Source organism: Dama dama, chromosome 9 (assembly GCF_033118175.1).
Source record: "Dama dama isolate Ldn47 chromosome 9, ASM3311817v1, whole genome shotgun sequence".
NCBI classification, from domain to species: Eukaryota; Metazoa; Chordata; class Mammalia; order Artiodactyla; family Cervidae; genus Dama; species Dama dama.
This window is the reverse complement of record NC_083689.1, coordinates 76,028,024-76,172,202: the sequence shown is the minus strand read 5'-3', so window position 1 is coordinate 76,172,202 and position 144,179 is coordinate 76,028,024.

Sequence of the window (144,179 nt, the reverse complement as noted above, 5' to 3'; positions counted from 1 at the left end):
GGGAGTGGGGTTCTACGACTGCTATAGCTATGAATGACATAGGGATATGCCCCTGGGTATGCCCAAATTCATGTCCATTAAGTTGGTGATGCTATCTAATCATCTTATATTCTGCCACCCCCTTCTCCTTTTGCCTTCAATCTTTCCTGGCATCAGGGTCTTTTCCAAAGTGTCAGCTCCTCGCATCAGGTGGCCAAAGTATTGGAACTTCAGCATCATTCCTTCCAATGAATATTCAGGGTTGATTTCCTTTAGAATTGACTGGTTTGATCTCCCTACTATCCAAGGGACTCTCAAGAGTCTTCTCCAACAGCACAGTTGGAAAGTATCAGTTCTTTGGCACTCAGCCTTCCTTATGATTCATACGGGATTATGATATGTTTCAACATCCACGGTGGCCCCTCTGCCTTTCTCCAGTTTTCAATTCAGCCCCAGGCGTCTGTTTTTGAAAACTGTTAGGACCAGATTAATCACTAATAGTAGTTATTCTGGACTCTTTCATCTTCAAAGTACATACATATTCTGGCAAAAGTGAAGACATAAGGGCGAACAGGACTTGTCTCTTGGATGAGAAAGTTGCAGGTGAAGTTGTGTGTGTCTGTGTGTGTGTGTAGCACATGGTCTGGTCCCTGGTTTCTACTGTAAAGATAAACAGTAGGGTTACAAGCCAAGATTGATGCTATTTTGTTTGTTTTTAAATTTTGACTGGACTGGATTTGGGTCTTCATTGCTGTGTGTAGGCTTTTTCTAATTGTGCTGAGCAGGGGCTACTCTTAGTTGTGGTACATGGGCTTCTCATTGTGGTGGCTTCTCTTGTTGTGGAGCATAAGCTCTAGGTGCAAGGCCTTCAGGAGTTGCAGCGTGTGGGCTCAGCAGTTGTGGCTTCCAGACTCTAGAGCACAGGTTCAATAGTTATGGTGCACTGGGTCAGTTGCTCTATGGCATGTGGAATCCTCCAGGACCAAGGATCCAACCCATGTCTCCTGCATTGGCAGGCAGGTTCCTCTCCACTGTACAGACCACCAGGGAAGTCCCTGATGCTTTGTAAAACAAAAATTATACATGAGGAAGAAAAATGGGAGGCAGTGAAGCAAAACATTGATTGTTTTATTATAGTGTTTTTTTTTTTTCCCCTTCGTAACCTGTTTCTTTGGATATTTTTGAACATAAAAGTGAAAAAGATAGTGTAATAAACCTTGGGTTTCTATCACTCACCTTCAATGATTTTCAACATTTTGCCATTATTTTTCACCTTTCTCCCAACCATTAGGGGGAGTGTGGTGGAGCATTTTAAAGTAAACCCCACATATTCAGTTAAGGATATTTCCTTTTTTGTCTATCTGTTCTTCATATTTCTGTTAGTTTATTCTTACTAAAACCCATTGTTCTGTTTAAGTCCAGTATAATATATTTACTATGGACAGTTTGGGAAATAGAGGAAAGAATTAGGAAAACAAATCATCTGTAATCCAACTTTCAAGACATAACCACTGCTAACATATGACCATGCTGAATTTACAGTATTGTACCTATTTTTTTTCATATCTTAAATCTTCAAGGATATTTTATGGAGATATATATATATGATGGTGCTTCTTAAGGTATTAAAAATATTCCCCATATTCAATGTTTTCTTTAAGGAATAAGCATTACTTTTCTAATGAAAAGTAAAGGTAATATTCTTAACATTCTTTATCATTTTATTTATAAGTATTGTTGGTGAAAGGTTTCATTAGGTTGTCTTCAAATTATTTTTTAAACATATTTGTTTCAGTCTATCATTTAAAATTATTTATTCATCAATTCAAAAAATCAGCTTTTACAGAAGAAGTTTTACTTGCTAACTACATAGAGTGGACATGACTTCAGTATTTCACTAGTATAATTCACTGCCTTCTAAATGGACAACATAAGGACCTTAGAGAAATGCCAATGATGTGCATTTATGATCTGTGTACACAGTAAAATCTCAAGGAAATCAGCCCTTTACACACTTCATGTCAAAATACCCAAGTCAACCATGCATTAAAATTGAGTGGTTCAGGGAAATGCTCACCAAAGTCATCTTCATAACCTCTTACAGGGAGCGAGGATAATTCTATAAAATTGTTCCCTGCATTTTAACACCTCTTTAGTCTGCACTTTTGGCATGTGAAAATTAAATTAAGGGAAACAAATTAAATTGCCAAATTCTATCCTATGTTAATCTTTTTCTACATTCATCTAAAGCTAAAATGATTTAGATTTTGTTTTGAAGGTTGCTTAGGGTTGCTTTACTGTAGAAAATCACTGAGACAAGTTTGTTCACCCAGACAGCCATCTGTGGCTCCTACCAGCGTACTGGTTCCTTTTCCAAGCAGTATCTTGCAGATGTCGGTAAATGCCTTGCTTTTCCTAATGCTGATTTCATGGTTCTGGGTAAGGATAACAGAAGGCAAGGTGCATCGTAAATCTCAGTAAACAAATCAGGGTGTATGTTACTTTGCGTGCCAGCATGCTAAACTTCTTCAGTCATGTCCGACTCTTTGTGACCCCATGGACTGTAGCCCGCCAGGCTCCTCTGCCCATCGGTATTCTCCAGGCGGGAACACCAGAGAGGGTTGCCATGCCCCACTCCGGGGGACCTCCCTGACTGAGGGATCAAACCCGTGTCTCCTTTGGCTCCTGCACTGAGGGGGATTCATTACCACTGAGCCACCAGGGAAGCCTGTATGTTACTTTGGGGAAGTTCAAATACTTAACAGTAGACGTTTATTGCTCTTTGGAGCAGTGGCCCAGTCAGGATCACGGCGTGCCCCTGTCCGTGTGGTGCAGTGTACAACTCCAAGAGGGGGCCATTCACTGACCTATCTTGTCAAGGGCGTGTTTTAAAGCTGTGTGACACCCCAGAAAAGATTCTATCACAGTGATATAATGAAAAGAACATTGTTCTGTGAGCTAAAAGAATGCCATTCCTACCTCACTTTGCTAGTGTTGAACCATTATCTTGTTGAAAATTTTGAAGAATAAAAACATAATCTGCTCATCTGCCTGATCAATTTATATCCGTAATGGTTGTTATACTTTAATGCCTGTTTTTACATTTCATTGGATCATATTGGCAAGATAGACACCTAAAATGATAGACAGCAGCTGGCTTTTTAAAAATAATAACTTTGAAAATGGCGTTGCTGTGACCATTGTCACAAGACATGGACAACCTAAATGTCCATCGACAGAAGAATGGATAAAGAAGATGTGGTACAGATGTAAAATGGAATGTTACTTAACCATAAAATGCATGAAATAATGCCACCTGCCGCAACCTGGATGGACTTAGAGATTATCATACTAACCGAAATAAACCAGACAGAAAAATATAAATATGATATGATATCAATTATAGGTGGAATCTAAAAAAATGATGCAAGTGAAGTTATTTACAAAATAGAAAAAGACTCACAGTTATAAAAACCAAGTTTATGGATATCAAAGGGGTTTGAAGGGGGAGGGGATAAATTAGGAGTTTGAGATTAACATATAAAACACAACTATTGAGTTGGCCAAAAAGTTTGATCAGGTTTTCTTTAGCACCTTATAGAAAAACCCGAACAAACTTTTGGGCCAACCTAATGTATTAAAAAATAGGTAAAGAACAAGAACCTACTGTATATCACAGATATTATTAAATATCTTATAATAATCTATAATGAAAATAATCTAGAAAATATGTACATAGCAATCACTTTTCTATATATTTGAAATTAATGCAACATTGCAAATGAACTATATTTCAATTTAAAAAAAGTACATCAAAGGAATCACAACAGGAAAAAAAGTAGCTTTAAGATATACTTATTTATACTGTAAATTTCAATAGTTTTAGCATATTCACAGAGTTCTGCAACAATCAACATGACTTTAGAACATTTTTTTTTCATCACTTCCTAAAGAAACCTCATATCCATTAGCAGACAATCTCCGTTTCTTTCTTACTTCCTGTACTCCCAGATTCCAGCCTCAGGAAACCACTAATGAACATTTTGTCTGTATCAGTTCAGTTCAGTTCAGTCTCTCAGTCGTGTCTGACTCTTTGTGACCCCATGACTCACAGCATGCCAGGCCTCCCTGTCCATCACTAACACCCGGAGTTTACTCAAACTCATGTCCATCGAGTCGGTGATGCCATCCAACCATTTCATCCTCTGTCGTCCCCTTCTCCTCCTGCCCCCAATCCCTCCTAGCATCAGGGTCTTTTCCAATGAGTCAACTCTTCGCATGAGGTGGCCAAAGTATTGGAGTTTCAGCTTCAACATCAGTCCTTCCAATGAACACCCAGGACTGATCTCCTTTAGGATGGACTGGTTGGATCTCCTTGCAGTCCAAGGGACTCTCAAGAGTCTTCTCCAACACCCCAGTTCAAAAGCATCAATTATTCGGCTCTCAGCTTTTCTTCACAGTCCAACTCTCACATCCATACATGACCACTGGAAAAACCGTAGCCTTGACTAGACGGACCTTTGTTGGCAAAGTAATGTCTCTGCTTTTTAATATGCTGTCTAGGTTGGGCATAGCTTTTCTTCCAAGGAGCAAGTGTCTTTTAATTTCATGCTGCGATCACCATCTGCAGTGATTTTGGAGCCCAGAAAAATAAAGTCTGACACTGTTTCCACTGTTTCCCCATCTATTTCCCACGAAGTGATGGGACCAGATGCCATGATCTTAGTTTTCTGAATGTTGAGCTTTAAGCCAACTTTTTCACTCTCCTCTTTTATCAAGAGGCTTTTTAGTTCCTCTTCACTTTCTGCCATAAGGGTGGTGTCGTCTGCATATTTGAGGTTATTGATATTTCTTCCAGCAATCTTGATTCCAGCTTGTGCTTCTTCCAGCCCAGCATTTCTCATGATGCACTCTGCATATAAGTTAAATAAGCAGGTGGCAATATACAGCCTTGACGTACTCCTTTTCCTACTTGGAACCAGTCTGTTGTTCCATGTCCAGTTCTAACTGTTGCTTCTTGACCTGCATACAGATTTTTCAGAAGGCAGGTCAGGTGGTCTGGTATTCCCACCTCTTTTAGAATTTTTCAGTTTATGTGATCCACACAGTCAAAGGTGTTGGCATAGTCAGTAAAGCAGAAGTAGATGTTTTTCTGGAACTCTTTTGCTTTTTCGATGATCTAACAGATGTTGGTAATTTGATCTCTGGTGCCTCTGCCTTTTCTAAATCCAGCTTGAACATCTGGAAGTTCATGGTTCACATACTGTTGAAGCCTGGCTTGGAGAATTTTGAGCATTACTTTGCTAGCGTGTGAGATGAGTGCAATTGTGCGGTAGTTTGAGCATTCTTTGTCATGTTTTCCTTTGGGACTGGAATGAAAACTGACCTTTTCCAGTCCTGTGGCCACAGCTGAGAAGGGAATGACAAACCACTTCAGTATGATTGCTTTGAGAACCCCATAAACAGCATGAAAAGGCAAAAAGATAGGACACTGAAAGATGAACACCCTAGGTCCGTAGAAACTTGCTGGCTTTCTTCTAACAAATGGAAATATGGAAGTATTGATAGTGAGTAAGTGAAAATGACACTTGGACTTTCTTTATGCTTTGTCTCTTGGATCATACAATCTGGGAGAAGTTAACTGCTATGTCTTAATTAAGATCTACGAAGACTATTTTGGTGTAGCAAGACCAAAACTCAGTGCCAGCTATGCTACCTGCCAGTCATGTGTACTTTGGAAAATTATTCATCTCTTTGGGGCTAAATTTTTTAACTGTAAAGTTAATATTTACATCTCAGAGAATTTATATGAGGTATTTTTGGTAATATATATGTGTGCATATGTCTTACTACAGTTCCTATGACAAAGTTGACTCAATGTTTCTGATTTTCCTCTTGCCCATTCTTTTCACTTTTTCCTTAATGAAGAAATAGCAGCTTAAATAACAACTCATATTCTTCTCACTCTCCCACTTCACTTTCTCTCCTATTTCTGTCTCTTCTATTTTGCTATGAAAATAAAGCAACTTAAAACTAATATAAATGAGAATCAAGTACATGTAGAATCCACATTAGCTGAGATTTTTGCCATATGTTTTCTTCATTTTTCATGGTTCATTATTTCTGTGTATGTTACATTATACTTTATTATATAATGTGGGTTTTTTTTTGATAAATTGACTAGTTTATTTTGGAAGTAGGCAAGCTGTATAATTATAAAGTAAACAAAAAAGCTGGTTTTCTAGGTTGGGAAGGCAGTTATATTAACCAGAAAGAAATTATAAAAACTTTTAGCATTTAAGATCCTTTCTGCTGAGACATGTTTGCTCAAATATACTCCCTGGCAGTGAATGGAACTATGAGTAACTTACAAGGGCCTCTCAAGTCCCTAATAGTAATACATTTCTATGAAACCTTTTCTTTTTCCTACTATTAAGGGCTGTGCAAAACTTTCTATTGATTCTTTGATTGATGATCACATTGACTTATATCTGTTTAGAGGACAGTTCTATGGAGTACATAAAGACTGAACATAAATGGATGGGGAAAATATTATAGAAATAAAAATACATAGAAACAGAGGTGATGATATTTACATAGGAAAAAATTGAGTTCAAGGCAAAGACATTAGAAAGATCAAACAGCAATATTTGACATAGTTTAACTACAAGCACTGAAAAGTTATAAAGAGTAGAGTGATGGGGTAGGGATATTTTGTATCAGGTGATTAGAGAAGACCTCCCCAAAGATTTGATATTTGAGTAAATACCCTTAAGAAGCAACAAGCCATGCTGATAGCTCAGGCAGTAGCATTTCAGATAGAGGATACAGCAAATGAAAATCCTGGGGTAGGAGCAACAGGAGGCCTTATTGATTAGAGTCTGAGTCAGTATGAAGTCAGGGCAAACAAGAGGCCAGGTATCCCACCTTTTATTTCTCTAGGAGAAATAAAATGAGAAAAAAATGACAGACTCCTCTATAATCTCTGCTATAATTTCTTATCTATCAATGAAGTTATTACTATTGGTTTAAAACATGGATCAGTGCACTATGGTTTGATGAGACAACTATAACACAGCATGATACTGGCCTGTCAGCATGGAGTAATGAACAGAATTTCTAAACATATAGACCCATTTAATACAAATGTTCAACTACATGATTAGTAGGACATAAGCTACAGTACCTAACCATTATTCACAACAAATAAGGATTTTGCCTCAGGTAGGAGTATTGACAATATTTAAAAACTTTTTTTACAGTTGGATGTTCTCATGATAATGACAAATGCCAGTTATATAACTCAAAGGTAAAAAAAAATGCCACAAACATTTAAAATGATGTAAATGTGTCATACACCAGTAAATACAGCTACCTATCACATTAAAAGCAGGAGGCAACTTGTAAAAGGCCTCCCAGGATGTATATATGTAGGAAGAAAATTGAATTCTACACTTAAGAAAATAAATTGATCATCTGATTAGATGAGAAAATCATCTACTGCAAAATGTCATTCAAATCCCCAGTTTATATAACTAAATGTGTGGGCCTGAATTCAGAGAAGGTCACTAAGAGTTTTTATTGCTTACATTCATCAAATATAAGAATGTCAAATATAATTCTTTGTATAAAAGTAGATGCTCAGTTTTTGTAAATAAAAATAGGCTTAGGTGTCATGGATCCTTTATATTAGCAATTCTTAAACTTTGATGTGTATATATGCATAACAATCATAGACCTGCCGTTGATGATTGTGATAAAGAGAATCTTAAAAGGACTCTAAAAAACCTGGAAAGCTCTTTATCTAGAATAGAATTTTCCCCTATTATCTTCCCAATAACTTTTTCCAAATATAAAATGTCTCTTTTCTTAACTGTATGCTATTTTGAATTAAAGTGGGGTACTTCACAGATTTTAGCATGGAATACCATGCCATGCTCTGACACGAAACAAAGTTTATTGGTTTTTTAAATTTTTTTTTAATTTTAAGGTAGAGTAGTAAAGGAGTTATGAAACATCTTTTGAGGATTCAAAAAGATGGGCCATGACAATTATAGGACAGTGATTTTTAGAGTACAGTTCCTGAGTTTTACATGATATACTAAGATTTCAAAGCAAATTGTGAGACTCTAAGCACAATTTCTGTTTTAATTGAATGCTATGGAAAGGTTTCCATTTCATAAAGATGATCATTAAATTTAGAAAACACTATAAAATCTGATTTTAGAAATTACTTGCTAGTAACCTTCTAAGTCAGGGGTCCCCAACCTCTGGGCGGAGGCCAAGTACCTCCTGGAGATCAGCAGGAACATTAGATTAGAAATAAAATGTAAGTGCACAATAAATGTTATGCCCTTGAATCACTGCAACCATTACCTTCACTTCTGGTTCATGGAAAAATTTTCTTCCATGAAACCACCCCCTGGTACCAAACAGGTTGGGCATCACTGCCCTAAGTAATCTAGTTTCTCCCCTAAGACAGTATGAACAAATATTTTATTTAACTTACAATAGAAAATATGATATAAAAGTAATGTTAAATAGATGTAGCTACTACAGGACTTGCTACTTTTACCACTTTTTGTCCACTGTGTCATATTGTTAAAATACAAAAAGACCAAATCATACAAGGCTTAATATGTTATGGTAAGGCCTTGTGATTCTATTCTATGAAATGTATTAAAGACTGGGGTATTTTAAACAGATGGGTCATATAATCTTATTTCTACTGTAGCTGCTGCTGCTGCTAAGTCGCTTCAGTCATGTCCGACTCTGTGTGACCCCATAGACAGCAGCCCACCAGGCTCCCCTGTCCCTGGGATTCTCCAGGCAAGAACACTGGAGTGGGTTGCCATTTCCTTCTCTAATGCATGAAAGTGAAAAGTGAAAGTGAAGTCGCTCAGTCGTGTCCGACTCGTAGCAACCCGATGGACTGCAGACCACTAGGCTCCTTCGTCCATGGGATTCTCCAGGTGAAAGAACTGGAGTGGGGTGCCATTGTCTTCACTGTTTCTACTGTAGAAGAGAGACTAATTTGCAAGGAGACAAGCACTGAAGCAAGAAGAACAGGTGAGAAATGATGATAATTTGGGCCAGGATAATAGCAGTGATGGTTTGCAGAACTAATAAGATTTTAAGTATATTCTAAAAGATTGTTTTTTCTGATGAATTCAATATGAGGTAAGAGAATAAATTAAACATTAGATTATTCTTTAACACCATGTGCAAAAATAAGCTCAAAATGGATTAAAGACCTAAATGTGAGAATAGATACTATAAAAGTCCTAGAGGAAAACAGGCAGAATACTCTCTGACAAATGTAGCAATATCGTTTTTGATCTATATTCTAGAATAATGGGAAAAAATAAGCAAATGGCATCTATTTAAACTCAAAAGCTTTTGCACAGCAAAGAAAACAGTAAACAAAGTGAAAAGACAACCCACAGATTGGGAGAAAATATTTGCAAATGATGCGTTTGACAAGGGATTAGTCTCCAAAATTTACAAACAGCTCATGATGCATAACAGTTCCTGATGCATCAAAACAAACCACCCAATCAACAAATAGGCAGAAGACCTAAATAGATGTTTCTCAAAAGAAGACATACAGGTGGCCAAGAGAAGCACATGAAAAGATGTCCAACATCACAAGTATTAGCGAAGTGCAAATCAAAACTACCATGACATATCACCTCACCCTGGCCAGAATGACTATCACCAAAAAATCCACAAACAATAAATGCTGGAGATGGTATGGAGAGAAGGGAACTCTCCTATACTGTTGGTGGGAATATAAGCTGGTATAAGAGAACGGTATAGAGGCTCCTTAAAAAACTAAAAATAAATACTACCATATGAGCCTGCAATCCCACTCCTGGGCACATATCTGGAGAAAAACATGAGTCAAAAGGATACATGCACCCCAGTGTTCATTGCAGCTCTGTTTACAGTAGTCAGGACGTGGAAGCAGCTTTCCAGCGACGGAGGAATGAATAAAGAAGAGATGATACGTATATACAATGGAATATTACCCATCCATGAAAAAGAGTGAAATAATGCCATTTACAGCAACATGCATGGACCTAGAAATTGTCATACTGAGTGAAGTAAATAAGAGAAGGAGAAATATTGTATGACATCCCTTATATGTGGGATCTAAAAAGAAATGATACAAATGAACTTATTAATATTTGCAAAGCAGAAACAGACTTACAGACTTTGAGAACAAGCTTGTGGTTGCCAGGAGGGTAAAATGGGAGGAAGGAATAGTAGAGGAGTTTGGGGTATGTAAAATCCATACCAAACAAGGACCTACTGTATAGTACATGGAATTCTGCTCAATATTATGTGGCAGCCTGAATGAGAGGGCAGTTTGGGGTAAAAGGGTTTCATGTATATGTATGGCTGAGTCCCTTTGCCATTCACCTGAAATTATTACACCATTGTTAATTGACTATACCCCAATATAAAATAGAGTTTTTGTTTGTTTTTTTAAGAAATGAATCAGTTATGTCCAACCCACTTTCAAGGGGAAGGGAATATACTGCCACCTTTTGAAGGAAAGATTGTCAAAGAATTTGTAGACATATTTAAAGATGCTATGTTGGGGGAGTGGGGTGAGACGGAGGCTCTAGAGGAAGGGATATATGTATGCATATGGTTGATTCACCTCATTGTACAACATAAGCTAACACAACATTGTATAGCAATTATACTCTAATAAAATATAAATTAAATATTTTCAAAAAGAAAAAATTAAGAATGATTCTAGGACTTTGGTTTGAACAAATGAAGGAATGTATAGCCATTTACTGAGATAATATGGGAGATGACAGGAAACACTGGTTTGAGAGAACAGCTCAAGAATTCCATTTATGATCCTGGTTGAAATGTCTATTAGACAATCACATGAAGACATTGAGTAGCTGGTAGAATATAAGAATCTTGAGTTATGGATGAAGTCTAACCTGGGTATATTGAATTGACAATATATATTATAGTATGTTAAAACCTGGAATAGATTGCTTAGGGAATGTAGAAAGAAAATAGGTCTAGAGCCTTATCTTGGGCATTTCAGTAGTTACAAGAGGAACTAGAGAAGGGAAGATTAATGGAGTTGAAAAATGATAAGAGGTCAAGTGAAGAAAGTCCTTTAAGAAGGAAAGTGAAGTCACTCAGTCGTGTCTGACTCTTTGCCATCCCATGGATTGTAGCCTACCAGGCTTCTGCGTCCATGGGATTTTCCAGGCAAGAGTACTGGAGTGGTTTGCCATTTCCTTCTCCAGGGGATCTTCCCGACCCAGGGATTGAACCCGGGTCTCCCGCAATGTAGGCAGACACTTTTACTGTCTGAGCTGCCAGGGAAGAAGGGTCTAGCAAATGCTAACTATTACTGACAGATCAAGTAAGATAAGGATTGATCTTGACCTCTGGATTTGTAATTATGGGACTCTCATAATGTAATATCCAAAATATCCAGACTTTAATAGGAAATACCTTGTCATACCAAGAAGCAGGAAGATTGCCCAATGAAAGAAAAGTCTATGTATATACCAACATCAAGATGACAGGGATGTTAGAATTCTCTGAAATATTTTAAAGCAGCCATAATAAACATATTTCAGGTACAAATTATGAATGTACCTGAAACAAATGGGCAAATAGAAAGTATCTGTAAAATAAATAGAAAGTCTTAGTACATTTGAACACAGTAAGCAAAAATATGGGCAAATACTTCTCTTGAATTTTCTAAATTTTTAATTGGTTTAAGTGGAAATTATAAAACCCATCAGATTTGGTTCTAAATGTATGTAGAGAAAGTACTTATGAAAATTATAAATGGAGTTTAAAAATAATGAAAAGGAGGTAAAGAATATATATTATGTTCTTGTTGTTTAGTTTCTCAGTCATATCCAACTTTGTCACCCCATGGACTGTAACCCACCAGGCTCCTTTGTCCTTGAGATTTTTCAGGCAAAAATATTGGACTGGGTTGCAATTTCCTTCTCCAGGTGATCTTCCTGACTCAAGGATTGAACCTGCAGCTTTTGCCTGCCACATCTACTGCATTGTAGGCAGATTCTTTACTACTGAGCCACCAGGGAAGCCCAATATACATATTGGGCTTATAAAGCTTATATTGGGCTTATTATTATTATTTTAATAATAAAATATACTTTAGCTTACAAAATGATGCTATTAGTAGTCTGTGATAAACTATGTAAATATATAATATAACATCTGAAGCAAACACTAAAATTTCACAACATCATACACTGAAAAATAATATAGATAAATCAAAATTGAACTTTAAAGAAATATGTTCATGTATTCCACAAGAAGACAGAAAAAAGAAAATGAAAAATACTGAGATAAAACAAAAGTAAAATGGCATAGTCAAGCCCTAACATATCAAAATTAAATTAATATAAATGATTTAAATACATCAGTTAAAATACTAAGATAAGAATAGATTAAAAGAATACCACTGCCGTCACAGCAATAACAGATAACCCAATTATTTGTTGTTATTAAGAAACTCATCTTAAATGTAGGGATATAGTCCAGTTGATCCCCTGGATCATAGAAAAAGCAAGAGAATTCCAAAAAAATATCTCTGCTTCACTGACTATGCTAAAACCTTTGACTGTGTGGATCACAACAAACTGTCAAAAATTCTTAAAGAGATGGGAATAACAGACCACCTTACCTGCCTCCTGAGAAACCTGTATGCAGGTCAAGAAGCAACAGTTAGAACTGGACATAGAACAACAGACTGGTTCCAAATTGGGAAAGGAGTACATCAATTCTGTATATTGCCACCCTGCTTATTTAACTTATATGTAGAGTACATCATGCAAAATGCTGGGCTGGAAGAAGTACAAGCCAGAATAAAGATTTCTGGGAGAAATATCAGTCACCTCAGACAGGCAATGACACCACCCTTATGGCAGAAAGCAAAGAGGAACTAAAGAGCCTCTTGATGGAAATGAAAGAGGAGAGTGAAAAAGCTGGCTTAAAACTCAACATTCAGAAACCTAAGATCATGGCATCCAGTTCCCAACACTTCATGGCATATAGATGGGGAAACAATGGAAACAGTGAGAGACTTTAATTTTGAGGGCTCTAAAATCACCACAGATGGTGACTGCAACTATGAAATTAAAAGACACTTTCTCCTTGGAAGAGAAGCTATGACAAACCTAGACAATGTATTAAAAAGCAGAGACATTACTTTGCTAGCAAAGGTCCATCTGGTCAAAGCTATGGTTTTTCCATTAGTCATGCATGGATGTGAGAGTTGGACCATAAAGAAGGCTGAGTGTCAAAGAACTGATGCTTTTGAACTGTGGTGTAGGAGAAGTGCCATTGGAATGTAAACCAATGTGGACCAATGTGTCCTTATAAAAAATTCTGAAAATTTTTTTTTAGATTTTGTTTTTTTAATTGAATTATTTTAATTGTAGGATAATTATTTTACAATATCATGATGGTTTTTGCCATACATACAGATATACATATATCCCCCCATCCTGAACCCCTCCACCTCCCTCCCCACTCTCTCCTTTTGGGTTGTCCCAGAGCATGAGCTTTGGGTGCCCTGCTTCATACATCACACTCACACTAGTTATCTATTTTTCATATGGAAATGTACATGTTTCAATGCTATTCTCTCAAATCATCCCACCCTCACCTTCTCCCACTGAGCCCAAAAGTCTGTCCTTTACATCAGTGTCTCCTTTGCTGCCCTGCATGCAGGATCATCAGTACTGTCTTTCTAAATTCGATATGTGTGTATTAATATACAGTATCTGTCTTTCTCTTTCTGACTGACTTCACTCTGTATAGTAGGCTCCGACTTCATCCACCTCATTAGAACTGACTCAAATACATTCCTTTTTGTAAAAAGCTATTGAAATCATGTAAATTGTACTCAGACTAATCCTAATAAAAGAAACTCTGACTAGAAATCCTAATAAAATATATCAGGAAAACCTCCAGACACTTGAAAATTAAACAGCATACCTCTAGACAATCTATCAGTAAAAGAGAAACTATCAAGAGAAATATAAAAAAAAATACTTAACTGAATCAAAAGGAAACTACAGCATATAAAACTTGGTGAGACTATATGGCTAAAGCAGTGCTGACAGGAAAATTTATAGCTCAAAATATACATTTGAAATGAAGAAAAACTCAATAATTTATGCTTCTACATCAAAAATACAGGAAAAGAAGGGCAGATAAATAAGCAGAAGGAAGAAAATGATAAGGATAAGAGCAGAAAGCAGTTAAGTTGAAAATAGAAACAACAGAATACATCTACTAAAGAGAGATTTAGCTCAGGAAAAATCAGTAAAAGTGACAAAATTCTAGCAAGAATGACAGAGAAAATATTAAAAAAAAAGGGAGAAGGTACAAGTTAGCAATAGCAGGAATGAAACAGGGGATGTAACTTCAGACCTGCAAATCACACAGACTGTAAGCATATACTGTTAACAAAAACAAACAAACAAACAAAAAACTCTTCACATGGAAATTTGACAACTCAGATGAAATAGGTAAGTTTCTCAAGAAGTACTAACTAATATACATCATCCAGTATGAGGTAGTATTTTGAATAGCCTTATAACTAGGAAGGAAATTTAATTTGTAAGTAAAAACTTTCCCAAAAAGATATCCTCCAGGGAAAAAAGGTTTCAGTGGAGAATTCTCCCAAACATTGAAAGAAGAATTAGCACCAATTTTGTACAAGTGCTTTCTGAAAATAAATGAAGGAACAATTCTCAAGTCATTTATAAAGTAATTATCACCCTGATGCCAGTACCCAAAAAAGAGAGTGCAAAAAATACAAATAGACTGTAGACCAATATCCCTCATTAATAAGATGCAGAACCCTAAAACGTATTATCATACAGAGTTGAGCAAGGCATAAAAAGAATTATATACCGTTACCAAGTTGGATTCATTCCATGCATGCAAGATTGGTTCAATATTAAGAAATCAGTGCAGTGTACCATAATAACAACCATACAACAAATCACACAATTTAAATATTTGACAAAATTTGACAAAATTTCACACGTTCATCATAAAAATCTCTCAGAAAGAATAGAGGCGAACTTCCTCAACTTGGTAAGGAGCATCTAAAAATAATCCCACAAAATATATACAATATTTTATTTAATGGTGAAAAGCTAGATACTTTTCACCTAAAGGTTGATAACAAAGATGTCTATTCTTGACACTCCTACTCAACATATTGCTGGAATTTCTAGCCAGTCCAACAGGCAAAAAATGGATATATTAAAATGTATACACATTGGAAATGAAGATCTCAGAATTTCCCTATCTGCAAATGACATAGTTTTCTACATAAGCTATCCAAAGTATTCAGAAAAATTCCTAGAACTAATAAGTCAATTCATCAAGATCACAAGATGCACTTAAAAAAAATCAGTTGTATTTCAGTATGTTAGCAATGAACTTGGGACACTGAAGTTAAAAATAAAAAGCTGCTTATAATCATTAGCAAATTTAAATACTTAAATGTATGCCAACAGTACAAGACTTGTCTGCTGAAAACTATAAAATGTTAATAAAAAAATTCAAAGAAGAATTAAATACATATACAGATGTAACATGTTCATCATCAGTTAATAAAGATATCAGTTCTCCCTAAATGGATATATAAATTTAACATAATTTCTATCAAAATCCCAGCAACAGTTTTTGTACAGACAAAATTATTCTAAAATTTAATAGAAAGACAAAGGATGTAGAAAAGCTGAAACAATTTTGAATAAGATTAATAAAGTGGGAAGAACCAATCTACTTATTTTTGAATCTTATAATCCAAAATAAATGATACTGGTAGAGATAGACCAATTAAACAGAATAATACAGAGAAATGGGACTTCCCTGTTGGTGTGGTAGATAAGAATTCACCTGTCATTACAGGGGACACTGGTTTGATCCATGGTCTGGGAAGATTCTGGCTTCCCTGATAGGTCAGTTGGTAAAGAATCCACCTGCAATGCGGGAGACCTCGGTTTGATTCCTAGGTTGAGAAGATCCTCTGGAGAAGGGAACGGCTACCCACTCCAGTATTCTGGTCTGGAGACTTCCATGGACTGTATAGTCCATGGGGTCACAGAGTTGGATGGTGCTGAGTGACACTTTCATTTTCACTGGGAAGATCCCACATGCTGCAGAGCAACTAAGCCCATGTGCTATAATTATGGAGTCTGCATTCTAAGGTCATAAAAACCCCCCAAAAACAGAGAAATGGGCCACACAAATTTGACCAACTAATTGTCAGCAAGGGAGTAAATTAATTCAATGGGGAAAAAACCAGTGCCAGAGCAAATATGTAGCATAAACATACAAAAAAAATGAGTGTTATCTTAAGCCTCACACACTATAAAAACATTGAGTTAATAATGGTCATGAATTTAAATATAATACATAAGACCATAAAACTTTTAAAAGAAGAGTTATGATTAAGTGTTCAGGATGCAGAGCCAAGCAAAACATTCTATCACTTGACATAATACATAAAATAAAAGTGATTAATTGGATTTGATCAAAATTTAAAACTTTTTCTCTGTGAAGAAGGTAAAAAGACTAGCTACAGCCTGGGAGAAAATATTTGTAAACCATTCATCTGACAAAGGACTAGAATTTAGAGTATATAAAGATACCTCAAAGTCCAACAGTATTTTTGTTTGTTTTTTATATTCCACATACAAGTGAAATCATACAGTGTTTCTCTCTCCATCTGACATTTCATTTAGGGCTTCCCTGGTGACTCAGTAGTAAAGAATCTGTCTGCCAAGCAGGAGACTCAGGTTCAATCCCTGGGTTGGGAAGATCCTCTGCAGAAGGAAATGGCAACCCGCTCCAGTATTCTTGTCTGGGAAATCCCATGGACAGAGGAGCTTGACGGGCTATAGTCTGTGGGATTGCAAAACAGTTGGACATGACTTAGCCACTAAACAACTTAGAATAATACCCTTAAGGTCCATCCGTGTTGTCAAAAATGGCAAAATTCTATCTTTATTGACAGCTGAATAGTGTACATATGACATATAATATTATAAATCAGTGTCTCAATTAAAAAGCCCAAAGGTGAAAAAAATTCCAGTTTCAAAATAAGCAAAATATGTGAACAAGATACAATATAAATACAGATGGCAAATAAATTAATGAAAAGAAAATCAATATCATTTTCTTTAGGGAAATCAAACCCACAATGAGATCTCACTATACCTTAATCAGTGTGTCCCTCCCTCCCCCCAAAAAAGGTAATAATACCAATTGCTGGCAAGAAAGCTAAGAAACTGGATTACTTACACAGCACTTCTGAAAGTGTTAAATGGTACACCTATTCTGGAAAACAATTTAGCAGTTTCTTGAATAGCTAAACAAGCAACTACCATATGACTTATCAATTGCATTCCTGGGCATTTGTCATGGAAAAATGAAAGCACATTCACAGAAAAGCCAGACTGTAAATAAATATTTGTAGTAGCTTTATTCACAGATCTAAAGACTGGAAACAATCCAGATGTCCTTAGATGAATGAATGATTAATTTGAAATAATACTCAGCAATAAAAAAGGAACAAACATTAGATAAATGCAACAGTTCTCTCGATGAATCTTCAGAGAATTATGCTGTGTAAAACAAAAGATTACACACTCTGTGATTCTCTTTTATATAATGTTCTTGAAATCTTACAGACACATTGGACGGGTTAGCAGCTACAGGGACTGAAGAGACCTGGGGCTGTCACTAAAGTGGGTGTGGTTGTAAAAAGGTAACCATGAAGAATACTTGGTGATGGCTTGTTCTGTAACTTGATGGTATCTGTACAATGTCTTAAAATATCCTAACTAGGATGTTGTACTGTAGTATTACAAGATGTTACCATTGGGTGAAACTGAATATATGCAGGACCTTCTTACAGTAATTTAACACTGTATTTGGATTTAAAATGACCTCAACACAAGAGGTTTAATTATAAAACAAACAGAAAAAATAGTGTATCCTTTCACATTTGTCTAGAAACTGATGTTCAAGTATTATTGTGTAGCTCAAAAAATATAGTCATCCATCTTCCTAAGTGATAAGCAGAAATTGAAATAAATTGACCTAACAATCATGTTTAAAGCTCAGGTAGTTATTTATACATCATGCATAAAATTTAAATCTGCTCCACAGCTATAAGACTATGTATTACAACTCCAGCCATGGAGATGAAAGCTTGGGTAGCATCAGTTCAGTTCAGTTCAGTCGCTAAGTCGTGTCCGACTCTTTGCGACCCCATGAATCACAGCACGCCAGGCCTCCCTGTCCATCACAAACTCCCAGAGTTTACTCAAACTCATGTCCATTGAGTAGGTGATGCCATCCAGCCATCTCATCCTCCATCGTCCCCTTCTCCTCCTACCCCCAATCCCTCCCAGCATCAGGGTCTTTTTCAATGAGTCAACTCTTCGCATGAGGTGGCCAATGTATTGGAGTTTCAGCTTCAGCATCAGTCCTTCCAATGAACACCCAGGACTGATCTCCTTTAGGATGGACTGGCTGGATCTCCTTGCAGTCCAAGGGACTCTCAAGAGTCTTCTCCAACACCACAGTTCAAAAGCATCAATTCTTCAGTGCTCAGCTTTCTTCACAGTCCAACTCTCACATCCATACATGACCACTGGAAAAACCATAGCCTTAACTAGAAGGACCTTTGTCTCTGCTTTTTAATATGCTATCTAGGTTGGTCATAACTTTCCTTCCAAGGAGTAAGCGTCTTTTAATTTCATGGCTGCAATCACCATCTGCAGTGATTTTGGAGCCCAGAAAAATAAATTCTGACACTGTTTCCACTGTTTCCCATCCATTTCCCGTGCAGTGATGGGACCAGATGCCATGATCTTAGTTTTCTGAATGTTGAGCTTTAAGCCAACGTTTTTACTCTCCTCCTTCACTTTCATCAAGAGGCTTTTTAGTTCCTCTTCACTTTCTGCCATAAGGGTGGCATCATCTGCATATCTGAGGTCATTGATATTTCTCCCAGCAATCTTGATTCCAGCTTATGCTTCTTCCAGCCCAGTGTTTCTCATGATAAAGACAGCTAAAAGTGACACCACAAAACTGAAGCCATCAAATAGCCCTGAAGACATGCTATACACATGACTACTACTGACTTAATTAAGAATTCTACAGAAATATAGAACATTTGATATATATTTTTCCTTGAGTAAATGGGATCTACATTATCATAGTTTGGCTTCATATTTTTATTTTCTAGAGGATGATTTACCTTTTGTACTTTCAGTGAAGTTGAAGCCAGCAAAATAATTTATACTAAAGGCTTTGGTAATGATTCTTGAAATTGTGTGGACAGGGTCTCCCTGTCTTTATAATCCTGCTAATTCTTTATTAAGACTGGCAAAATGGTTTCTGTTTAAAGATTTTCTATGAACCCACTTTTGTAGTTAGTGCTCTCTTGAGTCATTGTTCACTAATATATTCTAATATATTGTATGGTCAGATTCTCAAAAGAGTTACCAGTGCTCAAACTTCATGTTCAGTGCCAGAGCTACCTATTCCGTGTCATATGGGACTTCAGTAATGGCTTGTTGGCTCCTGTTGACTCTGCATCACCAGAAATTATTTCTTAAAACAGCTCCCCAAACTAGGCTGCAGGTTCACTGATACCTTGCTTTCCTGCCCAACATTTTATGTTTTTTGATAGTGAAATCTTTGCTGCAATTAAATCTCAAAACCTTTTTGCAGCTAAGAGTCTTTCCTGGGTACTGATCATTTGGGGTTCCAACACTCAAACAACTTCTCTATTTGGCTACACTTTTCTGGCATTACCTGCTGTAGAGTTCACATGGTTAAGACAAGCCACACCCACCCTAGGCTTTGCTTCCTCTCTTGGGTCTTGCCTGCTTTGTTGCTAATGGCACCTTCGTCTTGACAGGCAGCATTATTCTTTGTTTAGGTGCTGAATCAGATGGTGCAAATCAGATGTTGCTTATTTTGAGATCAACTGAAATTTTAAAAGGTGAATTAAAGCGTAAAAGTTATAGTGTGTTATATTTATTTTGGAGTGAGTTAGGGCTCAATAATTATTTCCTGACAGGAATACTTTCTGTATTTTAATACTGACCCACAAACTCCATTATGTTTATGTCAAATTCTACAAATCAGGTATTGCAATGAAGACAGAGGCATGGCATAAAGGATAGATGGGGAAAATCTGGGATCCTGCCAACCAAAGCTATAACTTTTAATGAATTGCCTTTTTAACAAGCTTCCCTGCCAATTACTGTCACAAAAACATATTAACATAAAGTGATCTCTGCTTCTGGTTTATTTGTTGTTTTAAGGCCACACATTTTTTGTCTTCTTTGCTTTGGCTTAACTGTGACTTCTAACATGATTTATACATTATTATAATCAATAAAATCTTGAAACAGTGGGGGTTATAGTCTGAGTGTTTCTGCAATAATGATTTTCATTTTCAAAGTAAAAAAAATAAATACAGGTCCAAGGATACAAATACAAACAAGAAGTTTTTTTTTTTCTTAATTTCTATGGAGGCTTATGCGATCATATTATTTGAAATTGGCAGTTTCAAAAACAAATTTTGCAGTGTTTTGAGTACAAAAGTGCTTTAAGTTAGATTCTTTCCTTTTAATTGTATTCTGTTTGATCTAGATATGTCAGCTAAACACAAAAATCCCCATTGGATCTTGTTGTTACCATAGCAACCAGATTGCAGTTTCCAATATCTGTGTAATGAAGTGCTGACACATTTTCATCACAAGGTGCTAAGTGGAGGTTTGTTTCACTAATTAGCTGGTAAAAATAATCAATTCCTTCTTGATTAATGATGTCAGAAATTATGCAGTAGACAAACCTGAAAACTTTCTTAACTAGTACTTACATTTTAGATGGAAGGATAAAAATGATAGAAGTCGCTTTTCAATTCTTTGATTAACTAGTAACAAAGACCTAAATTTCTGGGAGCATCTTATTCCCTAATAGAAATGCTTTGTGCTTTGCTTCATTTTTAAAGTCATTAGCCTTGTTAAAATTTTATATGATTTAGGATCAAAAGAAGGCAGTTTGAGTTTGATGTTTGCTTGAGTAGTAGAGAACAGAAATGGATTGTAATCATTTCTTAATCTTATTGCCATTTGATATTTACTGGTCTTTCAGAAGCCTGTGCTTTCTTGTATCTAAATGAGTTTCCAGTTATTAAGTATGTTGTTAATGAAAAAGACATCTTGGTAATTGAATATATGGATTAATAGGATAATTACTATGCCCTTGGGATAAATTGAATAGCATTTTTGTCCCTTACGGACTTCCCTGGTGGCTCAGATGGTAAAGATTCTGCCTGCAATGCAGGAGACCCAGGTTCGATCCTGGGTCGGAAAGATCCCCTGGAGAAGGCAACACACTCCAGTATTCTTGCCTTGAAAATCCCATGGGCAAAGGAACTTGGCAGGCTACAGTCCATGGCATCTCAAAGGGTTTGACACGACTGAACAACTGATGTTTTCACTTTCACTTGACCTTTAGAGCTTTATAATTGACGTGAGTTTGTAAGGTATATAGATATGGTGATAGTTTTTTACAAAATCCTTTCAAATATATAAACCAAGGCTTCCTAATTCAGAGCAGGTGGAAAAAACTATATAACATTTTATAAACTTGGATATACTTAGTTCAGGGACTTAAAAGTGAGCAGAAATTTTGGGAGAGGGAGTTGCCTTAGATAATAGGTTCTCCCTTTTCCAGAACAGTTGGGAGAGTTGTTCTTTCTATGCAAATTTCTGGTCTTCCAGAATGTGAATTTCTTTTTCTTTATTCACAAAAATCTCTGCTGTCTTTCCCCCGCGTTGTGCTGGCCTTTCTGCAAACCCTGCTTTTATAAAAGCACAGAATCCATGATCTAGAGAGAAAATAAAAGGAAAACATAGGGATGAGTATTTTTTTAATACTCATGGGGAGGCACAGTAACTTTTTTTTAATCTGCATTTTTAAAATAATTTTTTAACTGAAGGATAATTGCTTTACAGAATTTTTCTGTTTTCTGTCAAACCTCAACATGAATCAACCATAGGTATACATATATCCCCTCCCTTTTGAAACTCCCTCCCATTCCCGCCCCCGCATCCCACCCCTCTAGGTTAATACAGAGCCCCTGTTTGAGTTTCCTGAGCCAGACAGCAAATTCCCATTGGCTATCTGTGTTACGTATGGTAATGTAACTTTCCATGTTACTCTTTGCATACATCTCACCCTCTTCTCCCCTCTCCCCATGTCCACAAGTCTGCTCTCTATGTCTCTTTCTCCACTGTTGCCCTGTAAAGAAATTCTTCAGTACCACTTTTCTAGATTCTGTATATATGTGTTAGAATATGGTATTTATTTTTCTCTTTCTGACTCACTTCAGTCTGTATAATAGGTTCTAGGTTCATCCACATCGTTAGAACTGACTCAAATGCATTACTTGTTATGGCTGAGTAATATTCCATTGTGTATATCAACCACCACTTCTTTATCCATTTATCTGTCGATGGACATCTAGGTTGCTTCCATGTTCTAGCTTTTGTAAATAGTGCTGCAGTGAACAATGGGATACATATGTCTCTTTCAGTTTTGGTTACCTCAGGGAGTATGCCTAGGAGTGGGATTGCTGGGGCATATGGTGATTTTATTCCTAGTTTTTTAAGAAACCTCCATACCATCTTCCATAGTGGCTGTAACAATTTACATTCCCACTAACAGTGCAAGAGTGTTCCCTTTTCTCTACACCCTCTTCAGCATTTATTGTTTGTAGACTTTCTGATGATGGCCATTCTGACTGGTGTGAATTGATATCTCATTGTAGTTTTGATTTCCATTTCTCTAATATGAGCAATGTTCAGCATCTTTTTATGTGTTTGTTAGCCATCTGTATGTCTTCTTTGGAGGGATGTCTGTTTAGGTCTTTTCCCCACTTTTTGAGTGGGTTGTTTTTCTGGTATTGAGTTGTATGAGCTGCGGTATATTTTGGAAACTAATCCTTTGTCAGTTTCATTTGCTATTATTTTCTCCCATTCTGAGGGTTGTCTTTTCACCTTGCTTATAGCTTCCTTTGCTGTACAAAAGCTTTTAAGTTTAATCAGGTCCCACTTGTTTACTTTTGATTTTATTTCTGTTACCCTAGGAGGTGGGTCATAGAGGACCTTACTTTGATTTATGTCATCCAGTGTTTTGCCTATGTTTTCCTCTAAGAGTATTATAGTTTCTGGTCTTACATGTAGGTCTTTAATCTATTTTGAGTTTATCTTTGTGTATGGTGTTAGGAAGTGTCCTAATTTTATTCTTTTACATGTAGTTGTCCAGTTTTCCCAGCACCATTTATTGAAGAGGCTGTCTTTGCCCCATTGTGTATTCTTGCCTCCTTCGTCAAAAATAATGTACCCATAGGTGGATGGGTTTATTTATGGGTTTTTTGTTGTGTTCCATTGGTCTATATTTCTGTTTTTGTGCCAGTAACATATTATCTTGATGACTGTAGCTTTGTAGTATAACCTGAAGTCAGGAAGGTTTATTCCTCCAGCTCCATTCATCTTTCTCAAGACTGCTTTGGCTATTCGGGGTCTTTTGTGTTTCCATATGAATTGTGAAATTTTTTGTTCTAGTTTTGTGAAAAATGTCATTAGTAATTTGATAGGGATTGCATTAAATCTGTAGATTGCATTTGGTAGTACTACTGGTCATTTTCACAATATTGATTCTTCCTACCCAAGAACATGGAATATCTTTCCATCTGTTTATGTCATCTTTGATTTCTTTCATTAGTATCTTATAATTTTCTGTGTACAGTTCTTTTCTCTCCTTAGGTAAGTTTATTCCAAGGTATTTAATTTTTTTTTGTTGCAATGGTGTATGGGATTGATTCCTTAATTGCTCTTTCTGATTTTGTTAGTATATAGAAATTCAAGTGATTTCTGTGTATTGATTTTGTATCTTGCAACTTTGCTATATTCACTGATTAGCTCTAGTAATTTTCTGATACTATCTTTAGGGTTTTCTATGTACAGTATCATGTCACCTGCAAACAGTGAGAGCTTTAATTCCTCTTTTCCGATCTGGATTCCTTTTATTTCTTTTTCTTCTCTGATTGCTGTAGCTAGGACTTTCAGAACTATGTGGAATAATAATGGTGAAAGTGGACACCCTTGGCTTCTTTCTGATCTTAGGGGGAATGCTTTCAGTTTTTCACCATTGAGAATAATGTTTGCTGTGGGCTTATCATATATGGCCTCTACTATGTTGAGATAGGTTCCTTCTATGCCCATATTTTGAAGTTTTAATCAGAAATAGGTGCTGGATTTTGTCAAAGGCTTTTTCTGCATCTGTTTAGATGATATATGGTTTTTATCTTTCAATCTGTTAATGTGTTATATCACATGATTGATTTGCATATATTGAAGAATCCTTGCATCCCTGGAATAAACCCAGCTTGATCATGATGTATGAGCTTTTTGATGTGTTGCTGAATTCTGTTTGCTAAAATTTGTTGAGGATTTTTGCATCTATGTTCATTAGTGATATTGACCTGTAGTTTTCTTTTTTTGTGTTGTATTTTTCTGGTTTTGGTATCAGGGTGATGGTGGCCTTGTAGAATGAACTTGAAAGTATTCCTTCCTCTGCATTTTTTTGAATGAGTTTTAGAAGGATAGGCATTAGCACTCACTCCTCTAAATGTTTGATAGAATTCTCCTCTAAAGCCATCTGGTCCTGGGCTTTTGTTTTTTGAGAGATTTTTTAAAATCACAGTTTCAATTTCAGTGCTTGTAATTGGGTTGTTTGTAATTTCTGTTTCTTCCTGGTTCAGTCTTGGAAGACTGAACTCTTCTAGGAATCTGTCCATTTCTTCCGGGTTATCTATTTTATTACCATATAGTTGTTAATAATAGTCTCTTATAATCCTTTGTATTTCTGCAATGTCTGTTGTAACCTCTCCTTTTTCATTTCTAATTTTGTTGATTTGACTCTTTCTCTTTTTTCTCAAGTCTGGCTAAGTGTTTGTCAATATTGTTTATCTTCTCAAAGAACCAGCTTTTAGTTTTATTAATCTTTACTATTGTTTCTTTCATTTCTTTTTCATTTATTTCTGCTTGGATCTTTATGATTTCTTTCCTTCTACTAATTTTGAGGTTTCTTTCTTCTTTTTCCAGTTGTTTTAGGTGTAAAGTTAGGTTGTCTATTCAATGTTTTTCTTTTTTCTTGAGGTAGGATTGTACTGCTTTTGCTACATCCCATAGGTTTTGAGTTGTCATGTTTTCATTGTCACTTGTTTCTAGAATTTTTTTGATTTCCATTTTGATTTCTTCAGTAACCTGTTGGTTATTTAGAAACGTGTTGTTTAATCTCCATGTGTTTGTGCTTCTTACAGTTTTTTTCTTGTAATTGATATCTAGTCTTATAGCATTGTGGTCAGAGAAGATGCTTGATACAATTTCAATTTTCTTAAATTTACTGAAGTTTGATTTGTGACCCAAGATGTGATCTATCCTGAAGGATGTTCCATGTGCACTGGAGAAGAAGGTGAATACTTCTGCATTTGGACGGAATGTTGTGAAGATAGCAGTGAGATCCATCTCATCTAGTGTATCATTTAAGATGTGTTTCCTTATTAATTTTCTGTTTTGATGATCTGTCCATTGGTGTGAGTGGGGTGTTAAAGTCTCCTACTATTATTGTGTTACTGTCAATTTCTCCTTTTAAGTTTGTTAATGTTTCTTATGTATTGAGGTGCTCCTATGTTGGATGCATAGATATTTACAATTGTTTTGTCTTCCTCTTGGATTGATTCCTTGATCATTATATAGTGTCCTTCCTTATCTCTTGTAATGTTCTTTATTTTAAGGTCTCTTTTGTCTGATATGAGGATTGCTACTCCAGCTTTCTTTTGTTTCCATTTGCACGGAATATATTTTTGCATCCTCTCACTTTCAGTCTATATGTTTCTTGAGATCTGAAGTGGGTTTCTTGTAGACAGCATATATATGGGTATTGCTTAAGAATCCATTCAGCCAATCTGTGTCTTTTCATTGGAGCATTTAATTCATTTACATTTAAAGTAATTACTGATATACATGTTCCTATTGTCATTTTCTTAATTGTTTGGTGTTTGATTTTGTAGATCTTTTTCTTCTCTTGTATTTCTTGACTATGTAAGTCCCTTTAACAGTTGTTGTAAAGCTGGTTTGGTGGTACCAAATTCTCTTAATTTTTGCATGATTGAAAAGCTTTTGATTTCTCCATCAATTTTCAATGAGATACTTGCCATGTACAGTAATCTTAGTTGTAGATTTTTCTCTTTCAGTACTTTAAATATATTCTGCCATTCCCTTCTGGCCTGTGGAGTTTCTGCTGAAAGATCAATTGTTAAGCATACAGGGTTTCCCTTGTAAGTTACTTGTTGCTTCTCCCTTGCTGCTTTTAATATTCTTTCTTTGTGTTTAGCCTTTGTTAGTTTGATTAGTATATGTCTTGGCGTGTTTCTCCTTGGGTTTATCCTGTATATCTCCTTGGGTTTACTCTGTGCCTCTTGGACTTGATTGACTATTTCCTTTTCCATGTTGGGGAAATTTTCAACTATAATCTCCTCAAAAATTTTCGTATATCCTTTCTTTTTCTCTTCTTCTTCTGGGACCCCTATAATTCAAATGTTGGTGCATTTGATATGCAGAGGTCTCTGAGACTATCCTCAGCTCTTTTCATTCATTTTACTTTATTCTGCTCTTCACAAGTTATTTCCATCATTTTATCTTCCAGCTCCCTGATTTGTTCTTCCTCACATATTCTACTATATACCGATATCAGTGTCTTTTTTGAGTCTTTGTTTCTGCTTTGGCTTGGGAAGGGAGAGGCTTGTTCTCAGGATATATGGGAAATACAACCCTGAGGTATTTAGTGTCCATGATCTAGAAAAGACATGAAAAGGGAATTATAGTGGTAAAATTTGGGGAATTACTGATTTACCCATTCCCTCATTCATTCAAACATTTATTCCTCAAAAATGTTTTGAGCCACTGCTCTATGCCAGGCACTTTGCCCAGCACTGAGAACTCAACGGTGACTAAGGCAAAGGAAAGGCCTTGCTGTTGATGATCTTAGAGTTAGCCTTGTTAGACAAATGGCTCGTAACTTTGTCTTAGAATCTTTCAGCTTTATCCATACTTCCCAAGGCTGAGGCTGCTGTGGGTTTATCTCTGAAGAGCAGAGGAAAAAAATTCACTGAGAACTATGTGTCAGTAGTCATTCCTTTTAGGCACAGTGTTAAGAAACTTTAAGATCCTTGGTTTGCCTTCCCACTAGGTGTTTTTTTTAACTAAGAGTTATCACTTGTATAGTTTCAAAAAGCATCCCTCAAATACAGGTGGGCAGGAATTAAATCTAAGTTTCTTCTTTAAAAAATTGTCATAAATAATCGTGTGTATGTGTGTGTCTGCTTATGCATTTCTGGACCTCACAGCTGCTTTGATGTGTTTAATACAAGAGACAAATGCTTACTGGGACAGCAGGGCTACGAAAAGCCACACAGAAAATTGCATAATTTGCCTTCAACTCTCCATTGTACCTTGTTTAAAACAGTGTTGTGAACCCATAGGGATCTGCATTAGAGATCAGCACATCCTCCAGGCTTGAAAAGCTCATCCTCTTTTCGCCTATGTTTTGTCTTCTCTTCTTTTATCAAAATTAGTGTGACAAGTACTTAGACATGAACATTTAAAGATACCTTTTATCATTTCAATTAATCTGCTTAAGCTGCAAGAGCAAGTTTCCCAATTTTCAAAAATTTAATTGCCTATTGTTACAGCTCTAACATGCAAAATACAAGGAGATGTTGGGCTTCCACTGCTTTACAGATCTGAGACGCCCTTAGGATAGATTCCTAGTCTTTCCCATGTCACCAGGCCATTGTATGTCCCCAGAGAACTCAGGATTTGTTAGAATGATTTCAGAAGTGACTATTTTATGTCATATTGCACTTTGAAATATGTGAGTTATTTTGAAATATCTTTTGATATTGAAATCTAACATAATTCCACAATAATAAGAGAACAGATTCTGTTCATATGGTATGATTTCAATACCATTAGAGCATGAAATGTTTGCACCTTGTTTCTTGTCCTTGAATATGCTCCAATGTCTCCTGGTTTACAGTCTATGGGAACTTGAATAGAATTTGTATCCTGGTGTTGTGTGACGATTGTTCAAATCTTAATTATGTTGAACTGGTTCATAGTGCTTTTGTGGTCTACTCTATCCCTCTACTTTTCTGTCTTTTAATTCTATTAATTTTTGAGAAGTTGACATTGAAACTCCCAACTAAAAAATCTTAATTTATCTACTTAAAAAATAATTGTAATATATAGTGGAACTATGGGTGACTTTGTTGTGTGTTTTCCAAGTCTCCTGTAAATGTGTTATCATATTTTCTTAATTTAAAAAAGAAAAAAAAATTAAGAGAAGAAATCAATAAATGGAGGACAAAAACCCCAACAAACCAACTATTTTAAAACCTACTAATAGCAACTGCCATGTTAAGTCCAGTTATTCTGCTCTCGTGGTGAAACGTCTGCAGGGGGTGGTTTCCAGGTTGATGGGTCAGTGCCGAGCATTGGTGTAGCAGCCCCATGATCATCTTGTCCCCTCCTTCTCAGTTGGAAGTTGCAGGCAGCAGAGCTCTGCCCGAAGAACTTACAGGTCAGAATTTCACACAGGAAGTAGGATGTGTGGTGGCTAAAGGATTTTCTTGTGTGCCGCTTTTCAAGAAGGAAACTCTTTCCCTGGAATACAAAATAGATCCACCTCACTTGTCATTGGGCTGAATTGAATTAATGTCTGTCCCAAGACCAATTGTAGGTAAGGGAAATATAATTTTAATGATTTGCTTGGGCCAATTATAATTTATTTCCTAGGGAGGACATCTGACTGTCAAGGAAGGAAGGGGAAATAGCTTTTGAGGACAATTAAGAATGTCTGCTATTTGGTTCTGATCTAAACAAATGTCTTTCTTTAGTTGTCATATTGTAAATTCTTTGCTAGTATGGCACACCTTTAGTAAATTATATTTAAACAGTTTCATATCTTTGCAAGGAGTTAATATCTGGGTTGTCTTGTTTGTTCTTCAAAATTACCCAGAGAGGAAAGAAGTGAGTATCTTTACCAGTGTTCTAGTGATGAGGAAACCAAAGTTCAATTGATTGAGACAACTTGCTCATAGCAGCATGGCTTTAAAACAAAAACAATAGCAAAAACCTTGTCAGAATTTTATTCTAAATCTTCTGTAATCCAATGCTCCTTTTTGAGCTATTTTGTTGATTTCTTCTTTGATTTTAACCAAAAGTCACCATGTTTATACAGTAACTATGCTTGTATGCCCACGGATAGCCTAAAAAGTGCTTGACTTTCTCTTCACCTTTTGCTACCAGAGTGTTATGAGACTATAAAGAAGGAAATTTATTGTTTCATAAGACCATAAACCCTTCATTAATTTTTTAGAATAATAAATTAAGCAGCAACCCTTCCAAAAACTATGTTCTGAGGAAGCAGACAAAGCATTCCTGGTCACTGACATTTGGAATTTGAGAAACATGAGAGAATGTTAAACACTCTGTCACGTTAAAGTGTCACACACAATTCCAGGGAGAGTAGCATAGTGTGAGTGCTCAGTTGTGTCTGGCTCTTTGTAACCGCATAGACTGTGGCCCACCAGGCCATGGGATTCTCCAGGCAAGAATCCTGTAGTGGGTTGCCATTTCCTTCTGCAGGGGATCTTCCCAACCCAGGAACTGAACTCATGTCTCTTAAGTCTCACGCATTGGCAGGCAGGTTCTTTACCACTAGAGCCTCCTGGGTAGAGGGTGTGTTGAAAGCACTTAATCAAAATGATCAAATCACTGGGAAAGGTGAACGTTAGAAAACTTTCCCAGAGAGATGCTATTTAATCCAATACATGGGAAGTTAAAAAGAGAGAGAAGATAGTGCTCAAAACAAATTAGTTGTTCAATGAGTAATGTGTTTTTAAAAATAGCTTTATTGAGAAATAATTCACAGTGCATGAAATTCATCCATGTATAGAGTTCAATAGTTTTTAATATATTCTCAGAGTTGTACATCCATCACAAAAACCAATTTTAGAACTTTTTATTATTATCCCAAAAAACCATACACCTGTTAGTAGACAACCCAACAGTCCTCATATTCTCCCTTCCCCAGCCCACAGCACCTATAAATCTACTTTTTGACTCTATGTTGTTGTTAATTTGCTAAATTTTGTCTGACTCTTTGTGACCCTGTGAACTACAGGGCATCAGCCTCCCCTGTCCTTTACTATCTCTTGGAGTTTGCTCAAACTCATGTCTGCTGAATCAGTGGTGCCATCCAACCATCTCATCCTCTGTTTCCCCCTTCTCCTCTTGTCCTCAATCTTTCTGAAGCATCAGGGTCTTTTCCAATGAGTTGGCTCTTCACATCAGGTGGCCAAAGTATTGATTTACTTATTTTGGATATTTTATATAAGTGAAACAATACATTATGTTCTCATATATAGCTGAGTTCTATTACTTAGCACAACATTTACAAGTTTATCCATATAGTAGCATATATCAGTATTTCATTCTTTTTTATTGCCAACTAGTACTCCATTGTATGGATACAACATATTTTATTTATCTATTCATTGATGGATATTTGCTTGTTTCTACTTTTTTGGCTATTGTGTCCAAGGATGCTATGAACATTTATGCACAAGTTTCTACGTGGTGTTGAGTTGTAAGAACCCCTTATCATAGATATGATTTGCAATATTGTTTTTCCTATTCCACAAATTGCATTTTCACTTTCTTATTTGTGTCCTTTGAAGCAAAAATGTTTTACTTTTGATACTGTCTATCTTTGTTTTTGTTGTTGCTGGTGCATAATTCAAGGTGATGAAGATCCGTGCCTGTTTTATTTAGTACATTTTATTTATTAATAACATAAGATTTTTACAGCTTTTTAAGATAGTTTTCATCTTTAGGTTTTTGATTCCATTTTGAGCTCATTTTTGTGTATGTTGTGATTTGAATGCCTTTTAAATTTTGAGATTCATGTTCAGGTCAGTGGGTGTTATTCAACATGTGTCTGAGGTCCAACAACAGCAGCATCACTTGGAAGCTTGTTAGAAATGCAAATACTCAGATTTCTGTTCCAAAACTACTGAGTCAGAATCTCTGGCACTGTGGCCTCAGAATTTGCATTTTCTCAGGTTCTTAGGCAATTCTTTTACACTCTAACTTTTCAAAAGTACTACCTTACAGACTTGCAAGCAACATTACTATCCACTCCTACCAACTACCTCCTCAACTCTACTGAGGGAAAATAGCACTTTAGTGGAAATCGGCAGTCCTTCTTCCATTTTAAATCGGGAGATAGCAATTTTCAGCACTCAGCATGTCAAACTTTTTCCACCAAGGAAAGCTCAGATATATGCATTAATATATGATATTTGGTTTTCTCTTTCTGACTTCACACTGTTTGACAGACTCTGGATCCTTCCACCTCACTACAAATAACCTAATTTGTAATTCCTCTATATGACTGAGTAACATTCCATTGTACATATGTACCATATCTTCTTTATCCATGTATCTGTCAGTGGACACTTAGGTTGCTTTCGTGTACTGGCTGTTATAAACAGTGCTGCAGTGAACATTGGGGTACAGTGTTTTTTTGAATTACAGTTTTTTCCAGGGTATATCTAGACAGATGGTACAGATGAGCCTGTTTGCAGGGCAGGAATAGAGATACAGATGATGTATACAGATAGAGATGTAGAGAATGGACATGTGGACCCAGAGCAGGAACAGGGAGAGTGAGATGAACTGGGAGAGCAGGATTGACCTATATACACTGTTGTGTGTAAAACAGATAGCTCGTGTGAAGCTGCTGTGTAACAGAGGGAGCTCAGCTTGGTGCTATGGGATGACCTCGAGGGCTGGGTAGGGAGGGTGGAGCGGAGGCTTAAGATGGAGGGCACATATGTATGTATATGGCTGACTCACTTCATTGTACAGCAGAAATGAACACAACATTGTAAAGCAAATATGCTCCAATAGAAAAAAAGAAGCACTCAGAGATCACCTTGTCTAACAATTACATTTTATGTAGGAGAGTGCTGACGTGAGAGTGCTAACCATTTTCATGTGGTTCAGATTTAACCTGAAGTAAACCTTTCTGTGAACTAACAAAAGCCTGTGGTCTCTAATTTTGTGGCCTCTGACTTATCACACACACACATATCAGGTTTCACAAATCCCCTTTCAGATATATTAGAACAAAAAGAAAAATAGTATTTCTTGGTGAAATGTCTATTTTGAGAAAAAAAAAATATTTTGTAAATTGTTTTTAATCTGAAAACTACTTACATATGGTAATGCAGAATACATACAGTTTTAAGCTTATCACAGCTTAGGACTGTGTTCTATAATGTGGATAGCTATTTATTTTAGCCTTTTCTGATATATTTCTATTCAGCAAGCATCAGAACAGTAACTCAAGCTCAAGAAAGACAATTTCAAGAGTGTGTAATTGTGGTTGCATACTTTTAATGGATAAAAACTTTCAAAATATTATAGAAAACTCAACTAATGCATGAATTACAGGATACATGGGATTCTTTAGATAAGTGATTAAAATATCCAATGCTCTGAAGACATGTATCATTTCATGATTCCTAAAATAAATCTGTGAGACTAGACAGTTTTGAATACTCTCTTTTTTCTCTATGTCCACCATATGCAAATTCCCACATGTATTTTTTACATGTATACTAAAAGCCACGTGAGCAACTGTACTCCTGTTTATCTAGGATATATATTTAATATTATCCTGGTCCAGTATATAATACTTCAAAAATACTGAACACCAGGTCACTGTTTACAAGTAGGTTTGTTCTTAGTGGTTGGAACTTTTGGACATAATGTTTAATATAATTTCAGTTTAAGCAAAAAGCTCCAAGTAGATTGGTTGTCTTTGGGGAAAATTTGAATCTTCTCTACTCTTTCAGAAAGAAATGCAAATCATTATTGCACAAATGGAAAACTGGTGTATCTGAGAAAGATTTTTCCTCCCACTGCCAAAGATAAATAGCACAGTACAGTTGTTCCTACCAAGCATAGATTTAATCTCAAAATTGTAGTTTGTATGATTTACATTTATGATATAAACATTTGTGATTCTCCATGGAAATAAGATATGTTTAAGAATTTGAACTATGTAGCCACATAGGGGCTTCCCTGGTGGCTTAGATGGTGAAGAATCTGCCTGCAGTGCAGGAGACCTGGGTTCAATCCCTGGGTCAGGAAGATCCCCTGGAGAAGGAAATGGCAACTCACTCCAGTGCCTGGAGAATCCCATGGACAGAGTAGCCTGGCAAGCTATAGTGCACGGGGTCTCAAAGAGTCAGACATGACTGAGCAACTAACACACACACACACACACACACACACACAGACCCACATAGACCTGTGTTCAAAAACTAGCTCTAAAAGCTGCTGGGTGTCACTGTGGGCAGGTAACAATTCTAAGTCTTGGTCACACCATTTCCAAAATTGAAATAATGTGTATACTTATTTTATTTTGAGGACAAACTGAAATGATGCAAATATAATGTCTAGCATTTAAGTTGTTATTGTTAGAGTCTTTGGTCCATATTTTGTGAAGGAAAGCAATCAAGAAGATTTGAAGAAATGGAAGAAGTAAAAAAAAAAAAAAAAAAAACCACCCTGGAAATTTTCTTTATTTAAACTAATTTTGTTACATAATTCTTTAGAGACACCATTTAAAATCATTAAAAAGCCAAAGAAAAATTAGATATGTTGCCATATTTTATGTTACTTTGTTTTTGTTTCCACATAAAATCTGTGTTTTGTAAGATCCAAGGTCAGTCAGTTCGTTATTATACAACATATTATTACAGGGCTCAATTTGTTTACTGGATGGAGAATATCAATAAATAAAATTCTCACCTCATATAAGAAAAATGTAAACACAGAAAGAGTGACATGAATATGTGTCAGTGTTTTTGCAGAAAGTCATGAATTTATGTACTCAAACCAATTAAACCTATGAATCCATATCATCACTTTGAGGTTAATAATAGGAGATGTAAAGGTGAGGACTTAAAAGACAACCAAGTTTTAAATGAAACCTTCAGAGAGCTTATCTCTGATGCTTTTATCTTGCTTTTATGATGAGAGGTGATATAGGGTTAATAATTAATTTCCCATTTGGGCCAAATTGAAGATTTCTCTAAGCTTCATTTATTTATGTAAATCTGGTCCCAAATATCCATAGAATTAGTCATTCCAAGGGCACAGTTGACTCCATAGCACTCACTTGATTTATATTTGCCAATGCCTAACCTGTCGAGAGTGGCATTAGCTTGGCGGGTAAGACATATTTTTGTCTCTTCTTTCCTCCTGGGTCTTGTGAGAGAAACATCTAGAAATCCCAGGAGAATTGGAGGAAGAGAAGCTCTTTCATGCGGTTTGGCCACAGACTGCTGTTTTTAGAGTGCCATTTCCCATGGGCAAAACACAAAAAGAAAATTGTACTTAAAAAATAGTGTTCCATGTGATGTGTGGAACAGTTTGGAAATCCACTTGGGTCCTGTGGGAAATTAAAGAGCAGGAAAAAATTGGGCCAAAGAGATTAAGACAATTTTTAGATTAGAAACACTTTCTGGGAAAGGATTCAAACCAATTCAAATAGGCAGCACAGAGGAGAACAAGGGAGGATTCAAGGACGACTGGGTAAAACTAAATTGGAGGGTTAGGTTAATTGGTATGGGCGGGAAGGCTTCCTATCAGGTTTAAGCAGTGAGCGTGTCTAAATAATGCTGAGAAAATTGAGTTAGAGAGTGTACACACAACACTTAGGAACCATGATGATTGCATTTCTGCTTAAACCAGAGATCTAGCTAACAGAAATCATTTCCCTATTTATTCACATGTGCAGGAGAGAAAGGACATCTAGAATTAAATCTGAAGGCAAGCTCATGAGCCTGAGTTTGGTCGCTTGCAACCCTAACACAACGATGCTAGCTAGTTGCAGATCTGTTTTAAAGCTACTTTCCTTTTCATTTATGTCAAATAAAATTTAAACAGTGACAGCACATAAGCTCAACTGTAGAAGGTAGAGATGTGAACATAATTAGTTTTCTAAAATTTTGTATGTAATGATGATGGCAAAGTTTATTTTATAAATGTTTAGTTTTCTAATATTTTAAGGGTAAGTAAAGTTGCTCAGTCATGTCCGACTCTTTGCGACCCCATGGACTGTAGCCTACCAGGCTCCTCAGTCCATGGAATTTTCCAGGCAAGAATACCGGAGTGGGTTGCCATTTCCTTCTCCAGGTATTTTAAGGATACATATTTGCTAAATGAGGCTTTAAACTACACATTTTTAAACCTTAAAAGTGGGACAATCTTACTTGGATAAGAGAATACTGAGAGATTTTCCTTCAGTAATTCTAAGGTTGTTAAAAAAAGGAGATGGAAAGGCAGGGGGTTTAAGATAATCAGCATTTGCAAACCTAGCATCAATCAATATTCTCTTCCATCCCTTTTACCCACACGTGCGGTTACTTTTCCTGAATGTCTGGCATGTATGAGTAGTCAGTTCCATCTAAATCTGATAGTGTATCAGGCCTCTTGAGTTTTAAATTTCCTTATTGCAAGCAACTAAAACCATCTCTAGCTATCCTGAGAAAAAAGAAATTTAATAAAAAGCTTTTTGGAATTCACAGAGGAAAATAAAGGCTGGAGAACCAAACTTGTCAAGTGTGCATGTGGGTGGGGAAGCGGCAGAGCTGTAGAAAGAAAGCTGATCTGATAGTAGGAAGCATATGCTATGTTTAAAGAGGCAGGTACTCATCTTCTTTACCTCACAATCAAATGAATAAGAGGAGATTTGCAAACTTGTGATTGGTGACATAGTCCATGTATTTGCATACAACTGCCAGCAAAGGGGGCAGAATAAGGATGAAAGATTATTTAGTTCTCCACTGACCTGCCTTCTAGAGGGGGATGTGATGGAAAATATCCCCCCCCCCCCAATCATATTTGTAGTGAAGGGTTCCCTTCAAGGAAGAAGGGCATGGAGCATTGGATGGACACACACACACACACACACACACGGAAATGTACATACACACCCTGAAACATATACACTTAGTGCTCAGAAAATACTTGTTTATTGCAATTGAGATTAATAAGACAGAACAGACTTTTGAACTCTGTGGGAGAAGGTGAGGGTGGGATGTTTCGAAAGAACAGCATGTATATTATCTATGGTGAAACAGATCACCAGCCCAGGTGGGATGCATGAGACAAGTGCTCGGGCCTGGTGCACTGGGAAGACCCAGAGGAATCGGGTGGAGAGGGAGGTGGGAGGGGGGATCGGGATGGGGAATGCGTGTAACTCCATGGCTGATTCATATCAATGTATGACAAAACCCACTGAAATGTTGTGAAGTAATTAGCCTCCAACTAATAAAAAATAAAAAAAAAAAAAAAAAAAAAGACTGAATAATGTAGTAAAACAATCATCTGGAATGACTTCCTAATAAAAATTTGTTAAAGCTAGACATTGCTGAGAGAGGAAGTCTTGGAATCTGCATTCTATGAGTTTTAAATTGGCACAAAATAATGTTTCTGGTAAAAAGTTTCTTTGATAAGACTGGTTGCTGCTGTTGTTCAGTCACTAAGTCATGTCCAAGTCTTTGTGGCCCCATGGACTGTAGCATGCCAGGCTCCCCTGTCCTTCACTATCTCCCAGAGTTTGCTCAGATTCATGTCCATTGAGTCGGTGATGCTATCTAACCATCTCATCCTCTGTTGTCCCCTTCTCCTCCTGCCTTCAATCTTTGCCAGCATCAGGATCTTTTCCAGTGAGTTAGCTCTTCATATCAGAGAACCAAAGTATTGGAGTTTCAGCTTCAACATCAGTCCTTCCAATGAATATTCAGGGTTGATTCCTTTAGGCTTGACTGGAAAGAATCATAATTCACCAAAATTTCATTCTTTAAAGAATTGGTTAGTATTAATATTACCTTTAAAACTGTATCTCATATTAAACCAAGTAAATGTAAAGAGAATCAAGTCAAATATACCCACTGTCCAGACTCAGAACCTGCCTTTGTTTAAAGCTAGTATAAAGAATACATAGATATATTCTGGATAACTTGACTGTTTCCTTTTCTAGCCAATATCTGAAATTAAATGGAACTGGTTTCATTGATTAATAAATGTTGATATGTGACTTTCATGTTCTTTCTCTTTTTCATTTGATTTTAATTGGCATTCACATGTAAGAGATGTCTGTCTTCTACTTTACCCATCATTCGAATTGTTGATGAAGTTGCCACCACTAGATATTTAGTTCTCTTTAGCTCCATATTATCTTCAGCAAAAGAAGAAAAAGTGGGAAACCGAAGAATTTTAAAAATGCATGTTGTGGTCAAATGAAGGATGTAAGCTAGGTATAACGTTTAATTTTGACTTTTTACTGTTTCTGCTACTCTTGTTTGAAATTACTTTCAAGACTTTTCTTAAGAATTTAGCTGAGTTTAATTTTAGTCTTCTAAATGAAAAACTTCATTTTTCATTAAAGGAAAAATATGCATGGTTTTCCATCTGAATTACTTTGACTATGAGTTTATTTAACTGGAATGCAATTAAAAATCATTACACTAATTTCTTATGTAAATATGTCAAAATTGAAAATTTTTATTTTGCTTACAACTCATTGAACACTTAGTCATGTAAATAGAAAAAAAAAAGACATGATAGCAAAACAAAAACAAAGTGAGAATTAAATTGGCATTTTCCAAAGGCATAGTTAAATTCTTTCAAGTGAAAATCCCTGAATGGGTGGCAAAACTCCATCAGGGGCAAGGCTGTATTCCTCTCTTTCAGAATCTGAGCCTGGGATTGCAGTAAATCAGTTCCCCCGTGAAGTTCTGTTAGCTCCTTCAGAGTCTCCATTAGCACATTTGATGTTCTGTACTGGTCAGTGATCTTGATTGAAAGCAACTGAAACAGACTTTAGCTGAGTAGACAGCTAAATGCACAGTATTCTTTTTTTTTTAAGATTATTTTCCATTATATATTATTATAAGAGACCGAGCATAGTTCCCCGTGCTCTACAGTAGGTCCTCTTTGTAGGTCCCATTTTATATATAGTAGGTGTATATTTTAATCCCAAACTTCTAATCTAACCCCCCCTCTCCCTTTTCCCTTTGGCAACCATGAATGTGTTTTCTGTGTCCTTTAGTCTATCTCTAATTTGTAGATACGTTTATTTGTGTCATTTTTTAGATTCCACATATAAGTGATATTCCATTGTATGTACATATTGCATTGTATGTACACATCTTTATTCATCTGTTGATGGACACTTGGGTTGCTTCCATGTCTTGGTTGTTGTAAACAGTACTGCTATGAACAGTAGGGTGTGTGTATCTTTAAAGTTAGAGTTTTTTCCAGATATCTGCCCAGGAGTAGAATTGCAGTATCATATGTGAACTCTATTTTTAGATTTTTTCCAAAGGAAACTTCAAAACATTTTCCACAGAGTGTGCATCAATTTACATTCCCACCAACAGTGTAGGAGGGTTCCTTTTTCTCCACACCCTCTTCAGCATTTATTATTTGGAGACTTTTTGATGATGGCCATTTTGTTTACCAATTCAATATCTTTACTGATTTTGATTTGTTCAGGTTTTCTACTTCTTCATGATTCTTTGTTGGTAGGTTATATGTTTTCAGGAATTTATTCATTTCTCTGACATAATCCAATTTTTTGGTGTATTGTTCATGGCTTCTTATGATTCTTTGCATTTCTATAACATCAGCAGTAATATTTTCTCTTTCATTTCTAATTTTATTTTTATTTCTAATTTCTTTAATTTACCTAAAAGTTTGTCAATTTTATTTATCTTTTCAAAAAATCAACACATCCTTAAAAAAAAACAAAAAAACTCTTCCCTCTTTTTTGGTGCTTTTCTGGGTATAGAAAAAATATATTTCAGCATATTAAAGGCCATATATGACAAAGTCACAGCTAACATCACACTCAATAATAAAAAACTAAAAGATTGTCAAGATTAGAAACACAACAAGGGTGTCCACTCTTGCCACTTCTATTTAATACAGTACTCAAAGTCATAGCCAGAGCAATTAGGCAAGAAAGTTAAATAAAAGACATTAAAATTGGAAAGGAAAAAAATAAAATTGTCTTTTTTGCAAATGACAGGTCTTATATGTAGAAAACACTAAATTTCACCAAGAACTTTAAATTAATAAACAAATTTTGTGGTTACAGAATGGAAAATCAACACACTAAAATTGATCCCTACTCTATGTACAAACAAGGACTTATCAGAAAAGGAAATTAAGAAAACAATCCTATTTAAAATAACATCAAAAAGAATAAAATACTTAGGAGTAAACATGAGCAAGAAGGTAAAAGATATGTGTACTGAAAACTACATAACATTAATGCAAGAAGTTAAAGACAAATAAATGGAAAGATCCCATGTTCATGAATCGGAAGACTTAATATTTTTAAAATGTCCATACTACCTAAAAAGGTTTATATAGTTACTTCTATCCCCATCAAAATCTGATAATTTTTTTTTGAAAAAATTATTTTAAATTTATGTAGAACCATAAAGACCCAGGAAAGCCTCTCTTTCTTCTTTAAATAAATGAAGATCACAGCTGGAGGCAATACAATGCCTGATTTCAAAATATATTACAAAGCCACAGTATGGTACTTATATAAAGACAGAGACACAGATCAATGGAACAAAACAGAGAGACTAGAAATAAACCCACTTATATATGGTCAACTGATCTTTGACAAGGGTGCCAGGAAGACACAATGAGAAAAATATTATTTCAATAAATGACTCAAAGAAGCTATATATCTTTATTCAAAATAATGAGACTGGATTTCTATTGTACACTGTATACAAAAATCAACTCTAATTAAAGACTTAAACATAAGATCTCTGCTATAAAACTCCTGGAAGAAAATACAGAGAAAAGTTTATTGACCCTACTTTAAAGCAAAAATAGACAAGTGGAAATATGTCAAACAAAAAGGTTCCCAGGAAGCAATTAACAGAGTCAAAGACAACCTATAAAATCTGAGAAAATTCTTGCAAACCACTTGTGAGATAAAGGGCTAACATCCAAAATATCTATGTAGTACCTACAATGCAATAGCCATAAAACAAAAAAACCAACAAGTAACACAAAAAGTGGGCAAAGGGCCTGGTAACACATTTATCCAAAGAAGACCTATAAAATGACTACTCGGTATGGTGAAAAGATGCCCCACATAGCTAATTATCCAAGAAATGCAAATCAAAACCACAGTGAGTACCACCACATACATGTTAGGATGGACATTATCAAAAGTGCAAAAAATAACGTTTTGGAGAGGATGTGGAGCAGTTGAGCCATTGTACACTATTGTGAGAATGTAAAAAACTGCAGCCCACTGTAGGAAACAGTATGGAGGCTCCTTAAGAAATTAAAAATAGAACTACTTACTACGTGATCCAGGAATTCCATTTTTGAGCGTATATCCAAAAGAACTGAAATCAGGATATCAAAGGGATATCTGTACGCCCATGTTCACTGCATTATTATTCACAATAGCTACGATATGAAAATAACCCAAATGTCCATTTACAGATAAATGGATAATGTGATATATACATACGGTGAAATATTATTAATTTAACCTGGTGAAACTTGGAGCAGAAAACCAGCTGAACCAGGGGTAGCCCAGACTTCTGACATTCAGAACTGTGATGTGATAAATTTGGGTTGTTTTAAGCCTCTAAGCATATAGTGATTTGTTTTGAAATAGTAAGCTAATACAAGGGAATAAGAAAAGATGGGAATAGAGAGTGATAGTGGACTTCTGGTACAAAAAAATGAGTCATATGGATAAAGACCACATCCCAGTACCAAGTATGTTACGTGTAGCGATTGAAATGGGAAAGAGTTGGGAGAGAAAAGGAGGACCATAAAAAACAATTTGAAGGCTACTGAAGACACAGTTGATCTTTGTTTGATTGGCTGTTCCTGCTCTTAAGTGGTTTTGCCCTAAACATATCTCTCCCGATAGAATAATACTACCACCATTTATAGATCAAAATATACTTATTTGATAACTGCAAGAAGGACCAATAAAAATGGAGGACAGGTTGGAATTTCTACTGATTGTTGTAGGGATAAAATACGTTGGCCTGACCAATAAAGCTCAAAAAATACTCAGGACTTTTTTTTTTTTAATTTTCCTCTCAACGAATATGCAGACATAGGTGTAAAAAGTAAGCCAATGTCATATATTCAATACTTACACAGAAAGAGATCCCTCATTTCCCAAACACTGAATTATTTTTTTAACAGTGCCAACATTTGTTTTTTGTTTATTCTTCTATGATTACAAACATGAGAAGATTTTGGTTTAAATATAGAAACAAAATACTTATAGATGTTCTTTCTTTTTTTTTTTTAAACTTAACCTGTGATAAGAAATCAAAGACTTCTGGGCTAATGAATGTTACATTTTCAAAAGTTTATTGTCTTATAATAATAAAAGGCTTATTGTTCATTTTAATATATGACTAAACTGAAAATTTTGGAGTGTTGAGGATAAGTTAGATTAAGGTGACTGGGGTTGACAACAGCTAAGCAAGTTAGAACCAGGGAGAGAGGGTCAAAATATACCAGGTTTGTTACCATATATATCTTGATCTAGAGGTAGTATTTGGTATAATAATGTATTTTCATTCATATTCGTGTCTTTTGACTCATCACCTGAGGCTACATGTCAAGGGCTGCAAAGCGCTGGAAAAACTAGTCCCTTATATTGATTAAACCAGGAACCAGAGATAAACTGGAAACTAGAAATAAAACAAACAAATGAACAACAAAAATAATCCTCTATACAAGCTTGGATTCTCTGTTGCAATAATTGAAAACACAAAGTAATTTTAAAAATATAGGAACTTTATTGTCTCTCACAATTTGAAAATCTAGATGTGGCCTTAGATTTGATCTGCATTACTGGTTCTAAGATGTCATCAAGATCTCAATTGTCAGTCACATCTTAAGTCTTCTTTGTCATGATAGAAAAATGAATGTAGCAGTCCTAGCTGTCAAACAAGCCATATCATACTATGCAAAAAGAGAAACATAATGACTTCTGTATCATTTTTTAAAAATGTAAGGAAAGAAATTTCAATCTCCAGAAAATACTCAGTGATAGTCACTCAGTCGTGACCGACTCTTTGAGATCCCATGGACTGTATAGCCTGCCAGGCTTTGTTCATGGAATTCTCTAGGCAAGAACACTGGAGGGGGTTGGCATTTCCTTCTCCAGGGTAGACAAGACTTGCTCCCTAAAACTTGTACATCTCTCTTTAGAGCAATTATTATACTTTATGGAATTGCTTGTTTTATTTTCTACCTCTTCTACTGAATTTTTCTCCATAGTTCTACTGTGAAAATTTTCTAATGTGCAGAAAAATTGAAACAATTGCAGATTGAGCATTTATATTAATTCTAAATTTCATAATTAATATTTTGGTATATTCACATTAGCATATCTGTCCATCTATTCATCCCTCAATCTATTCATTATTCCAGTTTACTCTTTTTAGCTGTATTTTAATATCCTTGAAGGAAAATGGACTTCTGTCTTATTCAATATTATATTCTCTACATGCTAGTATGGTATCCAAAATATAGAAGGAGCTCAATTAGGACTGAGGAAGGAAGAAGTATAGGAAAGAAGGAGGCAATAGAGAGAGAAAGAGAGAAAAATGAGAAGGCAAGGAGGTACAAAGCATATCTTGTGGAAAGATAGCTTCCTTTTGACTTAAACAGAGCAACTTGTACCACTATAGGACATGACTTAATTTGAGTTAACAAAGCAGTACTAAATGCCAAAGTTGGCATGAAGTTCAAACCATGTCTTTGGAAATGTGTGAAGAATTAGAGATGTTAATACTGTATCAGTAAACATATACATAATCAGAATTCTGTATATTTAAGCTGGCTGCATGGATTGTTGGCAAATGACTATTAAATGCAACTTGTATGCATGCTAAATCGCTTCAATCATGTCCAACTTTGTGCGACCCCATGGACTGTAGCCCACCAAACTCCTCTGTTCATGGTATTCTCCAGGCAAGAATACTGGAGTGGGTTGCCATGCCCTTCTCCAGGAGATCTTCCCCACCCAGGGATCAAACTCGGGCCTCTTAGATCTCCTCCAATGGCAGATGGATTCCCTACCACTGGCACCAGCTGGGAAGCCCCAAATGCAACTTAAAAATAGTCATACCTATTTTCTTTGAGCCAGGCTCGTAACATAGTTCATGAAGTAATTTTCTGGGGATTAAACTTGAAATGTTCATAATTGTGTGATTAATTACAATCATCCTTGGTTACATTTGCTAATTAATGCCAGTTTATGAGCATGGCGCCTTGTGCAGGCAGCCACACAGCAGGAGGTATGAGAATGATGGGGATTTGTGGATGGCAGTGAACTCAAGTGTTTTTCTTCATAGTTTTTCCTGAAAAGCTCAGACAGGCAGCCTGTGATGGTCAATGGGATGCCTTTTGGCATTTAGTTTCCCAGACTGTAGCTAAAGAGTCATTTGGGGATAAAGGGTGTGGCCAGTTCAAACTCTGCTAAAGCACATGTGTTTCAGTTCAGTTCAGTCGCTCAGTTGTGTCTGACTCTTTGCAACCCCATGAACCACAGCATGCCAGGCCTCCCTGTCCATCACCAACACCCAGAGTCCACCCAAATCCATGTCCACTGAGTTGGTGATGCCATCCAACCATTTCACCCTCTGTCGTATCAGCAGGACAACAGAAGAAGGTCATGTGTGGCAGGGCATAGAGGTGAATAGCCAATAACATTTACAGAAGACAACTTGATACCCTATAAGAATATGGTAGGGACCATTGGAAAACTACTAGTAATCAACTTCAGGGTTAGAATCTTGGAATCTCCTAGATTCTCAGAAATGGCATGGTTCCCAACACACAGGAGATAGACGTGCTTAGTTTTATCCCTTTTATTCTGTCTCAACTGTCTGGGAAAATAAGTAGGCATGTAAAATGCAAGTAAAATGCCTTGAAAAATGTCATAACATGTTTCTGTTGGGACGGTAAAAACTGATCTCTATTTATGATATAAAGTCAGCCTTCTGTTGTGAAATAGGTTTTAAATGAATCCAGACAAAGCTTCACTATTTATGTGGGTCATGTCTCATGTCTTCCAATTAATCACATATAAATACTCTGTAGTGTTATCAATAAAGCTGAGGAGCTTTATTACTACAGAGAATATTTTATCATCTTCATTTTATATATAGATGAGGAAATTGATAAGCAGAAAGGGAAAAGTCACTGGGGCTTAGAACCAGGTCTATTAATTCAACTTCACCTTTATGTATTGTCTTCTTATTTGACAGTTATCTCCTGGTATTGTAAGAAAGCTTTTAAGTTAATAATTCTTCACTTTTGCAATCCAAAAGAATTTATAGAATTTTTGGCATTAACTCTAGACTCAGTTCAGTTCAGTCACTCAGTCGTGTCCGACTCTTTGTGACCCCATGGACTGCAGCACCCCTAACTCTAGAATAAGTGAATATATTTAGCTGTGTTATATTGGGTTTATGTAGCAATTCTGAGGACTAAGCCTAAAAGTCCGTTTCATAAAACTTCCATACTTTACCTAATTGCCTTATATCATAGAGAAGAGAAATCCTATAGGAAGGCTAGTTTTAGTCTGAAATAAGTAACCCTCTCAATTTTGTGTGTTGCAGCATCTTGGTGAATATTTTTCTTTCTTTTGGGTCAAACTATACTAGCAAGACTCCTTGGGGCATAAGTTATAAAAACTCAGCTCACACAGATTACACAACATAAGGAATTTAGAAGCTTAGGAAATGAATATCTGCCTGGAAAGATCCAAGCTTCTGGCACAGTTGGATCCAGGTGTTTGAAAATGTCTCTAAGAATCTTTCTGTTCCTTTTTGTGGATCTGCTGTCCTAGAAGTTGACCTTAGTCTCTGGCAAGCTGTCCTATAAAGTAGGAGAAGGACCACCAGGATATTCAGGCTCACATTTTCTCAGCTTAGTAACCCTCTTTGAAAGATATTCTATTTCCCAATTCAAAAAACAACAACAGAAATTCTAGGCTTGAGTTGCTTGGCCTGTATCAGGTCATTTGGCCACATTTAAATCATGATAGGTAGCTCTGACTGGCCATATGCTAATCTCTCAGTCCTTGGACTAGTCTCAGACCCCTTTAATCACATTGTCTGAACATGAGTTAGGGGGACCCACCAGAAGAAAATAAAGGTAACAACTAGCAGATGGGAAAAATAGATACTGGGTATACTCAAACAATGAAATCATTCCTTTAAGTTTAAATAAAGTCATGTGTTTTTTGATGTATTTGTAGGAGAAAAAGAGAGAACAAAGTAATTTGAGAAAATATGCTTCCTTGAAATATATGTTAATAATACCACAGGATATTAATGAGCTATACATATTTTACATGTCAAAATAGAAAATATTTGTTAAGTAATAATACTGATCATAGTATTGCAAATCCCATTATTCTTTTAAAGATTGTAAATAAAGAGTGTTAACCAGTTGGTTAATTAGTGTCATGTCCTCACTTTTATTGGCAAATGAAAAATAAGTTTAAAAGGGAAGGTTAATTTACTATCTTTTATTTCTACTGGTCATTACATATTTTTACACTTAATTTTCAAAACATATATTTCTTGTCAAAATATACTCTGTAAAGTTCTGGTAACTTTGATTTGATTTTTTTTTCTTTTTTTTAACATTTCAATTTTCACTTTCACTATGCTGAGAAGAGAATTCAGAAAGACATGTCTGTAAGAGTTGACACCTTGATATTCTGTATCCACAGACTAGAACTGTTATGCAAACAAAAGAGCTCTGGGTGAAAATTAGTTTCCTACAATCTAGTCAGGGCGCTGGGCTACAGTGAGGCATGATAGAACAGGGGCCATCAAATTGGTGGTTAAGCATTTATGCCTTAGAATCAAATAGAAATGGGCTGAGTCAGCTTTGTTACTTACCAGCTGGGTGACCTTGAACAATTTACCTCACCCGTCCTTAGTTTCCTCTTCTTTGAAATTAAGATCAAATTATCTTCTTCCATAAATGGTCAGGATTGTATGAGATTAAGCAGTTGAAACATTCTTTGCAGTTCCTGGTACAAAATAAGCATTCAGGTTGACGTTCTTTATTTTCTTATTGGAACACACCAAAGAATGACTTCTCAGCCATAGTGATTCGGGGCATAACCTTCCCAGCTGGTTGTTTGAGACTCTTTTATTTGCTCTGTCAGTGGACTACCTTCTCATTAGTGAAGACGTTTGGAAATATACCACTCAGTCCTAATTTGAGTGAATTAGATTTTCATCAGCTTCAGCGTGCACATGACTGTAATTAACAAGTAAAATGAACACATGCCATTTAAAATTTATTAAAGTTTGGGAGAAAAATTCTGTTTGATCACAAGTAACATTCTCTGCATGTTTACTCACTTAGTGGAAGACATTTACATTTGGGGAGAAGTACTTACTTGCTAATGTCTCAGCAGATCACAAATGAAACTGTTCCTAACCTCCTGCTGCCATCATTATGAAATGTAGTCAACGTTAATTGAAATATCTGACTGCTTATTGTCACAACCTGTGAGCCAGGCGTGAAACTCCTTTGTATGTTTTATTATTTGTTTTCTCCTCTATGACTGCTGGAACATCAGGTTTTCATTAATTGCTTGTTTTGTTTTGATAATTTTTACAGTAAGTGGTTTCTCTAAAATGTGCTTAAGAGACACCCTTGAAGGAGTTAATATCCCAATCTCTGTGCCAAGTGAACACAAGGAAATCAGTTGTTTGCAAAAAAGTTTAAAAAGTAAACAACCTCAATTCCATCTTCAAAGGATTGACGTTGTAAGGTTATGTGCATGCTCAGTCACTCCGTCATGTCCAGCTCTTTGCAACCCCATGGACTGTAGCCTGCCAGGCTCCTCTACTCATGGGATTCTTCATGCCAGAACACTGGAGTGGGTTTCCATTTCCTACTCCATTGTGAGGCTGAGTGAAATCTTATTCTGCTTGAAAAAGGAAAGAAAAAAAGCTGTCCCTTCACTGGGCGTGGGGGAGAGAGGGGTTTGCTAATTGCTGCAGTGTTTGGGACACTATGATGCTGGTTAGTTTTGTCCCTTGCTGGAATGGTAGCTTAAAAAGCACTCAGGGCCTTTTTTGGTAAGTACTTTTTACTGAACTCAGGCTTTTTTATTGTCTTTGCTTTGTATTATTTTTTAACATATATGCCAAAGAAAGGAAACAAGGGAATACTGCACCTGTACAAAAGCAACCATGTAAACTCAAATATACAAATTGAAGGCTTTATCACTTAATAAAATAAAATAACATTATTTAACAAAATTAGTACTGAGCTATTATGCCATCTCTTTATTAGTTCGTTAAAAATCTCCCTCATACCTGCATATTTATGAGCCTTTAATGAGCTTGTGATGGACAGGAAGGCCTGGCGTGCTGCGATTCATGGGGTTGCAAAGAGTCGGACACGTCTGAGCGACTGAACTGAACTGAACTGAACTGAACTGAATGAGCTTGTCTCTGTTCTAGTACCTAGAAGCATGGAAAGAAATGAGTACCTCTGCCTCAAAGCTGCATACAGTCTTCTAAATTTAGAAAGACAGTAAGGACAGTTCTATATACAAGGCAGCAAAAGAGACATAGATGTAAAGAACAGACTTTTGCACTCTGGGAGAAGGCTCGGGTGGGATGATTTGAGAGAATAGCATTGAAACACGCATGTTGCCATGTGTAAAATAGATGACCAGTGCCAGTTCAATGCATGAAGCAGGGCACTCAAAGCCAGTGCTCTGGGACAACCCAGAGGGATGGAGTGGGGCGGGAGGTGAGAGGGGATTCAGGATGGGGGGACACCTACACATGCGTGGCTGATTCATGTTGATGTATGGCAAAACCACCACAATATTGTAAAGTAATTATCCTCCAATTTAAATAAATTAATTAACTTAAAAAGCTGCATGCAGTCTTCCAAAAGATTATGTAGATTTAATGATTTCTCTACAATATAAACATGGTATATTACTAGTATGTTACAAATTATTCCTTAAATCCAAAGGCTAGGTTACAATTTCATTGATTCATAGGATGTAAGTGCGAATTAAGCTTTAAAATAAAGCCCAAAAGATTCTGTAACAATATTTTTTATAGCGAAACCCATTTTGACAACATTTTAAGAAAATGTTCAAATACAAAGAAAATTTGAAATAATTTCATAATGAACAGTATATTCACAGCATGTTCTATTAAAATTTTAACTACATTTTATCACAAGTCTGTCAATGTGTACAGAAACATACATTTTAAAATTTAGTCTTACATGGGACCCCAATATTTCCTAAAATTAACTCAAGGATGCTTTTATCACACTAGAGTTTGATGTCCAGAAGTCCATTTGCTCTGGTTAGCTCTTCCCTGAGAGACCTCTATGTCAGTTCCTCTGCACACAGTTTGACAACCAGTGATCTAGCCAAACTCCGTTATTATGCAGATAAAAAAAACTGAGATGCAGAAACTTGAAGTCACTAATGTATTGATAACACTGTAATATATTGATAACAACTATAAGCTGTTAACTGGAACTAGAATTTATTTTTCTGTCTTTGCAGAGATGTAATTCATTAAAAAAAGTCTCATAACGTTGTTTAAACAGATGTCAAGATACTCTAATCAAGCTGTATATTTTGTATTTTTGAAGAATGACAATGTATGTGGTGCTGGTTAGAATGAGTGTGGAATAGCTTAGCCCATGTGGTTCAGGGGAAGTAACTCTTGCTGGGAAAACAATCAGGGTAATATTTAGGCTGTAGGGCATTGGTAATGCAGAAAGTCATCATGGTAAAATTAAATCTTACCATGGACCCAGGTAGTTATACAAATCCTCTCAAGTGACATCTCTTTTCCTGCTGTTAGATTCATTGATTTATTCCTGTGTTCATTCAGATACCTCCCCTGTGGTAGTCTTAGTCCCCCTGTCAATTACACAGCATTTAGATTTTTCTTTTAATATAGGATCTTAATATTTGTGGCTTCCCAGGTGGCTCAGTGGTAAAGAATCTGACTGTCAATGCAGGGAGCCAGAGGAGACGCAGGTTTGATCACTGGGTTAGGAAGATCTCCCGGTGGAGGAAATGACAATCGACTGTAGTACGTGTGCCTGGATAATCACGTAGAGGAACCTGGTGAGCAACAGTCCATAGGATTGCAAAGAGTCGAACACAACTGAGTGACATATATTAACATTCAAGCACGTGAATGTTAAAATATGTAGTTTCTTCTACGAGAGTGTTTTACTTCTAGTTTTCTCAGTGGTTAGCTTCTGCTTAGCCTATATGCATCAAGCTAAATAGCACTTCCCAGAAATGCCTGCCCTGGCCAACTGAAGGTAATCTCATAAAACACATCATTGTATGCATTTCCCTCAGGGTACTTATTACCATATGTAATTATCTGACTTTTGTTTTGGTTAGTTTATTTTCTATTTGCTTATTTTCTGCAGGAGGGTAGGATAAGAAAAAAAAGCCTGGCTTACAGTAAATGTTACTCAAAACTTCATTTAAGTATATTTAAACATTCATTCGGAGAAGGCAATGGCACCCCACTCCAGTACTCTTGCCTGGAAAATCCCATGGCCGGAGGAGCCTGGTAGGCTGCAGTCCATGGGGTCGCGAAGAGTCGGACATGGCTGAGCGACTTCACTTTCACTTTTCACTTTTATGCATTGGAGAAGGAAATGGCAACCCTCTCCAGTGTTCTTGCCTGGAGAATCCCAGGGATGGGGTCGCACAGAGTCGGACACGACTGAAGTGACTTATCAGTAAACATTCACTATGTGCCAGGCATGGTTTAGACTCCCCAAATACTATAGTGAAAACATGAAGTCCTTGCTCTTTAAACTTAAGACTTTCATGAGGAAAGACAAATAATACAAGTAGTATGTGTATAAATAAAAGAATAAGAAAAATATTAAATAAAAATATAAAACTGTAGGAAGAGAATAGAGAGCCATGAAAGGTGCTCTTTTAGTTATGGTGCTCAGATAAAACCTCCCTGGGGAGATGATATTGCAACAGAGATGAATTAAGTGAGGAAACATGTCACTGAGATATCTGGGAGAAGAGCCTTCTAGGCAGAAGGTGAAGCATCTGTAAATTCCCTGAAATAGTATTATTTGGGGACATGTGCAGATAATGGAAAATGTTTATTAAGCCTGGAGAAAGTGATTATAAAATAAAATCACAGGAGGTAGGGTATCTGGGGACCGGGTAAAACTTTTAAATTGTATTTCTAAAGAATGGTTTTTACTTCTCTTTAGCATGAGAAAGTGACGGTTGATTTGACATGTGTTGTATAAGAATCACACTGACTAATATGTGGAGATACAAATGACACAAAGAGTGTAGGAGTCAAATAGGGGAGCTAATTAGAAGGCTCATGAGGTGGCCCAGGTGAGAGGTATTGGCCCCAATGGATGGTTGGAGCAGTAGACTCTATAATGGGAGCTTGGGGTGGGATGGATTCTGAAGGGAGTAAGAGCAAGATTTGCTTTTGGATTGGGGTATAAGAGAAAGAGAGAGCTCAAAAGTAAATGCCAGATTTTATTCTGAGAATTGGAAGAATGTTATCATCATTTATTGAGGCAGAGAATATTGAGAAAAAAGTAGGGGAGAAGCATCAAGTGTTTGTTCTTGGACATGTTTAATTTGAGGCTCCTATTCACAAGGCTGAATTAAGGAGGCAGATGGGATATAGGAGTCTTAAGTTCAGAAGAAAGCCAAGGCCGAAGAAATTAAATTGTGAGTCATCAGCATAAAGATGGCATATAAACAGTGAGACAGACTAAGGTCACCTAGAAATTGAGTGTACACAGGTAAAATAAGATATCCAAGGACAGACCCTTGTGCACTCTGTTATTTAGAGTTTGGGAAGAAAATAAACACTCAGGAAAGAGGACACTGAACTAGGAAGCAGGACTGGGGTGGGAGGAAAGAAGAAACTGCAGTATGATATAGATCAAATGACAGTATTTCTACAAGAAAGAAGTGACCGTCTACATTAGATGCTAGCTAATAGGTAGAATAATATAAGAACTAAAAATTGGCCATTGTCCTTTTTCATGTAGAAGTCATTACTGACCTTGACAAGAATGGATTTGATGATTGGAGTAGGTTGAAAAGAGTGAAAAGATAGTAAATGTAGACAGCATTTCAAAGAGGTATGCTGTGAAAAGGAGAAGTTAAAGGGATGCTACTGGAAAAAGAATGCAAAATAAGAGCTTATTGTTAGATGCAGAATTATCATAACAATTTTTTGATGACAGAAATAATCCAGTGAAAGAGACATTAGTGATGAATGAGATAGAGCAGTCAGCTGTAGAGAAAAAGTCCTACAGTGAGCAAGAAGGATAGTTCAGATGAATGGAATAAGACCAGTTCACTATTACAGCAGGGGAAGAGTGGGACAAGTGATCTGAGCATTTCTGTAAGTGAGTGAATAGCATGGTACATTTGGAATTTAAATTGATTAGGGAGGGAAATGTGAATATAAGGGAGAAAAGTCAACAGATCAGAAGTCTCTATGTGGTTGATTTTAGGCTCTTTGAGGGAAATGAGATTTGAGAGGTGTTAAAATTTTTTCAGTTAGTTAAAAAAAAAAAAAAAGATTTTAGAGGCAAGGGAACTATTGGTAATGAAAACATATAGAGTAGAGCTGCTTTTTCAACTCTAACTTATTGTTAAAATCCCTCAGGAAATTGTCTTGTTTATTTACCATCCATTTATGTATTCTTTCCTTCTTGCCTGCCTGCCTTCCTTCCTTTATTTTAAAGAGAACGGTTACCTGGCCTCATTCCTGAAATTGGTCTGGGCTGTGGAACCAGAATACTGAAATTGAGAAAAAAAAAAAAAGTTTCCCAGATGCTGTTGATATGCAGAAGCATTGGTTTATGACCCTGGTTTGCACCCCTACCTGCTCATGGGAATCACTTAATTTCATTTGATATGAGAAAATTAAGCTTTGGTTTTATTGTTTCTTTGGATTGTGAAATCACAAATAAAAATGATAGGAATAGAAAATACAAGAAAGTATTTGAGCAGGGTGCCAAAATCTTGAAGGAATGAGATCAGTCTGCAGATGGCACCACAGGTTGGGAAATCTGGTGCAGTCTGACACTAAAATCTGGGGGATTCAATAGGGAGACGGAAGTAATGGTGATTTGAATGTGGAAATGTGAGGCAGGGTGATCAGTTACCCCACTAGGGGTGACTTTAGGTCTGGGATATGGTAGCTGAAACAGCCACAAATACAAAGACTTTAGGGGACCCAAGAGAAATCTAGATACCTGTTAGTGTGAAGGAAATGTTACAGAAATGTTTTAGGTTTCCTGGGATTTGACAACCAAACACTTTAGTGTTCAATGAATACTTGTTGAGTGAACAAGTACTTTTGCTTCATTTCAATATTATGTGTATACAATAGTGACCATATGATGCTAGATTAAAAATAATTATTTGGACATCTCTTTATTTTATTTAATTAGAATTTATATTGTGGAATATCAATTGAGTTAATTTTAGTTGCTCTGAGTTCATGCTATGTTATACTATTACTGATAGCTGGCTTACATTAACATGTAGGATCTTGTTTGAATGTAATATGGATTGGTTTTTGAATATGCAAATGAACAATGGCCAGGTCATATATTCGCACAGATTTCTGACCACCAAACTGCAGTATCTGACCTGGGGAGCCAAACCACAACTTCTTGTAGCAATCAGCCCAGAATGGTCGGGATTTAGTCAATAGCTGCAACTTCACTATATTTTGCCCTTGCTTCCAGCTCAGGACCAGCCAGAAAAGTCAAACAGGCTTCCCAAACTATTCACATAAGGTGCTTGGCTTCCAGTTAGCCTACCTTCAGCTTCATGCCAACAACTTCCAGTTTGAATATACCTGAAGCCCTCCTTTCTTTTCATTACAAAACTCTCTCATTTCCCTCCCAGCCTTTGTTTCTATGTTTAATACAAGTGATGATGATTAGACTTCCTTGCTATTACAAGCTCTGAATAGCCTCTGTTCTGGTTGGGTGGTCTTTGTTTATTTTCATATGTGAGTGACTAATAAGAATGTATATGTACCCAAAAAAAAAAAAAAAAAAAAAGAATGTATATGTGAATGATAATCATGGAGCCCAGTAAGCATTAACTTACAAATATAAGGTATTTTAATGAAATATTCCAATAAAGTCAGTTCTCTTAATTTTATTTTTTAGAATTATTGTTAACTGTAATTTTTGTAAAAGATATGAGGTGTTTAAATATGTAAATATCAGTGGCATCTTTAATATGAATTTTGTTGTGGAATGAGCTTATATGCTACATACAAAATAGTTAAAAATGTTTAATTTATTTTTACCCCATAGAAACTATGTTTTAGCTTATGAATGAGTTAATGTGCATGAATATTTTCAAATGTATTTTATATACATTTTTCAAGGGTATAATTTACCTAATATATGAAATATATATTTGAATTATATTTGAATCATGACTTGAATGAAATGTGTAATTTTGAATATGAACAGTGATGGATATTAGAGAATTTTGTTGTTCAGTTGCTGCTCAATCCTGTCTAATTCTTTGTGACCCCATGAACTGCAGCATGCCAGGCTTCCCTGTCCTTCACCATCTCCGGAGCTTGCTCAAACTCATGTCCATTGAGTCAGTGATGCCATCCAACCATCTCATCTTCTGTCGTCCTCTTCGCCTCCCGCCTTCAATCTTTCCCAGCACCAGGGTCTTTTCCAATGAGTCAGTTCTTCGCATCAGGTGGCCAAATTATTGGAGTTTCAGCTTCAGCATCAGTCCTTCCAATGAATATTCAGGATTGATTTCCTTTAGAATGGACTGGTTGGATCTCCTTGCAGTCCAAGGGACTCTCAAGAGTCTTCTCCAACACCACAGTTCAAAAGCATCAATTCTTGGGCACTCAGCCTTCTTTATGGTCCTACTCTCACATCCATACATGACTGCCAGAAAAACCATAGCTGTGACAAATATGTGTGTGTATAATTTTTTAAAGGTTTATTTTCAGTAAGACATTTTACCTTTTCAACCTTTAAAAAATATCCCTTTTAAGCTTTTTACAATCCTGAATATAGATCTGTTTTAAAAATCAATAAACTGTAAAATTCTGAGCTAGATATCTTTCCTTCTGGCAGAGTACTAAGATGTTACTTTTTTTTTTCCTCTGTATTTTTCCTAGAGATACACCAAAAAAAAAAAAAAAAAAAAAAAGATACTTGCTATGGAAGTCCATTTTTTGTGCTAACCAGAGGCCACTTACACAAATAAAAGTATTGAAGTTAGAGGAAGATTTTAACCATTAGGAAGTAATAATACAGAGGTCAAGCTACTTGCTTTCATATAAAAATGTTATTTGAAGCTGTAAATATTTACAACATAAATTCTATTAGTAGCCTCTTTATAAAAAATTTTATATATTACTTCTCAATTGCATTATGGCTTCAATGGTTCTTCTTATATGAACCATGGACCAGTGGCATCACCTGAGAACTTGAAAGAAAATTCTCAGGCACCATCCCAGATTGACTAAGTCAAAAATTTGGGGAATGTGGTTGAGAAATATGTGTTTTAATCAGTCTTCCAGGTGATTTTGATTCAAACTAAAGTTTGAGATAACCTGATCTACATAATGTTCCCAATTAATCTATGAAAATTTTCAACAGCAACAACAAAAAAGAATGTTAGATTTACACAGTAGACACTATTAGGCCTGCTAGATGTTTTTCTGCCATGGTGATAAGACTGTCAGAAGAGTTTCTGAATTGGTGGTGTGGGGCAGCAGCCTATAAAGGTTGCTGTTATTTCTTTCCTAAAGTTTTATGACCAGCTGGGCAATTCATTCAATTTATGAAGAAACTAAGATTGGGTAGTATTATAGTTTAGGAACCTTCAATAAATAGTCTTTGATGCTCTATTTCTTCATAAAAAATAGAAAATCTTAATTCTTTTAGTAGTTACTATAGTTATCTGCTGTACCACAGTTTCATACAGCAGGGATCCCAAACTTGAATAAATTCGTGGACCAGGTTGGTAGCTTGATTGAAGCTGATTGAATGGCATCTTCATTTCTATATAGAAATTTTTTTTTCTTCCAGTTATACTGAAATAGGTAGGCATTTCAGTTTATCATTAATTTCTCTATTTTTGACAGAGACATGGGAACAGTAATATATCCCATTCTTTCTGATTCAAGGAGAACAACAATGCGAGCACGATGATAGCAATGAACAGACTGTCAGTTTTAGAAAGCATGAAGTGAGATATTGTAGCCACTTAACTGCTGATTGTCTTGATTACCAGAAGGGGGCCTGATAGGTGGGGGAGAAGCTTTCCAGTAGTACCTACTAAACTTGGCCTTGTGTGAAGGTGAAGTTAACAGTGTTTTAGCTCCTGCTCTTCCTTTCAAAGAGAGATCAGAAATTAAATTTTCCAACTAAATTTGTTAAAAACAAATTTTTGTGTGTGGTAGGGACACTTAATACAAGTTCTACCCTGTAGAACTTTTACCATATTGCTAACTACACACATAATCTGTACAGCAGATCTCTAGATCTTGTTCATCTTATATAACTGAAACTTTATACCCAATGAATGACAACTCCCTACTTCCCTGCTTTCAGCCACAAACAACCACCATTTATCTCTTGGTTCTGTGAGTTTGGCTCATTTAAATACCTCATATTAGTGGAATCATTCACTGTTTTTTCTTTTGTGACTTGCTTATTTCACTTAAGGAGTTGGTGATGGACAGGGAAGCCTGGCATGCTGCAGTCCATGGGGTCGCAAAGAGTCGGACACGACTGAGTGACTGAACTGATACTGATATTTCACTTAACCTAATGTCCTTCAGGCTCATGCTGCAAATGGCAGGATTTTCTTTTTTAAGGCTGAAGAATACTCCTTTGTATGTATATAGCATATTGTCTTTATCCATTCATTTGTTGATGGGTATTTGGGTTGTTTTCACATTTCAGCTATTATGAATAAGCTGAAATAAGCATATGGGTGCATGATTTCAGTTCTTTTGGAAATAAACCCAGAAGAGGTTTCCGGATTGTATAGTAATTCTATTTTCTATTTAAATTGGTCCAACAGAAGCCATAGTCTTTGGCAATTGGTAAATTCTGTGTATTTATTTAGGTAGAAAGTGAACTCTCCCTGTCTTCTTGTTTGTCTTTGAGAAAAGAATGTGCATACAGGAAGTTGAGGGGTTTTTTTCCATGATGCATATCTTATATATTTTTGAATCAGAACCATCTAATATCCTTAATCAAACAAAAAAAAAAGGGGACAACTTATTCAAACATATTAATCTTTCCCTGTATTTTTAACCAGGAGATTTTAGAGGCTGTATCGTTCTAGGACAACTAGAAAACTGTTTTAGTCAACATCTAATTAAACTTTAAAAGCTTCATGGTGACACTCAAAAATATCTAGTTTACTTACTTAAGGTAGCTTAATAATGAAAAGCTTTTACAAGATTTTTTTTTTCTGTCTTTTGTCCTTACATTCTACCTCCCTTTCTCTTTCATGATAGACATTCCTTCTTACATGTTTGATGAGTTTATTTTGGTTTATTTTATTCTTGTTAAATAGGTACTGTTGGTTTATATGCATTATTTTTGATTCATATACAAGTAATTGGATTACATTTTTAAAAAGTTTGGGGCACTGTAAATTACTGTGTAATTTCCAACTATCTTTGTCTATAAAGTGACAAACTGCAGTTATTTAAACAAAAAAAGATTTCCACCTTATTGAGATGCAGTGAAGCTTAAACAATTAATCTTTATGAGATGTTTTGACATTTCTCAATAGATTTATGATCTTTAAAGAAAACTTTAATTTCTTCTTTAACTTTCCTATTCTTCAGAGGCATAATATTGGAATAAGCCCCAAATTTTTAGAAATTAGCTGTTTTTCAGTTTCTTTCTATTGATTTTAGGGTGAACATGCTTAGACTGCTAAATATATTAAATGCATGTATTCAGGATAAAAAATTCACAATTCACATTGGGGTTTTTTCCCTTTAAAGTCTCAGGTCTCTCAAATATTTGGAGCTATGCACTAAAATGACAGGTAACAAGTTTAAAAATAAAGCAGAATTTAAATTTAATGTTCACCTAATCTTTAATTCACTCATTCACTTCATAATTGAAAATACATAAATATAAAAATAGACATATTGTCAGGCCATGCTGCCTAATGGATAATTATTACTCTGGAGGTATAATGAAAGATTTCTCCTGTGTCTTTACATGAACATTTCCTTACAGTGACAGAATATTTTCTGTCCTTAGAAATTCATTTCTTGACTATCATTTTTGCTATCTAATTTTTTTCTCTCTCTGGCTGTAAAACGCTCTGGCAGCCTTGCTTTCCCAAAAAAAGGATATGATGTTCTAGAAGTAGAGAAGAGTACAGTAAAAAAAAAAAAAAAAAAAGAGGAAGAAGAAATTAAGTGTAATAATAAGTAAACAAGGCAACATTGAAACATAAAATTGTAGAATAAACTCACTTTTCAATATACATATAAATATACTGGTTAATTTATTCTCAAAGGTAATTTAATAGTATAAGTCTTTGTAACTTAGTTGGTTTACCTCAGGAATGTAAGGTTGGTTTAACATCTGTCTGCTGAATCATATCAATAAACTGAACAAAACTATCTTAGTGTTAGTAAAGATCATTAGAGAAAATTAAATACACATTCTTGAAAATACACATAAACATATTAAAATCTTACCAGGAGGATTTTTAAGGTTAATAGCTAAGTTAAGTGAAAATATTGAATGTAACAATGAAACACCAGAGATCTTTCTTCAAACATAAAAACTAAATAAAGATCCTTACTATTAATGACTGGAAAAGGTCAGTTTTCATTCCAGTCCCACAGAAAGGCAATACCAAAGAATGCTCATACTGCCACACAATTTCACTCATCTCACACGCTAGCAAAGTAATGCTGAAAATTCTCCAAGCCAGGCTTCAACAGTTTGTGAACCATGAACTTCTAGATGTTCAAACTAGATTTAGAAAAGGCAGAGGAACCAGAGATCCAATTGCCAACATCCATTGGATCATCGAAAAGCAAGAGAATTCCAGAAAAACATCCATTTTTGCTTTCTTGACTATGCCAAAGCCTTTGACTGGGTGGGTCACAGTAAACTGTGGGAAATTTTGAAAGAGAATACGAGATCACCTGACATGTATCCTGAGAAATCTGTATGCAGGTCAGGAAGCAACGGTTAGAACTGAACATGGAACAGATTAGTTCCAAATCAGGAAAGGAGTACATCAAAGCTGTACTTTGTCACCCTGCTTATTTAACTTATATGCAGAGTACATCATGCGAAATGCTGGGCTGGAAGAAGCACAAGCTGGAATCAAGATTGCCGGGAGAAATATCAATAACCTCAGATATGCAGATGACACCACATTTATGGCAGAAAATGAAGAACTAAAGAGCCTCTTACTGAAAGTAAAAGATGAGTGAAAAAGTTGGCTTAAAACTCAGCATTCAGAAAACTAAGATCATGGCATCCAGTCCTATCACTTCATGGCAAATAGATGGTGAAACAGTGGAAACTGACAGACTTTATTTTTTGGGGCTCCAAAATCACTGCAGATGGTGACTGCAGCTATCAAATTAAAAGATGCTTGCTCCTTGGAAGAAAAGTTATGACCAACCTAGATAGCATATTAAAAAGCAGAGACATTACTTTGCTGACAAAGGTCCATCTAGTCAAAGCTATGGTTTTTCCAGTAGTCATGTATGGATGTGAGAGTTGGACCATAAAGAAAGCTGAGCACTGAAGAATTGATGCCGTTGAATTTTGGTGTTGGAGAAGACTCTTGAGAGTTCTTTGGACTGCAAGGAGATCCAACCAGTCAACCCTAAAGGAAATCAATCCTGAATATTCATTGGAAGGACTGATGTTGAAGCTAAAACTCCAATACTTTGGCCACCTGATGCGAAGAACTGACTCATTGGAAAAGACCCTGATGCTGGGAAAGATTGAAGGCAGGAGGAGAAGGGGATGATAGAAGATGAGATGGTTGGATGGCATCACCGACTCAACGGACATGAATTTGAGTAAACTCTGGGAGTTGGTGATGGACAGGGAGGCCTGGCATGCTCCAGTCCATGGGGTCACAAAGAGAGATACGAGTGAGCAACTGAACTGAACTATTAATATATTATGGAATGTTGTTTTTAAAATTCTGGCCTATGTATTGAGACAATAAGATTAAATAATAATTTAACATACTGTGAAGGAGTTAAATATCATCTTTTGTGATGATAAAATTAGCTTTCATCTGACTCTCATCAGATGAATACATTCTTTCTCAAGTCTATTCCTGAGATGATGACAGGTGAAAGAATGAGGCAGTGAAGAAATGTAAATGCATGATTTTAACCACTGATTTGATCAAGCACACTGGCAAAGATAATTGGATACCACCACAGGTGTTCACTGTAATAATTATTTATTTACTTACTTATTTAGCCTTCTTTCTCTCATAGTCTCACTTTGAGGAACTAATTATTCCAGATTCTTCCCCACATTTTCCCCCAAAGTGATTCTGTCTAGATTACATTTGTCTCTGTAACTGTTTACTGCCATGACTAGATGAGGGTGTTGACTGGGATATTTCAAGGAAACTGTGAATGTATATATGCATCTCATTCTTGTTGGTGCTGTTCAGTAGCTATTCGTGTCTGACTCTTTCCAACCCCATGGACTGCAGCACGTCAGGCTTTCCTGTCCTTCATTATCTTCTGGACATTGTTCAAACTCATGTCCATTGATTCAGTGGTGCCATCCAACCATCTCATTATCTGCCGTCCCCTTTTCCTTCTGCCTTCTGTCTTACCCGGCATCAGGGTCTTTTCCAGTGAGTGAGTTCTTTGCATCAGGTAGCCAAAGTATTGGAGCTTCAGCTTCAGCATCAGTCGTTCCGATGAATATTTAGGGTTGATCTCCTTTAGGATTGACTAATTTGATCTCTTCACTCTCCAAGGGACTCTCTAGAGTCTTCTCCAACACCACAGTTTGAAAGCATCACTTCTTTGGCACTCAGCCTTCTTTATAGTCCAACTCTCACATCCATTTGTGACTACCGGAAAAACCATAGCTTTGACAATACAAACCTTTGTTGGCAAAGTAATGTCTCTGCTTTTTAATACACTGTCCAGATTTGTCATAGCTTTTCTTCCAAGGAGAAAGCGTCTTTTAATTTCATGGCTGTAGTCGCCATCTGTAGTGATTTTGGAGCCCGAGAAAATAAAGTCTGTCACTGTTTCCATTTTTCCTTATCTATTTGCCATGAAGTGATGGGACCAAGTGTCATGATCATTCAAAAAAGAATGTTGAGTTTTCAGCCAGTTTTTCACTCTCCTCTTTCACCTTCATCAAGAGGCTCTTTAGTTCATCATTCTTAAGTTTCCAATAATGCATTGCACTGCAATCTGAAGGATTTTTTTGTTTCTCCTCAAGATCTTGGTAGCGTGAATACAGTCACTAGATTTCATAGATTTTGCATTCTCTTTCTTCTGCCTGCCCCTAATCTTTCCATTTGTTTCTAAAACACATTTACATTTAGATAAATATTACTCAATCAACAACAAAGAGCCTCAGTGTACTGTGTTGTCTACTTCCTTCAAGCCCAGAGATGACCCTATTCTATCTTGCTATCATTTTCCTTTTAACATTATGGCTTTTACAGAATAAGTAAAACTATGACTTGACAAAAATACTTAATATAATTCTGAACAATGTAAAATGGCAACATGGTAGTCAGCATTGTAAATGTATTGTAAGATATTTTATGTGTCTAAAAATGTTGAAATAAACTGTCCCCCTTTCTCCAGGAGTGGATGGGAGGGGAACATAGGTGAAGATGAACAAACAGTAAAAACTTCTAGTTATAAGATGAATGAGTCCTGGGGACGTACTGTACAGTGTGGTGGTTGTAGTTAATAATATGGTGTTGTATGTTTGAAAGTTACTAAGAGAGTACATTTTTAAAGTTTTGACCATCACACTTCCTCCCAGATTTTGACTATGTGAAGTGATGTGTGTGTTAACTAGCTTACAATGGTAACCATTTTTACAATATATACATATTTCAAATCACTGTATTTGTATAGCTTAAACTTACACAATGTTATTTGCTAACATACCTCAATAAACATAGAGAGATGTTGCTGAAATTGGTTAACATGGTAAGCAATGGTAACAAGTAACTTAAAATTTAAGAATTTTTTCTGTAGAAATTCAAGATTGATAGTTTTATTTTAAATGAAGTGAAGAGTGAACGAGATAGAAGTGTAAGTTTTTTTTTAAATGAAGTGAAGAGTGAATGAGATAGAAGTGTAAATAGTTGATGTATCAAGTTCTCAGAGATAATTGTAAGAGATAGAAAGTAGGAAGAAGAATACTTTTATTTCTAAGCAAGAAATAAAAAGTAGATCTTAAAGGAAGATGCATAAAGAAGAAATGAGCAATAGGAAGAGTAGCTTCTCAATTCAGTTAAACTATTACATAAATACAGTAGTCAATTTAAGGTACACACACACACACACACACGTTTCTACATTCTGAGTTTAGTCACAGATTCAAGCAAGTGATATCATTGTGTTCTTTATAGAGGTGTTCAAGGTTCAAGTTGTTCTTCTGTACTCTAGAACCCATGAATACCCAAAGATGTACTGGGAAGGAGAGAGAGGAGAAAGGAAAACAAAGAAACAGAATGGTTGATAGTAAGAGAGTTCTCTCTTCATTAAGAGTAGTTCTTTCTTTTTACATACCTAGTTTCTGAGTAAAATAGTTATTTTGAAAAAATTTATTCAGTTCAGAAGGTGATTGGAAAGCCATTTTTCATTGTTCTTGGTTCATAGTTTCTAGAAAAATCATTAGGAACAGGTAGTTGATGCACAGGATAAGAAAAAAAATTAATATAATAGTATAGGTCTATGATAAAGGTTCAGATATATTATCACTGACAGTTCTTTCAGATACTTGCTGGTGTAAAATAATATTAATATGAAGTGGAGTCATAGAAGGAGATATGTAGAACCCAGTCAAAGACGATTATTATTGTTTTATTATCAGCAATTAGAGAGAGACCAAGAAAAGATTTTAAAAGATGATAGCTCTTTGACTCATTGTCATGGTATTAGCAAGCAGTGCACTTTTCACCCAGTAGGGAGAAATAGCTCAGTTCCTCTGGTCACAGTGACCTCCCTACAATGGATTCAATTAAGCCAGTGGTTAATAAAGAACAGAACTGTAATTAGCTGCACAGATCCTGCCTTTGGTAGCTGTGAAATGATGCAGTATCTCACTATTTAGCACTATTTTATGCTCAGATTAGGATCTCTGAATAAATGAATTTGGGCAGTCATACAGGACTAAAGCAGAAGTCTTAATCCAGCAGCTCATTAGGTAGGTCTGGCTTGAAAGTTTAGTGTGACAAAATATATCTTAAATATGTGAATTCATTACTGACATTTGTAAGTCCAGAAATTCACAGTTAGTCTAAGATTTCCTTCTTTCTGTGGGGAAAAAAATGGCAAAATACAAAAGTACCAGACCCTGTTCCTACATGGCAGGCATCAGCTATAGGTGATGAACCTACTGACTTTGAAGACAGTGACCTCTGACTTTATGAGTGGGCCTAGTTGTGTTTCTGTCCCAAGACAGAAATAAATTGAATATGAATATGACTGACATTTTTTCTATACCAGCAAATCTCCTCAAGAAGTTCCCTTGGGCAATTCTGTTCTGAGGCAGGAGCAATTCTTAGTACGAAAATAAGTTATGAACTGAAGTGTTACATATGCTTCACTGAGAGAATCAGGAAGTATATTGCTTGAAATGTCTCCTTAATTTTTTTTTTTTTCCCTTTTCGCTCAAAAACCACTATAGCTTCCCTGCAGAGAATAATCACTTAAATAGCAACATTGTGATTATGGCTTGACTGTTTTTAATAATTATATCTCAGACAGATGAACAAGAGTAAGAGAGTAGGAAAATAGTTTGAAATTTAGTAGTAATGTGATATTAATGTTCTGTGCTGGTGGCCTGAAACTTTGACAACATTTGTTATTCAGGGATACTTTAAAACCCTCATAGAAACTGGAAACAAAAAAATACAGTAGCAATAAAAAGTGCTGCTTATACTAGGCCTTTACTTAGAAGAATTTACAAAGATCGCTTTTGTTTAACACAGTGGTACTGGAGTTCCCTGCACTAGTTAGTTCTTCTGAAGAAAGGTGTTAAGTTGGGCATAAAGTTGTTAAGCCATTATTCTTAAATAACCCAGTGGAGCAGCTGTCAAAAAAAAAAAATCTAATTATCTGGCATAACTGAGACCAAATATTAGGGTATCTGCAGCTTAGGCTAAATCTATAGCCACAAATTATTTTGACAGATTCAACTAGATACATCAGCTTCATCAAAAGCACAATCAAATCACCTTTCAAGTTGTCTGCTAAAGAGCACCAAACTATTTTGAATGGAAATAGGGAAATAATATTGATAATGCTAATAGCTTGTGCTTACTGAAAAATGTACTAAGCACTTTGTGTATGTTTCTATTTCATAATAGCAACCACCCAATGGCAAAGGTTCTTATATTATTCCAATTTGAAAGAGGAGAAACCAAAGTTTCGAAAAGCTAAATGAATTATCTGAGGTCATGTGAACAGTCAGAAAGAGATAAATCTGTGATTCAAACTTACATGTATATGTGTGTATGTGTAATTTATTGTTCTGTCATGTATACATAGCCTGTGGTACTTACCTAATAGAGTTGAGTTAGTAAATGCCAGAATTTTTAAATCATTGCTAATAAAATACTTCTTCCAAGTGTGGTTTAGTCACCAACCATCATCAAGCAGAATGTGAAAAATGTGATGAACTTTGCATACTTGCTCAGCAAACTTTTTAAGTGACTTTGACTTCTCACCCTAGTAGTAGAAAATAGCTCACCTCATAGCACTGACTCATCCCCTGTTGATAATTTATTTTTATCCAAAACAAATGTTAATATCTTCTCTAATCAATGATGAGCGTCTTACTTTTGCTGACACTGAATTCTTCAATAGGCATTTTGCAAAGTGAAGCTCATTTGCATTCAACCAGACATCACTCTGCAAGGTGTAACTTGAATTTCTGATCACGAATATAATTTTCCATTTACTTTGCTGCAACATAGAACATATTACTGATATTACTTTAACTTTATTAATTTTAATACATGGCATAATTTAAAAAAATCCAAATTTCTAAGTCTTGTGAACTATTATTTTTCTAGGCATGCAGTTCTATTATTTACCAACTGCAGAGTTAAAATAATTTATTCTCAAGTCAGACTGACCTTTGTTTATATCTCCATCTTTTTAAATTTTCTTTTTAACTTATTTTTTAAATTTATTTTTAACTGGAGGATAACATTGTACAGGAGACAGGAATCAAGACCATCCCCAAGAAAAAGAAATGCTCAAAAGCAAAATGACTGTCTGAGGAGGCCTTACAAATAGCTGTGAAAAGAAGAGAAGCGAAAAGCAAAGGAGAAAAGGAGAGATATACCCATTTGAATGCAGTGTTCCAAAGAATAGCAAGGAGAGATAAGAAAGCCTTCCTCAGCTATCAATGCAAAGAAATGAAGGAAAACAATAGAATGGGAAAGACTAGAGATCTCTTCAAGAAAATTAGAGACACCAAGGGAATATTTTATGCAAAGATGGGCTCAATAAAGGACAGAAATGGTATAGACCTAACAGAAGCAGAAGATATTAAGAAGAGGTGACAAGAATACACAGAAGAACTGTACAAAAAAGATCTTCACAACCCAGATAATCACGAAGGTGTGATCACTCAGCTAGAGCCAGACCTCCTGGATTGTGAAGTCAAGTGGGCCTTAGGAAGCATCACTATGAACAAAGCTAATGGAGACGATGGAATTCCAGTTGAGCTATTTCAAATCCTGGAAGATGATGCTGTGAAAGTGCTGCACTCAATATGCCAGCAAATTTGGAAAACTCATCAGTGGCCACAGGACTGGAAAAGGTCAGTTTTCATTCCAATTCCAAAGAAAGGCAATGCCAAAGAATGCATGAGACAAGTGCTCAGGGCTGGTACACTGGGATGACCCAGAGGGATGGGATGGGAAGGGAGGTGGGAGGAGGGTTCAGAATGGGGAACACATGTAAATCCATGGCTGATTCATGTCAATGTATGGCAAAAAACCACTACAATATTGTAAAGTAATTAGCCTCCAACTAATCAAAATAAATGGGAAAAAAAAAAAAAAAGAATGCTCAAACTACCACACAATTTCACTGATCTCACACTCTAGTAAAGTGATGCTTAAAATTCTCCAAGCCAGGCTTCAGCAATATGTGAACCGTGAACTTCCAGATGTTCAAGCTGGTTTTAGGAAAGGCAGAGGAACCAGAGATCAAATGGCCAACATCCGCTAGATCATCGAAAAAGCAAGAGAGTTCCAGAAAAACATCTATTTCTGCTTTATTGGCTATGCCAAAGTCATTGACTATGTGGATCACAATAAATTGTTGAAAATTCTGAAAGAGATGGGAATACCAGACCACCTGACCTGCCTCTTGAGAAACCTATATGCAGGTCAGGAAGCAACAGTTAGAACTGAACATGGAACAACAGACTGGTTCCAAATAGGAAAAGGAGTACGTCAAGGCTTTATATTGTCACCCTACTTATTTGACTTCTATGCAGAGTACATCATGAGAAACGCTGGGCTGGAGGAAGCACAAGCTGGAATCAAGATTGCCGGGAGAAATATCAATAACCTCAGATATGCAGATGACACCACCCTTATGGCCGAAAGTGAAGAAGAACTAAAGAGCCTCTTGATGAAAGTGAAAGAGGAGAGTGAAAATGTTGGCATAAAGCTCAACATCCAGAAAACTAAGATTATGGCATCTGGTCCCATCACTTCATGGCAGATAGATGGGGAAACAGTGGAAAGAGTGGCTGACTTTATTTTTCTGGGCTCCAAAATCACTGCAGATGGTGACTGCAGCCATGAAATTAAAAGACGCTTACTCCTTGGAAGGAAAGTTATGACCAACCTAGACAGCGTATTAAAAAACAGAGACATTACTTTGCCAACAAAGGTCCATCTAGTCAAAGCTATGGTTTTTCCAGCGGTCATGTATGGATGTGAGAGTTGGACTATAAAGAAAGCTGAGCGCCAAAGATTTGATGCTTTTGAACTGTGGTGTTGGAGAAGACTCTTGAGAGTCCCTTGGACTGCAAGGAGATCCAACCAGTCCATCCTAAAGGAGATCAGTCCTGGGTGTTCATTGGAAGGTTGAAGCTGAAACTCCAATACTTTGGCCACCTGATGCGAAGAGCTGACTCATTGGAAAACACCCTGATGCTGGGAAAGATTGGGAGTAGGAGGAGAGGGGGAGACAGAGGATGAGATGGCTGGATGGCATCGCTGACTCAATGGACTTGGGTTTGAGTGGACTCCGGGAGTTGGTGATGGACAGGGATACCTGGCGTGTTGTGCTTCATGGGGTTGCAATGAGTCAGACGTGATGAGCGACTGAACTGAACTGAATTGCTTTACAATGTTTTTTTTTTTTTTTTTTTTTTAATGTAGCAAAATTATTAGTTTTTGCTACACAACGATGTGAATCAGCCATAAGTAAACAATATGTCTCCTACCTCTTGAGTCTGCCTCCCACCTCGCCCCCCAGTCCCATCCCCCTAGGTCATCACAGAGCACTGGGTGATTCCCCTGTGTTATATAGCCGCTTCCCACTAGGTGCTATATTTCTATTTTATTCTGTATTTTTATTCTGTATTACTCTATATTATTCTGTATATTCTGTATTTCTATTTTCAACATGTATATATGTCAATGCTACTCTCTCAATTCATCCAACCCTCTCCTTCCCCTGCTGTGTCCACCGGTCCATTCTCTACATCTGTATCTCTATTCCTGTCCTGAAAATAGGTTCATCAATGCCATTTTTCTAGATTTCATATATATGCATTAGTATACAGTATTTACTTTTTCTTTTTCTGACTTACTTCACCCTGTATAATAAGCTCCAGGTTCATGCACCTCACTTCAACTTACTCAGATATCTGTCTTGATACTTACAAAATGTATCACAATAGGCAAGCAACTTAAATACTCTGAATTTCAGTTTTCTTATTTGTAGAATAAGCACACTACCGGATTCATGGGATTCATGGCAGAGGGCCTTTGTGAGATAATACATGAAAAGTACTTTTCCTAATGACTGGCACATAGGAAATACTGAACACAGTCAAAGTTTATTTTATCTCTCTTTTTAAGTTATACTTTTAATTTTCCTCTTGTTTTCTTGATTTTTCCATCACTACTTTTAATTATTTTCATATTTTATGTTAGAGTGGGTTATTTTATGGGAATATACATGAATCTTTGAAATGATCAGTGAACTTTGGCAGAGGAATGAGGTAACAGACCTAGTGTAGCAGGGATAGTTCATGTAGGAAAAAGGGGACAATGGAGGTCAGTGCTCTGATCATTCCCAAGAATTATGCCATTTGCATTGACATCTTCATGGAATATTACTGATAAGTGATGATATGGTATATTTTCATGTATTTTTAAAAAAGAATGACTTAGGTATGATGTTACTGATGATTAAGTTCCAGAGCCCATAGTTCTTACTAGTGGTGAGTATTAAAAATAATGATTATTAGTCAGGATGGTATTAGTCTGGCTGATGGTCAGGAAGAAAGCGCAGAAACTCCCATATGAAGAAATATGAATGGGTTTCAGTTTGGGAAGACATCTGAGTGAACCTCAGAGAAGGTACTTGTCTTGGGTATAGAATTAAGTAAGGTTACTCTTAGGTGACTGAATGTAAAAGAAATTTGCTTTGAGGGACATGAGTCCTAAAAGCTAAATATTCTGGATAGAAAAAAGGTTCATCAAAATGAAAGTAGGCTAGACTCAATACTGGAGTATATAAATTTGGAGAATACATTTCAGAAACATCTACTGTGTCCTGCTTTTCCATCCATTATAACGTACATGACTTAGGACATAAATAGCAAGGTTGTTTGTAAAAGAAAGACAGACAGTGAAGCCGCTCAGTTGTGTCTGACTCTTTGTGACCCCATGGACTATAACCTACCAGGCTCCTCCATCCATGGGATTCTCCAGGCAAGAATACTGGAGTGGGTAGCCATTTCCTTCTCCAGGAGATCTGCCTGACTCAGGGATTGAACCCAGGTCTCCCACATTGTAGGCAGCTGCTTTTACCATCTGAGCCACCAGGGAAGTCCAGGGAAGTTTGTAAAAATTGATAATCTAGCTTACATAGGAAAACTTGAAAAGTGTTATTAATATCATTTTTGAAAATTATGAGGTCATAATAATTTATGAGTTTGAATGCCTGAGTTTAAACCTTATACCATCTCTTACAAGCTGTGTGACTTTGGCTGTATTTCTTTTTTTGTTTGCTTTTTGTTCTCTGTATCTGTTTCATCTATTAAAGGGATAATCTGATTACTTACCTCATAGGCTTTCAGAGAGGATTAAATGAGTTAATACATATAACATAGCTTAGAACAGAACCCAAGTTCACTGTATTGACTCAATATTAACTATTATATCACTGAATGAAATGGTACAAGTAATTCTTTACATTGCCACTTTTATTAATGTCATGATATGTGTACCATATATTAAAAATTCCCCAAATATGTTATTTATTCCTATAACTAGAGCTGGGAACATAGCAGACAAATGCACAGAGTGTGTTGTTTGGGTTAATAAAGACCCATTTGAACGGCTACAATTTGAATCATATCTAGTAAGGATATTTTTTATATAATGTGGTTCTTATATATAGTCCTATGAATGACAGAAGAATCCATTTTTTTGGAGATCTGTGAGATTCTTTAAAATGAATCTCTTCTGGTTTTCTGACAGGGTCTGAAGTACTAGAAAAAAAATTTAAATATACAACTGACAAATTTTGAGCCATTTCATCATGATGATCAACCAAATCAATGTATCATTCTGAGGACAATGACAGAGAGGCACTGTGAAGGCTGGTAGCAGAAACCAAAATAATAAAATGGTATCCTATGCTGAGAGAATCAAATAAATCCAAGTATCATTGAAACTTATTTGATTTCAAATTCACTTCAAAATTGCAGCATGCATTTTTTAAATAATCATACAAATAACCTATTTGCATACCGTGACCTTTCTGGTGGAAATTATATTTAAAATCTGCAATGAAAACATGTCCTTACTTGTCATTTTATAGCTTAATTTTCATATGAAGAATAGCATACTTTTAAAAAATTGATGCTTCCTGCCTGTTAGCCTACTGTTAGCAGATAATAGAATTATTATTATGATGATTTTCATTGGATATTTACTCTAGGCTAGTCACCATACTAAATCTTACCTGTTTTTATTCATTTAACTCCCCCAAAATGCTATCGATTATGTACATTTATTATCCCAATTATCCTTAGGAAACTATGTCTTAAATTAGTTATTTATTCATAGTTTTCCAGCTAATACATGACAGAGCAGTACTGAACTCAGGATTCCATTCTTAACCTGTGTAATACTGCTCATATGTGGTATGATGGATAGTATACATATTCCTTGAAATTTGGTGAGGAACGTGGTTTTTCAACATATGAACATATAAGATATCATCTAATAATTATCAACATAGGGGATACTCGACCCAGACAATATAAGAGAGTTTAAGTGGTTTATAGAATTGGTATTAGATAACATTGAGGGTGAGAAAATTATTCCCTGTTCAATCTTGCTCAGCCAGAATTAACTCCGGAAGAAAGCATGACTCTGGTGATCATCGCTTTCACTTTCTTGAACACAAGATTTATATTTTGTAGAGTTGTCCTCAGAATTTGTGGTCATCAGTATCAGGTAAACAACAGTGCCTAGATAGAATTACGTAGCCTTATTTTGTTTAGTGACAGATTTTATTTTCTTGGACTCCAAAATCATTGTAGACAGTGACTGCAGCCATGAATTTAAGATACGTGCTCTTTGAAAGGAAAGCTATGACAAACCTGTGCTGTGCTCTGCTTAGTCATTCAGTCGTGTCTGACCTAGACAGTGTATTAAAAAGCAGAGACATCACTTTGCTGACAAAGGTCTGTATAGTCAAACTATGGTTTTTCCAATAGTCATGTACAGATGTGACAGTTGGACCATAAATAAGGTTGAGCATCAAAGAATTGATGCTTTCAAACTGTAGTGCTGGAGAAGACTCTTGAGAATCACTTGATTGCAAGGAGATCAAACCTGTCAATCCTAGGGAACAACTCTAAATATTCACTGGAAGGACTGGTACTGAAGCTGAAACTCCAATACTTTGGCTATCTGATGAGAAGAGCTGACTCACTGGAAAACACCCTGATGCTCTGAAAGACTGAGAGCAGGAGGAGAAGGGGGCAATAGAGGATGAGATGGTTGGATGGCATCACCAACTCCAGTAACATAAGTCTGAGCAAACTCCAGAGGTAGTGAAAGACAGGGAAGCCAGACATGCTGCAGTCCATGGGAACGCAAAGAGTCAGACGCGACTTAGCAATGGAACAACAACAGCAACATTTTGTTTAATTTATTTTAGTGCATTTTCTATCAATACAAATTTTTATAAGGATGATACAAAGTGATTTTCACTCATTTAGGTATAGCAAAATCCAATAGAAGTACAAAAAATGGAAGACTTTGAAAACACTGTATTTCAGTAGTTTTTTGAAATCCTACAACTTTGAGTTTAAATTCTGCCACTCAGTCCAACAGCCCCTCCACACCTGCCACCTGTCCTCATCATTTTGTTCTCCTGTACAAGCCTGCTCAAGTAGTCAATTTGTTAGTATTTGCACCTAAAAAGTGGTTTCAGTTCAGTTCAGATCAGTCGCTCAGTTGTGTCCGACTCTTTGCAACCCCATGAACTGCAGCACACCAGGTCTCCCTGTCCATCACCAACTCCCAGAGTCCACCCAAACCCATGTCCATTGAGTCGGTGATGCCATCCAACCATCTTATCCTCTGTCATCCCCTTCTCCTGCCCTCAATCTTTCCCAGCATCAGGGTCTTTTCCAATGAGTCAGCTCTTCACATCAGGTGACCAAAGTATTGGAGTTTCACATTCAACATCAGTCCCTCCAATGAACACCCAGGCCTGGTTTCCTTTAGGATGGACTGGTTGGATCTCCTCACAATCCAAGGGACTCTCAAGAGTCTTCTCCAACACCACAGTTCAAAAGCATCGATTCTTCTGTGCTCAGCTTTCTTTATAGTCTAACTCTCATGTCCATATATGATGAATGGAAAAAGCATAGCCTTGACTAGACAGACCTTTGTTGACAGAGTAATGTCTCTGTTTTTTAATACGCTGTCTAGGTATTTAATATGCTGTCTAGGTATTGGTCATAACTTTCCTTCCAAGGAGTAAGTATGTTTTAATTTCATGGCTGTAATCACCATCTGCAGTGATTTTGGAGCCCAAAAAAATAAAGTCAGCCACTGTTTCCACTGTTTCCCCATCTATTTCCCATGAAGTGATGGGACCAGATGCCATGATCTTAGTTTTCTGAATGTTGAGTTTTAAGCCAACTTTTTTACCCTCCTCTTTCACTTTCATCAAGAGGCTCTTCAGGTCTTCTTCACTTTCTGCCATAAGGGTGGTGTCATCTGCATATCTGAGGTTATTGATATTTCTCCTGGCAACCTAGATTCCAGCTTGTGCTTCTTCCAGCCCAGCATTTCTCATGATGTACTCTGCTTATAAGTTAAATAAGCAGGGTGACAATATACAGCCTTGTACTCCTTTTCCTATTTGGAACCAGTCTGTTGTTCCATGTCCAGTTCTACCTGTTGCTTACTGACCTGAGACATGAAAAGCAAAGGAGAAAAGGAAAGATATACGTATTTGAATGCAGAGTTCCAAAGAATAGCAAGGGGAGATAAGAAAGTCTTCCTCAGCGATCAGTGCAAGAAATAGCGGAAAACAATAGAATGGGAAAGACTAGAGATCTCTTCAAGAAAATTAGAGATACCAAGGGAATATTTCATGCAAAGATGGGCTCAATAAAGGGCAGAAATAGTATGGACCTAACAGAAGCAGAAGGGAAGAAGACTGGCTCAGAGGTTAAAGCATCTGCCTGCAATCCAGGAAACCTGGGTTCGATCCCTGGATCAAGATCTCTTGGAGAAGAAAATGGCAACCCGCTCCAGTATTCTTGCCTGGAGAATTCCGTGGATGGAGGAGCCTGGTGGGCTACAGTCCACGGGGTCACAAAGAGTCGTACATGACTCTGTGGCTTAACTAACAGAAGCAGAAGATATTAAGAAGAGGTGGCAAGAGTACACAGAAGAACTGCACAAAAAAGATCTTCATGACCCAGATAATCACGATGGTATGATCACTCACCAAGAGCCAGACATCCTGGAATATGAAGTCAAGTGGACCTTAGGAAGCATCACTACGAACAAAGCTAATGGAGATGATGGAATTCCAGTTGAGCTATTTCAAATCCTGAGAGGTGATGCTGTGAAAGTGCTGCACTCAATATGCCAGCAAATTTGGAAAACTCAACAGTTGCCACAGGACTAGAAGAAGTCAGTTTCATTCCAATCCCTCAGAAAGGCAATGCCAAAGAATGCTCAAACTACCGCACAATTGCACTCATCTCATATGCTAGTAAAGTAATGCTCAAAATTCTCCAAGCCAGGCTTTAGCAATATGTGAACTGTAAACTTCCAGATGTTCAAGCTGGTTTTAGAAAAGGCAGAGGAAGCAGAGATCAAATTGCCAACATCCACTGGATCATCAAAAGAGCAAGAGAGTTCCATTAAAAAAAAACTTACTACTAGTCAGTCTCAAAAGATTATGCTAAAGGGCTAATGCTGTCTCTGAAGAAATATCAAGCTATCTAATTTCCTACTAATTTTGCACTAACCGTTTGGTTTTCAGTATTCACCTAACAGTTGTGAGTACAGAGTTCATACATGTGTGATCATTGTTCATTTTATTATCTAAATTTTATATATGTATATAACATATATATAATATATATAATTCCCTCCCTCTGTCCTTCTTTTATTCCTTTCTTCCTTCTTTTCATTGCCTTGAGGAAAAGGAAGAAGTGCTATCTCTCATCATGGCAGGCTCTTTTTAAGTCTCATTTCATGTTCCTTGCTCACTGCCTTCTCCTGACATTTTGTGAGTATCAAGCCTGAACTTTGAGATCATTCACTCTGATATGCCTGGCTTGATTTCCTTCAGAATAGCTCAGAGCCAGCAGAACTTCCCTTTCCTGTTTTGTTGTCTTTTTTCTTTTTTTTTTTTTTTAGTATGCAAAGCCTTACCTTCTTGCTCAAATTATGTTTTCTTTTCTTTCTACTTTGTAATGATGAAGCATCACCAGAAAATGGAGGAGACTGAATAATTGCTGCATAAGCTTTCTAGTGTGTGGGAAAATATTGAGGTCGTTATTGTAAAGTGCATTGTGAATTTTAAGAAGGGGTATGTGATATCTCATTCTTCCTTTAATTATCTCTAGCCAATAGTATCATGGGTAATGAAGATTGGAATTTTTACCACAGGCAAGATATTAATGTGAATTGATATTTTAATTTAAATACTGATTAATATAAAAGGTATTTTAAAGGGAAATTAAGCATTTGCTCAATGTAAAAAATTAATATCAGCAAACAATTTTAAGATGTGTATTTTAATAGATGTCAAGTTAAAGTTTGGTTTGGAGCTGCCAGAAACATTGCTCTCCATAAAGACAATTTAATTAAATTCAACAAAATGCATTATTTTTCCATAGAAAAGCACAGGCACAACAAATATCATTTTATTTTTATTTGTAAACAAATTCTTATCATTATATTTGAAATTTCCATTGAAATTTTTTTTTCTTGAAAGCCTCTCTGCAGAAGATCTGTTGAAGTTGTGATAAAAATAACTACTTAAATTACACAATAAAGTGTTGAAAACTTCTCAAAATTTGAATAAGATGTGTTTTATGATTCCAATCCAGTTCTCTGACCTGTAATTTGTTTTCCTCTAAGGTATAGCATTTATTCTTGTATAATTTCCAAAGCTATTATCTGATTGGCTCTGTAGAAAGTAGTGATTAGATTGTGATGCCTGATTTTTAGGATTTAAGATACGTGATATCAACTGGAGGAGATAAAAGAGATATGCTTTATTTTGAATTTAGTATTTTTCATCTCTTTGGGAGATTTTCACTGCTCTGCATTAACCAGTGATATGCAACCAAATGTAAAATAGAAGTCATAAGGTCTGCCAGAGTATTACAGGTTTATTTGTGCTAATTACAGCATAAATGCCACATTGGTTTTCAACAATTCATTTGCTGGACAGTTCCTCAAGCAGCCCAAGAAAGCTGCACAAGACAGGTTAGACAGCGCTGAGACTCTTTACTTAAACTATGACTGATGTTCCAGAACCTCTGTTCAGAGCCTAGGGAAATAATAATATTTATTTACAAGGCATCTCTTACCCTAAGGCTTTCAGTTCTCCTAAAAAGAAAAACTAAGCATTCTGTTGGAATTTATAGCACTTTTGTGCAAATGTGAATTTCATTGATTAACATGTTCCAGATTCCATTTTGTCTTTTTTTACCCATCAAAATAATTCTTTCTATAAAAAGATAGTGAGGAAAATTAGGACTCTTTCTGTTCCCATCTCTTATCCAAGTTCCCTTCATATGACTACATAATTACAAGTCTGATTTGGTAAACTAGAAATGCCCTTGAGAGAATTAAATTAATTTTCCCTAGTTTTTCATTGCAGGAGGGATTCCATTTCTTGCGTATTTAACTATTTATATGTAACCATGAATTTTTCTCTCTCTCATCCAATTCCTGAAACTTGTTTCACAAATATTTAAAGTGGCTTATTAGAGGGCATATAATAAAAAATGGATACACTTAAAACCAGGCCAAAAATTGAGAAAAAGATATGGAAAAAAAGTAGAGCCAAGTGTTAATATATTATGTAAAATAAATGCCCTTTAGCCTTATGCACGGCTTCACCAAAGAATATACATGTATGGCAAATAAACAAATAAAATGATATTCAACACTGTTAGCCATTAGTGAAATAAAAATTAAAACCACAATGCAATACCATTTCATACTCATTAAAGTGTCTAATAGCCAGTACCTGATATCTGTGAGGATGTGGAACAACTTGCACTTTTACATGCTGATGGGAATATAAAATGTCACCAAAAAAAGTTTGGCAGTTTCTTACTTTATGACCCAGCAATTCCTTTCTTGGAGTTTACTTTACATAAATGAGGTTATAATCACACAAAACCGTATATGAATGTTTGTAGCAACTCTATTTGTGATTGCCAAAAATTGGAAAAATGTAGATGTCCTTCAATGAGTGAATAGATAAAACTGTGGTATATCTATACAGTGGAATACTACTCAGAAATAAAGAGGAATGGACTATTGATGCATACAAAATCATGCGTGTATCTCAAAGGCATCATGCTGAGGATTTATATTTTTCACAAAATCTGAAATTTTGTAGACATTATCTCTTTGAATATATCTTCTCCACATCTGCCTATTCTCTTACCCATGGAATTCCTTTTAGATGTGGGACAGAGGTTCTCTGTGGGAGAAGAAGATGTGGGAAAGAAACCGGTCCTCAGAGGTCTGTAATGGTTCATTTCATTTAGAAGACTTTCTGGAAGAAAGCTAAACTGTAGTGATGGAGAATAGATTAGTGGCTGCTAGAGGCTGGGGTGGAAGAAGGATACAATTGCAAAATGAGGTAGCATGAGAAAGTTTTCCATATCATGAAACTGTTAAGTATCTTGATTATGGTGATGTTTACTTAAATATTCATTTTAAAATACATAGATATACATACCAAAAAGTCAATTGTATTACATGATAATTTAATAAATAAAATAATAAAAAGAACACACACATTTAGAAGAGCCAAGCCACAATTTTGCCTCTGAGTTCTCCTTTGAACAAAAAATATAATAATTCCTATAGATAAAGTCATGCTTAGCTGCTCAGGGCCACATTTATTCCTGACAGTATAATATAACACATATGTCTAATATAATAAAAATGTATATTTTAATAACCTGCAGTATAAATCAGCAACAAATCAAATTTTACTGACCCATATCTTTTTAAAAAAATCTTCTTTATGCCTCTATTTGCTCTTAAAGTATAGGTATTCTCCAGGTTGTATCTTCATCTTAATTTCTTCTTGTTTAACATCCTCTCCTGGAGAAATCTCTTTCAGTCCAGTTGCTTGATTTAAAATCTCCTTGATGAAGATGACTTCTAAATCTGTACCTGCAGTCCCAATGTCTTTTTAATCTCTATTTATAGCTGTTTGTGTAATATCTTCTTTTAAATATCCCACTAGTCCAAAAAAATCACTTTCCAAAAAATTTAATTAATTGCTCTTCTAAAGTCTAAGATTCCTCTGAAGTCATTAAATTCTTGGTTACTAAAACTAGAAATATTATATTTTTAACCTCCTCCTTGTGCTTACTGTCTCTCAATAAATTGGTCACTAAATTTAGTTGATTCTTTAAATTATGCATTTTTTCTCTCACCAAAACCCAAATTAAATCCTTAATGGTAGCTACTTTGGAGTGTTACAATACTTCTCTATGGTCTGTCTGACTCCCACGTGTTATTTCTGTAATTCACTTTTGTACTCTTGTTAGCATTTGTTGCTTCATAAAATCTTTTTAATTCTCCTCCTCTTGAATAGAAATCTTATTTTCATAGAAAATAAAATCCAAACTTCATTTGATATTCTTAACTGCCAATAATTTAAATCTCCTTAATTTCTCTAATATCCTCCAGCACTTCAAATACATCACCACTACTGTCTGCTTACCATGGGCTACCTGACTGTAGTCACGTTCTCGGTTTTGTTGTTTCTTGAAACCAGCCCATTTCTGATCAACTACTTCACCTTCTATGGGAAGTGCCCAGTATATGTACGTCTCCTGGGTCTGTTAGGTTTCTGGATTACTTCACATTTCTGCTCTTATGCCATATCTTTCTTGAAGACTTCCCCAGTTCTGCAACTTGGAATTCAACTTAGTCTCCTTTGAGTTTTTATAGGCTGATTAATTATTTTGCTTTGTTTTATTATGCATGCATATAATCACCACTGAGACTATAACCTTCTTAAGAGAAGCAATCATGTATTAATCACATTTTCTTGCCCTAAATCCTGTTTGGAATAAGGTGCAGCACATGTACATATACAAAGAAATAATCGTCACTTTCTTGTTAGATCTGGAACAATGCTCCTTACACATAAGATATACAATATTGTTTCCTCTATAAATAAATGTATGAATGAATAGCAGACAGGTTAAGTAGACTAGGGAGTTTTGGAAATGTTATCCCGTACATTACAATTATAGGAAGATTATCATTAGCAATAATGTGTTATTATAAATATCATTCTGCATGATCAGGTAATGTCAACATTGATTTGTTGTGCACCTGCACTTACCACTCAAGGGCAAATTACATTTTCATTCTATCATTCAACTGCTCAAAATTCAGTGTCTACCTTGGTATATTAATGATTGAATTTGAAGTTTTATTTACTTTTTCATTTATGGCATTTTTATTAACTGTGTTCTTTATCCAACAAAGGAGCACATATATCTGAATATATGAATATTGTACTTCTAAGTATTCCCTGTGATTATGCCTCTACCTCCCTTCCTTCCTCCCTTCTTTCCATCCATCTTCTTCTTTGTCCTTTTTTTTCTGTTTTCCTTGCCACCCTCCCCCTCCCTCCTATACCACATTTATCGTGCCCTCCTCCTTTCCTTTATATCATTCCTCTTTCTCTTTAACATTTCTTATTGCTTATTATCTACTACATCTTGATCTGAAAATGCCACAAACACTGTGAATAGTTACTGTACTGAAGGAGCTAACAGTCTAGAGTGAGCCAAGTCAATTTTTTGTTTTTTGTCTTGTTTGTTTTGTATATGGGTGTGTTTCACTATCCTGAGTTAGAATCATGTTTATTCTCACTGTGGTACAACCCACCATTCTCTGTACTCAGCCTTCACTTGACATATGCAGGAATGTCATTATGCCTTCTCTTCATTCTTGCTTTTTCCAGAATGAGCAAACTTTCCCTATCTTCATAGCAGATGTGAGCTCCACTAAATACATTTGCTGTTCTGTATTTCATTTCTTTAGCTTTTAACTTATTTTCATGACATTATGCTGTCATTGATGTTCTGTAGCTGTTGTTTCATGTGTCCTTGTCATATGTTTCTCAAGGTTATTGGGTAGTTTTCATGATAGTCCTCATTGCTCCTAGCTTGATGCAATATGCTTGAGCAATTGAATTCCTAAGATATTTGAAAGAACCAATCAAGAAGAAGATGAAATGCCCTTTACTTTGAGTAAAAACTCGTTTTCTTAGGAATATTCCTAATTTTTTTGTAAGTAAAATTGTATACAGTAAACTCTGGAAGTATAGCATCAAATGCCACTAGTGTTTATGAGTATATGATTTGGAAGTATTTTAGTCTCTTTGAACTTTTCTGTATTGCACAGTTATATTTAAATGTGTGTAGTATTTTTATTGAATAAATAAGTTAGTAAAGCTTAATAGAATGTCTTATTATGTACTGAAGTATACATGCCAAAATAAAAACTATTCCTAATGGATTTTGAATTTCCAAAGAAAAACTACATGTGTTTTCCCTTCCCAAGAATACTGGAGGTGATCAATATACTTTGGAGACAGATATATATAGGACTCCTTGGTAAAAGACATTTCACTCTATATTTCACCCTGTTCAAGGACATTATTGTTCACTTTTTAACAATAGAGGGCAGTAGAATAATGGTTCATAAATTTATTTTTGATAAAACTAACCAGATCCTTCATTATAACCTCTAGAAAAATGGTCAAAATAGTTCTGATATGTTTACCAAAGAAGAAAAGTTAATGTCATGGTTTTGCTTTTATTTGTCTAGAATAATGTTTTTTTTTTTTTTTTTTTTCGTGAGAGAAGATAAGGCAGTGTGGAAGTGTTCAGAATCTGGCACTCTTTCTTTGACCTTGAGTTAACTTTCCTGGGCTTTGAAGTTTCTGCCAGAGCTCTAATAAGCGATATTTATGTTGCCCACTGATCTTGTCACATAGGGTGTATCTGTTCACAAGTTTAGAGAAAAAGAAAAGGAATCAGTTTAATCTAGCTACTAAGTATTGTATGATAGTTGAGAAAAATAACACAATAAGTGGTTGAATTAAACCATTTGTATTCAAATGTGCTTTTTCACATGGGTTATGTAAAAATCAACTCCTGCAAACTAAGTGTCCTCAGGTGGAAAGTGACAAAGTGCAAACTCAGGGAAATTTTGATTAAAGAGGCATTCTACCAGTGCCATGCTGAGCTATGTGGAGACTAAATTAACAGAACAACAGCAAAAAAATCAGTATTATGGTCCTGTCCCTATTTAGCATTTTTATGGTTTGTTCATTGTGGATTTTTTTATATTAATTTTAGTTTAGAAACCTTCACTAAAATATTATTTATCTTGATTAGTGTTTTCTTTTTTTGGCATCTCCTTGAATTCGATCCCTAAGATGAGTATCTCATTCCTCACATCCTAATCATACCCCCAGATAGTTACTCAAATAAAAATACTGTTGTATCACAGCAACATAAGAAAAACTGGGATAAGATGGGATGATAGAAAGAGAAATGGAAATCTCAGAAAAACTATCATAAGTGAAGTGTCCTGCTCTGGAGAATTCTTAATCTGATACACAATGAAATTTATATCGATAAATTATGTTTTCAGCATATTTGGAATGCCACTCTTTATCCTTCAAGAACAAGTAGGCACTACTACCTTGACCATGTATTTCTTTATATCTGTATTATAGAGTGCACTTGCAAAAGTGCAACTGGTTTAATTGCTTATTCCAGAGAGAAAAACAAACTAAAGGGGAATATATCTAAAGTGCTCATGCTCAGATTTATGTCTAACTCTTTGCGATCCCATGGACTGTAGCCCGCCAGGCTCCTCCGTGCATGGAAATTTTCAAGCAAGAATACTAGACTGGGTTGCCATTTTCTTTTCCAGGGGATCTTCCTGACCCAGGGATTGAACCCACATCTCTTGTATCTCCTGCATTGGCAGGTAGATTCTTTTGCCACTGCGCCACCTGGGAAACCCAAAAACAATCCACAATTTATATCTTCCTTTAGTCTACTTTTCTCCTTTGCAGAACATGATTCACTGTCTCAGAATGTGTTTATCCTAAGAAAACTGACATAGTTCTCAAAATACTAGATCTTCTGGAGAAACTCTAACTGCCCTAACATCAAGCAACTTGGTACTTTACCAAGTACAACTTGGTACTTTTTCCATATGCTTTTTAAACAGAGCAACATAAGAAATGGAAAAAGGTAAGAGGGAAAGAAGCAAAAAGTGGGGAATTAGTTAAAACAGACTTGGCCAGGGATGGCAAAAGATTGAATTCTAGCCAGTCTTGGACTTAACAGAAGTCCCTTGGTTCAGTGCTTTTGAACTGTGGTGCTGGAGAAAACTCTTGAGAGTCCCTTGGACTACAAGGAGATCAAACCAGTCAGTCCTAAAAGAAATCAATCCTGAATATTCATTGGAAGGACTGATGCTGAAGCTGAAGCTCCAATACTTTGGCCACCTGATGTGAAGAGGTGACTCATTAGAAAAGACCCTGATGCTTGGAAAGATGGAAGGCAGAAGCAGAAGGGGACAACAGAGGATGAGATGTTTGGATGGTATCACTGACTTGATGGACATGAGTTTGAGCAAGCTCCGGGAGATGGTGAAGGACAGGGAAGCCATGACTGCGTGACTGAAAAACAACCACCTTGGTTCAAATTGCATGCTTTATAAAGATTATTTTTCAGTGACCTGAGAGAGAAGAATTTTCTCTGCTCAAATAATTTGTGCAACTTCTGTGTCCTCTTGGAGAAGCATGTTAAAGGCTCAGAAGAGTCCTGCAGATTCTCCCTGAAGGACTAACCAAGCATTTTCTGAGTGTGTTTGACTCTGAAAGAAGCTTCTTTTTAAAAATATAGCACTAAGACCCATGTTTCACAGTTAGCATTTTGAGAAGTGCAATTTGGGGATTGTTGACCTATATTCAGAATATAGAGATCTCAATATACCTTGGCACGGGTTAAGAAGTAGTAATAATTGCTAATAAAAGCAGTAACTAACATTTGTAGAATGTCAATTTTTTATCTGGGTCACTGCCTGTAAAGAACAGACAACTGGTTTACTCTTCCTTCCTGTCATGTTATTCTCTTCCTTTGTCAAAATATTGACAATTTATAAATTTACACATCACAAATTAATAACTATATGACTTATATATTGCACAAATGTGCAAAATCTTACATTTTGTGATGGATGCTTGGGCCATATGTGGGCGTTTTAAAGTTAATACAAATGCCTTCGTTGTGACCTAAATTTGTATTGTAGTGGACCACTTTCCCTCAGTTCTGAAAATTTATCTTTGTATCAGAGTTGTTGTTATGCATTCCTTATCTTCTCTATTAGATTGATAGTTCCATGAAAGCAAGATATTTCTGTTTCAAATGCACTGATCCAATATTGCTACTATATTCCCTGTGGTTCTTCTTAATACCTGATACAATGTAGGCCTGCAGAAAGTACTTATTAATTAAGCAAATTTCTGGAAACCTATTTCCTAAAATTTTAAACATGATGTCTTTTAGATGATGGTGTACTTATTCACTAGATTACTAGTTGCATTTATTCAAATAGAAAAACCCACAATGCAAAAAGATGATTCAGTAGATCTAAAAGTCAATTTTACATTTATTAAACAAGATTTGTGTAAGAAGTGACTATCCTTTATTGTTTTCCATACCTCAGGAAGAGACTGGTGTTAAAACCTAAAATATCTTTTTTTTTTTTTTTTTGTCATTTGAGAATCCCATATTACAAGGGACCATGAAAGAGACTGTCAGGCTATGTCCCAAGTGGGAAAACCATCCTTTTCCATGCCTCAGGGACACTTTATTTTTCTGAATGATCAAGGGATATGAAGTGATAAGGTGGTGGAATATTTCAATATGTTTGTCAAACATTCAGTTTGTATGGTTAAAATATGATAGTTGAGTCAATGGGACCTTCCAGTTGGTGGGACTTGGAAGTTTTAGCTGTAGATACCATAATGGGACCTATGAGAGGAATCAAAACAGATTCTTGCCAGTGAAGTGACATAATGATTTGAGACTCTGTATCTACAATTTTGGAGGCTATTGAGGTTTTCTTCTTTTTTTTTTTTTTCATTTATTTTTATTAGTTGGAGGCTAATTACTTTACAATATTGTAGTGGTTTTTGTCATACATTGACAAGAATCAGCCATGGATTTACATGTATTCCCCATTGCGATCCCTCCTCCCAAGTCCCTCTCCACCAGATTCCTCTGGGTCTTCCCAATGCACCAGGCCCGAGCACTTGTCTCATGCATCCATCCTGGGCTGCTGATCTGTTTCACCATAGATAATATACATGTTTTGATGCTGTTCTCTCGAAACATCCCACCCTCGCCTTCTCCCACAGAGTCCAAAATTCTGTTCTGTACATCTGTGTCTCTTTTTCTGTTTTGCATATAGGGTTATCGTTTCCATCTTTCTAAATTCCATATATATGCGTTAGTATACTGTATTGATCTTTATCTTTCTGGCTTACCTCACTCTGTATAATGGGCTCCAGTTTCATCCATCTCATGAGAACTGATTCAAATGAATTCTTTTTAATGGCTGAGTGATATTCCATGGTGTATATGTACCACACTTCCTTATCCATTGAGGTTTTCCTTCTTAAACTCATTATTAGCACCAAGTGCCTATCACCTTTGATGATATTTTCTCTTAATGTGAGAAAGCACAAGCCTTTTGTATAACTTTTTTTTTCTGATAAGTGACCTTTCTTACTCAAGTTAGCTTGGTTGTGTGAATACATGGGCCTGCCAGGTGGCTCAGTGGTAAAGAATCTGCCTGACAGTGCAGGAGACTTGGGTTCAGTCCCTCAGTCAGGAAGATCCCCTGCAGGGGGAAATGTCAATGTCAACCCACTGGAGGAGGAGGAAATGTCAACCCACTGCAGTATTTTTGCCTTGCAAATCCCATGGACAGAGGAGCCTGGTGGGCTACAGTCCATGGGGTCACAAAGAGACATGAGTGAGCGACTGAACACATATATACACATGAACACATATGTACATACAGACCCACACAGATACTATATATGTGTGAAGCAAACCAGTTCCCAACTCCACTCATGGGATGTTAACCTACTTTGAATGTTAATTTTTTGAAAATAATTCTTAGTCCTATTTTCAAGTGGCAATTCAGCTGGTTTAATTTATAATTTATTAAATTTTGCTAGAAAGGAGCAAGAGAGTCATTATAAACTGACTCATAACTATATTGACCCAATATCTAACAACATTGACCTCCTTGCAGTGTAAATTTAATTAAAATAGCACTGGACAGAACAAAATTAACTTCAGACAATAAACAAAACAAATGGCTTTAATAAATACAGTTACCTATTACTATTGTTTTACATCACTCAAAGACTTTCATTGATATCTTCTGGAAGATAATTGCCTATAAATTCAGGTGTAAAATATTTCCTTACAAACTTTCAATGTCTCCTTATCTTCAGGATAAGAGTTGTATTTCTTTAACAATTTTTATTTAAAGGCTAAACTTCTTGGCCTTTTGTATAAAAGATACTTTAATTAAATAAATTACATAAGAGATGAATAAAAATAGGCCAAAAATCTTTAGAAGATTTGAATTAAGTTTCTTAAATTTGAAAAAGGCAGAAAACTTTTTAAACTTTCTAACAAGGGAAAATAAAAATGAGTGTCATTAGCATAGAAAGTGTGTGTGGGTATAATCATTGGGTATGAAACACATATATTTAACATCTCAGCTCATTTATGTTCCCTAAGGGTAACACTAGAGCAATTTGACATAGCTACCACATTACATCAGCAAATGAATATAGCAAGATTTAAGAGAAAAGTAGTATAATAAAAGCTTCTGATGTTGACAGATTTAGATTTCTTCATCTTGATTATAGGATTTAGCCCATTGAAGGCTATTTTATATGCCGTAGTCCTTTTATTTCATAAGCATTTCTGGAAGAAAGTCCAAAACATGTATAAGATCACTGCCTGGATTGAGTATTTCAGTGCTCTTGCTATTGCATAGGCTTTGTTTATTTTAGTTTTATATAGATAATTACATATCAGAATGCAGAAAGGTAGGCAATTTGGCCATTTGGTTGTAACTATTTATAGAAGTGAAATAAACTGTACTTTTCAGGACAGAATGAAAAAATCTTAGAGGAAAAGTAGCCGGTTAAGTATCTTAAAACTGCTCTTTTCACAGTGATTTTGGACCAACTACAAATAGGAGAGATGAGTCATCATCTGAAGCTCAAGAGGTCATGGGAGAATTCCAGACACCCTTCCACAGTACACACTCAGAACACCCCAAGGTAAGGAAAACATTAAATTTGGAAACATACTGGTAATATTAAAATGTTTCATTAACTATGTAGATTAAAACAGAAGTTACAGTACTAATAATTACATAGCATTCCAAAATTAAAGGTTCCAATATGGTGAGCATTGGAGTAAGAAATCTCTGTAGGAGAGGTTGGACTTGTGATAGAAACACCCCAGTGTTAAGAGAAGTAACCCTGTCTTCCATAGAGAATTATGTCTGTTTTAAGCACTGAAAATCCAATGTTTATCATGGTGGCTGGCACAGAGTAAGCACTCAGAAAATGTTTGGCTTTTGACACTACTAAAGTCCCATCACTTCATGGCAAATAGATGGGGAAACAGTGGCTGACTTTATTTTTCTGGGCTCCAGCATCACTGCAGATGGTGATTGCAGCCATGAAATTAAAAGACGCTTACTCCTTGGAAAGAAAGCTATGACCAACCTAGACAGCATATTAAAAAGCAGAAACTACTTTGTCAACAAAGGTCTGTCTAGTCAAGGCTATGGTTTTTCCAGTGGTCATGTATGGATGGGAGAGGTGGACTATAAAGAAAGCTTGAGTGCAGAAGAATTGATGTTTTGAACTGTGGTGTTGGAGAAGACTCTTGAGAGTCCCTTGGACTGCAAGGAGATCCAACCAGTCCATCCTAAAGGAGAGCAGTCCTGGGTGTTCATTGGAAGGACTGATGTTGAAGCTGAAACTCCAATACTTTGGCCACCTGATGCAAAGAGCTGACTCATTTGAAAAGACCCTGATGCTGGGAAAGATTGAGGGCAGGAGGAGAAAGGGACAACAGAGGATGAGATGGTTGGATGGTATCACAGACTCAATGGACATGGGTTTGAGTGGACTCTGGGAGTTGGTGATGGACAGGGAGGCCTGGCGTGCTGCGGTTCATGGGGTCGCAAAGAGTCGGACACGACTGAGCGACTGAACCGAACTGAACTGAACCTGCCATAGTAAAATAGGATCAGGGCTAATGATCTCATGTATTCTCCTCCATGATATTTCAGTCATGTTCCATATTTGCCAGTGGTTATTTGCCAGTGACACAGTGGTTGACAAGGTATAAAAGGAAAAGGCTGGATCTGGAGTCTGGACCTAGATAAACTGGAGGAAGGAATAGTTAAAAGGCCTTCAGTTTCCAAGTGGTAAATTCTTTGTCCAAGAGACTGGGCTTCTGTTGTTTTCTTCGCTTCAGTTGAGAAACAGAGCCCTGAATGACCTTAAGTTCCTCGTTGAAAAGAAAAAGAACAACGATTATTACAAGAATGATACTAATGCACAGTGTGTAGAATGAGTTCCTAAATCAGGGTATGACATACAAACATCTTTCTGTATTTGAATAGCTTTTTAGGCTTTGCTTCTTATTCCAACTCCTAGGGAAGAGTACTTAGGGAAGATATGAATAATATTTTGAAAATCTTACCAAACTTACTGAACTTCTGGAGTTACTATTTTGCAAGCTTCTCAATTGCTTTTAGGCAGGAGGAGAAGGGGACGACAGAGGATGAGATGGTTGGATGGCAACACCAACTCCATGGACATGAGTTTAAGTAAGCTCTGGGAGTTGGTGATAGACGGGGAAGCCTGGCATACTGCAGTCCATGGGGTCACAAAGAATAGGACTTGACTGAGTAACTGAACTGAACAACTGCTTTTAATTACATTTTAGTGACTGTTTTAAAATATCTTATTAAATTTAAAAACCAGAATGTAACTAGTTCTCAGTATGTGTAATTCAGATGTTTACTATTGAAAATATGCTGTATAATATGTAATGTGCAATAATTATATTTCCTATGTTTATTCTATAACCATTTTATAGAAAAATTTTTATATAAATTAACTTATTTGTATGCAAATTTAAAAATAAAATTAATGTGGAAAGTAATGTGCGTGTCACCAAGAATGAGATGTTCTTAGCTGTTAACAGAAAGTAAAACCATGTGGAAAACAATTTTGTTTTCATTTAGAAATATATCACATATTACTCCTTTAGTAGGATATGTATTTTTCTTCCATGAGTTTCCAAGTCATGTTAGCTGTTTTACCTCATTGGTTTGTTTTGAGGTTTAGTAAATTGAGAACAATAAAATATAAAGCACAGAATTTGCTTTTTAATAAATTTTATCACTTTGACTATTGAATTCGTACTTCAACAGAAGATGGAAACACTTGGTATTCAGCTCTCCCTACAGTTTAACAAAGCTCAGACTCTGTCAGTATTTGTTTTTTTGATTCTAGTGTGGATTTCTTATGACCATTAAAAAGTCTACAGTATATGAAGTGGTTTGAGATATTGTATTGTGGATTTCTTTTTGTTTTAAATTTGAATGAACCTATGCAAAAATCTTGAAATACTTTCTAAATTGAGCTCGTATTTTTTTCTTTATGAGGACTCTGCTGAGCCTTCCTGTTGGCCCTACATCTGTATTGACTTCCTAGGGCTGCCGTAACAAATTACACAAACTGAATGGCCCCAAACAACAGAAATTTATTCTCTCACAGTTCAGGAGTATAGAAGTCTGAAATCAAGATGCCAGCAGGATTAGTTCCTTCCAAAGCCTTTAAAAATCTGTTATGTTCCACTGGCCTAGCTTCTGGTGGGGGAAAAAAAAAAAGTGAAAGTGTTAGCCACTCAGTTGTGTCCAACTCTTAGACCTTATGGACTGTAGCCCACCAGGCTCATGGAATTCTACAAGAAAGGATACTGGAGTGTGTTGTCATTCCCTTTTTCAGGGTATCTTCCTGACTCAGGGATCAAATCTGAGTCTCTTGCTTTGTAGGCAGACTCTTTACTACATGAGCTACCAGAGGAACTAGCTTCTGGTGGTTGCCAGTAATCCTTAGCATTGCTTGACTTGTAACTGCATTACTCTGATCCCTGCCACTCTAATGCCCTTCTTTCCTGGGTATTTCTCTTTGTGTTCTCTATTCTCTTTGTAAGTATACGGCTCATTGAAATGAGTATGTCTAACCCAATATGATCTCATCTTAACTATTAACAAGGCCACATTTTGAGATTCCTGGTGTTCATGAATTTGGGGGGGGGGGATAGTATTATACAACCTGTTACACAATGTATTGGATTCTTCTTCATAGTTCAACAAAACTCACACTCTTGTCATTTCTCTAGAGTGGATTACCTCTTACCACTGATATAAGCTGGAGTGTATGAAGTATATTGTCCTTTTTTTGCGGGCACACAGATTCTGCCTGGACCCCATCTTTGTACAAATCTACCTTATCAGCTATTAATTTTAAGAAAAAGCCATTTCTATTCTGTGTTTCTCTTTGAGAATATAACTTTTTCAGGAGAGGGAGCATGAGCTGACACTTTCGAAACCTTAGGCAAGCATTTAAAAGGCACTGTCCAGCCCATAAACTGCAACGTGTTGACATTATCCATTTATTCATTCATTTAATCATCAAATACTTACTGAGAGCCTTCTTTGTACAGACACAACCAATATAGCAGATGGGAGAAGATATGTTGGATCACATACCTTTTTGAATATTAATTCAGCAATTTTCTAAAGTGATACACTTGCACATAGAGGTTAGCACACAATTCCACAGAGTTCATAGAATCCAGAGATTCATGTATTCTTGGTTAAAATTCTCTAACTACTAATCATTAAAAAAGAAAAAATCTTTTTATTGTGTATTGCGATATAACCAATTAACAATGTTGTGGTAGTTTCAAGTGGACAGCAAAGCAACTCAGCCATACATATACATGCATCTATTCTCCCCCAAATTCCCCTCCCATCCAGGCTGCCACATGATATTGAGCAGAGTTCCCTGTGCTATAAAATAGGCCCTTGTTGGTAATCCATTTTAAATGTAGCACTTACCTTGCTTCTGTTTTCTCATTATTATGAGTAATATGTTTACTTATAATAATACCTGTCTTATGCATTTGGCAGTGGATAATAGAAATCTTGAGTAATACTGTCCTTGACCAATATAGTTTAGTCTTTCTCACTGAAAACTAATTGTAGATTTTGGAAGTTGCTGGGATTTCTTCAGTTCTTCAGTGACTTCTTCTAAGACCCAACCCCTTTCAACTAAATTCTCTCCCTTAGTTAGAAAGGGTATTGACTTCAGACTGTAGGACTTCATTCAAAGAAGGGAAGCAGTGATTGACTAGGAAAGTAAGGACCTTACATCTCTCACCTCACATTAGAGAGCAGAGATTTTTTTCCTATTAACATCCTAGCAGACTTCCTGTTCTGTTCATTCAGCCAGAAGAGAGTAACATGGAAACCCTTGAATGCAAGCAACGCTGGGAATTAGTATCTATCCATGACTAGATTAGATCAATAAGAAGTTATTTTTAGGAGTTGGGTACATTGCCTTGCAGAACATAATTAAAATTCTCTTAGCAAAGAAGACAGGTGGGATGTCTGTTGAGTAGATGAATAAGAGTATCTGTCACACATGTGTACATCTTTAAAGCTTAGAAATTACTTTCCAAAATATAGTCTCATCTAACTATCATACTTGAGGCTCAAGAATCATTTCCCATCTGCTGCTGATGAAACCAAGGCAGAGAAGAGTAAACTGTCTTGCCTAAAGTTGCACCAGTAAGTAGCTGAACAGAAATATAATCTAATCTTCCAAGCTATTGAATCTGAAATGTCATTGAGCATTCAAAGCAGGTAGCTATCCTTTTAAAAGAACAGAGTAAGAGAAAACTTAAAGATGAATTCAACTGAATTCGTTTGAATTTCCAGTTCACATTGCCTGTAAAAAGTTGATTCCCTCAATATAATAATAACGATAATGAAAAAGAGAGAGGTCCAATTAAAGATATACTAAGTGAGCTTAGTACTAGGTGGAATAAAGCATGAGAATCCCATGCCTTGTTCTATTTGAAAGGAAGATGTCTGGGAAGAGTCTGTCTTTAAACTGAGTTTGCTCTTCTGTCATCCTGAGAGTGTAGCAAACAAAATCATCTATTGCCTCCACTTTATGAGCTGATAGGAACAATGATTGTAATAGAAATGCACTAGTAACCTGTTTGAATTGTGGTGCTAAACAAGACTCTTGAGAGTCTCTTGGATTGCGAGGAGATCAAATCAGTCAATCCTAAAGGAAATCAACCCTGAATGGTCTTTGGAAGGACTGATACTGAACTTGAAGTGCCAGTACTTTGGCCACCTGATTGGAAGAGCCAACTCACTGGAAAAGACCCTGATGCTGGGAAAGATAGAAGACAAAAGGAGAAGAGGACAATAGAGGATGAAATGGTTAGAGAGCATCACTGACTCAATGGAGATAAGTTTGAGCAAACTCCAGAAGATAGTGAACGACAGGGAAGCCTGATGTGCTGCAATCCATGGGGCTGCAAAGAGTCGGACACAACTTAGCAACTGAACAACAAACCTGTTCTCTAGAACCAATCCTACCGTATGATATTGACTCCTCTGAGCAGTGCAGTGGTGACAGAAGGCTGGAAAGATTTGCATTTTTAAAATAGAATTGGGGCAAAAATTATTAATATTTATAAATATTTTCAAGAAATAAATGTATATACATCATAGTGGATGTGTTTTTCTTCTGATCAGCATTCATTGCTCTCTTTTTGTAACCTCAATTTTATTTCCTTTTGTGGAACCACCCTTCTCTCATGTTCACTAGACATGGTTTGGGGAATTCTCAGCCCATTCTCTTATTCCAGGAGTTGTCAAGTGAGCCATATCTGGCCATATTCTATCTCTCAACTATCAGTATTTAGTTCTGGGAGGCACACATGAAAATAAGACAAATCTAGAACTTTTGCTGAAATGACCAGGAAGGAGACACTATTTTATGCTAAGCTTGCTAAGTTGATGGGACGGATGAGGCTAAGGGACATCCTGGCAATTCCTAGAAGTGGAGGAGTAAGAAGAAATGAAAAGGGGGCTCTCTTCTTTGTCAAACATCTCTCATATCAAAGGCAGTATTTAATGTGATTTACATAGAGTGTCTCATATAATCTCACACAAATCCTCTAAAGCCAATGTTCGTTCCCTCATTTTCAGATGAGACTTAAAGAGGTTAAGTGACTTGTCTAAGATTACACAGTGTCAAAGCAAGATTTTGAATTCAGGTATGTGAGATATTGAAATGGGTTATATTTACAATTTCTTTCCAATCTGAGTGTTCTGGTAGCCTAAGATCATACATATAAGTTTATGGAGGCTCAGATGGTAAGAATCTCCTGCAATGCAGGAGACCTGGGTTTGATCCCTGGGTCAGGAAGATCCCCTCAAATAGGAAATGGCAACCCATTCCAGTATTCTTGCTCAGAGAATTCCATGGACAGAGGAGCCTGGTGGGCTACAGTCCATGGATCACAAAGAGTTGGGCATGCCTGAATGACTAATACTTTCATATGTTTATGCACATGTTAAGGTTATTATGATGTGCTGAGATAAAATTATTTATGATACAGTGGTTTTTTGCTAGAAAGCAACTGCATCAAGCCTGATAGGAAATCAAATCTCTGGTCAGAGGATGTTTTTTGGCCGTGGCCAAATTGGTGACCAAGAAACATCTCTTTCTGTGGTTTGCTGAGAAAAATAAACATTGCTAGTCTTTTTCCATGAGAGATTGTGCTCAGTTCAGTTTAGTTAGAGCTTCCCAAGTAGCTCAATTGGTAAAGAATCTGCCTACAATGCAGGAGAAGAGAGTTCAATCCCTGGGTTGGGAAGATCAACTGGAGAAGGAAATGGCAACCCACTCCAGTACTCTTGCCTGGAAAATCTCATGACAGGAAGCTGGAGGGCTAAAGTCTATGAAGTTGCAATGGTCAGACACAACTTAGTGACTAAAACCACTACACCAGTTCAGTTCAGTTGCTTAGTTGTGTCTGATTCTTTGCGACCCCATGGACTGCAGCACACCAGGCATCCATGGCCATCACCAACTCCTGGAGCTTGCTCAAACTCATGTTCATCAGCGATTGTTGATGCCATCCAGCCATCTCATCCTGTGTCATCCCCTTCTCCTCCTACCTTCAATCTTTCCCAACATCAGGGACTTTTCCAGTGAGTCATTTCTTCCCATCAGGTGGACAAAGTATTGGAGCTTCAGCTTCAACATCAGTCCTTCCAATGAATATTCAGGATTGATTTCCTTTAAGATTGACTTGTTTGATATCCTTGCACCCTAAGGGACTCTCAAGAGTCTTCTCCAACACCACAGTTCAAAGCAACAATTTTTCAGTGCTCAGCTTTCTTAATGATCCAACCCTCATATCCATACATGACTAATGGAGAAACCATAGTTTTGACTATATGACCTTTTCAGTAAAGTAACGTCTCTCCTTTTTAATATGCTGTCTAGTTTGGTCATAGCTTTCCTTCCAAGAAGCAAGTGTCTTTTAATATTATTGTTGTAGTCACCATCTGCTATGATTTTGGAGCCCCCAAAATAAAGTCTCTCATTATTTCCTTTCTTTCCACATCTATTTGCCATGAAGTGATCAGACTGGATGCCATGATTTTGTTTCTTGAATGTTGAGTTTTAAGCCAGATTTTTCATGCTCCTCTTTCACCTTCATCAAGAGGCTCTTTAGTTCCTCTTCACTTTCTGCCATAAGGGTGGTGTCATTCACATATCTGAGGTTATTGATAGTTCTCCAGCTTATCTTTATTCTGGCTTGTGCTTCATCCAGCCCATGATTTCACATGATGTACTCTGCATATAAGTTAAATAAGCAGGGTGAAAATATACAGCCTTGACATACTTTTTTCCCAATTTGGAACCGGTCCATTGTTCCATGTCCGATTCTAACTGTTGTTTCTTGAACTGCATACAGATTTTTCAGGAGACAGGTAAGGTGGTCTGGTATTCTGATTTCCTGAAGAATTTTCCAGTTTGTTGTGATCCAGATAACCATGATGGAGTGATCACTCACCTAGAGCCAGACATCCTGGAATGTGAAGTCAAGTGGGCCTTAGGAAGCATCACTATGAACAAAGCTAGTGGAGGTGATGGAATTCCAGTTGAGCTATTTCAAATCCTGAAAGATGATGCTGTGAAAGTGCTGCACTCAATATGCCAGCAAATTTGGAAAACTCAGCAGTGGCCACAGGACTGGAAAAGGTCCGTTTTCATTCCCATCCCAAAGAAAAACAATGTCAAAGAATGCTCATACTACAGCACAGTTGCACTCATCTCACATGCTAGTAATGTAATGCTCAAAATTCTCCAAGCCAGACTTCAAGAGTATGTGAACCATGAACTTCCAGATGTTCAATCTGGGTTTAGAAAAAGCAGAGGAACCAGAGATCAAATTGCCAATCTCTGCTGAATCATCAAAAAAGCAAGAGAATTCCAGAAAATAATCTACCTTTGCTTTCTTGACTGTGCCAAAGCTTTTGACTGTGTGGATCACAACAAACTGTGGTAAATTCTGAAAGAGATGGAAATGCCAGACTACCTGACCTGCCTCCTGAGAAATCTGTATGCAGGTCAAGAAGTAATAGTTAGAATCAGACATGGAAAACTGGACTGGTTCCAAATTAGTAAAGAGGTGTACATCAAGGCTGTATATTGTCACCCTGCTTATTTAACTTATATGCAGAGAACATCATGGGAAATGCCAGGCTGGATGAAGCACAAGCTGGAATCAAGATTGCTGGGAGAAATATCAATAACCTCAGACATGCAGATGACACCATCCTTATGGAATAAAGGGAATAAGAATAAAGAGCCTATCGATGAAAGTGAAAGAGGAGAGTGAAAAAGTTGGCTTAAAACTCAACTTTCAGAAAACTAAGATCATGACATCTGGTCTCATCACTTCATGGCAAATAGATAGAGAAACAAGGGAAACAGTGACAGACTTCATTTTCCTGGGCTCCAAAATCATTGCAGATGGTGATTGCAGCCATGAAATTAAAAGATGCTTACTCCTTGGAAGAAAAGCTATGACCAACCTAGACAGCATATTAAAAAGCAGAGACATTACTTTGCTGACAAAGGTCCATCTAGTCAAAGCTATTGTTTTTCCAGTAGTCATATATGGATGTGAGAATTGGACCATAAAGAAATCTGAGAGCTGAAGAATTGATGCTTTTGAATTTTGGTGTTGAAGAAGACCCCTGAAAGTCCTTTGGACTACAAGGAAATCCAACCAGTTAGCCCTAAAGGAAATCAGTCCTGAATATTCATTGGAAGGACTGATGTTGAAGCTGAGGCACCAATACTTTGGCCACCTGATGCGAAGAACTGACTCATTGGAAAACACCCTGATGTTGGGAAAGATTGAAGGCAGGAGGAGAAGCGGATGGCAGATGATGAGATGGTTGAATGGCATCACCGGGTTGATGACATGAGTTTGAGCAAGCTCCAGGACTTGGTGATGGACAGCGAAGCCTGGCATGCTACACAGTCCATGGGTTCACAAAGAGTCGGACTGAGTGACTGAGCTGAAAAACTGAACAGTCAAAGGCATTAGTGTAGTCAATGAAGCCGAAGTAAATATTTTTTATGGAATTCCCTTTCTTTTTTGATGATCCAGTGGATGTTGGCAGTTTGATATCTTGTTCCTCTGCCTTTTCTAAATCCAACTTGAACATCTGGAAGTTCTCGATTCATGTACTATTGAAGCCTAGCTTGGACAATTTTGAGCATTATTTTGCAAGCGTGTGAGATGAGTGCAATTATATGGTAGTTTTGAAAATCCCATGAACAGTATGAAAAGACAAAAATATATGACACTGAAAGATGAACTCCCCTGGTCAATAGGTGCCCAATATGCTACTGGAGCATAGTGGAGAAATAGCTCCAGAAAGAATGAATAGGCTGAGCCAAAGTGAAAACAGTGCCTTATTGTGGATGTGGCTAGTGATGGAAGTAAAGTCCAATGCTGTAAGGAACAACATTCAATAGGAACCTGGAATGTGGGTCCATGAATCAAGGTAAATTGGAAGTGGTCAAATAGAAAATGGCAAGAGTGAACACTGACAATTTAGAAATCAGTGAACTAAAATGGACCATAATGGACAAATTTAATTCAGACGACCATTATATCCACTGTTGTGGGCAAGAATCCCTTAGAAGAAATGTAGTAGCCCTCACAGTCAACAAAAGGGTCTGAAATGCAGTACTTGGGTATAGCCTCAAAAATGACAATGAACTCTGTTCATTTCCAAGGCAAATCATTCATATCACAGTAATCCAAGTCTATGCCCCAACCACTAATGCTGAAGAAGCTGAAGTTGAACGGTTTTTTGAAGACCTACAAGACCTTCTAGAACTAACACCAAAAAAAAAGATGTCCTTTTCATCAGAGGGGACTGGCATGCAAAAATAGGAAGTCAAGAGATACCCAGAGTAACAGGAAAGCTTGACCTTGGAGTCCAAAATGAAGCAGGGTGAAGGCTATAGAATTTTGCCAAGAGAATGCACTGTTCATAGCAAATACCCTCTTCCAACGACACAAGAGAAGACTCTACACATGGCCATCACCAGATGGTCAATGCTGAAATCAGATTGATTGTAGTCTTTGCAGCTGAAGATGGAGGAGCTCTATATAGTTAGCAAAAAAAAAAAAAAGACCAGGAGTTGACTGTGGCTCAGATCATGAACTCCTTATTGCCAAATTCAAACTTAAATTGAAGAAAATAGGGAAAACCACTAGACTATTCAGGTAGGACCTAAATCAAATCCTTTACAATTGTACAGTGGAAGTGACAAGTAGATTCGAAGGATTAGATCTGGTAGACAGTGTGCATGTAGAACTGTGGACAGAGATTCATAAGCTTGTGTAGCATATTTTATTACAACTGCATTTGTTTTCACTGGAACCACCATCCATACCTTTACTCAGGACAGGAACTGGGGTTCATCCTTAACCACCCTTTTTCCCTCATTGCCCATCACTATTAAAAAAGTTATGTTTACTTTACATCCAAAATACATCCTGGTTCTATATTTTCCCATCTCCTCTCTTACAATTCTAGTCATGTTGCCATTTTCTGTTAGTTGCACAAAGATGTCATCACGATCTTTTAAAAATAGAAAACAAAAGGTATCACTTCCATGTTTAAAGTGCTTCTAACGGCTCTGTAATGCAATTAGAATAAATTCCTAGCTTATTACCAAGCCAGTAAGAGTTTAATATCTCCCTTCTACCTATGTCTAAACTCATTCCCTATTGTGTTTTCTCCTGCACTTTAGCAACCCTAGCCTTTATAAAAATATATTATTTCTTAAGCACCCTGAGACTGTTTCTGCTTCAGGGATTTTACATACTGTTTTGTCTTCTTGAAGTCCTCTGCCTCTGTGTCGGCACAGCTGATACCAACTCAGTTGTCATCTGTCATCACCCATTATGGGGGACCTTTTGAGCACCCTACCTAAAGTAGTCCCTTGTGTTAGTTACTTTTTTCCCGTTGTTGTTGTTTACTTCTTAAGTTGTATCTGACTCTTTCCAGCCCCAAGGACTGGGGCCCGCCCGGCTCCTCTGTCCATGGGATTCAGGCAAGAATACTGGAGTGAGTTGCCATTTTCCTTCCCAGGGCATCTTCCCAACCCAGGAATTGAACCCAGGTCTCCTGCATTGCAGGCAGATTCTTCACCATCTGAGCCAGGAAGGAAGCCCTTTTCCCCATTAGCCTGTTTTAATTTCTTCACAGAATTTGTTTCATTAACTGGAATTATCTTATTTATGCATTTATTTACATTTTTATCTTGTTTCCCTTACCTTCCACTTACTCAAGCTCCATAGACTTAAAGGCCCATGAGGGGCAGGAGCTGTTTCTCTCCCACGCATACAACAGTGTCTGACATGCAGTATGTGCCCAGTAATAATAGTTAAATGAATGAACTAGAGTTGCAAAAAAAATAATGAACCCAGCATAAAAAGTTGACTTAAGTCCTTTTACTAGTATTTATTTCTCTGCCCTTGTGTATTTACTTTTATGCTTTGGATACAAGTGGGAAACCACTTAACTGAGGGAGACACAAAGCCCTGTGGGTGTGTTATTGGATGGGAAAAAGGCAATAGACTGTCATACTTATGTAGTTCTATCTCTCTGAACCCGCAGATTCAATATGAAAATCAAACAAGAAAGCTTTGTGTTTGAAAATGAATTCCCTGCAGTAGAGATTAGCATGTTTTTGACATTTGTACTCAAATTCACTTTCCCAGAAATGAACAACCACCAAGGGTGAAGGATAAAGGGTTGTGCAATTTCTGTCAATAGCAGACACTATACTTAATTTTATTTTTGACTCAAATACTCTGGTCAGTTTATAACAATGCATTATATAGAAAGTATACCCTCTCTGCAAAGAGTATGTAGAGGAGAGAAATAAATGTTTTATAATGCTTAACATGCTGGATTGTATCTTGCTATTTCCATAACCTTGAGCACAATATTTCTCTGTTTCTGGAATACAAATAAAACATTTCTTTCATCAGCAAAATGACATTATTGATTGTAAATGGGTATTACTCAAAGTATATATAAATGAATTCTTATAGGTAATTAAATTACTAGTCTGTTAGTTATAGTGTGATATTTACCCCAATTACTTGTTGAATTTTCCCCAGAAATGATATCATGAGGCAGTGAGACCCTTGGGGCTTGTCTGATGGCTCAGACAGTAAAGAATCTGCCTGCAGTGTGGGAGACCGGGGTTCGATCCCTGGCTTGGGAAGATCCTCTGGAGAAGGGAATGGCAACCCACTCTAGTGTTCTTGCCTGGAAAATTCCATGGACAGAATAGCCTGGCAGGCTACAGTCCATGGGGTCTGCAAAAAGTCAGACACAACTGAGTGACTAACACTTTCATTGATATCCATGGTATACCAGTGCTACCCAGTAGAAGTTTCAGTGATGATGGAAATATTCTGAATCTGTATTGTCCAAAATACACATGTGGTTATTGAGCACATGAAATGTGGCTAGTATGACTGAGGAACTGAATTTTAAGTTTAACTTATCTTTAATAATTTTTATTTAGATAGACACATGTGGCTAGTAGCTTTCATATTGGACAGCACAGGTAGGTAACATTACCCTTGCGAAGTGAAACTCGCTCAGTCATGTCTGACTCTTTGTGATCCCATGGACTGTATAGTCCATGGAATTCTCCAGGCTCAAATACTGGAGTGGGTAGCTTTTCCTTCTCCAGGGGATCTTCCCAGCCCAGGGATCGAACCCAGGTCTCCTGCATTACAGGCAAATTCTTTACCAGCTGAGCCACAAGGGAAGCCCAAGAATACTGGAATGGCTAGCCTATCCTTTTTCCACAGATCTTCCCGACCCAGGAATTGAACTGAGGTCTCCTGCATTGCAGGCAGATTCTTTACCAACTGAGCTATCATGGAAGCCCTAACAATACCCTTAATGGAACTAACTATAGTTTTTTTCAGTAGTCATGTATGGATGTGAGAGTTAGACTATAAAGAAAGCTGAGCGCCGAATAATTGATGCTTTTAAAATGTGGTGTTGGAGAAGACTCTTGAGAGTTTCTTGGACTGTGCAAGGAGATCCAACTAATCCATTCTAAAGGAAATCAGTCCTGAATATTCATTGGAAGGACTGATGCTGAAGTTGAAACTCCAAAACTTTGGTCACCTGATGTGAAGTACTGACTCATTTGAAAGACCATGATGATGGGAAAGATTGAGGGTGGGAGGAGAAGGGGACGACAGAGGATGAGATGGTTGGATGGCATCACCAGCTCAATGGACATGAGCTTGAGTAATCTCCAGAAGCTGGTGATAGACGGGGAGGCCTGGTGTGCTGCAGTCCATGGGGTCTCAGAGTTGGACACAACTGAGTGACTCTACTGACTCTCTGATACACAGAGATCTGGACAGTATGAATTAAACTATCCAGAGAGATTAGGTACCTAGCCAAAAAGGATGCAATTACCTTGTCTATAAAACATTTGCCTTTCCTCTGATCTTCAAGCATCTTCTGCCTGTGAGATAGTCAGGAACACTGACGCGGCAGTAGGAACAATTTGGGGACAGGAGGTCCTTTTAGATCAGTGGAGTCATAGACTGGGGTACAGTTACATGATATGCTAACTTTAGAATCTAACCTCTCACACCACATAATAAATCTCTTAAAATAAACTGAGATAAGGGCTTAATGTTAAAATTGGTTGAATTGATGTGCAAGGTCAAACACTTTGCAATCCCCACTTACCCCAGCTTATTTCTACAGATTTCATTATTTAAAGCAGAGTGATATGTAGAATTTATTTTATTCTTTCCTTATTCTAGTTCAATGTTTTTCTAATTTTAGTGTGCAAACAATTTTCTGGATTACATTGGGTACACAGGATTGTGTGTACTGTATTTTCCAGTTAATTTTAAGGCAGTTTTTTCATAATCGATTTTGCCTTCTGTGCTGACTTAACTAACTCCTGTGTGACTCATTTACTCTTTCATTGCTTAGTCCTAACTCCTTTATTTAAAACTATTTTCTACCAATGTTGTAAAGCAGATCAATTCAGTATTGCTTCAGTCACATTTAAATCTTTAAAAAAAATCATACCTACAATTGTTTAAATTGTCTAAATATTTGTAAAGCTAATTGCTAAGAGCAAAGTTTGAAATAATCTAATAAATTTCAAGCATCCAAATTCTGAATAGTAATACCTATTTTCATCTTTTTTATCATGATTTCCAGGCCAGCCGAAGTTGTGCAGTTTTAGAATCTTTTGAGTCAACTTATGAAAAACATTGAGATTTCAAGTATAGAAAACTAAATATTCCCTTTTCTACTCTTGGAATTTTCTAGGTAGGTTCCTGAATATCTGCTTACCTAGAAATCAGATTAGATAGCTTCAGATTGTCCAACAGTTAATATCTTTATGTAAACTAGTAGATTCCTAAGCATCATAGCAGAGACTGCTTTGTAAGCAAAAATGTATCTAATAGTTTTACCAGTATTCAGATATTTTGTATTACAGTCATCACAGAATAATCATATGTGGAATAAATGTGAGCAATTAACATTTTAGAACTTATTTTATGAGTTACCAACTGTTTTACCAATCAAGTTGTGTCAAAATATTTAAATCAGTGATTTTGGACAAGCATTACATGTCCTGTAGAACTTTTCACAGGTTGGCAGACAAATTGTGATCAACACATAAAATATATTTGGTGTTTCTGAAACACACACACACATAGAGTTTATGTTATTCATGGGGAATATTTTATTTGTATTTTTAGAGATGGAAGTGTGTTGAGATCTATATTTAGGAGAAACACTTAGATAATTTATTAAATGAGAATAGCCCAAATCTTATCATATTTATGAAACCAACAGTAATATTACAGTCCTATGTACTTTACAATGTCTGCAGTATTTGACACTGAGCCCTGAATTCTCTAATAGTGCCCTATGCAAATGTGCTCACTGTTTAACCAAATGTGCTCACTGTTTAACCAAAGCAAATCCTTCTTACGTCTTGCTTCTATGACTAAGATTGTAATATGGGCAAGAAAATGGACATGGTTCCTCATGTTCCTACAGAATTCCAAGTGTAAGCATGGGAGACAAATAGGATATCTATGTTCTTCTTTAAAGGGTTCTGTTACTTAACTACCCTTATTACTCATTTTCAGATAAAATTAATTTTGCTCTGATTTCTTAGTTTAGATCTTATTTCCTGATTGGTCCACAATTCACTTCTGCACATATTGATTTGAGTACAGTCACCTTGTTAGATGCTTAAAAATGGTCCTTGCTCTGAAAATTTCCACATGTACTGAGTAATGTTATCCTTATGTTTGTACTTCTAGAGTCTTATTTATTTTCTTTCCAACTTTGAGTTATGTGACTGTCATAAATATTTATTGAGCAATTAGTAGAATCTCAATAAATACTTACTGAAGAAAAGAAAATGTAAATGTGCAGGACACTGTGTTAGGCCTATATTTTAAAAGATCAATGACTCTGGCTGAGTTTGAAGTGGAAACCAGGAGCTGCAAAGCAAATTAAGAAGAGAAAAACTAATTTCGTCTTTGCTATAATGTCAGAAAATATCATTTCCCCCTCCCTCCTGAAAAGAAAGGATATGAGCATGAGTCTGATTGAATGGAGCTTGAATATGCTTTCATGAGTCATACTTTTACTCAGAAGAGAGGCTGTATATCAGGTTATCAGGTTTAGCATCTAGAAATCAGACTGAACAAAATGATCACATCAACCTTTCCAATGTTCTTTTGGTAACAGGTAACTGTTGCACAGTGGACCCTACTTGTGCAGAATTGATGCTACTCAAGATAGGTGGGCTTCCCAGGTGGTGCTAGTGGTAAAGAACCTGCCTGCCAATGCAGGAGCCGTAAAGAGACAAGGGTTCAATCCCTGCATTGGGAAGATCCTCTGGATCTTCCCAATGGGATCTTCCCAAGAGGGCATGACAACCCACTCCAGTATTCTTGCCTAGAGAATTCCACAGACAGAGAAGCCTGGTGGGCTGTGGTCCATAGGGTTACAAAAAGTCAGACATGACTGAAGCGACTTAGCATTAGATAAATTTAACCTTTATTGCTGGAAGAAGTGCTCTGATAAGCTGTATCTAAGGGAAATCCTCTTCCAAGGGAAATAAGAACAGCCGTGCCCTCTGTGTTGGCTGAGGTAGAGGAGAATAAAGAGGACTTTATGAAATTTTTTATATCTTTTGTATTTTTTTAGACTAGGGGAGAAACCAGGTTCTCAGTGAAAAAGAATGCTATGGAACATAGACAAGTATATTTCAGATATACCTAACCTTTTCCTAGTTCTTAATAATCCTCTGGTATTTCATTTGTATGACTATCCCATACATCTTTACTGAACTATAGTAAGGAGTCAAACTTTGGGTGTACAGTCCTTCTCAAGGAGTTGCTATTGTGTATGAAAGAAAATCACATGTAGCAGTGTTACTGGTATCATAATTCAGATTTATGTAACTCAAAGGTAGAGCTAGGCAACCCCTATCAAATCTCTCATAGTTATTTGCATCCAATGACCTACATAAAGATAATAACTCAAACTGTATCGGTGACAAATACATACAGGTTTAACTATTGTACTGTGGACCAGGGAGAGGGGAGACAGTGTCATTTATATGGCAAAGACTAAAAGAATATGTGGTCTGATTTAACTAGATTTCACAACAGAACATTATCTTCAAAAGTAAGCAGATTTTTAGATGTGTTATGGTGACTAACACTGCTCTGATCAAGAAAAATGATAAACAGCTTTTCATCTTGTGGGGGAAATAGAATTCGTTAGTTAAAAGATCTTAATCTTTTGGGACATGTCAGTGCTCTGAGCACTTTACTGTGGGTAACCAGTGAAGGGAATCTTTGTTTAATTAAAGATTGTTGGATTATTATGGAATATAAGAATTGAAGCATAAATGAGGTACATCAGCAGCATCAAAATCCAAGAATTATTTTTAAGTAAATATAAGTGCATGGAAAGATAAAAAATTATTTTGGTTGGATTTTGCAAGGGATTCTGTATCTCATGAGTGGGAAAGGGGGTCTGGAGCCAGCAAAAATTGGGTAGTATTGGGTTAGCCAAAAAGTTCTTCTGGGTTTTTCTGTAACATCTTAACAGAAAAACCTGAACAAACTTTTTGGCCAACCCAATATGTTCAAGAGCTAATGGGATGTGGGAACATTAAGATAATTAAAAAAAAAAAAGTATTATAATTAATGGGTTGTGTCCTTATCTTCACATTCACACCTGTGGATTCCTTTATTGTGAATTAGGCTAATTTGGGCCACTTGGGTCTCATTGTCTTCATTAGTATTCCAATGACATTAGACATTCATTTTTGGCAAATATGCCATAAATAATCTGAACCATTCCTGCTTTCCTCACCCACACCAGGAGTCGCCAAACATCCAAACACAGACCAATGGGATAAGACTTTAGATACTATAAAAGAATTTTGGAAATAGTGAACAGGAGGACAACAGATACAAGTGACAGTGTTATATGAAGGAGAATCAAGAGAGAGGAAAGAGAACTGAAAAAGAAGTATTCTAAATGAATAATCCATTCAGCTAATAGAAAAATCACATCTAGAAAACACCTCTGATAACAAATTCAAGATAGATGGAGAAAACGCTGACAGAAATAACAAGTAAAAGTTAATATTCTAATTTCTTTTAATGGTAGGATAAATTTACTATTTAACATATTTCAGATGTCTTCCAAGAATATAATGCTTTGTGTTTAAGTAGCATTTTGAGAAATATTTGGAAAATATCTGAAAGTATTAAGAGAAAATGAAAGCAACTATAATATCATATGTGTACTAAGTCGCTTCAATTATATGTGACTCTTTGTGATTCTATGGACCATAGCCCACCAGGCTCCTCTGTCCATGGGATTCTCCAGGCAAGAGTACTGGAGTGGGTTGCCATTTCCTTCTGCAGGGGGTCTTCCCGACCCAGAGAAAAAACCCACGTCTCTTATGTCACTTGCATTGACGGGCAGGTTCTTTACCACTAGAGCCACCTGTTTCTGCTCCACAAATCCCTTGGTTCTTGAGGACGTATTGGGTTTCCCCTAATGGCCCTAAACTGACAACTGCTTGTGCTTACTCTATATTTTGTGAAAATGTGGGCTTTTTCATCTTTGCATATTAGCCACTTAATGCATCTTGGAAAATGTGTAAACCTTTCTTATTCAACAAAAAGTTGATGAGAAAGTTCACTGTTATTAATTCTTGATACATCTATGTCTATTATTCTTAGAAACTCAGGGGAAAATATTTAAATCCCCTTCACCAGAAACTTAAAATGACTACTTTGGATGTTGAGTGTGTTTCTGTGCTTTCTAGGGTAATGAATCTCAATCCTAGTAGCACTTTGGTGACTCCTGTGGACTTTGAGATATTAATAATACCAGGACCTGGGGCTCATCTCCAGAAAACCTTAACTTGTAGGTTTGTTTGTTTGTTGTACTCTGGATATGAGTACTCTTAAAAAGCCTCCACATTTAAAAAAATATATTCTATTATGGTTGAGAAACAGTGTTTTAGGAAAATAGAATTTTCATTTAGCTTTGAAATCCTTAAAACTTTCCCAAATGTTGATGAATTTTATTTCTCTGTACTTTACATTGTCAGAGGCAAGGTAGTGTGAAGTCCCTGTATGATGAATGCCTATCTTAAACCATGCTGTTTGTATGGAAGAATAAGCCTATGAACATGATCCACATGTAGTTCCCATGGTTCCATATCAGAATAGTCTTTAAGTATGTCTAGCTCAATCATTATTATCATGTGTTAGCTTGAAGACTTATTGAACATAGATTGGTTCCCGTGAAATATACCCTGATTTGACCATATTAAAGATTCATATTTTAAAAAGTGGTATTTCCATTTTCTAATCAATGAACTGAACATAAAGCTTATTGGCTAGTGGCTAAATAACTCATCTCTACCCAGCTATGATTCACTAGAACTCCTTCAAGACCAACTTTGCTGGAGAGGAACCAGCTTCATATTGACATAAACCAATAGGAGAAGCTGATGCTGGGACTAAATGCAAAATGTTAAGTAGAAAAGCAGATGGGTAATATAGGCGAGAACAGAAATTAAATGTCACAAAGAAAAACTTGCTAAGTTTAGAAACAGAAGCATTTACATTTAATATGACTTCTGCTTCTGATTCTTAAATACTTTCTGTAATCACTTGTCTCTTAATACCTGATTGCACTTGACTTTTTAGTGCACCTTGGCTGATTAGCAAACTGGCTTCATCAGGAGGAAAATGTGTGTGTTTTTTAGAGGAGAGGAGTTGTAACACCCTCCAAGAAAAAGAAAATATTGTTGCTATGTTAACTTTCCTGATGGAATGGATGAAAAATAATGTGAACCAAAATGGTCAGATTCTTCTTAGGATTCTGTTGCCTCACTGCTGCCTTTTCTGCTGAGACTCCAAAGGTTTCTCAGTGACCTTTTCAATGTATTCTATTGGGACACTAGCCATTTATGGAAAAACACCTTGAGAGAAGCTTTTTACTGTAGCAGCAGGAATTCTAATCCCATTCAAGGGGAGTGAAGCTGATGAAACTCTGCAGAGAAGGAGAGTACTAGTTCAGGAGAAGGAAAAGAACTTTCCCTGAAGAATCCCAAGCAATTTATGGATGTTTAATAAACCTTTTATTGTGTTTTAAATATGTTCTGCTATGTTATTACTTTTAAACACAAATATATACTTAAAATTTATTTAAAAAGTCACAGGGGATGCCCTGGATTAGAGCAAGTTTTGAAGCTTAATAGACTGTGAGTTCCTTTATTGCACTGAAAGTATTAAAATATTACCTCTTTAGTATGTAATCCAGACTTTGTTTTGCAAATGTTTAGAGGCTTTGCATAGCTAGATAATTTTAGATAAATCTCAGAGAGTATATTTACATAGGAGAAATGTCATTCCCATACACACCACACACGACACACACCCACACACACCATTGTGCAATAGGGAATTCTTCAATGTCCTCCAAAGTTCAAGAGAGTTTTTGTCATTGTTTTCTCCATGTTTTAGCAATAAAGTAATCTCTTCTTCAATAGACCGAGAAATAAGCTGACAGAGGGGAAGAGTTAGCTATTGTTCACTCACCAAGTTGTGTCCAACAGTTTGGAACCCAATGGATTGCAGGACACCACGCTTCCTGTCCTTCATTGTCTCCCAGAATTTGCTCAAATTCTGGTCCATTGAGTCAGTGATGCCATCCAACCACCTTTTCCTTCTGCTGTTCCCTTCTCCTCTTGCCTTCAGTTGTTCCCAGCATCAGTCTTTTCCAGTGAGTCAGCTCTTCACATCAGGTGGTCAAGTATGGTAGCTTCAGTTTCAACATCATCCTTCCAATGAATATTCAGGGTTGATTTCCTTTGGGATTGACTGGTATGATCTCCTAACTCTCCTAGGGACTCTCAAAAGTCCTCTCCAGCTTCCAGCACCACAGTTCAAAAGCATCGGTTCTTTGACTCTCAGTCTTTTTTATAGTTCAATTCTCATATCCATACATGACTACTGGAAACAGTATAGATTTGACTATATGGACCTTTGTCTCTGACTTTTAGTATGCTGTCTAGATTTGTCATGCCCGTTTTTCCAAGGAGCAGGCGTCTTTTAATTTCATGGCTGCAGTCACAATCCAAAATGACTTTGGAACCCAAGAAAATAAAGTCTGTCAATGTTTCCAGTTTTTCACCACTAAAGCTTTTGACTGTATGGATCACAGTAAACTGTGGAAAATTCTTTAAGAGATGGGATTATCAGACCACCTGACCTGCCTGCTGAGAAATCTGTATGCAGGTCAGGAAGCAACAGTTAGAACTGGACATGGAACAACAGGTTGGTCCCAAATAGGGAAAGGAGTATGTCAAGGCTTTATATTGTCACCCTGTTTATTTACCTTCTATGCAGAGTACATCATAAGAAACGCGGGCTGATTGAAGCACAAGCTGGAATCAAGATTGCCAGGAGAAATATCAATAACCTCAGATATGAAGATGACAACACCCTTATGGCAGAAAGTAAAGAACTAAAGAGCTTCTTGATGAAAGTGAAAGAGGAGAGTGAAAAAGTTGGCTTAAAGCTCAACATTCAGAAAACTAAGATCATGGCATCTGGTCCCATCACTTCATGGCAAATAGATGGGGATACAGTGGAAACAGTGGCAGACTTTATTTTTTGGGGCTCCAAAATCACTGCAGATGGTGACTGAGGCCATGAAATTAAAAGACACTTACTCCTTGGAAGGAAAGTTATGACCAACCTAGACAGCATATTAAAAAGCAGAAACATTACTTTGGCAACAAAGGTCCATCTAGTCAAGGCTATGGTTTTTCCAGTAGTCATGTGTGGATGTGAGAGCTGGACTCTACAGAAAGCTGAGTGCTGAAGAATTGATGCTTTTGAACTGTGGTGTTAGAGAAGACTCTTGAGAGTCTCTTGGACTGCAAGGAGATGCAACCATTCCATCCTAAAGGAGATCAGTCCTGAGTGTTCATTGGAAGGACTGATGTTTAAGTTGAAACTCCAATGCTTTGGCCACCTGATGCAAAAAGCTGACTTGTTTGAAAAGATCCTGACACTGGGGAAGATTGAAGGCGGGGGGAGAAGGGGACAACAGAGGATGAGATGGTTGGATGGCATCACCAACTCAATGGACATGAGTTTGGGTAAACTCTGGGAGTTGGTGATGGACACGGAGGCCTGGCATACTGCATTCCATGGGGTCGCAAAGAGACGGACATGACTGAGCGACTGAACTGAGGTGAACTGATTTGCCATGACGTGATGGGACCAGATGCCATGATCTTAGTTTTTGAATGTTGAGTTTTAAGCCAGCATTTTCACTTTACTCTTTCAGTTAAGTTCAGTTTAGTTCAGTTGCTCAGTCTTCTGTGCTCAGCTTTCTTTATAGTTCAACTCTCACATCCATACATGACTACTGGAAATACCATAGCTTTGACTAGATGGACCTTTATTGGCAAAGTAATGTCTCTGCCTTTTAATATGCTGTCCAGGTTGGTCATGGCTTTTCTTCCAAAGATCAAGCGTCTTTTAATATCACGGCTACAGTCACCATCTGCAGTGATTTTGGAGCCCAAAAAAGTAGAGTCTGTCACTGTTTTCATTTTTTCCCCATCTATTTGCCATGGAGTGATGAGACCAGATGCCATGATCTTAGTTTTCTGAATGTTGAGTTTTATGCCACCACTTTAACTCTCCTGTTTCACTTTCATCAAGAAGGTCTTTAGTTCTTCTTTGCTTTCCAGGACTGGAAAAGATCAGTTTTCATTCCAATCCCAAAGAAAGGCAATTGCAAAGAATTCTCAAACTTGCAAGTTTGCGCTCATCCCACACACTAACAAAGTAATGTGCATAATTCTCCAAGCCAAGCTTCAGCAATACTTGAACCTTGAACTTCCAGATGTTCAAACTGGATTTAGAAAAGGCAGAGCAACCAGAGATCAAATTTCCAATATCTACTAGATCATTGTAAAAGCAAGAGAGTTCCAGAAAAACATCTACTTCTGCTTTATTGACTATGCCAAAGTCTTTGACTGTGTGGATCACAAGCTGTGAAAAATTCTTAAAGAGATACACTATCAGACCACCTGATGTGCCTCCTGAACAATCTGTATGCAGGTCAAGAAGCAACAGTTAGAGTTGGACATGTAACAAGATATTCACTCCAAATTGGGAAAGGAGTATGTCAAGGCTGTATACTGTCACTCTGCTTATTTAACTTAAATATAGAGTACCTCATGTGAAGTCCCAGTCTGGGTGTAGTACACGCTGGAGTCCAGACTGCCGGGAGAAATCTCAGTAACCTCAGATACTCAGTTGACTCTCCTCTTTAACCCTCATCAAAAGGCTCTTAGTTCTTCACCTTCTGCCATTAGGGTTGTTTCATCAGCATATCTCAAGTTCTTGATATTTCTCCCAGCAATCTTGATTCCAGCTTGTGATTGATCCAGCCTGGCATTTTGCATGATGTACTTTGCATATGAGGCTTCACAGATGGTGCTAGTGGTAAGGAACCCGCCTTTCAGTGCAGGAGACACAAGAAATGAGGGTTCGATTTCTGAGGCAGGAAGACCCCCTGGAGGAGATGGCAGTCCACTCAAGTGTTCTTGCCTGGAGAACCCCATGGAGAGGAGTCTACCGGACTACAGTCCACAGGACCTAGCATTCCAGGTTTCTGTGCAACATTATTCTTTACAGCATCAGACTTTACTTTCACCACCAAACACATCTACACTGAGCATCATTTCTGCTTTGGCCGAGCCTCTTCATTCTTTCTGGAACTATTTATGTGCTCTTCTGATGTCTTGTCTTTTTGCCTTTTCATACTGTTCATGGGTTCCTTGAGGCAAGGATACTGGAGTGCTTTGCTATTCCCTTAGTGTACCAGGTATATTATGACAAAAGAAGGTAGGCAACCTTAAATTTCAGTTTAGAGTCAATTTGCTAGCACTTATCATTGCTTTCTAACAATGAAGTGTCACACTGGCATGCATGGTGGGCATGTAACATTTCTCTGTCTAAAGATCTGTTTTTCTTGTAGAATAATCACAAATTGCTGCATCAAAAATTCCATTATTCATATGCATCTAGCATAGATCTTATAGTACTGTAAACTTAGTTGCCTTTCCTATTTTTATTAGTAATGCCTTGATTTTCACAAAACCTAATCTGATTTAATTTCCAGTTCCCCATTTATATTATGTATTACCTGGTACTTTGTAGGCAAGTACAATATTGGCTTACTAGTGTGAAAGCTGATTATTCTCACTTCAAATTTTCAAGGAAAAGAAAATGTGGATGACATTTATAGAGAATTAATGTATCCAAGAATGTGTGTAAGTTATAGGCCAGATATTTGATTATAAATTCTCTCCTTTGCCTATCTTCATTATGTATAATCTCTGGGGTACTTTTATAAAAAATTACTTATTTTTTAGTTGAAGGATAACTGCTATACTGAATTTTGTTGTTTTCTTTCAAACATCAACAAGAATCAGCCATAAGTACACCCATGCTCAACCAAAACAAAGTATCCCATGCTCAACCAGCCAAGAGATGGACATGAAACCTAAGCACAGGTTTTTCTCCTGAGAAATTGAATCTTGAGTCATTCATGGAAGGATGGACTAAGGTGATTATCCAATTGTTTCTGCCCCCTAGATTCCTCAAGCTTCTCTTGGGTCTGCCCTTCTGGAAGTCTGGTGCTTCATATTTTTTTCTTTTTTAAAAATGTTATTGACTTACTTGGTTGCATGGGGTCTTGGCTGTGGCATTTGGGATCTTTGCACTGGATCTTTTGTTGTCGTGTATGGATTGTCTAGTCGTGTCGCCCAGGTTCTGAGTGTAGGCTCAGTAGTTGCAGTATGTAGACTTACTTGCTCCACAGCATGTGGGATCTTAGTTAACCAGCCAGGGATCAAACCCATGTCCCCTGCACTGTAAGGCAGATTCTTAACTGCTCGACCACCAGGGAAGTGTCAGTTGACTTACCCCAGCAGAGGTGCTTTCTGTTCATAGTTTCCCAACAACCCTTTCCAAATGTAGTTACAGTACATAAATAAAAACCATGATGAAGAAAAATATTACTGGTTGCTTAATTCTTTTGCCTCAAAACAAAGAAAAAATTATTAAATGAGTCCAGTTGGATTACTTTTGCAAGATCACACAAAGCTTTTTAATTCTGAAAGGTGACCTATTTGTGAAAACATAATCCTTTTGTTTAGCTTATCTGTGAATCTGGCTGACCTGATGCTGATGATTTTTTAGCTTAGTTGATGTTGACTTTAATTTCCTCAAAAATTACTATGTGGGCTACTGAATTGTATTGTTGATGATCAAGGGCAAGACTGTTTTTGAACAACTGTCTCATATGTGGTAAGCTTGGTGGGTTATTTAAAAACAGGCAACTGCTAAGAGTAAAACCAGACCAAAATTTGTCATAATAAGGCCAAGCAAAGTGGAATATGATTGCAATAATTTATATGACTTATCTTGCAATATGGGATTTGTGCTTTGTTTTCTCTGTCTTAATGGGTCATGAGGGATAAAATAAGACCTAAGTCATTATATTTCTCTGACTATAAAAGTCAAGGGTTATATTAACTTATAATCAAAAGAAACTATCACTTTCATGTTAGTAGAGTTGGCTACTACCATATATTCTAATTTCCTTTGAAGGAACCCATTATCTGCTGCACTGAGTCTCATTTCTCCATTTTTGTGGGTGGGTAGTCTTATGTATGTAGTGCCTCCTAGACTCCAGTAACATGAATTAGCCTGAAGAGAATGTTGGCTGGTTTTGCAGTGCTTTTTAATTTTGCCTGTAAAGCCTGTGACATTTAATTTACATTCCTCTCCAAGTAGGCTAAATTGTAGTTATTATACAACTGAGTTCCACCTGTCCTAAGCTTCTCTGATTTTCTTGTGGCTTCCTTGGCTGCCTGAGGCTGGAATATGCCAAATTCATTTTGTTTCTAGGAAGTGTCCCAGCTTCTTTCTCTCACTCTTCTTGGGAGTTGTTTTTCTAGACTAGTTGGTAAGTTTGTTTTGTTTGCCCTAGAGCGAACACATGATATAATGCATTACTTATCAACCCAATTATACAGTGTTTAAAGCCTTCAGAAGAAAGAGCTCTAAAATATAGATGAGGACTATAGTTAGGCCATTTAAAAGGTCTGTTTTCCTAAATGTGAGCCATTATTTAGTCAATTTGTTAAAACATAAATTCCATTATATGGTTGATGGATTGTTAGTGATTATTTGGCTTTCTTGCATCTGCCCAAAGAAAGATGTATGAAGAAATTTAAAATGTCCGTGATGCTTTTAAAAAGTACTTTAAATGGAAGAAGCTTACAAATTTACTGAAATATAAGGTCATTTTCAGATTGTTGCAATTCCATGTCATTTTTTAATTTCCATCTGTCATGAAGTGTCTTTTAGATTGAATGTGGAAGATACTTATGGTTTTAAGCCATGTAGTGGCAAAGTCTTCAATATTCTTTTTGAGCACTGGTTAAAACAGCAGTGGAATTAATGAGATATTCATAAATTAAATGTACATTGCATCCTGTATGATTTTTTGTGGATTGGAATATGAGATAGTTGTATAAAGGGCTAATTATCTGCTGAATTTAATCCATCTGTACTTGAATGCTTTAATTCAGAATCCAAATGTTTTTGCCAAGAGAGTAATGGATATTTCTAAAATCAGTCAAATACTTGTATTTACAGAGGACATCTGCCTGTTTATATTTTTAATAGAGCAACTTCCTCAAATATATTTTTAAGGATCTGTTGAAGGTTTCATTCCTGATTGTCCTTTTCTTTAACTGAAGAAATATTTCCACATTTTTATGTTTAATATATTGAATAGAGATTTACCGAGCAAACACAATTGCTCCATAAAATATGGGGCAATTATAGAGTTAAATTTTCTCATCTGAAACAGAAAATAAGTGGATAAAGGTAGATGGATGATAGTTGGAAATGTAGATGATAGGTAGGGTAGAAAGACAGAGTAGATAAAAACAAAGAAATAAGGTTTTTGTGTGGTTAAGTTGAAAAGAACCATGCAATTTGAAATGCTTGCTTCACTTATTTTTCTATTTAAAAAAAAAAGAGGCTTGTCTGTATAAATTCTGAAAGTATGATGAGAAAGTAGCATTTCTGCTTACCTAGATTCTCTCTGTCTTCTATTCTTTTAAGAGAACAAATAAAACCACTCAGGGCATAATGGACCAATGTCTGATGCCCGAAGCCTTCAGGAATTTTGAAGACAAAGCATACGACAAAGGGATGATTACCGAGTTGAGCTGGAATATTTAGATATGTGAAGACTCAGTACTGCTCATGGAAATGCCATGCTATTTTTCAGTACAAAGGAAAAGGTAAGCTAGTTTCCGTGTGTCTCCATCTGGTGTTTTTTGTGCCTAATTATCCACTAACAATTTTTTTTTTTTCTCTCCTAGATCTTAAACCTTTCCTTCTGCCAACTTCTTTAAAGAAAAATTTAAAAATCCTCAAATAGCTATCAACTTGAACAAATACGTATTCAGATTTAATTTTCCCAGTCTAATACCGCCCCGCGTCAAGCCACCAAAATCTCTTATTCTTCCCTTTTAGGGTCAAACTACTTGAAAGAATGTCTTTGCTTCTTCTCTTATTCACCAAACATACAACACATGATAATTTGTCTTCTGTACTCACCACTCCATTGAAACTGATCTCATCCAAGATATGAACCATTCTCTAGGTGTTAAATGTAATGACCACTATTCAGGCCTTAACTTATTTAACTTCTCTACATTGTTTGTCACTGTTAAGAACAACTGCTTTTTCCTTGAAGCATGTTCTCTTGAGCCCTGTGATGCTAGGCTCCTTGTTCTTGGATCTCCTTCTGTGGATAATTCTTTCCTTTCTTTTCAGTGCCCTCTGATCGTGTTTGTCTGCAATCTTGAGACTCTACACTCTACATTTCTCCGTCTCTACGCTCTCTAGGAAAACTCCTTTACTCTCATGGCCTCAAATTCCAAAGATTTGCTGATGATTCACCCTCCTCATCTCTGGAACTCTAGAGCTAAATATCCAGTATTTACTCTTGGATAGCTTTCCCTATCATTATTTCTCCCCTGGTTCTGGAACCCCCTCAAACCTGCTATTTCTTTTATGTTTTCTCTTTCAAGACTGTCTCGTCCGTACAGTTACTGACAACTTGTATACATCCTTTGGTCTTATGTGGTACCTCCTCCTGGAACCTTTTTTTTTCTTCAAGTTTTATTAGATTATACTTTCCCATGTTGTGTTAGCTTCTACTGTACAGCAAAATGAATGAACTATATGTATACATATATCCCCTCTTTTCTGGATTTCCTTCCCTTAGGTCACCACAGAGCATTGAGTAGTGTTCCCTGTGCTACAGAGTAGGTTCTCATTAGTTATCGATCTTGGTAGTGTATAAATGTCAGTCCCTTTGCTGAGCACTCTCCTATGTGCCCCCATGCTCCCACAACATCTAGTCTTATTTATCATTAAGCATGTTCTGCCTCCCTCACTAGATATAAAACTATGTGAAGGGCTGGATTTTAAGGCATTGTTCACAGACTTTTATTGCCTGTGATAGTATAAGTACCTAGTGTGTAGGGGACTTCAAATATTTATTTCATCAATGAATGAAGGAAAGAACAACAGGAGATGGACCATTTATAGCAAGTCATGAGGAGAGTGAAAAAGCTGGCTTAAAGCTCAACATTCAAAAAATGAAGATCATGGCATCTGGTCCCATCACTTCATGGCAAATAGATGGAGAAACAATGGAAACAGTGACAGACTTTATTTTCTTGGCTCCAAAGTAACTGCAGATGGTGACTGCAGTCATGAAATTAAAAGACGCTTGTTTCTTGGAAGAAAAGCTATGACCAACCTGGACAACATATTAAAATCAGAGACATTACTTTGCCAACAAAGGTCCATCTAATCAAAGCTATGGCTTTTCCAGTAGTCATGTGTGAATGTGAGAGTTGGACTATAAAGAAAGTTGAGTGCCGAAGAATTGATGCTTTTGAACTGTGGTGGTGGAGAAGACTCTTGAGAGTCCCTTGGACTGCAAGGAGATCAAACCAGTCAATCCTAAAGAAATCAATCCTGAATATTCATTGGAAGGACTGATGCTGAAGCTGAAACTCCAATACTTTGGCTACCTGATGCGAAGAGCTGACTTACTAGAAAAGACCTCGATGTTGAGAAAGATTGAAGACAGGAAGAGAAGGGGACGACAGAGGACAAGATGGTTGGATGGCATCACATTCTCAATGGACATGAGTTTGAGCAAGCTCTCAGAGTTGGTGAAGGACAGGGAAGCCTGGCATGCTGCAGTCCCTGGTGTCGCAAAGAGTCAGACATGACTGAGTGACTGAACAACAAACAGCAAGAGGAGATCAGTCTTAATAACAGTGGGGCTTTTTCAGAAGTTGATTGACATGTAGTAGTGAATTTCAGATTCTATCCAAAAAAGCATGGTAGTCAAGTGCACTTTTACTTGCATATTTTCTTAACTGCACAAATCAAAACACAAATAAAAGTGACTAAAACTGACATCAAGCTGAGTTAATAAAAATAGGATTTATTGCCTCTAGTCACTAAAAAACTCCAGGTGGTCCATTAGTATCTGGATCTAGGGGCTCATGTGACACCAAGAGCTATTTCTCTGTCTTTTGTCTTCCTTTTATGTTGGCTTCTCAGTGAGACAAATCATTCTCCAATAGAGTTTCTTTTCTTCATGGCAACAAATGTCTTGAACTTCATTAGTATGAGTTGGATTGTTTCTATGCTTGAACTAACCATTTATAGTAGGGGATCATTATGCTGTCATTTATAAGCCTTGGTCATATACTATCTCCTTGAACAAGAGGTAGTCAGATAAAGTAAGTTACATTAACTGAGAGTAGGGGAGAAGGCTCTCAAATAAAACTCATTCTGTTACCAGTAGCAGTGGGAGTGGATTCTGATGGACAAAATTGGTAAATCAGTTACTTGAAGATGATAGCTCCTGCCATGCTCTTGATTATAATGCATGGGGGAGTTTTAAAATTTCCTGAGGTGGGTACTCACTTTTTTATAAATGAAAATAGAAGCTGTTGGGTTTTTAAAGGTTTTATCATTGTGTATAACTTTATATTCCAATCCCTGTAAACTCATTGTTTTAATGAGGACTTGGCATCTATGATTTTCATCTGAATATTTGAAGGAACTAAATACTGTTAATTAAAAGTTTTAAAAAATGGAATCACTTTTCCAGTTTGCCATGGCCCCAATACACCTTGAATTCTCCTCCCTTCTCTCAGTATTTTTCAACAGAGCAGTCACATATCTTTAAAAATAATGACTGCATTTGAAAACTACATGCTGAAAGCATAGCGGTACCTGCAGGTCAGCTGTGTAATCAGTTCTAAAAGTTACAAAGCACATTAAGTGAATTTCCCTCCTGAATGTAGAGTGTCTACATATGTAGCTTAGGAAATGTAAAGCCAGCTACAAAGTATTTATCCCACCTCAGGCAAAAGCAATTAGCATGCTAAGAAGCACATGTCCTTCTAGGTCATTTTAGTTGCAAAGCTGTCTTTTTAAAGATAAACTGAGCTTTCTTGTGAAAAGAAACAGCAGCATTCATTTTAGTTTCTGATATAAACACACACACACGACACACACACACACAGAGGCAAACTTGGAAGTTAGAAAAGCAACACATAACATTTCTGAATCCCCAGATTATCATTTGTTAGCCATTCCCTTCTCCAGGGGATCTTCTGACTCGGAGATTGAACCTGGGTCAGTCTGCATTGCAGGCAGATTCTTTACCATCTGAGCCACAGGAAGGCCTATCTTTTTGCAACCAACTGCAAATCGATAATCCCCTTAGGAAATGTAATTGTGAAACACCACTTTAAAAGTGCAGAGTACTTAGACTATGACTTTGTAGGACATCTAGGCTAAATGAACATGCAAATATCATTCCAGCTTTTGAAAACATGTTGTTTAGAAACGGAATAGTATCTTCATAACTTAAACTCTTTACAATTTTCAAGGAGAGTCAAGCCCAGACTGTTTTGTTGCTATGGGCTTATAACAAGGACACAGAGAAAGAAAAGGAGGAGGGGAAACCACCTTAGCACCTTAACATTTTTTTTTTTTTTTTGATCTCAGACTTACCAGGTAGTATGGGTGGTTTCATGGAGAACTGGAAGCTGAGCTCAGAGTTGTTCAAAGAATTCAATCCAAGTGCCAGTGATCTGTTTGTTCCTAGGCCCCTGGAATTTACACCTCCCAGAGTGTCAGTCTTATTAGGTAGTGTGCCATCTCAGGGAGCATTGGCTTTCCTCATATCCAGTGTTCCCAGAGTGACTTTGGCTTAGGCACTATTCACTGGTTCCACCAAAGAAAACCAGGAAATGTTTTTTGATGTGCATATGACATGAGCAGTCCTGTCCAAGAGGAGCCACTTGGAACTGCTTTCTTCAAAGAAGCATACTGTGCAAGATTGTAAGCTCTGAACTTCCCTCAAAATTAATTAACATTTCCTCCAAAATTCCAACTTATATTTTGGAGTATCAACGTATCAGTCAGGGTAGGTAGCTTATGTTGCGGTAACTAATAGTGAAAGTTGCTCAGTCGTGTCTGAGTCCTTGCGATCCTGTGGACTGTAACCCATCAGGCTTCTCTGTCCAATGAATTCTCCAGGCAAGAATTGTGGAGTGGGTAGCCATTCCTTTCTCCAGGCAATCTTCCCGACCCAAGGCCCCTGACTTGGTGGTTTTGTCAAATTCAGACTTACACTGAAGAAAATAGGGAAAACCACTAGACCATTCAGATATGACCTAAATCAAATCCCTTACAGTGGAAGTGAAAAATAGATTCAAGGGATTAGATCTGATAGACAGAGTGCCTGAAGAACTGTGGACGGAGGTTCATGACATTGTATAGGAGGCAGTGACCAAGACCATTGCCAAGAAAAAGAAATGCACAAAGGCAAAAGGGTTGTCTGATGAGGCCTTACAAATAACTAAGAAAAGAAGAGAAGCTAAAGGCAAAGGAAAAAAAGAGAAAGTTATACCCATTTGAATGCAGAGTTCCAAAGAATATCAAGGAGAGACAAGAAAGCCTTTCTTAACAATCAATGCAAAGAAATAAAGGAAAACAAGAGAATGGGAAAGACTAGAGATCTCTTCAAGAAAATTAGAGATACCAAGGGAACATTTCATGTTGATGAGCACAGTAGAGGACGGAAGTGGTATGGACCTAACAGAAGCAGAAGATGTTAAGAAGAGGTGGCAGGAATACACAAAAGAACTATGCAAAAAAGATCTTCATGACCCAGATAACTACAATAGTGTGATCACTCACCTAGAGCCAGACATCCTGGAATGCGAAGTCAAGTGAACCTTAGAAAGCATCACCATGAACAAAGCTAGTGGAGGTGATGGAATTCCAGTTGAACTATTTCAAATCCTGAAAGATGATGCTGTGAAAGTGTTGCCCTCAATATGCCAGCAAATTTGGAAAACTCAGCAGTGGCCACAGGACTGGAAAAGGTCAGTTATTATCCCAATCCCAAAGAAAGGCAATGCCAGAGGATATTTAGTTGTATACTCATCTCACATGCTAAGTAATGCTCAAAATTCTCCAAGCCAGGCTTCAACAGTACGTGCACCATGAACTTCCAGATGTTCAAGTTGGAATTAGAAAAGGCAGAGGAACCAGAGATCAAATTGCCAACATGTGCTGGATCATTGAAAAAGCAAGAGAGTTCCAGAAAAATATCTACTTCTGCCTTCTTGACTATGCCAAAGTCTTTGACTGTGTGGATCACAACAAACTGTGGAAAATTCTTCAAGAGATGGGAATACCAGACCACTTGACCTGCCTCCTGAGAAATCTGTATGCAGGTCAGGATGCAAAAGTTAGAATTGGACTTGGAGCAACAGACTGGTTCCAAATAGAAAAAGGAGTACGTCAAGGCTGTATATTGTCACCCTGCTTATTTAACTTATATTCAGAGTACATCATATGAAATGCCAGGCTGGCTGAAGCATTGCCATCCAATGGAATCAAGATTTCCAGGAGAAATATCAATAACCTCAGATATGCAGATAACACCACCCTTATGGCAGTAAGTGAAGAGGAATTAAAGAGACTCCTGATGAAAGTGAAAGAGGAGAGTGAAAAAGTTGGCTTAATGCTCAACATTCAGAAAACTAAGATCATGGCCTCCAGTCCCATCACTTCATGGCAAATAGATGGGGAAAAAATGGAAACAGTAACAGACTTTATCTTCTTGGGCTCCAAAATCACTGCAGATAGTGACTGCAGCCATGAAATTAAAAGACTCTTGCTCCTTGGAAGAAAAGCCATGACCAATCTGGACAGTATATTAAAAAGCAGAAACATCCCTTTGCCAACAGAGGTCCATCTAGTCAAAGCTATGGTTTTTCCAGTAGTCATGTATGGATGTGAGAGTTGCATTATAAAGAAAGCTGAGCATCGAAGAACTGATGCTTTTGAACTATGGTGTTGGAGAAGACTCTTGATTGTCCCTTGAACTGCAAGGAGATCCAACCAGGCAATCTTAAAGGAAATGAGCCCTGAATATTCTTTGGAAGAACTGATGGTGAAGCTGAAACTCCAGTACTTTGGCCACCTGATGTGAAGAACTGACTTATTGGAAAAGACCCTGATGCTGGGAAAGATTGAAGGCAGGAGGAGAAGGGGACGATAGAGGATGAGATGGCTGGATGGCATCACCAACTCAATGGACATGAGTTTGAGTAAGCTCCGAGAGTTGGTGACTGACAGGGAAGCCTGGCGTGCTGCTATTCATGGGGTCGCAAAGAGTCAGACACGACTGAGTGACTGAACTGATAGTAAAGATTTATTTCTTGCTCATTTAATCTGCTGCAGATCGGTAACTCCAGGGCAGCTGAATGCCACATGAAACTCAGCAACCCCATAAGATTCAATCTTGTGACATCATCATCTCAAGAGCTAGCTTCCACGGGAAGAAAGAGCTATGCAAACTCACGTCCATCCTAATTATTTGGAGTAGCACCCATCAATTCCATACAAAGTCCATGGTCCAGAACTAGTCACATCGCCTTGCTTCCTATAGGCACAGTGGGAATTGGGAGAGGCATGTCCAGTGAATATGCAATTTCTCTGTCATTCTCAGCTTCTCATCTCTGTCATAGGTGTGCGCACCATGATGCATAGGATTATTACAAATTAGTGCTATATAGTAATCTAGGACCACTATATAACAAATGAAATTATAGATCTAATTTGCTTAGCACATTTGTTATAGAGCAAGTACTAAAGAAATAATTACATTGTTACTTTCTCTCAGAAAAGTAACTATTGGTATAGTCATTACTTATAGTCTCATAGATTCTTCATAGTACTAAATGTACTTTAGTACATTTTAACTTTAAGGTCACTTAAAACATTTCCATGAACTTCAGATATTTTTTTTCCTCTGTCTTTTTTTCTTTTTGGTCACTCAATTTTAACCCCATAAAGAGATTTGACAATAGTTTGAAACACTTCAACATTGGATCGAATCATAATAACTGAGAATATTTTTTTTCCAAGTTGGATCTTCATTTAAGCCTGCAGGTACATACATAATAGGTTTGGCTCTCATTGGGGAACAGAATACATTTAGTCATAACTTCTTTCTCTTTCCACTGGTTAAGGAATCATATTCAGATTCATTAAGACAGTATGTTTATTTTGTGCATATAACTGTACTATAAAAGCTATATAACTCAGATATATCAATGACTCAAAATCTCAAAATATTGTTGAATACATAGGACAAATGTATGCATAATCACATATAGATTAAGCTGTAAGCATCAGCAAGAAAATATAATACCCAGTTAGGCAGCCAGGGAAGGTGCCTGAGAGAGGAAGTTTTTGAGGTGATGTCATTGAATATGGAGCATTTTAGAATGTGGAGATGAGGAATAAGAGAAAATACACAGAGAGAAAAATACAAGCAAGAATACAGCAGGTCCTAATTTATGAGTAAAGAATGTTGTGAAGGGCACTTTAAAGATCAAGCTCATGTACTAGGGACCTTGAAGGTTATAATCATAAACACTTCTTAACCTACTCAATAAAGTGGATCTGCAGATTTTTCCACATTATAGTCAGCTTTTAGATAGGTAGAATTTTCCCTATGTTCTTTAGTCACTAGAAAATGTTTCTTTAATGGGGCATCTATTTCAGTTTTAAGAAGTATGAAACTTCATATCTTTAAAATCCTGTTTGACCTTATGCCACTATCCTTCTTATGAAATACTTTTTCAATTACCTTTCAGTGCACTCTAAACCTGGTAAAATAGATGAAACAATGTCCCCCAGTATGGATAGCAACAGCTGATATGTACACAAGCTAATGCAGCAGATTTCCATTTTCCATCCTTAGTCTTTTAGGAGCTTTGAAGGAGTAAGAAAAAATCACATAGAGAGTAAGTTTTTGAACATTGTCAAAGTTTTCCAAGCAGAAGTTGAAAAATATTTTAGAAAACTAAATAGAAGACTTGATTCTTTTTCATGTGTAAGAAAGTTTTCAGAAAGTTTGTTTTGCTTGTTGGATCTGTCAGAGAGAAGGACTATGTGGTTAGTATATTCAGCTTTTATATTTGAAAAAGCAAAAGGATTAAATAGAGCAGGACAGTAGTATGAAATTATGTTGGAATGATGTGTTTAATGTTCATTGTGAAAAAAACTATCATGAGAAACATCTTTGTTACAACTGGAGAAATGAGGCCACACAATGGATGCTATTTTAAAATAGCTATTTATTTAATTATAAATATATTCTTCTTTGTCATTAAGCCATTCGAAAAATCAGTTATAGATTCATTAATAATTACCATTTTAAAAAGTTCTGGTTGAATAATTTTTTTAATTAACTGCGGATTATTCACAGCAGTTTCCTGCAACAAATCATAAAGGGTGTGTTTTTAAAATCACGTAATAATATAGGATATAAGAAGAAAGTCTTATTATGTTTGCATCTGCCAGAAAATAGGCAACTTGGGATAAATATTGTTCTTTAATCTGTTTGTACATGTTTATAGGTGCCTGGAATGAGTAAGTGCTCAGATAAAAATATTATGTATAAATGTGTGAGGCTTTATACATTGATATGATGCTGTAGGAACGTAAGCAAATAGGATTTTTTTTCTTTCATTTTTTTGCAGAGGATTATTTTCTACTATTTGGCGAACGTCTACAATATAATTATATTTCTGGCTTCATTTCAGTAAAAAACTAGAAATGGTGATTGCTTCAGAGTCACTTAAAGGCATCTTCCTTAGAAACATCATGCTCTTGCCATTTTTCAAAATTGTGTCCAAGAAACGCAATGATTCTCAGCATTCTTGAATATGTGACAGAACTGCTACTATTTTAAGCTAAGCAACATCAAGTTCACTTGTTGCTCAGTGTAAGTGCAAACCTAAAGATGGTGTGGTTGAGAGAAATCAAGCAGCATGCTATATGTTATTAGGTAATATTATGGAATGACTTTTTATAATTTATTTCATGTTCATGATAATTTTTAAAAGCTTTTTAAGCCAAATATATGATGTAATAATAATCTGAGATTTTTTTTATTAATAGTTGTAGACCTTAGGTCAATGCAAGCATTTTTTTTTTTCCCTCTGAAAGTGACTGTGTAATGGGAAAGGGTATACTAATCCTTACCTCTTTTACTATTCTTTGGTTCTACATCAAGGAAACCAGTGTGTTTCTCAAAATAGTGACTTGGCTTCCTGGAAAGGAGCTTTGGAGAAAGAAGAAAGCCTGAACAATAAACAATAAGGGCAGGGAGTTGCCATCAAAGGTGTGAACTATTTGGTGAGTTCAATATGTATAGTCCCCAAACCAAGATGAAAGAATGGGATAAGGACCTACAGTTTCCAAATTCTTCTCCATGTTCCTCTCCCAGGGCTGTTACATATTTCCTTATGTTTGATATTATTTTTAACAATAGCAACATGTTGAATTATGCTGATTTACTCACCCAATTTCTGATTCTTATAGCAATCTATATTAAGTTGAATTGAAACGACTCCTTTATTTTTACATGTTGCAGCTTCTTTTTCTAAAAGCTCTAATTCCTTTTATTAAGTTGTGGGTAAATCCTTAGTGCCATACAGTTTAAATTACTGTAGGTTAATGATGTGTTTATTTCAGTGATTACAGGGTGTGCTACACTCTATTTCTTTTCTTCCTTTTCATTGAGCATCTTGTAGTCACCTGCCTTTTCCAAATCCTGATACCTAAGGCATGAAAAATCTCTTAGATTCCCAGTAAGCCACTGTGATATACCTTCCCACTAAGACAATTCCCAGTTGAGTGCTATGAGGAAGCCATGTTTGGTGGCTTTGTAGATGCTCTTTGACCATTTACACGTTTCTCCTTCATTATTTCTTACATCTGGTCCAACACTGATGCTTCTTCAAACCCTTTCCTTCTCTCTAATTCCAAGATCAGGATAGGAATGTCTTGTTCTAATAGGTGTGAGTCATTAGTTGAGAGGAGTAAAAATTCATTAGAAGATGAAGCTAGATGAATATGGAAAAGGGATGGAGAACAGAATTATTTTTTCCAAGTAATAGGAAAGTAAACATGAGAAAAGTAACCCAAAGCAGACTGTTTTCATGTCTGAATGAATGCTGTGTTTATGATTATGGTCTTCATGCCCAATAATTATCATAAGGAACCATGTCAGAAAAATCCTTAAGTCTCCTTTTTCATTTGTAAATAAAAAACCTTGTTGTCACTTAGATGCAATAACCAGAAGATGCTCATGAAAACCAGCCAAATATCCTTTACTTTCAGATATAATACACATCTATTCCTGTGTTTTTCCAAAGCAACATTTTCTTATGAAGCCATAGTAGTTGTTGACATGGTCTGTATAGCATTTCATCATCGGAAGAAGTTATTTGAAATTTTGCTGGTAGGCTGCCCCAGGTTGGTTCAAAGAATTACCATACTTGTACCTGTAGGCAGTTCTTCCTGTCTAATACATTTTATTCAAAACAATGATTTCCAGAAACTTATTTGTACATCAGAATTCTCTAGGGAGTTTGATAAAAGCTGGACAAACAGCATGCTTTGCCTAGTGAGTCCAAATCTCTAGGCTGGAAACTGTAGGCTGTGTTTTTACCAAATGAGCATGTTTATTTCTCTGAATCTGGAAAGCTCTTTACTGAATGTTTTCTGAATTTGCATACATTGAACATTTTAGATGAACATATCTTAAATCTGGCCAGTTATCATAATCACCTTGGGAGCATTTAAGCACTTACAGTCACAGCTCTCATCCACAAAAATATGATTATGTAGGTCTTAAGATGGGCAACCAGAATCCATATTTTACAAAAACACCTCACATAATTCTTATCAAAGCCACACTTGGGATGACTTTCTAAAGCACATTAATAGCAGTTTCATCTTCAGTATTCAACAGTTTTAGAAAAATCTGAACTTGGCAATCATCTGATTTTTTTCACTATACTAGAGTTAATTAAAATATTTGACTTCTTAAATGTCTAAACATGGAACAACCCTTAATTACTTATACACTCCTTAAAAATAAAGTTATTACACTCTTGTTTGTTTAAAAAATATACTAAATTTATACTGAGATATTCAATAAACTTTTATATATTACTCATACATATATGTATACAAATGAAATATCTAAAATGGCTTCCCTAATTATTTACCATATTGTTTTATTCAATCCTTTATAAAGTATTGAATTTTTAAAAAATTATTTATTATGTTTCTGTTAATAGAATGTTAACTCCAAAAGGATAAGAACTTTCTATGATACATTCATCAATGCACTCCTAGGCCCTATAATAGTGACTGGTACATAATAGGGATCAATACACATTTGTTGAATTTATAGATCGTGCATTGTATACATACATGCTATTGTTTAGATAAGCCATGTATCCATATATAAGGTTGACATATTACCCAATCATGTGCACACACAATATTTGTGTAATATTGTAGATGCTAATAAAAGTTCATTTTATTAGTCATGAAAGTTCTTTTATTTAAAGGCATAGGAATCTCCTGTAAGTCCAAAATAAAAGGAGGGTTTGGAAATCTTGAATAGATCGCCTCATCATTTTTATTTGAAAGGGACCCAGAGGCCTTAATTAAGATATTTTATTAGTATTTCTTTTCAAGAGGGTCACACCACTCCTCAGGTGTTATGAATCACTCTCACTTAATGTACGTGAAAAACAGTCGAATCATGCTGCAATCACATTGCCTCATAAGGAATGTGTCAGCTATTTGTCTTCATTCACATGATGAAAAGTGTAGTTAATGAAACCGTTACATTGTCACATTGAAACACTTTAGAATCAAGTGTCTAAAAATATTTTCTTATGGTATAAGGGAGTAAAGACACTAAAAGCTTACCTTTAAAACTGTTTTTAAAGGATGAGGCTATTATAATTGCATCTGTTCTTTCTGGTAATAGCCTTTTCAAGTGAAAAGATGTTTGATATAGCAGTTCGTTGGATCCTCAGCATGGCTATAAATACCAAATATGGCACCTGGGAGGCAGGTGGATGTATGGCATATATAATATTTTGTTCATTTATATATTCATTCTTTCAACAACATTCATTCTAGTATTCTTTGTTATTCCAGAAACTATTAGGCAAACTCTAAAAGATGAGAGACAATAATAAAGATGGATTCAGTAAAATGTTATACGCTATGATACTGGTATATATGCTGACTGCGCTGGAAATAAAAACAAGGACATCTACAGGACAGTGGGATCAAGGATGGCTACCTGGAGTTGCAGATACTTGTGCTGAGGTTTGAGGTTGAGTTGTATTTATCCATCCCACAAATATTTACTGAGTGACTTTTAAGGAAACTAGGCTACACTCTGAATATACTATGGGGAAAAAGACAGACATGAACACTGCCATCATGAACTCATAGCCTGTGAAGGGGACAGACATAAAACAAATAAAAATATATGCTAAGCGAGGAAAATTCAATAAGAGAACATTGCAGATAGACCAAAATGTTGATAAGTTGCTCAGGGAAAGCCTCTGTTAGAGAAAATGATATTTGAGTTGACACCTTAAGTGGTGTAGAAGTTAGGTCAGCGACAGAAAAGAGCATTCTAAGTAGTAAAATTTCCTTTATTTTACTCAAAGAATTTTAAAAATTTATTTTTTAATTGAAGGATAATTGCTTTACAGGATTTTGTTGTTTTCTGTCAAATTTCAACATGAATCAGCCATAGGTATACATATAACCCCTCCCTTTTGAACTTCCCTTCCGTCTCCCTCCCCACCCGACCCCTCTAGGTTGATACAGAGCCCCTGTTTGAGTTTCTTGAGCCAGACAGCAAATTCCTGTTGGCTGTCTACTTTATGTATGGTAATGTAAGTTTCCATGTTGCTCTGTCCATACATCTCATCCTCTCCTTCCCTCTTCCCATGTCCATAAGTCTATTCTCTATGTCTGTTTCTTCATCGGTTCAGTTCAGTTCAGTCACTCAGTCATGTTAAACTCTTTGTGACCCCATGAACTGCAACACACCAGGCCTCCCTGTCCATCACCAACTCCTGGAGCTTACTCAAACTCATGTCCATCGAGTCAGTGATGCCGTCCAACCATCTCATCCTCTATCATCCCCTTCTCCTCCTGCCTTCAGTCTTTCCCATCATCAAGGTCTTTTCTTTTTTTTTTTATTTCCTGAACATTTTTATTTTATTTCATTTTTTTCCCATTTATTTTAATACATGTAAATCCATGGCTGGTTCATGTCAATGTATGACAAAAACCACTACAAAAATCAAGGTCTTTTCAAATGAATCAGTTCTTCACACAGGTGGCCAAAGTATTGTAGTTTCAGCATCAGTCCTTCCAATGAATATTCAGGACTGATTTTCTTTAGGATGGACTGGTTGGATCTCCTTGTTGTCCAGAGGACTCTGAAGAGTTTTTTCCAACACCACAGTTCAAAAGCATCAATTCTGTGCTCAGCTTTCTTTATAGTTCAACTCTCACTTCCATACATGACTACTGGAAAAACCATAGCTTTGAATAGACAGACCTTTGTTGGCAAAGTAATGTCTCCGCTTTTCAATATGCTGTCTATGTTGATCATAACTTTTCTTCGAAAGAACAAGCATCTCTTAATTTCATGGCTGCAGTCACCATCTGCAGTGATTTGAGAGCCCCCCAAAGTAAAGTCTGTCAGTTTTTCCATTGTCTCTCTATTTGCCATGAAGTGAAGGGACCAGATGCCATGATCTTAGTTTTCTGAATGTTGAGTTTCAAGTCAACTTTCCCACTCTCCTCTTCCACTTTCATCAAGAGGCTCTGTAGTTCTTATTCCCTTTCTGCCATAAGGGTGGTGTCATCTGCATATCTGAGGTTATTTATATTTCTCCCAGCAATCTTGATTCCAACTTGTGCTTCATCCAGCCCAGCATTTCTCATGATGAACTCTGTATAGAAGTTAAATAAGCAGGGTGACAACATACAACCTTGACGCACTCCTTTCTTGATTTGGAACCAGTCTCTTGTTCCATGTCCAGTTCTAACTGCTGCTTCCTGACCTGCATACAGATTTCTCAGGAGGCAGGTCAGGTGGTCTGGTAGTCCCATCTCTTTAAGCATTTTCCACAGTCAAAATATAAGAATAATAAATGTTTTTCTTGAGTCACTGCTGTCTGAGCCCTTCCCTCACTGGGAATCACAGTCCATCTTATAGCCCTCCAACACTGTTCTGATCTCTGGACCTCTTGTGGGTGCAGCTCAGATTCTATTCTGGTCCTACTCCTGTGTGTCCTTGCCTCCAATGTCCACAGCTATCAGAACTAGTGCATTTTATCTGTGGGAGCTCTCAATGGCCTTTTATTTATTCCGTAGACCCAGAGTCTGCCTAGTTGATCATGTGGATTTAATCTGTTGCTTCTACAGCTGATGGGAAGGTTTGGGGTCTTCTTCCTTAGCCACACTGCCCCTGGGTTTCAATTGTGGTTTTATTTCCTCCTCTGCATGTGGGCCGTCCACTAAGGTTTGCTCCTGAGGCTGCCCTGGAGGACTTGGGTTTGCCCCTGTGAGGACCAGGTGTGGATGGGTGCAGCTGCTTGGGTCACAGGGGTTCTGGCAGCACCAGGTACTCAGGAGCACTGGAAGCTAGGGCAGCAGGAGATATAGTGCTCTAGAAGGCTATGGCAACCAGTATCGGTCAATATGCTCCAGTATTCTTGCCTGGAGGACCCCCCCTGATAGAGAATCCCGGCAGGCCACAATCTACAGGGTCACAAAGAGTTGAACACGACTGAAGCGTCTCTGCATGCATAGATCCAAGACTTTTTTTTTTTTTTTTGCCTTTGGCAGCTCTGCCCCTGTGAGGGTTGAATGTGAAGGTGGCGCTGCTGCTTGGGTCGTGGGGACCCTGTTGGCACCAGCTGTGCAGGGACATGGACTGCCTCAGCGGCAGGAATTAAGGCCCTATCAGAGTCTTTCTTTGAGCCTCTGGTCGCTGGCGATCAGAAGGCCCCTTTGGTCAGTCTTTCTCCATAGTTCCCCCATTCAGACACTGAGAGGGCTCCCTTGCCTGGGGTCCTTCTCTGTTGTTTGGCGTGTCAGGCACATAGAGGGGCCACCCTGGGTGGGGTCCTTCTCCGTAGATCAGTGCATCAGGCACTTAAAGGGGCACCCTGGGTGGGGTCCTACTCCATAGATCAGTGCATCAGGCACTTAAAGGGGCACCCTGGGTGGGGTCCTACTCCGTAGATCAGTGCATCAGGCACTTAAAGGGGCACCCTGGGTGGGGTCCTACTCCGTAGATCAGTGCATCAGGCACTTAAAGGGGCACCCTGGGTGGGGTCCTACTCCGTAGATCAGTGCATCAGGCACTTAAAGGGGCACCCTGGGTGGGGTCCTACTCCGTAGATCAGTGCATCAGGCACTTAAAGGGGCACCCTGGGTGGGGTCCTACTCTGTAGATCAGTGCATCAGGCACTTAAAGGGGCACCCTGGGTGGGGTCCTACTCCGTAGATCAGTGCATCAGGCACTTAAAGGGGCACCCTGGGTGGGGTCCTTCTCTGTAGTTTGGTGCCTCAGTCACTTAAGGGAGCGCCCTGGGTGGGGTCCTTCTCTGTAGTGCTGTGTGTCAGGCACTTGACAGGCCAGCCTCTCTATTATTCAGCTGAGATGCTGGCATGTGGGGAGAGAGAGGCTATGATGATGGTTCCACTGCCTACACATGACTCAGCAGTATTGCCTTGCTTCCTTGGCTTCCTGGCTTTCATCCACAAGCATTTCCCACCACAGTCTCCTCCCTCACATCCCCTCAATCTGTCTCTCCGCAGTTAACAACAGCCCTCACCATGAGATTGCTCCACAATCCCTAAGCTCCTAGCCACTGTGCCTTCTCAGGGACCTGCATCCCTGTCTGTGGTATATATGGCTGTGGCAAGGACTGTCTGATTCTCATTCCATTTAGGTGCCACAGATCAGCTGTTTCACTCTCAGCCTTAAATGTTTCTCCTCTGACTCAGACAGTTGCCCTGCTGTGGGGATTGGACCCCCTGCCTCAGATCCCCAACCAGCTGAGGGCAGGTCCAGTCCTAGTAACACTCCTGTTTTTCCCCCTTGTTCCTTCATCCTACTGAGTTTTGCATGGTTCTATATATTCTTTTCCCCTGATGAGGTACTCCTGTCTTCTCTCCGATGGTGTTCTGCATGCACTTCTGATGGTGTCTGATGGTGTATACCTGATGTATCCATGGAGAGAGATGTACTTCATGTCCACCTACTCCTCTGCCATCTTGTTCTTTTACTCAAAAGAATTTTGCTCTGAAACAATCACCAAACCAAAAAGTGAAAAAGACATTTTAAAGCATTGCCTTCTCTGAACATTGTGGTAGTAAAAAATTTTCAGAACACCATTCATTGTTATTAAAAAAATGAAAACTATATTCTTTTTGAAACTATGCATGTTGACAGATGTTAACTAGACTTATTGTTTTGATCATTTTGTAATATATACAAATATCAAATCATTCCATTGTATACCTCTAGCAAACATGAGGTTATATGTCAGTTATTCCTCAATAAAAAAAAAAAAAGGTATAAAAAATTTCAGAATAAAACCAAAAGTGATGGTTTGGAAACTCTTAGGTTAAGAGCCTGAAATATGCTCTTTTTCCTTTTTTGATTTCTTCCTCTGTCTTTCAAAAATTTTTCTTAACAGGGAATTGAGGATATTTTAGAAACAGTCATCAGAACATTGTTTGAATTTAATTTTGCTGTTATTTTTAAGTTATATAGTCACTTCTGATTTCATGGGTTTATTGCTATTGGGGTTTTTGAACTTTCAAATGTCATCTTATGCTTGGATCAGTGCAGCTGTAGAACACTGTAAAATACACAAAGACCCAATGTGTAGTTGCTGCCTTTCTAACTTTTCACTCTTCGACAAACTTTTCTATTTATCACCCTCCAGCCATAATAACTCACTCTTGTCAGATTGTATTCCTTTCTTCCCATCTCCATTTTCAGTACATTTCCGTTCTCATTCAATATTGGTTATACTGCACTATAGCACATTCATGAAATCTGGATTTCAGGTCTCCAGTGATGCAAATGTTTTCTCATGTGCCATGGGGCAGAGGCTTTCATTTGGTTTTACTTGAACAGGGCAATGGTACATCAAAGTCTCTGAACCTTTATTCCAAGGCTTCTTTGAGGAACTGACATTTACATGGGGAATTAATGAAGCTGGTCCTGCAACAAGAATGAGAAAGAGTAAGGGAGAGCTAGGAATACCAGGAAGTGAGAAATGGCATGTACAAAGATTCAGAGAATTCATTTCAGTTCAGTCACTCAGTTGTGTCCAACTCTTTGCGACCCATGAACTGCAAAACACCAGGCCTCCCTGTCCATCACCAACTCCCAGAGTTTATCAAACTCATGTACATTGAATTGGTGATTCCATTCAACCATCTCATTCTCTGTCATCCCCTTTTCCTCCCACCTTCAATCTTTCCCAGCATCAGGGTCTTTTCAAATGAGTCAGTTCTTCACATCAGGTGGCCAAAGTATTGGAGTTTCAACTTCAACATCAGTCCTTCCAATGAATATTCAGGACTGATTTCTTTTAGGATGGACTGGTTGGGTCTCCTTGCAGTCCAAGGGACTCTCAAGAGTCTCCTCCAACACCACAGTTCAAAAGCATCAATTCTTCAGTGCTCAGCTTTCTTTATAGGCCAACTCTCACGTCCATACATGACTACTGGAAAAACCATAGCCTTGTCTAGATGGATGTTTGTTGGCAAAATAATGTCCTTTTTAATATACTGTCTAGGTTGGTCATAACTTTTCTTCCAAGAAGTAAGCATCTTTTAATTTCATGGCTGAAGTTACCATCTGCAGTGATTTGGGAGCCCCCAAAAATAACGTCTGCCACTGTTTCCAGTGTTTTCACATCTATTTGCCTTGAAGTGATGGGGCTGGATGCCATGATCTTAGTTCTTCTGAATGTTGAGTTTCAAGTCAACTTTTCCACACTCCTCTTTCACTTTCATCAAGAGGCTCTTTAGTTCTTATTCCCTTTCTGCCATAAAGGTCATGTCATCTGCATGTCTGAGGTTATTGATATTTCTCCCAGCAATCTTGATTCCAGCTTTTCCTTCATCCAGCCCAGTGTTTCTCATGATGTACTCTGCATAGAAGTTAAATAAGCAGGGTGACAATATACAGCCTTGACATACTCATTTCCTTATTTGGAACCAGCCTGTTTTCTGTGTCCAGTTCTAACTGTTGCTTCCTGGCCTGCGTACAGATTTCTCATGAGGCAGGTCAGGTGGTCTGGTATGCCCATCTCTTTCAGAATTTTCCAGAGTTTGTTACAATCCACACAGTCAGAGGCTTTGGCATAGTCAATAAAGCAGAAATAGATATTTTTTCTGGAACTCTCTTGCTTTTTTGGATGTTCCAGAGGATGTTGGCAATTTGATGTCTGGCTCATCTGCCTTTTTAAGTCCAACTTGAACACCCGGAAGTTCCTATTTCATACAGTTGAAGCCTGGCTTGGAGAATTTTGAGCATTACTTTACTAGTGTGTGAGATGAGTGCAATTGTGTGCTAGTTTGAGCATTCTTTGGCATTGCCTCTGTTAGGGATTGGAATAAAAACTGACCTTTTCCAGTCCTGTGGCCACTGATGAGTTTTCCAGATCTGCTGGCATATTGAGTACAGCACTTTCACAACATCATCTTTTAGAATTTGAAATAGCTTAACTGGAATTCCATCACCTCCACTAGCTTTGTTTGTAGTGATGCTTCCTAAGGCCCACTTGACTTCACATTCCAGGATGTCTGGCTCTAGGTGAGTGATCACACCATCATGATTATCTGGGTTGTGAAGATCTTTTTTGTACAGTTCTTCCTTGTATTCTTGCCACCTCTGCTTAATATCTTCTGCTTCTTTTAGGTCCATATCACTTCTGTGCTCTATTGAACCCATCTTTGCATGTAATGTTCCCTTGGTATCTCTGATTTTCATGAAGAGATCTCTAGTCTCCCATTCTATTGTTAACCTCTATTTTTTTGCATTGATCACTGAGGAAGGCTTTCTTATCTCTCCTGGCTATTCTTTGGAACTCTGCATTCAAATAGGTTTATCTTTCCCTTTTCCTTTGCTTTTCGCTTCTTTTCTTTTCACAGCTATGTGTAAGGCCTCCTCAGACAGCCATTTTGCTTTTTTGCATTTCTTTTTCATGGGGATGGTCCTGATCCCTGTCTCCTGTATGTCACGAACCTCCGTTCGTAGTTCATCAGGCACTCTGTCTATCAGATCTAGTCCCTTAAATCTATTTCCCACTTCCACTGTATAATCGTAAGGGATTTGATTTAGGTCATACCTTAATGGTCTAGTGGTTTTCCCTACTTTCTTCAGTTTAAGTCTGAATTTGGCCATAAGGAGTTCATAATCTGAGCCACAGTCAGCTCCCGGTCTTGTTTTTGCTGACTGTGTAGAGCTTCTCCATCTTTGGCTGCAGAGAATATAATCAATCTGATTTTGGTGTTGACCATCTGGTGATGTCCATGTGTAGAGTGTTCTCTTGTGTTATTGGAAGAGCGTGTTTGCTGTGACCAGTGTGTTCTCTTGGCAAAACTGTGTTAGCCTTTGCCTTGCTTCATTCTGTACTCCAAAGCCAAATTTGCCTGTTACTCCAGGTGTTTCTTGACTTCCTATTTTTGCATTCCGGTCCCTATAATGAAAAGGACATCTCTTTTGGGTGTTAGTTCTAAAAGGTCTTGTAGGTCTACATAGAACCATTCAACTTCAGCTTCTTCAGCATTTCTGGTCAGGGTATAGATTTGGATTACCATGATATTGAATGGTTTGCCTTGGAAATGAACAGAGATCATTCTGTTGTTTTTGAGATTGCATCCAAGTACTGCATTTTGGAGTCTTTTGTTGACTATAATGGATATCCATTTCTTCTAAGGGATTCTTGCCCATACAGTAGATATAGTGGTCATCTGAGTTAAATTCACCCATTCTAGTCCATTTTAGTTCAGTGAATTTTAAAATGTTGATGTTCACTCTGCTGTTTGACCACTTCCAATTTGCTTTGATTCATGGACCTAACATCCCAGGTTCCTATGCAATATTGCTCTTTACAGCATCAGACCTTTCTTCCATCACCAGTCATATCCAGAACTGGGTATTGTTTTTGCTTTGGCTCTATCTCTTCATTCTCTTCATTCTTTCTGGAGTTATTTCTCCACTGATGTCCAGTAACATATTGGGCACCTACCGACCTGGGAGTTCATCTTTCAGTGTCATATCTTTTTGCTTTTTGTACTATTCATGGGTTCTCAAGGCAATAATATTGAAGTGGTTTGCCATTCCTTTTTCAGTGGACCGCATTTTGTCAGAAATCTCCACATGAGCCTTCCGTCTTGGGTGGCCCTACACGGCATGGCTTACAGTTTCATTGAGTTACACAAGCCTGGGGTCCATGTGATTAGATTGGTTAGTTTTCTGTGATTATGGTTTTCAGCCTGTCTGCCCTGTGATGGAGAAGGATAAGTGGCTTATGGAAGCTTCCTGATGGGAGCGACTGACTGAGGAGGAAACTGGGTCTTGTTCTGATGGCTGGGGCCATGCTTAGTAAATCTTTAATGCAATTTTCTGTTGGTGGAACTGTGTTCCCTCCCTGCTATTTACCTGTGCCCAAGCTATGGTGAAGGTAATGAAGAAAATGGTGACCTCCTTCAAAAGATCCCATGCATGTACTGCTACACTCAGTGCTCCCAACCCGGTAGCAGACCACCACTGACCCAGGCCTCTGCCGGAGACTCCTGGACACTTACAGGCAAGTCTGGGTCAGTCTCTTGTGGGGTCACTGCTCCTTTCTCCTGGGTCCTGGTACACAAGTTTCTGTTTATGCTCTCCAAGAGTCTATTTCCCAGCCCTGTGTAAGTTCTGGCAGCTCTATGGTGGGGTTAATGGTGACGTCCTCCAAGAGGGCTTATGCCATACCCAGGTCTGCTGCCCCCAGAGCCCCCGCCCCTGTGGCAGCCCACTGCTGACCCTTACCTCCACAGGAGATGCTCAAACACAGTTCTATCTCAGTCTCTGTGGGGTCTCAGAGAATTAAATATTGTAATCCACTCAAAGAACTATTGTTAGTTGTGTGAGCTACCGTGAAGCATATATATTGAGGAAAAAAGGATGTTTTGACAACTGTTGTAGTATTTAGAGAAAGAAAATGATTCAAAAGAAAGGAAACAATTGTGGCTTTGGTCTCTCCAGTACCCACTTCTGCTTCACCCAGTGATAGTGTCTTATTCCAGTTTCAAAGTCATAAGGCCTCACTGGTTTGAGTGGGAACTGAATCCACCTCTGGATCTAAGCATGCTTAACCATCTGTTATATATATCTCCTTCACAAAGTGACTGGTTCAGGGATTGACTTATTAACCCAATCAGGGTAAGTGACATTACTTCTAGAACCTTTGCCCAGTCTCTTGGGAATAAAGTATCTCTCCTTCAAATGGGATGGGAGGTGCAAGCTTTAACAGGTGGCATGGAGAAGGCCTGACACAGTAAATTTAAGAGAAAACTGTTAGCACATAAATGTGTTATTTGAACCTCTGGTTACATGGTCATATCTCACACCATAGGCCTTTCAGTTATGGGAGCTACATAAAGGAAGCTTTACATAAAGTAAGATTGAGTTGGATGTCTATTGTTGCAATGAAAGCATCCTGAATAATATACAGTTTAGTGGGGGAAGCTTTTCTTGTTGGTGGTGTTCACTAAGTTGTGTCCGACTCTTTGCAACCCCATGGCCTGCAGCATGCCAGGCTTCCCTGTCCATCACCATTTCCTGAAGTTTCCTCAAACTCAGGTCCATTGAGTCAGTCATGCCCTCCTACCATCTCATCCTCTATGGTCCCCTTCTTCTCCTGCGTTCAATCTTTCCCAGCATCAGGGACTTTACCAATGAGTCAGCTCTTCACATCTGTTGGCCAAAGTATTGGAGCTTCAGCTTCAGCATCAGTCCTTCCAATGAATAGTCAGGATTGATTTCCTTCAGGATTTTACTGGTTTGATCTCCTTGCAGTCCAAGGGGACTCTCAAGAGCCTTTTCCAGCACCACAGTTAGAAAGCAATTCTTTAGTACTTAGCCTTTTTTATGGTCCAACTTCCACATCCATACATGACTACTGGAAAATCCATAGCTTTGACTATATGGACCTTTTTTGGCAAAGCTTTTCTTGGCCTGAATCTAAAACATCAGATGATTCTGGGGCTCCTTGGATTAATTTCAGTAGCATGCCACAGGTAGCTTTAATTTTAATCACCTGAGTTGAGAGTGTTTTATTATGTTTGACTTACATTTTCTGAGTTATAATAAGAAAATAATCCCACTTTTGTTTTGCTTTGTTTTTCATTTAGAACTTATGTTACCTCAGAATAGATGTGCATCCTAATTGGAGTGTCATTTCTATCCCCAAATCATGTGTAGTAAACAAAAAAATCTTTGCTGGGTAAAATTTCATTTCAGTTGCTATGCTGTCCTGCAGTACATATTTTATTTTTCACATTATCCTTTTGATTATTCTCTAAACATTCTTATGTCCTTCAACTGATAGTCCAAAATATTAAGCAATTTTTGCATCTTTCTAAGGAGATTTAACTCCCTCAAATGATTACCCAGAGCCTACATAATCTCCCTTATATCTTCCAGGTTATTTGACCTACAATTTCAAATAGTTTCATTAGCATTTTTTTTTGTACTTTATAGATCTGAATAACTAACTGGAACAGGAATGAAGGTACTAATGTAATCAAAATGAGGAGAGTTAGTGAAGCAGAGCCTATACTGAGAGCTAATTGACATGATTAAGAGATGTTTTTTTAAACTTCTATATTGCATTCACAATTTAAAAGAAACAAACCAATGTTTCTGTATATTCACAATCTAATTCAGGTACATAATTTATCATTTCTCTTAATTTCACACATAGTTTGAGATGCAAAAGAGAATCCTAAACCCAAATGGTAAGTGGACTTTTTAGAGGTACAGTACAATTGGTACATTGGAGGTAATAAGAGTTGCTTAAAGTATAAGATATGGTAAAACGGGGTGATGAAAAGGGGAGCGCTGACATAAAGGCCACCCTGTCAAAAGATCCAAGTCCTCGTTTCTAACAGGGACATTTGGAGAAATAACCAAGACAACAGACCAAAGTCAGGCTTTAAAAATGACAAGGAAATGTGTCAGTTGATGGGAGAGGATGTGGGAAGCTGCAAAGTGAGCAAAGGGTATTTATTAAGAGACTGGGCCTGGTTGATGATCATGTAAATTGAATCTTGAATCCATAACTGAGTGGTGTTGGTCAAGGGACTTCACTTTGAACTTGAACAAGTGACTTCTGAGAGCCTCAGTTCTCTTATCCTGGCAAGTGACATAGCTGTACATGTCAGTTTCTTCATGCGTATGAGGAACAATTGATGAAATTAATGTTAATGAACTGTTGTGAAATGCAATGAGATACTTTATAGAGAACTCTTAGCAGAGCACCTGGTATACGACAAGAACCAGCAAATGTTAAATATTATAATGATTATGATTAAGATAGTGTTTGCCAGTTGTGATTCAGAACTCTGGGGGTTTAGAAAATATGAAGAATGAGACCCATTGTTACTTAGGGGGAAAGTAGCACTTGCATAAATCTAATTAGACAGGGCTTAAGCACAGGCTCAGACGGAAAAGAATCTGCGTGCAGTGCAGGAGATCTGGGTTAAATCCCTGGGTTGAAAGATCCCCTGGGGAAGGGAATGACAACTCACTCCAGTATTCTTGCTTGGAGAATTCCATGGACACAGGAGCCTCGTGGGCTACAGTCCATGGATTCACAAGGAGTTGGGCATGACTGAGCAACTAACACTTTTACTTCTAAGGGCAGGTGCTTTGTTCTAGAAAGACACTGTGGTTCCCAAATAACCCTGCTATTGGCAAAGTAGGGATTACATTAGTACAAAGATGCTAGGCAAATATAAATGCGTTTTTGAGAGTAATAGGAAAAGATATTGAAACTTTCTGTGTCTGCCTGCAACAGATTGAGGTTATCAGGAAATTCAAATCAGGCCATCCAGCTGTGGCTGGTGGAACTGGCAGAGGCAGGGATATAAAATTAAATAATCCATGCACAGCACTTGGCACAATGCTTCATAATTAGGATTTGTAATTGTTGTGCTTTCTTTGAAATATTTTCTACTCTTGACATCCCTAGTAACAAGGGTTGCCAGATCTAGCAAGTAAAAAATAAAGAATTCTCAGTTACATTTGAATTTCAGATAAGCCATGAACAATTTTGAATATTTCTCCAGTATTGCATATAGTTAGAGCTTTACCAATAACTCACTCTTCTTTATCCGCTATACTTCTCATTTATTCTCTGGTGGCTCCTTGAATTAGATGGACCTTTTATGCCACATGAGAAACTTCTTACTACTTGTAAGCTGTGTATATGGTATTCTGTTTGCCTGGAAAAGGTCATTCCTCCACTGTTAGCCTGGCCATGTGATTCTCATCCTTTAAATCTTGGAAAATTCAGATTAAACCTCAGACTAGGTTAAATTCTTTATTGTGCAGTTTCACAGCACACTTTGTAGTGCATATTACACTTAAAGAATGTCTGTGGCTCTTTCTAAACTAAACTCCATGGTGCAAGAACTACATTTGATTTAATCTCTACAGAGAGGCTCGAACCCAGCACAGGAAACCCACTCAATAAACATTTGTAGAATATGGAGACAAAAATAATTGTTATTATTATTATTTATCTTTTAAAAACAGTTTTATGGAGGTATAATTTATATACAGTAAACAGTAAACTCATATTTAAAATGTATAGCTGACATATGTACATATCCATGAAATCATTACCATAAAATATTGAGTATATTTGTTACCCCAAAAGTTTTCTCATGCCTTTCTGTAATCCTTCCCTCCTACCTTTTCCAGGGGCCAACCTCAGCTTTTTTAAATCTATAAATTAGTTTGCATTTTCTAGAGTTATGTATAGTGGTTATCATACACTGTTTACTGTTGTGTTGACTGGCAACAAGCTAATCCTTCATCGATATAAGCAGAAGTCAAGTAAGCATTTTCATGTTCTTGAGTTATTCTTTTAATTTTATTGATTAATTTATGGCACAGAAGTTGAGTTTTCTTGCTTTGACTCATAGTCCCTGTAGAAGCTCCCTTTCCTGTTGGTCTACCTCTCCTTCCCCAGAACTCACCTACTTACCACCTCATCTCTTCCACAGGAAAAATACTACTTCCTTCCACAAAAAGAGATTTCCTCCTGATGTCTCTCTTGCATCTGTAATGCATTCTGTAATCTTGAGTAACATCTCATACTTTAATCAGATGCTCGTTACTGTCTCTACTCCGTTTGAAAAGGGGAAAGGAAGTGAAGGAGAAAGATGTTCTCTAACAGTAAGGATTAGTAGAGTTTTCTGTTCTATTTAAAGCTCCCAACAGGTGATATCTGGATTTATTGGATCCTTTAATACTTGAACCATAGATAACATGTATTTCTAATAACATTTTAAGTTTTTAACTGAGCAGAACAACTTATCTCATGTTGAATAAATGCTATTTGCCCTATTAGTAAGGCCCTGTGTGTGTGCTAAGTCGCTTCAGTTTTGTCCTACTCTTTGCAACCCTGTGGACTGTAGTCTGCCAGGCTTCTCTGTCCATGGAATTCTCCAGGAGAGAATACTGGGGTGGGTGGCCATGTCCTTGTCCAGGAGATCTTCCCGACCCATGGATCAAACCCATGTCTCTTATGTCTCCTGCATTGGCAGGTGGGTTCTTTATCACTAGCACCACCTGGAAAACTAGTAAGGCCCTAGGTCAGATTTTTAAGCCTAATGTGTCTCTGAGGCAGTACTGAGAAGCAAAGCATTCTTTTCTTCTCTGCGTAGGCCTTGGCAGTGGCAGAAAAGTGTCTTTAAGTCTGCCTTTCTTTTCTACTTCTGAAATAGTGGCCCCAATACTGATTCAGAATCTCTTTGATATAAATAATGTGTGTGTATGTACAAATTCTTCTTACCATATCCCCCAGTTTTATTTATATATCACTCTTTTATTCTTCCTCTATCAGTTAAGTATAGAACTGTTTCAGTTTCTTCAGCAGTTTTGGTAACACCTGTACTATGTTACATTCTCTCAGTTGACCCTTCCATTACTCTCACATAAACTATTCTGGTTAAACAACCCACTCCATTTCCTTCTCCAGGGAGTATTCCTGACCCGGGGACCAAATTCAAGTTTTCTGTGTTTCCTGAATTGCAGACAGATTCCTTACCTGCTGAGCCATTAGGATATAGCACCATAATGATTTTTAATTCATATGTAAGCAGTACATGCAAAGTCAAGCAGGTCTTAGAAAGCATCACTATGAACAAAGCTAGTGGAGGTGAGGGGATTCCAGTTGAGTTATTTCAAATCCTAAAAGATGATGCTCTTAAAGTGCTACACTCAATATGCCAACAAATTTGTAAAACTCAGCAGTAGCCACAGGACTGGAAATGGTCAGTTTTCATTCCAATCCCAAAGAAAGGCAGAGCCAAAGAATGTTCAAACTACTACATTGTTGCACTTACCTCACGTGCTAGCAAAGTAATGCTCAAAATTCCCTAAGTGAGGCTCCAACAGTATGTGAACCAAGAACTTCCAGAAGTTCATGCTGGATTTAGAAAAGGCAGAGGAACCAGAGATCAAATTGCCAACATCTTTGGATCATCAAAAAAGCAAGAGTCAAGAAAAACATCTACTTCTGCTTTATTGACTATGCCAAAGCCTTTGACTGTATGGATCATAACAAACTGTGGAAAATTCTTCAAGAGATGGGAATACCAGGCCAACATATCCGTCTCCTGAGAAATCTATATGCAGATCAAGAAGCAACAGTTAAAACCAAACATGGAACAAGACTGGTTCCAAACTGGGAAAGGAATATGTCAAGGCTGTATATTGTCACCCTGCTTATTTAATTTATATGCATAATACATCATGCAAAATGCTGGACTGGATGAAGCACAAGCTGGAATCAAGATTGCCAGGAGAAATATCAATAACCTCAGACATGCAGATGATACCACCCTTATGGCAGAAAGGGAATAAGAACTAAAGAGCCTCTTGATGAAAGTGAAAGAGGAGAGTGAAAAAGTTGGCTTAAAGCTCAACATTCAGAAAACTAAGATCATGGCATCTGGTCCCATCACTTCATGGCAAATAGACGAGGAGACAATGGAAACAGTGTCAGACTTTATTTTCTTGGGGTCCAAAATCACTGCAGATGGTGACTGCAGCCATGAAATTAAAAGACGCTTGCTTGTTGGAAGAAAAGCTATGATCAACCTAGACAGCATATTAAAAAGCAGAGACATTACTTTGCCAACAAAGGTTCGTCTAGTCAACGCTATGGTTTTTCCAGTAGTCTTGTATGGATGTGAGAGTTGGACTCTAAAGAAAGCTGAGTGCTGAAGAATTGATGCTTTTGAATTGTGGTGTTGGAGAAGACTCTTGAGAGTCCCTTGGACTGCAAGGACATTAAACCAGTCAATCCTAAAGGAAATCAATCCTGAATATTCACTGGAATGACTGATACTGAAGCTGAAGCTCCTACAATTTGGCCACCTGGCGCCACTGGAAAAGACCCTGATTCTGGGAAAGATTGAAGGCAGGAGGAGAAGAGAGAGGATGAGATGGTTGGATGACATCACTGACTTGATAGCCATGAATTTGAGCAAGCTCTGGGAGTTGGTGATGGACAGGGAAGCCTGGTGTGCTACAGTCCATGGAGTCACTAGGAGTCAGACATGACTGAGCAACTGAACTGAACTGAGCTGATGAATAAAAATAATTTCATAATTATAATCACAGGTGAAGTTCTTTTATGTTCCATGAATAAGGGTTTTGATTAATTCATCTATAAAGGTAATTCCTTTAATATTAATATATGAGCTGACCTGCATGTATTAAGAAAGTTGAAATGGCTTGTTAGTGTTTTTGGAATGCTGTAAAACAGAAACCAGAGGTTCAAAATTTGTCAGTGTGAAAGTTAAGAAGAAAAATGGCTGATGTGATTACAGAGTATGTGGGTTTGGAAGGCTACATTAAGTAATTAGTGTCACCTGGGCTTCTACTTATAACCTTTACCCTTCAGATTAACCCATCTGTTGATTCCCTTAGTAGGTTTGGTGTTGATGACATTCTGATTTGTACCATTAGAAAAATCTGTGAAAAAACTTAAGGTAATTTAAAAAGAATCAGATCTTAGTTGAATCAGCTGAATATCTTTATCTTCCCTCCATGTTTTCTCATGTTAAATTATTTAAAGTTAAAGGTTATAGAGCTTCAGTTACCCTACACAGTAGAAAAGGCCAACATTTCATAAGATTTAGAAGAATTAACTTTAAATAAATTGGTAAACTTTTATGTAAAACTAAGTGAAAATTGAAAACAATCTAGCAAGTTAAGCATCACTGTAACCGTTAATTACTCATGCAGAAGCAAAACAACAATGACACATGATATATGAGGATAAATGCATTCCTAATAGTGTGCCACAGCCAGAAGGTGCAGTGACTGTTAATCTGTGACTGCTTAGATAATGTTGTTTCCAGTTCTCCAAGTTTTGCAAACACAACTGTCATCCTCCTTCACACGGAGGAAATGTGTGACCTTCCACAGTCACTTAACCTTTCTGTGTTTTCTCATCTTGAAAATGATAATGTCATAATCAACAAAACTCCCATGTGAGACGATGGATATTTTCTTCCTCACTTTTGAAGCTGTTTTATGTAAAGCAGTGTGAGTTCTGCCAAACATGCTGTGGTATAATGAGAATTTTTATTAGAAGTCATACTGTGAGGCTAGTTAGCTGACTTAGAGCAGAAGAAATAGAACTAGGATAGAAGGCTGCATTCTTATGTGAGTAAACGCATCCATTTCTGTGAAACTTGATCTGTTTTATGATCTCAGAAAGCCTTTTTGAAAATGATTGTCAAGCATTAAAAAAGATGAGGGGTGGCAGAGATTTTAAAGAGAATACTGAAAGGAAGTTCTTTGAATCACCCTCTACTTTGTCTGTCTTACCTCTTTGTTGTATATCAGAGCTATGCTTATAGAAAATCAATTTTGAGTTAATTATATTTACAACAATTATTTAATTAAAATTAAAATTATTTAATTTTAATTTAAAAATCCAGGCTACCGCAAAAAATCATAATGTGCTTGACAAATAGTTCATCATTTCTGAGATTTTGAAGCCCTTTATAAATTGCTTAAAGCAGAGCATGATCTTAGTGGGATATATGTCTGAAGTTCTTGATATTCATACATAAATCTGAGTTTTAACAAACATGTTATTTTTAAAGATAAAAACTGGAAAAAAAATTTACTTTCACTTGTTAAATTACTGCTGTTTGAGTTCTAGAGATTGGATCAGAATAAACAGTCCTCCCTAAGTTTGATATCAGAGCTCATCTAATTGGTTCCGATAAACAATAAGGGATGAGTATCAAGAGTGACTCTGAGGTTAGTAGGCCTGTTTGCGAGTTTTGGTTTTACTTACATAGTACATTACCAAAGCTTCAATGTAATTAGCTGTAAGATAACAATACAGTGGATACTTACTGTTTTAGTCAGCACAACATCCTGTTAGTTCTCTTACAATAACAGCTTCCTGAGTTTCTTCTAGGTCTTCCCAAGTGCCAATGCAGGAGACACAGATCCCTGGGTTGGGAAAATCCCCTGAAGGAGGAAATGGCAACCCATTCCAGTATTATTGCCTGTAAAACCCCATGGACAGAGGAGCCTGGTGTGCTACAGTCCATGGGGTCGCAAAGAGTAAGCTATGGCTGAGTGACTCAGTATGCACACACTTTTTTTTTTTCTGTGAACTACCCTCCTTTGGATCCGGTGCTTGTGTTTCAGACAATGCTGAATGTGCCGTGTGGCTTCAGAGGTAGGCACATGATTTAGGCACAACCACAGAATATCAATACTATCAAGCAACAGCCCAGGATCATAGTTCGAATTGCTGGAAAATCTATAGGATGTAAAAACCAGATGGGTAGTTAGATTTTTGTTTTTAAAGAATCTGCTTCTGGGTTAAGTCAGCACGTGCTGCGCTTAGTTTCTCGGTCGTGTCCGACTCTTTGGGACCCCATGGGCTGTAGCCCACCAGGCTCCTCTGTCCATGGGGATTCTCCAGGCAAGGAGATTGGAGTGAATTACTATGCCCTCCTCCAGGGGAACTTCCCAGCCCAGGGATCGAATCCAGGTCTCCCGAATTGTACGGAGATTCTTTACAATCTGAGCCACCAAAGTCAGCATAGTGGAAAACAAAACAAGTGGAGGGTACAGAGAATCCATGCAACATTGTTTGGTCATCCTAACCTTCTGTGCCTGAAGACAGAATCTCCTCCTTAAAATTTCAGTTTCATGAACAATCTCATTTATTACCATTATTAGTGTTATAAAAGTATTGAATACAGAGTAAGATTTGTAATATTTATATTCTTATAGGAATTTTTTGCATATAAAGTTATGTTGTTGGCATAATGACTGTAAATAAGTACTCAATATGATTTGTCTGTGTGTTACCTGAGTCAGTACAACAAGGGTGTGTATTGTCATCCTGCTTATTTAAATTATATGCAGAGTAAATCATGCAAAATGCTAGGCTGAATGCATCACAAGCTGGAATCAAGATTGCCAGGAGCAATATCAACAACATCAGATATGCAGAAATGGCATATCTGAGTTCCTATTCACTTTATAATAGCAGAAAGTAAAGAGGACTAAAGAGCCTCTTGATGAGGGTAAAAGAGGAGAATGAAAAAGCTGGCTTAAAACTCAAAAAAAAAAAAAAAAAAAGATCATGACATCCAATTCTACCACTTTACGGCAAATAGAAGGGGAGAAAATGGAATCAGTGATAGATTTTCTTTTCTTGGGCTCCAAAATTGCTGTGGACAGTGATAGCAGCCACCAAATTAAAAGATGCTTGCTCCTTAGAAGGAAAGCTATGGCAAACCTAGACAGCATATAAAAAAGCAGACTTATCACTTTGCTGACAAAGGTCCGTATAGCTTAAGCTATGGTTTTTACAGAGTCATGTAAGGAAGTGAGAGTTGGACCATAATTGATGTTTTTAAATTGTAGTGCTTGAAAAGACTCTTGAGAGTCCCTTGAACTGCACAGAGATCAAGCCAGTTGATCCAAAAGGAAATCAACCCTGAATATTCATTGGAAGGACTGATGCTGAAGCTGAAGCCCCAGTATTTTGACAATCTGCTGTGAAGAGTCTACTCATCGGAATAGACCCTGATGCTGGGAAAAATTGAAGGCAAAAGGAGAAGAGTGTGGCAGAGGATGAG